General features: G+C 37.6%; 5 protein-coding genes across 10 annotated transcripts; 4 read left to right on the top strand and 1 right to left on the bottom strand.

Annotated features, from left to right (window-relative positions):
- Window positions 1-41,257: 41,257 nt before the first annotated feature.
- On the top strand, window positions 41,258-57,750 carry LOC118825453 (cytochrome P450 7A1). Its single transcript, XM_036596044.1, has 6 exons — window positions 41,258-41,434; window positions 45,147-45,387; window positions 46,073-46,662; window positions 48,674-48,804; window positions 54,112-54,290; window positions 55,609-57,750. The coding sequence occupies exons 1-6, from the start codon at window positions 41,349-41,351 to the stop codon at window positions 55,939-55,941; spliced, it is 1,560 nt and encodes a 519-aa protein (XP_036451937.1). The 5' UTR covers window positions 41,258-41,348; the 3' UTR covers window positions 55,942-57,750.
- Window positions 57,751-59,085: 1,335 nt separating this feature from the next.
- LOC118826632 (syndecan binding protein (syntenin)) lies at window positions 59,086-69,689 on the top strand. Its single transcript, XM_036597657.1, has 9 exons — window positions 59,086-59,318; window positions 60,659-60,746; window positions 60,913-61,024; window positions 62,615-62,721; window positions 62,814-62,975; window positions 64,457-64,632; window positions 66,414-66,585; window positions 68,093-68,184; window positions 68,303-69,689. Exons 2-9 carry the CDS (start codon window positions 60,696-60,698, stop codon window positions 68,355-68,357), a joined length of 927 nt encoding a protein of 308 aa, XP_036453550.1. The 5' UTR covers window positions 59,086-59,318; window positions 60,659-60,695; the 3' UTR covers window positions 68,358-69,689.
- Window positions 69,690-73,371: 3,682 nt separating this feature from the next.
- Window positions 73,372-110,155, top strand: unm_hu7910 (un-named hu7910). 5 transcript variants are annotated; one of them, XM_036596440.1, is made up of 22 exons: window positions 73,410-73,537; window positions 79,515-79,596; window positions 82,364-82,513; window positions 84,257-84,328; window positions 98,783-98,839; window positions 99,716-99,832; window positions 100,011-100,046; window positions 100,288-100,317; window positions 100,452-100,487; window positions 100,595-100,657; window positions 100,851-101,054; window positions 101,163-101,248; window positions 101,356-101,442; window positions 102,958-103,108; window positions 103,188-103,324; window positions 103,595-103,693; window positions 104,948-105,037; window positions 105,138-105,278; window positions 106,365-106,500; window positions 106,709-106,800; window positions 107,860-107,993; window positions 109,212-110,155. In XM_036596440.1, the coding sequence occupies exons 2-22, from the start codon at window positions 79,551-79,553 to the stop codon at window positions 109,360-109,362; spliced, it is 2,115 nt and encodes a 704-aa protein (XP_036452333.1). In that variant the 5' UTR covers window positions 73,410-73,537; window positions 79,515-79,550; the 3' UTR covers window positions 109,363-110,155. The 5 variants fall into 5 exon arrangements, with proteins under 5 accessions (XP_036452331.1, XP_036452330.1, XP_036452333.1 ...); XM_036596442.1 differs by lacking the exon at window positions 100,452-100,487; XM_036596437.1 differs by lacking the exons at window positions 98,783-98,839; window positions 99,716-99,832; window positions 100,011-100,046; ... (13 more) ...; window positions 107,860-107,993; window positions 109,212-110,155 and adding exons at window positions 86,230-86,403; window positions 88,316-88,360; window positions 89,953-89,991; window positions 92,464-97,003 and having other exon boundaries at window positions 73,408-73,537.
- Window positions 110,156-111,104: 949 nt separating this feature from the next.
- Window positions 111,105-116,273, bottom strand: ggh (gamma-glutamyl hydrolase (conjugase, folylpolygammaglutamyl hydrolase)). Its single transcript, XM_036596443.1, has 9 exons — window positions 116,111-116,273; window positions 115,476-115,584; window positions 114,848-114,898; window positions 114,674-114,758; window positions 114,277-114,415; window positions 112,554-112,660; window positions 112,291-112,381; window positions 111,661-111,795; window positions 111,105-111,491 (listed from the first exon to the last, which is right to left on the bottom strand). Exons 1-9 carry the CDS (start codon window positions 116,211-116,213, stop codon window positions 111,370-111,372), a joined length of 942 nt encoding a protein of 313 aa, XP_036452336.1. The 5' UTR covers window positions 116,214-116,273; the 3' UTR covers window positions 111,105-111,369.
- Window positions 116,274-117,067: 794 nt separating this feature from the next.
- Window positions 117,068-136,031, top strand: nsmaf (neutral sphingomyelinase (N-SMase) activation associated factor). Of its 2 annotated transcripts, XM_036596435.1 has the most exons (31): window positions 117,068-117,294; window positions 117,962-118,057; window positions 119,820-119,898; window positions 119,985-120,049; window positions 120,725-120,761; window positions 120,887-120,937; window positions 121,442-121,513; window positions 121,596-121,643; window positions 121,755-121,807; window positions 123,115-123,244; window positions 123,555-123,626; window positions 123,717-123,825; window positions 124,472-124,648; window positions 124,959-125,038; window positions 125,936-126,026; window positions 126,159-126,222; window positions 126,331-126,382; window positions 126,497-126,617; window positions 127,132-127,263; window positions 127,771-127,813; window positions 127,954-128,120; window positions 129,078-129,186; window positions 129,332-129,390; window positions 129,749-129,816; window positions 130,157-130,224; window positions 130,355-130,478; window positions 130,701-130,784; window positions 131,300-131,450; window positions 131,541-131,643; window positions 132,763-132,872; window positions 133,749-136,031. In XM_036596435.1, exons 1-31 carry the CDS (start codon window positions 117,257-117,259, stop codon window positions 133,841-133,843), a joined length of 2,748 nt encoding a protein of 915 aa, XP_036452328.1. In that variant the 5' UTR covers window positions 117,068-117,256; the 3' UTR covers window positions 133,844-136,031. The 2 variants fall into 2 exon arrangements, with proteins under 2 accessions (XP_036452328.1, XP_036452329.1); XM_036596436.1 differs by lacking the exons at window positions 130,701-130,784; window positions 131,300-131,450; window positions 131,541-131,643; window positions 132,763-132,872; window positions 133,749-136,031 and having other exon boundaries at window positions 129,749-129,856.
- Window positions 136,032-144,179: the final 8,148 nt, after the last annotated feature.

The following is a 144,179-nucleotide window of genomic DNA, read 5'->3' as shown; positions in this document are numbered from 1 at the left end:
TTATTAAGTTTTCATGGTTACTTATGAGTCATCATGGGTGTAAAATTGCACAAGTAATGATATAAGTGGTCTAATAAAGGCGGTATGGGGCCCCCGCGCTGCAGCTCCCGGTGTAACAGCCCTCGCCTGCGCGGCTGGTATTACACCACTGTTTGTATTAATGAAAGAACATCAGAACATTTAGTTTAAAAGTTCTGACAGTGACACTTAGACACTCCAATGAATCTCTAAAGTGCTGATCTCCAAACAAAACACCGTCTCCATTTGAAAATCACAATTTCTCAGAACTCCACTACAAACATTTATTTATACAAAACTGTGATGTAGAGAGAAAATTGCTTTACTCTTTACACTCATCACAAAACAAGAGAGGAGAGTGGATGGGGGCTTTACATTACATTTGATTTTGCTAATTGTATCCATCCTGAATATTTTATTCAAATAAATATTAAAATACAAACTACTACGACTACCACTACTACTACTATTACTACTGCTACTACTACTACTAATAATAATAATAAATATAGTTATGTTATAACTGAAGTTTGTGGGGAGGGAACATGCCTGAAACCCCTTTTTCTTCCAATCTAACACCCTATAAATTCACATCCTCACCTCCGTTCCCATGACAAAGTGTTTGCAGTCCTCACCGTCACCCCATCTCCTCCCTCAGTCCTACATCAGTCCTGCTAAAGCTATGAGGGGGTCTGGCCTTCTAGCTACAGGCAGAAGCTGCCCAGAACTCCAGCCCAAGTTCTTAGAGCTCTTTCCCCTACCTCAATCAATCTTCCCTCGTACTACCACCACATATTGAAGGCATGGTCAGACCTCACAGATAATGATAATAATAATAATAATAATAATAATAATAATAATAATAATGGACCAATAGAAATTGGCCAAAAAATGTCATTATGTTAATGTACAGTACTAAAGTACTGTAGTTACTGTTACAGAGACATGAAGATTCATTACAGCAGTGATAATATGTACATCTATATATCAGTACAGAACTACGACTGATACCACAAGAAAATAAAATAAGCACAGGAAGATTCTTTCTGGAAGAAGCTGAGCTCTCTAGAGCTCTCTCTCTATCTCCAGATCTGACCAGTTTCTACAGGTCTCTTTTACCCCAGGACCATTTATAATGAAATATTTACACAATGTAAAGTACCAAGCGTTCCAATAAAAATAAAGCTTTCATGTGATGGCAGCAGTATGCTCACCTGCACTGCAACTGCAATAGTTGCCTAGTGTCTCTCTCCACAGAGCTCATTCAGCCATTCTGAAGCCTATCTTGATGATGTGGCGATCCAATCCGTGTTGTCTGAAAGAGCATCTTGTGAAAAGGTTGGAGGGTTATTGAGATTAACAGGGCTCAGTGCCAACCCAGGAGCTCATCTCAGACTGACAGGAATGCTTACCTGGGCTACTTTATGATGTAACAGCTCCTGAAGACAAGAAAGTGGCCCAATGCCACAGCAAGCCACACCAATGCACAGTGCACAAACAGGGGGCTCAGACTTAAAGTGATTAAGTAACTTGTCGCACAGCATTTCTTGCTTACATTTTCAATCATTCATCATTTCACTTTTATTCGTTCTTGTTTTATGCCAGTGCTTTAGATGGTATTGCTTCATCTTGAGGCAACGGAGACGGAATGTGTTGTCCAATAACGCATAATATACCTTTTATACAACAGGTTTAGAAAGTAGACTAAAAGTAAAGTAAAGAAGCCCCAAATATGTTTCAAATATATTTTTAGTAATTGCAATTTCTTCTGCCAAAAAAATGAGTAACTTACCCATAAGCGGGCAAGTAAGGTTGTCACAATACCGTCTAATACTTATATATAATACATACCAACTAAATGAAAAAATGTGAATTAAAATCTTTCATTAATATCTGAATATTTAAAGCTTATTTAACATGTATGAATTTTAATTAAACCTAATAAAAACCTCATACACTATAGCATAACCGTCATTACACTGCATTTAAAACAAATACAGAATGGATTATACCTTATGTTGATTGCCTCTAAAGCATAAGTCAAAACCTTGTATATGCGTTTATGTTTTTCATGTTTTTACATAACATGAAAATACAAGCTGCTATTTACATTGTGTCAGAATTTCAAGAAGAATGGACTAATAGAAAGGCTTCAGTTTTGTAATAATAATAATAATAATAATAATAATACACAACATTTGCATAGTGCTTTTCAAATACTCATAGACGCCTACAGGTTACAATTTGGATGGACATGTTATGTCTAACATCAAAGAAACCATGCAGATGACAAAACAAATGACAGAAATACATAAATCACAATACAGAGGATGAAATGACATGAGTTTGACTGTTGAGTTTGTGAAGGTAGAGAGTTCCAGAGGTGCAGAGCGAGTCTGGAAAATGCTGGGTCGCCAAAGCTACGGAGGTCAGAAGAGGAAATAGTAAGCAGTCCAGCTGTAGAGGATCGGAGAGTATGCATGGGCTTGTAAGTTTGAAGAAGGTCAAACAGATAGGAAGGTGCAAGAACACTGAGAGCTCTATATGTGAGGAGATAAACTGAAATGAAAGCATGAATGAGAGGTTCAGCTGCAGGCTGGGAAAGAGATGGTCGGATTTTGGAAATATTGCACAGGTGAAAAAAAAAGTTTTGGACCAGAGGAAGAAGACAAAACATATTTATGGGAAGAAAACTCTTGTTATGTTCACTTACATTGAAAGTTAACAATGTTCTTTCTTTTTCTGTCTCATGTAAAGTTAAAGTGGCTACATATACTAAGGCTTATTACTATTATTAGTAACTACAGAGACTTCTATGCAAACTGGCTGAGATGTTCTTAGATTATAGAAGTGTGAAATAAAACTTTGGGCCCACCAGTGGGATCTGTAAGGAGTTAAATAAAGAACTGAACGTACTGAAAGTTAGAATAGTGAGTTGTTTGAAAAAGTAGAGACAACTGTGGTTCTGCTACCATTGTTGTTAATTAGCAACCAATGGTCAGTGGAATGTAGTTACAGTGGGAGGATAAATAAATAAATCAAACACATAGAACACTTTTCAACCAATCAGAACTAACTTGAACTCCTCCAAAACACCTGCTTCAACTCATAAAGGCTTGATACTTAGCTAATGCATTACAGCTGCGTGCTAAAACAACAGAGTGTACAGTGTAGGACTGGACACTCTATATCTGTTATGAAGTGAACATTTCTGCTGCATAATGGATGATTTTTAGTGGAGGAAAAACCCTTCAGCTAAAGAAGAGAAAAAAAAAAGAGGGGCCGATTCAAAGAACAAGAGGGAAAGCTCTTGCTAACATGGACTGCTATGTATGATGCAGTTGTCTGCATTTTGATGTATCCCCATGCTTACATTACACTGAATTATCATACTAATGTATTCTGCTCACGTATTGTTTTGTTGACACGATGTTGTCCTATTGTTTGGTAACTGATATAAATATACTCTGTGGCACGTCGTGTTGAACACAACTAATATTCCAATAAAGGAGAGCTGAGCCTTAGCGGTCAGACACTAAACAGAGCTAACCAGCATGACTTAGCAACAGTGGTGTGTGTGTTCTGGCCATGGGGAGGGGTGATTTGGTGCCATCCCCCTGACGCTGAAGGCCTGTGACGTTCAAGACTAAATTAAAACTTTCAGTTCAGTGGCCGTTGATCTAATGATAATCCCGATATGAACGTTTTTTTTTGTTCCTAAGGGAATATTAGCCTGTCCGCTTCATCCGGAAGCAGACATCAGACAGCGACATCTCTCTGGAATTATCTGTTATCAAAAACAGAGTGAAGCGGATCGCTGCTCCGAAATGAATTCCTGCAGCAGATAAAACTGTATATGGTCATTTTAATACATAATCGTTTCTTTTGCGTTAGACTTAGAAATGCACACAGTGTACTTGACTGTAATAACATACATGTGGGGCTCTTCAGAGTGATGTGTTCTTGTGAGGACGCTTTGGTTGACTAGCGATGGATGCAAATATTGTCTACTGAGGATCTTGAGGGAGCAGCATAATGAGCTGGTACAAAACGGAGGCTGCTAATTTAGCTTCTGAGTGTGACAGTCGTCTCTCACTGACACAAATTTCCGTCAAAGCCATCCGACAAATGATAGATTGTTCTGAAAGAGGTTATAAGAGTGTGGCACTATGACATTCTGCATGTAAATTCATTAGAATATGAAAATAGATATTGTTTTACAGAGTTGTTTAGTGGTATAAATCGTCTCTTAGTGGCCCAAAAGCCACTAGGGGCCACCCCATCACAGCATTACATTATTATAAATATTGTAATGGTAAATTCCTATAGTGAACCTGTCAGACTGGAACACCTAACAAATGACTGTAGACCATTTAAAGAAAATCTGCTAGACTTGAACTAGACTTTATGTAAGAGCAGCCAATGCCTCTGTTTTTCTACAAGATACAAATTTTTTTAGAATGCTCTAAAAATACATGCTGTTCTTTGAGCAATGATATAGAACCAGATTGGAAAAAGAGATTTGTGAGTTTGAGAATGTGTTAGAGGTTTAAAGAACTTTGACATAATATAAGAGCTTCTTTTTCTTTTTTTATGAGTGTAGCTTTTTAATGTAGTTCTACATAATGAATATAATTACACCATATTTATACTGATAATGGTTTGGTTACGTGGTTTTAGCATAGATTCTCTCTCTCTCTTGCTCTCTCCCTCTCTCTCTCTCTCTCTGTGTGTGTGTGTGTGTGTGTGTGTGTGTGCGCGTGTGGGTGTGTGTGTGGGTGTGTTTTTAGGGATTCAGATTAGGGTTGAAATTGATGCATGAGATACTGAACAGTAGTGATTGTTGCTGCTAATTTAAGACTCAAAGATTCAAAAGATGAGATGGTAATATTACTATATTACAGATTTTGCCTTGGAGGGAATATTGAACTGTCTACTTCATAAGGAAGTGTGCATCATGGAATTAGGACCAAATGAAAAAACAGTATACATATGCATGCAGTTGAACGAATGAGTGTATCTAAATGTGTGCGTGTGTGTGTGTGTGAATGTGTGAAAGAGAGCGAGTAGCAAGATGCTGTCATTTCAAAACTGTACAACTACATTGACTATTTACTCCATTTGAAAACATCACCTTCCCTTTTTTACATTATGTGAACTTTTCATAAACAGTGGATCAAAGAAATGCACCAGAAAACTTGATATCATTATATTAACGTGCATTATCATAAAGAACCTATGCTCCTTCTCCTGTAACATTAACATTTCGAACATAATGGGTTTGTATGACAGTGATGATTTGCAGTATAAAGCTCTGAGTGGTTCGAAAAAGTTGTGACAGTGTGTGAAATACAAAAATAAAAACAGGAAGCAGTGATTTGTAAATCCACTTTTTTCAGCATGACAACAGCAAACCACATTCTGCGTATGTTACAACAGCATGACTGCATAATCAAATTGCAGGTGCTAGACTGGCCTACATGCACTCAAGAACTCCCATTGAGAACCTACCGTGCAATATGAAGCACAAAATATAACAATGAACCCGTACAACTGCACGGCTGAAGATTTGTATAACAGAAGAATGGCAAAAAAATCTGCTTTCAAAACTAGATTGATTGGTGTCTTCAGCCCCAAACGATTAAGTGCTGTTAAAAGGAAAGGTGATGTAACACAGTGGTAAATATGCTCCTGTCCCAACGTTTTGTAAACTAATATTGTGTATTTATAAATGTAAAGGTAAAATATATAATGCATTATTTGCATTTTATGTAACTCTTCAATGTGTGTATGTGTGAGTGAATGTGTGTTTGTAAATATGCCAGCAGGTATCATATACTGGTTAAGGTAAGAGTGTGGTTAAGAGCATAAGGAAAAGAAGCATTGCGGTTGTCACACCTGTCAAATAAACATACTCCTAACACTCTCAGCCCTGGTCCTGTCTTTTAGAGCATTTATTTATTTATATGTTGCTTATGAGTCATATGAAGTGGTGCTCCTCATAAAGAGGTACATTATTCATGCTCGTGTTCTATTATTCTGATGATTATCAGACGAAAGAACAACGGGTGACTGGTGCTCCTTTTAAACCACTCCAAACTCTCCAGCTATATAATGGCTATATAAATAAACACAACTTATTTTTTTAACAATGTGCAATGTTAGGATGTGAAGTCATACATATGTCCCATATATATATATTGGTCATACATATGTGTGTTGTTACTGAATAATATACTTCAGAATGTAATAAACATTGGGTTTAAAAAAGACAACTAAACAAAGGTTTTAATGACTTTTTTGTTTTTACCACATTGATAAAAAGTTGGGAGAAAAGTGAAAAAAAGTGTTTTAAGCTTCTTAAACCTATATAAAGAACATTATGACAATATCTAATGAGTTCATTCCAAATTCCTCTGCCAACTGTATGAATTTTTGCAAGACTCCTAATGCTGTATTCAGCTACTTACTACTTACTTATTCAACCATACATGTGATGTAGATTTAAATGATGAAAAGTTGATACAACTCAAAATATGACTTATTGTACTTCTTTGTAGAACACACATTCTTACTCTAGTTCAACTAAATATTTCCTTTAGTGCTGACAAAAGAACATCAGTCAGTAAAACTAATTATTTACAGAAGTATTTTGTTAAGTAAGCTCATTTTTACAGTGCACAGTCAGGTTATTTTGTCTGGCAAGTATACAAAAACAACCAAACACACAAACACATTATCTTTGCATTTAAAACACTCTTTTTCTCAACGTGCAAACATCCATTATCAGTCTGTGCTTCTAACTCAGCTGCACCTACATGTTAGCTTTAGTAACAATTATCTCTGACAAACAAATCATATATGGAACAAACATCCCTAAACCTTTCCACTCATTTATGAGTCTGTATGAAGATTTATGAATTATATTAATTTATGCATTACACAAACTGTAAATGCCTTTTGGCCTCCCAAACCTCACCCCATTCCTTCAACACCAGGCATGCTGTGCTTTTTTACCTTTGGTAAATGTGGAATACAGCCCTCTATGTTTGAGCAGACAGAGCAGATGAGACCGAACACAACAGAAACAAAAGTAAGCTACCATTGTAACTTAAACAATCAGAAATAAACTAGTGAATATTCTTTGTATCATCATAATTAGATGTTAAGCCATAAGTTGAACAACTATTGCTAAATGCATTGCCAAAGAAAAGCAGAGTGGAGCTGACTGTACTAGTGGTAACTCCATCACTACAGCAACAAGTTACTCGACTCCCCTCATTCCGATTCGAGTCTTTATCCTCTGAATTTTGCAGATATCACATCTTTGTTGTGGTGTATGTAACGCTAGCCTCTTATGCTAGGACAGTATACCCTGCTGAAAAAACAAGCACAGACCAGCATGAAAAGCATGGTCTAAACTGGTCTATGCTGAGCTGGTGCTAGTTTAGTTGCTCACCCCAGTATGTTCATGCTGGCTGACCAGCATACCAGCATCACATCACAACATATGTTAGTTTTGGTAGTGATAAGCTTATCAACTTACATTGCTGCTGATCAGCTTACTAGCATCCAAAACACAACATTGGCTAGTTTTGGTGGTGATCAGCAATGCTTTTCTAGCAGGGTAATGGAATAACATTAGTAGAGCTAACGGCTGAACACCAAAAAAAAAAAAAACTATTCACCTCCTCAAATTTCAGTTTTTGTCTCCAAAAGTTGTATCAGTGAAGCCTCAGTTAAATTTGAACCTGTGTTGTGAAGCTAATTTTTGGCCTAACTACACCTCAAACATTAATTTAGTTATTTTAGTGCTTTCTCTCTGTAACTATAAGTTTAGCATGTTTTATTATGTTGGAGCGAGATTCAGTTCGGTCTCATTCACGATGTACAAAACTAAGTTGCTACATAGCATTGTATTAATCTTTATTTCTGGATGCACTGATTTATGGATGCAGTGTTTTCATTGGAAATCTGTGAACTTTGTACTATAGTAACACATTTAATACAAATATCAGTCTGTCTTATATATATGTTATAAAATATTAAGCCATCCAAGAGGACTTAACCATTTTAAAAACCTGGGTCTTTAAGGCAAGTGAAATAGTTCTGGCACATGGAAATGGAAAAATTGACATGGATGAATTTGTCTGGCTCTAGGAAGCAAAATAAGAAATGGATTAGTAAAGCCTTTAAGACTCACACAAATTAATGGTTTTGTAGTTCATTATAGAGCAAAAATATTGCTGCCAGCATAAAGAGTTGTATACATAAACATAAAGGTTCATACAGCATGTAATTCATGTAATTTACCCTGACCTGCAAGACTTGGTTTTTGTACAAACAATAAAATACCTCTTCTTTCTGATAGCACAAAGTAATTAACCAGCTCGTAAGCTTAGAGGAATAGGCTAATTAACATTTAGCTGAATAGTGAAACTCAGTTAATTAGTTTTGCACGTTATCTGTGACTAGTGTTAGGCGCAGGGACAGAGAGAAACATGGACAGATAGATAGACAGATAGATTTATGTTTGTGTGTATGTTCATGAAAGTTTAATACATGCTGACTCAATGATTCATCTCTGTTCACTCATTCTTAGATTACAAATCAATTTATGAGTAAAGCAATGATTATTACTGTAGTTTTGTACCATTTTGTAGAAGCCTAAATCACAGTGTGTGTGAGAGAGTGACTCATAAATAACTGTGAAACACATACTTTCACTTTCTCCCTCTCTCTGTCCCCCCCTCTCTCTCTCTCTCTCTCTCTCTCTCTCTCTCTCTCTCTATATATATATATATATATATGTATATAATTGACAGGTTTAAAGGTTTGACAGGTTTGATAGGTTTAAAATGGGTTACAAGAAGAGTTTCAGTTACATTCTTTAGTATAATTTGCACTTCCAAAGTGATTTTTTACATAATGAACCAATTAAGGCATAACTTACAGTACAGTGAGTCAGCCCAGATCTTTTGAAAAGCATAAACTGCATTTCTTGTGACTAACATTGACTTTCTAGCTATAAACATGTAGACTACCAGCTGGATTTATGTGTCATTCAGCACAGGGCACTTGACTTTTGTTTCAAGAATTCAGAATTATTAGTGAAAGTGCTAATTGTGGAGCATAGAAGCTAGCTAGGTAATTTAGGTAATTATATAAGATGTTCTTCTTAAGGACAATTTAAAAATATTTTATTTCCTTTTTTTACACATCTAATTAAAAAACTAGCCAAAGTCAGATAGAAGTGGTTAAATAGTTATCTATACTAGACAAATACACTGATTCCTGGTTTGTCCATTGACATAATATAATTCTTTTCAGCAACCAAGTTAAAAAAAAGTTCCCAATTAATGGACATTGTTTAGTGTTATAATATCCATTATTGCAATACTGAACTGAATATACAGTACTACGCAAAAGTCAGACCACCTTTCATTTATTGAAACGATATAATATGATGAATCATGACCAGGTCCATGAACTAACAAGGTAAAAAGGCTCATTTTGATTCCAGGTTCAATTTAAATGTATATATCAAAGTGAAATAGCTATCATATGAAGCATTATATACAACATATTCCCAATAGCAAGATTTTTATTTTGGGTAAAGACAGCCATCTTAATATTATTATTCACTGTTCAATATATATAAATACTCTTGAGGAATTCATTACTCACAACCTTTCATTTGATTAATCTCCAGGCAAAATGACCATGAAGTACAAGTACATTTTTAACATAAAAAAACAGAAAGTATGTATTTAACAGAAAATGTAATATAAATAATATATCAATTATTCTAGTTATTCAGTTATCAATTATTTAGTGTGTAAACGCTTTACCTTTATTACAGCTTACATTTTTTTTTGCTTTCAGTTTTTTAAAGAAATCTAAGGAGCTAATTTTTCCACACTTCCAAAGCTCAGTCAAAGATCTTGGTTGTATTTTCTGCTTCTCACAATCCAGATAATCCCAAACACATTCAGTGATGCTGAGTAGACATTTGTTTTTGTGGCAAATTTTTTTGTCTATTTTCTTTCTCAGTAACACCTACACATCCTTTCAGACTCCTAGTGCTAATGTTGAATTTTCTCAGATCTTTCTCAGATCTGACCTTACATTTCTGTTAAGCACTTAAAAAATGGTTCTTCAAGGGTTATTTAGTAAAGGCAATAGTTCTATTTAGACCCATGAGTTCATGATGTCTTGTTTATGACATTTATAGAGATTATTAAAAATTTCAAACCATTTTGGACCATATTTGGACCAAATGATGACCTGGTCTGAACTGGCCTGTGGTTCTGGTTGGTAAATGGAAAAAAAGTTATTTACTCTCCTGTTTGTTTGCATGATCATTAGGAATTGTGAGAGCATCATATGAAAATAGGCAGAAACATTTAACTTGGTACAGAGAGGGGTGCAGTGAGCAAGGTGCTCACTCGCTGTCTTAAGTATTCTAAGAAAAAGAAGAGACAGAATGGAGAAAATGGTACAGATGCAGTGAGAGAAAGAAACAAATGGGTGTTATTCTCCTCTTTTGTCACTGCTGTCATTTCGGTTTAAAACCTGAGGCTTATAACCCACTCATCACAAGTCCTCAACAAAAGTCTTCTTCGAAAAATGACGTTTTAATTGCCGCTTTAGCACTTTTCACATAAAGACACAGAATTGCATAGAGCCATCTATTATACGATGATTGAATGGGTTTAAGAACGCACAAAACTGCAACAGAGGAACATGGGAGTTTTGTAGACTGTGCAGAATGTATCTCTACAGAAACCTGCTTCGAAGACAAAGATCAATACGTGACTACATTAGGCATGTAAAGCAGAAGAAACAAACGGTCCCTGTTCAGGAACTTGTGTCCCTACCTGCCAGAACTAATTGTGTTATTGTGTAACTGCCTTTAAAATGTGTTGCTCTTTGAACATGTGGACCTAAAATGGTTAAGTTCATTAATCTAATCCTGTTGCCTTCTTATGTCTGGAGAATAGAGAGATAGAACTCTGCCAAAATAGCATTGATAAGACTTGAGGATCAGAAACATTGTTTGAAGTTTTTTGTGTCGGATGCAGTCAAAGGCCCCGACAACTGCGCACCCACATACACGCACATTCTTCAGTATCTGTTTGACTGACGCACGATGGCAATTTACAATCAAGCAGACTCTTGATTATATTGAGAATTTGTCTGCGTGTGTGTGCGTTAGATGGATGATCACGCAAAATGTCAGTATTAATCAGTATTGTAATATTCTAGCTCTCACTGAGGTGTACAGCTCATTTGCTTCCACTGTTTGTCAGCTATCTTTGTGGGATCTTTGCTGTCCCTCTTCATCCCTGTCATTGCCTTAATCTTCATTCATATACTCTCTTTTTTTTCCTCAATTACTCTTTAATTTATTTTCTCTTTCCATCTCAATCTGCTCAGTGCCACTGTCCTTTTGTCCTTGTGGAGGTTTGATGGAAAGAACAGAGCTGACGTCACTCTAGGCCCTGTAATAATGTGATGTATTGAGTCTCTATTTCAGTGGGTAGACCTCTCTCAACATTTCATGGCACTTGTAGTAATTGGATGGTATTATTCCAGCTGACGTTTTGCGCTGTATTTGTAAAGAAAGTGAAGAACTAACAGTTTATGATGGGCACTTATGATGGGCTTCTCTCTTGCACTCCCTTTGTAGACTGTGAATCAAAATCACAGGCCATTTAGTCAAACAGTGATTGTAAAAACAGGAAAGGAGAATTCCATTTTCTATATGATTTAATGTTTAACACGTAAGCAAAGCCATTCACAGTGATTTGGTGTGAAATGCTCCATTCTGAAGAAACTTACTGACTCAGAATTGTTCACAGTGGTTGTGATAGGAACCAGATGTCGGAAGAGTTTAATACCTCTAAAAGCCCCTAATAGAAAATTATTACACAAATTGGTTATGAATACTCAGCCTGATGCCTGAGACATTGTTTAACGATATTTCTGAAATAAAGTAATTTTTTTCAAAATGGTTATGATGGAAAGGTACGTGCAGGACATTGTCACGCAAAATAGTCCCTAAAGAAAACATATTTTTTTCAGATTTACCACTATATTCCTATCAACAATATTAGGTATAAAACTCAAGAGATGTGTATGTTTACTGATCATGTGACTCCTGGTTCCTATCAGCCCCACTGTAAAGAGTCATTTTTCTACAATGAACAATTTTACATTAAACCACTCTGAATGAATTGTACAGAAGTTTTGAAACACTAGTGGCTTCTATTTAGTTTCTACTGTCTGTGCATACTTGCATGATAACTGATCTATCCATGCTCTGCTCTGTTCTTTCATAGCAACTATTGCAAGGTTGGACAAACTTTTGCATTGGTAAAAATCCTACTCAACCTTAATGTAACTGTAGCAAACGACTCCAGATACCTAAATTCAGAATGTGTTATTCATTTCAAATGTGTTCATTTAGTATATAATGTCATATTATTAGGATGGATTAGATATAGTGCTTTTACTATCTTGTAATCGAGCTAACCTAGGCATGGTAGTACCTGTTCTTGTTGTTTTCAACTGCCTAGTTATGATTAATTACAACAACATAATGCAGCTTGGTAGCATAGCATTTAAACTGGAAACACTACATTATGTAGTGGCTTTAAGCAAATGCTGTAGTGGTCCAATTTGAATCATTTAAGATTATTAATCATTTAAAATTATGTTGTGCACTAGAAATGTCTCATTAGGTTGAATGTAATGTTTGACAATTTCACGTAAAGCTTGTCCAACTTAACAACTGTTGCAAAGAACAATTGCATTTGTGGGCAGAGCATAGCTAGCTCAGCTACAGTACACAACTCAATCTTTGTAAAAATATCAACTTTATAATGTGTCATTAATTTTTATAAAGATATTTATTTTGTATGTCTGTGAAAAGTCACAATGTTAGCATAGATCATGTTTGTGTTTTTTTGTGCTATGAGCTAATGTTAGCATGGTGGCTAATTCTGCATTACGATTTCTCATTTGCCTGTAGTTTCATTTAGCTACGACAAACAGTGTAATTTGTTTTACCTCTCTATTTGTGTTGGGAAGCCCTAAACAACTAAATCATTTTCACCACCTTCAAAATATAAATAATGAATAATTAACTACAACAGCTAAAATAATGCACAGAAATAGTTGTATGTGCTGCTGTAAATACCATTGAGGCTCTCATCATCATGTAGTGTTAATAGAATGGAGAGTACTCAATTGTGATAGAAAATAATGCAGCATTAAATAATACTGTAAAAACAAAAGTCAGTATGACAGTTTGATGATAATCAAAGGACTTACACAGAACATGCATTATGTATTTATTTTTTGGTCATTTACCATTTTTATTTATTTATTTGTTTACTTACTTACTTTCTTACTTCCTTACTTACTTACTTAATTTTTATTATTTATTGTTGGTCAGTGTTTTTCCTTACCTCCTTCCTTGCAAATGTCTATGTATGGTTTGTAAAAACCCTTTCCCCTACAACAGGGATGTGCAGTCTTTTCCACGGAGGGCCGGTCTGACTGCAGGTTTTCAGTCCAACAAAGCAGGAGCAGCCATGATCAGTTGTGTGTAGACTGACCAATTGATTGAACAGGTAGAATCAGGTGTGCTCCTGCTTCTTTGGAACTAAAACCCACAGCCACACCGGCCATTTGCGGAAAAGACTGGACACCACTGGCCTACTGGCTGCAACAACATAGTGCAGCCTGATAGCATAGCAGTTCAAACTGGAAACATTTAAATTATAGTGTAGTGACTCTAAACAAAAAACTGAAGAACTTACAGCCTGTAATAGACACTTATCATTCTAACCCATCACCTGAAGCTTTTATACATTTCTGTTGTAGACTGAGGGTCAAAATCATGCTCGTTCAGCCAAACTGAAACAGAACAGAGACACTGATTGTGAGAAGAGGACAGGTGATTGAGCAGGCTTGTCTTTAATCTACAGTGACTGTGCATAATTGCATGATAATTGGACGTGTGCCCAGACCTGTGCACATACATACTGTGTCTCCATTTACTTTGTTTGGCACATGTTCCAATCTTACTTATCTGGGGAAGATGCTTTGTTTTGACAGACTGAACATCTTTTGCGTCATTCACACACACACACGGCCCTCAGGCCAGGCATCTTCATGACACTCGCGATCTCTTTGTTGGCCTAAAACACCTGCTAACCTGCTAACACAACCTGACACATCTCCCTCTGCCACAAGCTCTCACTCTCCCAAGACTCAACACTGTGTGTGTGGCAGTTTGATAAAATGAAAATTGTGGCAGTGCAAGCGGAATAAACACATTAAGGTAAAACTTTTTTGTTTGTTTGTTTTAATGCCAAAAGATGACAACAGCAGTGTTCAGTAATATATTTTATTACATATTTAATTTGAAAAGCTATTAAAATGAACAGAACAGGAAGATTAGAGTTGAAATAGATTCATCATCTCTTCTTAATTTTGACACACTTAAAAAAGATGGTTCCTCATGGGTTCATTAGTAAAGCCAATGGTTCTGTTTAGAACCATGAGTCCTATATTGAACTATTTCATGCTTAAATAGTTCTTTGCATGGTGAAGTGGCTCTTCAGATTGATGGAGAATGTGTTGTATGTGTACGTGAATGTGTTTAACACATAACCCAGCAATGCCTGTTCTGTCTGCCTGCTGGTGAATAAGTAATGTTACTAAGCTGAATCAACTGATCTGTAACTGCAAAACAATGTTAGTGTTTTATTAATACTTAATATAATCAAGTTATTAATAGGCATATTTCATGTAAATTGTGCAGGATGTGTTTATTTGTGAAATAAAGAACAGGAAAAAATGAAATGAACAGTCTGGGCTTGAATGGGCCCTTAAAGCATTTTAGCCCACTTGTGCTCTTAATAAGCTCATTCATTGTTTTATTTCAGAGAAATGATTTATTTTATAATTGGAAAGCTTATGAATAACAGAAAAACACTGTGAGAGGGATTAATAACAAACACAATATACTGAAGAGAGTGTCTGTGGGTTCATTGTGCATTTTAGAATTTGTAAAGACGATTGTAAAAAAGCAGAATGTGAACACTTAACAGAATTCAGATTCTTTTCCTTAATTCATATCAAAAACACCATGCTTTTATAACTGCCAGTGGCGGCTGCAACTTCTGAGGGTAACAATGGAAAATGTATTTATGTTTCTTGGCTATAGACTTATCACAGTGGCACTACAGAAATTTTGCCTGAAACCTTGTAAATTTCAATTCCGTTTTCACTGAGAATACCACACTATACTGCACAACTACACTCTCAGAAATAAGGGAATGCAGCTGTCACTGGGGCAGTGCCCTTCTTGTCACTGGGGTGGTACCCTCAAGGGTACATCTAAGTACTTTTAGTCAGGAAACATAATTGTACCATAATCCATTCAAAAAATTTCAAAGTTGTATTGACTCCACACACCCCGTCTGTCTCCAGGCCTCTTATTTTATTGTTCTGTTTTAAAACATTAGATTAATAAAAGGTACAAATACACATTTTTCATCTGGAAAAAACTTATTTAAACTACACGATTGGTGACCTTTAAACCACTGTTGTACCTTCATTCATTTACATTGTTTGTACCATGGTGAACAAAAATTTTTTTTTCATATGTGAAGTCTGCAAAAACCAGATGTGATCTCATATTTTTTCACATGATCATATATTTATTCGCATGATGATATATTTTTTCACATGATCATATATTTTTTAATGTGTGAATATGATTTCACATGTGATCTCGTTTTTTCATGTGATCTTTTTTTCACATGTGATCATACAGTGTTTCAGATGTGATCGTACATTGTTTTACATGTGAAGTGGGCAAAAACACATGTGTTTTATCCATATGTAAAATTGATGTGACAGGGGCGCGAGCATCACACTAAACACTCTCTCCACTACTTAAAATTATCTTGACATAAAGATATTTCTGGAAAACTGGGCCCAAATGATCTTATCTATTTGTATTGTTTATTCTGTTGTGTGTGTGTGTGTGTATGTGTGTGTGTGTGTGTGTGTGTGTGTATGTGTGTGTGTGTGTGTGTGTGCTGGGAGCAGCTTTAAAGTGAGGGTTGAGGCTGAAATTAGGGCACAGAAGCAGAAAGTTGTTATTCTACGGAGGAAGATTGCAGTGGGTGTTGTTAGATTAAAGAAGCCGGGAAGTGCACACACTAGGCTGAAATAACAGTGATGAAACGCACAGTGACGAATGTGGCTTTGAGAATTCTTTCTCCAACCAGATTGACATATAAAGCTGTTTTGTGTATCTGTATTGTGTCTGTTATCAACTGCAGCAAAATAAGACTGTTTATTGTATAAATTCATGTAACCTCCAATTTCCTCAAGCCATCATTTTCACTACAATGCGGCCACTTTAGCTATCAACAAAGAGACGTGCATGTTTACGGAGCACGGCCCATAACCACCTGAAAAACTCATCTCTCCGTCTCTGTCTCTCACCTTTTGGCACATATACAGACTGAACACGCAAGATTGCCCTGCTTCAGTTCCAGACAGACTGTCTGAGAAACGTGAAAGTCTGAATTCACATTAAATCCTATCTATAATAGACTTACTTGCATGTAAAAGATTGGCTTGTTGGAGTGAATCCAAAAACACGCGTCATCAACCAAACCGCTTCCCACCTTTCCAAGCTTTGACTGGAAGCTGCAAAAATGAGATTATAGATGAAGTTTTTAATCTGTTCTAGTCATGTTCAGCCAATTCTGTTAGCCTTTTTTCTTCAGTCTGAAGTCAGATTTATGAATGGGGAGAACACCAAAGAGCAGTGTGAATGGGGAAAACATTCTAGAACCATGAATGAACGAGAACATTTTAGAACAATGTGAATAGGGGAAAACATTCTAGAGCAGTGGATGGTAACACTTTAGAACGGTGTAAATGGGGAGAACATTTAGGACCACGTGAATGGGGGTACATTCTAGAACATTGTGAATGGAGTGAACGGAGGACATTATTCTAGAGCAGTGTGAACAGGAAGAATATTCTAGAAAAGGATTGCGTAAACATTCTGGAACAGTGTGAATCAGGGGATAACATTTTAGAACAGTGTGAATGAGGGGTATTCTAGAACATTGTGAAAGGGAGACATTGTAGAACAGTGTGAATTGGAGGAAAACATTGTAGAACAGTGTGAATGGAGTAAATATGCCCTAGAACAGTGTGAACTGGGGAGAACATTCCAAAGCTGTGAATGGACTAAAAACATTCTAGAACAGTGTCAATTGGGGAGAACATTCTAAAGCATTCTAACAATGTGAATGGAGTTAAAAACAATCTACAACAGTGTGAAAGGTGGAGAACTTTCTGTTTTGTTGTTCTGCTTTGTTTGAGAACATTGGGTCGATGTGCTCTGTAATCAAAGCAAACATTAGAATGTGCAGTGTGAAAGGGCTGAGAACATTCTGGAACCATATGAATGGGGATATATTCTAGAACACTGAATGGAGTGAACCATACATGGGGGAAGTTATTCTAGTACAGTGTGAATGGTGACAATATACAATAGTTTACATGTTGAGAAAATTTTAGAACGGTATGAATCAGCTGAGAACAGTCAAGAGCAGTGTCAATGTGGCGTTCTAGAACAGTGTGAATTGGGGAGAACATTCTAAAATATTCTAACAGTGTGAATGGAGTAACAACAGTCTATAACAGTATGAAAGGTGGAGAACTTTGAGTTTTGTTTGAGAACATCGAGTCGATGTGCTCTCTGCTTAAAGTAAACATTAGAATGTTGGTGTTTAGTTGGGTTTTAGGTTTAGGTGTGTTATGGCCTTCACTAGTAAAGCAGTTGATCTCTTGTTGCTAACTGTGACTGACCACACTGGCATTCTGTAATCCAGTCAGCAAGGTTTCAGTCCATCAGTCCATCAAGTTCAAACTCTCAGTTTTCTAATCATTACAGATTTGATAAGTGGCTGTCGTGCCTTGTCATGTTAAATGTTTACATGGCAAATATTTTCATCCCCAGTTTCTCAATATAATTACACAAAATGATGCAAAGTTACTATCTGCCGTTAGTTTCTATCAAATCACACTTAACTGTTAGATAACAGCCGAGTGATGTCAATCAGCTGTTGTCTAACGGTCACTCTCATCAACTTGTCAAGCATTTCTGAATAGATGTGTTTTGACTATAAAAACTGTAAGTGGTCTATTAAAGTTTGATGAGTTTGTTGAGTCAATGTTTACTACAGGAGTCAGCTGTAAACACGCTGGCCTGCCCTTATGTACCATAGAGAGCAGCGTTTGTAGTTGCTGGAATGTTCAAAGATGTTTTGTTGCTGTCTTAGTCTTCATGGTATGCCAGTACGCATGTCATGCTACTGTCTTCTCATCTGCCTTTTTGACTGGGGTCCTACAGGCCTACCTGAAGACTTAAGAGCGAACTGACCTGTTACCTAGCAACACACACCCAGGTAAACAAGACAAGAGATTACCACATTCGCATTCTTTTCCATTAAAAATCAAGCAAGTGGAAATGATTCCTGTCAAAACAAGCAAAATGGACATGTCAAATAAATTCATTAATTACTCCCTGGAAAATAATAAGTGCTCAGTGATTGTATATGCCATACTGTGGTGGTATGTGAGGTTTTACTGTTGCTAGATTGAATATTTGACCCCTAGACAGAGTATGCAGTCTGATAAGTGTGTGATATGTGCACAGGCTGAAAGCTGAATGCAACCTTTAGAGCTTTAGAGTCTGTTCTCACTCCCTGTTCTACACCTCTGTCTTTTCCTCATTAAAAAGTGGGTGATAATCACTATAGCTACCTTAGCCATTTGGGGCTATTTAATTATAGCAAAATGGCAAGAACTCTGTAAAGACAAAGACCCCGTATCCTAGGCTATTAAAACTAATGAAGAGTCTCTCTCTCTCACTCACTTTTCTCTCTCTCTCTGGAGGGAGCAAGTGGTCATTAAAAAGTGTTAATTCCTTTTTGTTTTAATTAAGTAAGATAATAATTCAGATAGGCAGTGAAGTGCTTCTCTGCTAACAAAGCAAAAACTCATATCATCAATTATACCACTAAAGCAACACCTGTCAAATGGCAGTATGTGTTTGTGTGATAAAGAAGCAGGTGCACTCTGTGTCTATGTAGATAAAGGTTAAAGAAGGGTTCAGTAGTTGAGGTGTGGTGTTTAGCGCTCTGATATTTCTGGGTTTATTTGCTTTACAGAACCAGCAGGCTATGGGCACGATTTCTGAGCATATTAACGCTTTTCCATTTTTTCACTTCCAAAGTAGCCATCAGTCCATAGGTTTACCACTGCTAGTGCCAGATTTAGTAAAGATGTACTAAAGATTTGCCACATTGTCATATTGAGGACTGTCTCAGGGTAATTAGTGTGGAGTAGGAGTGGACTAAAACCCTCCGAACAAGCATCAGTGCCAGCTTACAAAAACACTCTGTGTTGCCAGAAAATGGCAAACAAATGTAAGTTTCACCATACTATTTAGCCAAGTATATTTTTGGGATATGCATGTAAGACTTCAGGTTATTTTTCTCAGTCGGTTGTGGTTTGCTGTAAAAACTCCAAAACTGTAGTATTTTGCCAATGCAAGCATCAACTTAACAATAAAAGGCAAACATATATAACGAAAAAACATATATATATATATATATATATATATATATATATATATATATATATTATATATATATGTTTGTTTTTTTGTTATATATGTTTGCCTTTTATTGTGCCATGTGTATTTTGTGTGAATTTTTTAGAGAAAATAACTTCTTGCCTTCTCCTCAAAAGTTGCTATTTTGGACATACTTTTTTTATTTTGTGTTTTGTTTTTCTAAACCAGAAGATTTCTGACTAGGATAATTGCCACTCAGTAATGTCGTATGAGTTTGTCAGACACTAGAGGGAGCTCCAGAGCAAGTCCAAGATGAATGGGTTCCTATGAAGCTTTTGTACAACATCTAAGTTTGTAAATACTTATAATTTTTATACGGAACAGTGAACTCGTTTTATCAACATACAACAGCATAAATGTTTCAACAATACTGTCATATTTCTGAGCACTTTCTAGCACATTTCAGTTAAAAAGCTTAAACTTAAACCATGAAAATGTGCCATACACCATCCACAGCTGACCAATCAATATCAAGAACGCCTTCTCAAGTCACTCGTCCAACATGGTGGAAGGGCTAGTTTTGGCTTTATTTTCGAGCATAATTAATTGTATTTTTGCTTTTTTCTTTTTTACTTTGTGTTTTATTACAAAATTTTGAAATATTATATATATATATATATATATATATACATATATATATATACATTTCAAGATTTATCTGTTTTCCTTATCTGTTATCCTTCACTTAGCGTATTGCACAATTAACTGCATCTGAACTGTGAGGATCCCACCTGTAACAAGAGGGTCAGATCTTTATGGATGGTGCTATGGGTGGAACAAAATGAACAGAAACTAGTACATATTGCTCTGCTTTTTGAGGAGAAGGAGGGGGAGGAAAAGTTCAGCAGGTTTTGTTAGGCACTGCCTTGAACATCACAACTAGCAATCAAAGTTCACTCTTGTATTTAAATTACCTTCAAGGCATGATAGAAATATTGTATTTACATAAGTAAATAAAAAACACAATAAACAAAAAGATTATTCTGACCAAAACCACTTGAACACAAATCACTTATACTTATGACCTCATTAGTAGGCAGCATTATACTCTCTCGCATCATTATAATCACTCGCTTAAAACATTACTGGTTGAGGAGAAAAAGGTAGGAAATTCATGGGCCTTTTTTATGTATTCCAAATGTTGCCCTATTTTAGTATGGAAAGAGCTAATGCTCAGCCAAAAGTGAAAAAGAAACAATAAACAATAAAAGAAAAGAAAAAATTAACAACACAAAAAAAACTGCTTGACAAAGTGGGAGGGAATTCTAAGAAATTAGTAGTTTTATATGTTTTTTTGAAGTGAAGAGACAAAAAGAGAAGATTGCTTTTGATGACATGTATAATTGTATGAAATATAATGATATGCAAAAAGCAGCAAAAAGGCATAGGTAATTTGAGCACACCGACTGTTTCCCTATCTTGGCTCCTCCCACTCCAGTCTCCTCCCAAGTCATGCCTACTTATTAGTGTTCTCACCTGTGTTTTGTTTGTTACCCCTGTTTTCCCAGGTGTTCCTAGTCTTGTCTTTAGTATCATAATATAATCCTTATGTTCCTCTGCCTCTTTGTCTGGTTCTGCATTTGGTTGGGCTTTCTATGTAGTTTTGTTCATTCAATGTTAATTTTGACTCCTGCTTAATAAAGTTATTTTGTTTGATTAGAAGCAGTTATCTCTTCATCCCTAAAGAGCTTGCTCCTGGACAGGACCATTTGTGAACATGAAGTTTGAACCTTAGTAAATGCATGTGCTGTACTAAACATTCAATTCAGTTACCAGTGTAAACCAAAAGCATTCATTTCAACATCCTCAGTACTTGTGATGCCTGGCCTCAATCGGAATTTGTCAATTTGACATGAACACATAATAAATCCAAGAAAACTTGGTGTGTAAATCTCAAAATGGAATTAATCTATTAAAAGACATCTTGACAAATTAATATGATGACATAATATTCATTTAAAGGGACTGTAATACAATGGGAGTGATTTTTGTCATTTTTATTGACCAGATGAATAGCATCTCTCGCATCTCCCCCATCTCCCCCACACCTGCCCCACGCCCCCAAAATTAAGCCCGGTTGCAGACCTGGCATTGGCTGTTTGCCACTAAATGACCAAATATCTCATGATGCAGGTAGGATAGCTGCCTTGGTAAAATAAGGGTAGAACTGTGCAGCTGGCAACTTGCTCCTTCCCCTGCCATGCTGGAACCTGATGACAGCCTGGCAGTTCCTGCCACGGCAGCGGGAGAGACACAGAGGGAGGCAAGAGGGCTGCAGATGAGTCAGGCTGGCAAGGAACTGGAAGTGGGAGGATGAGTCTTAGTGTCAACCATTGCAACATTGGTTCCAAGTCCCAATCCAGCTCCCTAACTTCCCCCAGGCTTTCACAGAAGCCAGACCCTTTATAGTGGCAGTCCAAGTAAAGGTGTCATGTTTCCAAACACCACCTACACTACTCCCACTGCAGGGTCTCCCTCAGCTTCTCACTTCATTTGGGCCAATAAGGACGTGGCTTCAGCAGCATGAGTTATGTAAGACTCAGACAGGTGTGGCTACCAGTGCATACAGCATTTACTCACAAGCAAAAGGCAAAATACATGGTTATAACAAATGCATGCAGTGAGCAAAAAGCAGCAAGGAACATAGTGGTTCGTGCATAAAAGACTATAGCAAGATAGCAAGATTTCACAAGTCAATGGTTGTTAATAATTAAGAGCACCCTCCCCCATAATGGAAGCCCTCCAAAGTCACTGCAGCATGGTCTAGGTCAGTGGTGTCCAACCCTGGTGCTGGAGAGCTACCTTTCTGCAGAGTTTAGTTTGTTCAGTAAGCTGCACTACTTAACTCTAAAACATCTGATTCTGCCAATCTGGGACTTGGGAAGAGGTTGATTAACTGGAGCTGGCCCTAGGTTCTGCAGGAAGGTAGCTCTCCAGGACCAGGCATTGGCCCAGGTAGATGACATCAGGGGCACAGAGCTTGCCTACCCATCATCAGAGACGACGGTCAATCTTAACCCCCTAAAGACCACTTCTCTAAGCCATCCATGGAGCAAATGGAAGCCAGTGTGCTGAGAGTCAGGGACCATGAGCTTTATAAAAGATACATTAAATGACAGCAAAACATTCAACTGAGTTGGAAGTTGCCAATGATCACCCAGTTTATCCCCTTGAAGATTTTGAAAAGGCTGATAACCTGTGAACCCAGCTTCTTGAACAACAGACACAGGTTGATATCTCTGGTAGAACTCTCTCCCTTGCCTGAAAACTGAAACGTCCATCTCCTGGCAGTCCTGTCCAGGTGAATGCGGGCTGCTTCCCAAAGCTCCTCACTATACTGGAACCAACTGCCTTTATCCAGGACCTCCTCCTGTTCCTCCTCCTGTCTTGTATCTAGGGAAATATGGGAGGCTGATAATCAACAGCACATAAGAAGACCATCAGTCCCAACATTAAATAGAAGAGTGAGTTCTGGGCAAAAACTTACTCCTGTCAGTCTCCCAGCAGGAGGGGTTCCCAATCCCAAGCCTGGCAATACAGTGCTCTGCACATTTTTGTATTTTCTCTACACACCAGAGCCCATAAGATTCTTGCAAATTAGCTAATCAATTGATTCAGCTGTGCTAGATATGACAATCCACAAATATGTACACAGTGTGGGGCTGTCAGGTCTGGGAACTCCTGCCCTATAGCATGTACAGAGATAATACTGAGCCACTGTACTGTACAGAGCTCTGGAGTGAGCCCCTCCACTTTGCCGCTGGACCCTGAGTAATGCCCAAAAGTCAGGCTCATGTTCATGATGTCCAAGTCATTGCAATCCATTTCCAAATTTCCATGTGAATTAGGTTCTGGGAGGTCCATTACAAAATTCTGAGGGAACCAGGACCATGGCCGATGTGGGGTGGAAAGGAGCTCAGGAATTTTTGCTGGCAGTTGCCATAGGACCTTGCTTACACTTGGCAGGACTGGATATCCCCAGGTACATCTTCATTCTGAATGGCCACCAGCAGTGAGACTGCAGGAGCTAGAGTGGCGGCCACTGTATAGTGAACTCATTCACATTCTTAATCATAAAGCTGAACATCTCCTTGATAGCCACACCAATGGGAAGATACTTTGAGGGACACAGAAAGTTGGTAGATCATAGTGCCCACAGCTTTGCTGAAAAAGGTCCTGAAAAAGATCCTGCTGCTTTCTAAATCTGCAATCATATACAGATAAAACACAAGCTTAGTCTCATACAGCACCACTGAGGGATACCAATGGTCAGTGTAACTGGTTTTGAAATTCTGTTGTTAATGCCCACCTCAGATCTGCTCATCACAATAATGCTAAATTTAATCATACTCTTCCAGTCAACCAACTTCCTGACAACCAACTACGTTTCCTGTGCCAGCAGTGTGCAATTATTTACTTTTCCAAGAAGAAGTACTTGAAAAGAGGCTACTGTTACTTAAAATTGGTTGGCTGTTTAAAGACCTGTAAAAATCAGAAATAGTTGTCTTTATCTGATTTCTGTAAAAACAAGAATATCAGGATTACCCCAAGATATTTGTGTTAATAAAGCTCCTTCCATCCAAATGAAAAAAGAGCCCAACACGTTTTACAGGTCCTTATCCTAAACCTTTCTTGTATTTCATTTTTTCCCTTGAGGTCCACTTACAACATCTGTGTTATATACCAAAACAGTCATAATTGATTTCCACATTACCATTTTCCCTCCTCTCTTTCTCGCTTAGAATTATCAGGCTGTTTTTGTTTCTGTGCCTTTAAGGCTGATATATGTAAATGTTCTCTGTTCTGACTTTCAAAACAGGCTGTTTTTGCTGCTTAGTTTCCATATATGGACTGTATGGACTGAAGAGTTGTCCAAAAAAGGACAGTACTTAAAATGTAAAAAAAAAGAACAGAAAGCAGTGATTCATACATACTAATTTGACCTGTATTTGAATAAAAACAGTATTAAGACAATATTTATGATGTTTTATCTTATTATCTTTTGTAAATGTATGCTCATCTTGAAATTGATTCTGGCAATACATTCCAAAAAAAGTTGGGACAGGCAATTTAAGACTAGTAGCATTGTGAGATGTTCAAGAAACATCTTAAACAGGTGATGCAATCATGTTTGGGTATAAAAGCAGTATCCAGAACATGATTAGTCCTTTATTAGCAAGGATGGTCAAGGCTCGCCACTTAGCCAATAATGCAGTTTAAAAATGACATTCCTTAGTGAGCAATTGCAAGGATTTCAGATATTTCACCCACTTCATAATAACAATATCAAAAGATTCAGAGGATCTAGAGAAATCTCTGAACGTAAAGGGCAAGGATGAAAACCATAACAAAATCCCATGATCTTCAATCCCTCTGAATTGAATTGAAAACCGGCCTGTTTCTGTGATGGATATAACCACACAGACTCTGGTAAACTTTAATAAATGGCAATTAAATCTGTATTAGGCACCACATGAGCCATATGTCAGAAATGCTGCCGACTTCTCTGGGCTCATCTGAAATGGACTGATACTCAGTGGAAACGTGTGCTGTGGTCTGATAAGTCAACCTTTTAGATTCTTAATGGTAATAAATATAACTTTGTGTTCTTCAGGCCAAAGAAGTAAAGGGTAACCTCAACGTCTGTGAAAGCACCATTAACACTGAACATATTTTGAAGCAACCTATGCTGCCTTCTAGACAATGACTTTTTCAGAGACAACGATGTTTATTTCAACATGACAACACCAAGCCACATTCTGCATGTGTTACAACAGCATAGCTGCATAGTCAGAAAGTGCAGGTCCAGAGCTGTCCAAACGTGTGTCTTAAGCTCAAACTATGACAACAAACGCCCCATACGGTTACACAGCTGAAGACTTACATATAACTGAAGAACAGCAAAAAGTCATGCTTTTAAAACTGGATCAGTTTGTGTCTCCAGGCCCCAAATGTTTATTAAGTATTGCCTAAAGGAAAGGTGATGTAACACAGTGGTAAACCATCTCCTATTCCAATTTTTTGGAACATGTTGCAGGTATCAAATTTGGAATGAGTATATCAACGCTGAGTATATCTCTATTTTTGCAATTTTTTATTTTTCTACATCATTTCAACATGGCAGCTGTCCTTCAAATTGTGTGAAAATTTCATGATGAATGGACCAATAGAAATGCCGCAGAACACTTGGAATGAAACCTTTTTACATTAATGTCCATTGAAAGTAGCGAACGTTTTTGCCCTCTACTGTGAACTTACCAAATTGGAGATACTTGTTTTTCTTTGCACAGCGATGATATATGTTTTTAAAAATGGAGACCATAAGGTAAAACATAAAATATTTTGCTTTTCTATCACTTTCAACTTAATACATGTCAAACTGCTTTTTATTTTAATTAGCATTTCACATACTGTTCCAACCTTTTTGGAACTGGGTTTGTATTATGTTAGACTCCTTTATTTCAAAAAGTGAGGCAAATTTGGTTAAAATGACCTGTACACACCAAGAGAGCTCAATATGGATGGTGCAGTTATGCAAAGAGTTTTAAGTTGTATGAGTTTTTCATAATTATCTGTCCTGCTTCTAGTGCTGACTTCAGTAAAAAGCTTGTGAGCCATACGGCCTATGATTACCACTACTTTTATTTTTTCCTCTTACTGAGAACTAGAGTAAAATAAACTAAGCAAGTATGCTTACTTAGCGTTGAACCAAAACCAAGTCTAACCACGTTTCCTATTCGAAACTTTAATAAAAGCTTACAAAAAAAGTCTACAGTCTATTAATTTTAATCAAACAATTTCCATGAATCTGATATTTGCTTGCATTTGAAATAATGTTTTGCCTAGAAAAGCGGATTTTTGGCTCCATTTTACTTGTGCTGTGAATCATGTATATTGCCTAGAAAAATTGAGGCTAAGGACCAGTAAAAAGAACCACAGCAATGTGCTCATTCAGTTTTGGAAAGTTATTACTCATGTATTTATTTATGGCTAAAAAGCTATGACTCAAACGTACCGAGCACATTGGGGTGACCTGACTTACAAAATGTAGAAAAGCATGACATTTATATAACAGAGGAAATGTACATATGCATGTTATTGTTTTACCTTCAGTCTTATTGCAGATGTTTCGCTCTCAGCAGAATAACAAGAACAGCTGAAAAGAACTTTCTTCACTGCTTAAGGTTGAAGGAGATGGTGTCATCTCAGAGAGTGTCTCACCAACTGAGCTGCTATTAGCCAAGCCATGAGGATTTTATGTAGCTTGCCAAATGGAATGTAGCATAGACAGCATGTAGCAATGGAAGTGCACTAATGATCAGCCAAAGAAGTTTCAGACCAAATCAAGAAGATGCAGAATGAAGCTTGGGGAGATCTGGGGGTTGGGGGGGTGGGTGTGTTCACTGGAGGGGTGTATTGGGAAAGGGGGGGTTAGACCTGGTCTGCTGTTGAATAGCCCTCCCAGGGAGCTGGCAAACACATCCCACTGAAACCCAGATGGTTGCCTGGCAACTCTGAGTCGTGCTAGTGTTGAGTGTTTAGCTGTGTGATGTGTGTGTGTGTGTGTGGTGTCTGTGTGTGTGTGTTGGGAGCACATGAAGTGGACGGTTCAGGGGCGACTTGCACTGGTGGCCACTTCATTGAAATCTGCTACAAAACCCACATACCTCACAAGCTCTTCCATGTCCTCCTTCACATCGTCGCTTTCATCTGTTTACAGCTGGCACACGTACAAACACTTACATGGACTGACAAGCAATTTCTTTCCCAATTTCAAACATGCTCTCTCTCTCAGGCACATCTTTTTAATTAACCTCTTGAGAGTCAGTCAGGATAGGCCGATTTGCAAAGAGAGAGAATGAGAGAGAAACAGAGAGAGAGAGAGAGAGAGAGAGAGAGAGAGAGTATTTAACTGTTTCTAGCTTTTTCAATAATGTGCCTAGCAGAAATCATTATATTGACGTCCTACTCTAAAGATTTAGTGACCCTCATGTTTTCTCTTTATACAGGGGACCAGTTTCATGATCTGATGGTCTTAATGTGTGTGTGTGTGTGGTAGAGTTAATGTACCATGGAGGTCTTTATTGGTTCAGGGTCTTTAGCATTTTCGTGATCTTCACCACTGGGCACAGTTTCAATCTTCTTGTCTTGTCTCTTAACCCTTATTATCTGTAAAACCAGAGTATTCAACACCATCACCTCTGCACTCTCCCTTTTTCTTTAGAGAAACTGAGGAATGCTGTAATTCTGTGCATGACTTCTTCTCTATAAAACATTCCAGATACGAATGTCTTCATGACGGTCTACTCTCACTGTGTTCTATCTTAGAGAGGCTTAAAAAGATCATAAAATGAAGAGAATGTTGACTGGCTAATGAAATGCATTTGTTTCAGGGGGTTCGAGACCAACAGTGAACAAAAATGCAAGCTGGAGACAGTCTGTGAGTAATGCTTGATTCACTTAACAGTCAGTGTAGACATTTACAATATACAACGTAGAGCAATAGAACACAAACTGTGATTCATCCTTTTAGTCAGTAAAATCACACTGAAACCATGTGGTTTGTCTACATTTAGCCCAGCAGACTTCATACAAGAAAACTGCCTATGCCTATATATAAGGGGTATAAGGGTCAATAAGGATCTACACACGCACACACACACACACACACACACACACTTATTTATTTATTTATTTATTTATTTAATAGCTTTTATAATTTCCACCCAAAATGTCAGGTGGAACAACCACACATGAAGTAAAATTAAATTTTATAATACATAAGATATTTAAAACTTCCGAAAACATGGGTACTCATATAAACCATTTTCCTTGAACTCAAGTTTATAGATACATTTCTTTTAAATAAATAAGCATTATTGTAATAATAACACATGTTCATATTTTTCCTAGGCTCGCCCCACCTAACTAGGTAAACTGAACTAGCCTAAATGTGACTCAAAAATTACATTTTTTCTTTGCAGTATTTGTTGTTAATGACAGTGGCATTGCACAGGGAGGTCAGTTGGGGTCTTCTCGATGGTGCAGTACCCTGCCCACTTCTTAAAAGCATGTCAGAATAAAAGTATTTTGTTGATGGCTGTGGGGCGTGACATTTGTGGAAATCAGAATTACAGACAAATGTTTTTCAAAGAACTGAATACTTTTAAAGCTACTTCTTCCGATGTAACGATTTTTTTTATTTTAAAACAATAGCATTAGTTCAGTAGATCTGCATACATGGTTGATTGGTTGCACTTTCTGACATTTTAAGACTTGATTGGGAAGAAAAAGTGTCCACAGTAAATTTTATTTGGGTGGAGATATTGTAGAATACTTTGGTATATGTCATGGACATAAAATAATAGGTCTTGACACAAAAATGCACTTAGTGTCATTGGCTCATAAGTAAGCAAATTGAGAGAAAAATGTCTCTTTTCAAGGTTGATCATGGAGGAAGTGATATGACATAATAGACGTTTATACATAAAAATACCCAAAAAGGTGTAATTTTCACATCTTTATGGCACAATGAAAAATAGAAATTTGTCACAAAACATGAACTTGAAGAACGGATGAATCGTATTCACATTACTTCCGTACTGAGCACCTTATATCACAATAGTCTGTTTGTAAGATTTACAGCCTTTGTAGGAACACACAGATGAAATCACTGTGTACTGTGTCATGATTCTCACGTCAAGTCAAGTCAAAGTTTATTTATAGAGTGCTTTTTACAACAGGTGTTGTCAGAAAAATCCAAGCCCTCATGACCAAGCCAATGGCAACAGTGGCTAAAAAAACTCCCTACGAGTAAGAGGAAGAAACCTTGAAAGGAACCAAGACTGAAAATGGGACCCCATCCTCCTGTTCTAAATGTTGTATATTGCATACTGTTTATTGTGTGTTACATTGTATGTTCATGTGTATTGTGTTACAACAAAGTTGAAACACATTTTGATGTCATGTGGAAATAAAAAAAAAGCAGTCAATACATAAAAAAGAAACTTGTAGATATAATCAATAACAGTTTTAACAAATTTCTCTTCTTCATAACTATTTTTAATTACATATTTTCTTAGTTGAGTCATGTGCATTCATGTAATATTCTTTTCCCCTGTTTTCCCTTCTGCTATTTCTTATTGCCCACTCGTTTAAACAGTGAGTAGAACTGGATTAGGCGTCCCGAATGAAGAGAGAGTTAAAACAACAGGACACTTTGGCTGCTGTGTGCTTGTGGGTGGTGCTTCCTTCAACTCTAGGTAAAAGGAAGGTGAAACAACAATGAACAAAGTCTCTGCTCACCATATGCAAGGAAATAGAGAACTGCCAAACTACTGAGGAGGAACATGCTAAAGACAGTGATGGATTTTTGTTCTGCAGGGGGAGGAAGCATGTGATCACTTGAGGCATGTGATCAATGATCTTGGTGTGAGAGTAAATCCAATGTTGCATTTGATTTATGAAAGCCAGTTATTCACAGTGCGGAGTGAACATATGACTGAAGGTCTCCAGAAGGACCTAAGAATGTAATCTTTTTCTGAGCAGCATGTGGAGCACTATTTCCTTACAGTCACTTCTGATTTTAATGAACTATAGCCAAGCTGCTCCATGTTTGTAAGTATTGTAAACATCTCGAAAGCAGAACTACTCACACAGAATTACAGAGCTACAGTATGCTGAACAGTCACAGTCTTTGACAGAGGCTGATGGAGAACTATTTCATGCTCCATTGTCTGTACGGCTCCAAGTCGTTGCAACTGTCATTATGAAGCGCTTTGGGCACAGTATGTTCTAGTGGGTCCTAGTGATTCGACTCAGTTATGATTCTTTAGGAAAGGATTCAGTGCATTGTGGAGAATCAAATTTTGATTCACAGTTTGATTCAGTTTCACTACTTCGGTATGATCCATAATTATTTTTAAAACACCCAGAATATGCAAATTTACTGTGTGCACAGTACTGGAATATATTATTATACAGAGCTGGCCTTTGTACTCGGCAAAGGTTGGCAGCCACCTAGGGCCCCCATGAGCCAAGGACTCCACAAAATACAAATTAGATATGCCTGACGGGTTGATGTTGAATAATGAATGAATAATCTAAATCTAAAATACAGATATGTGAAAAAAATAGGACACCCCATAAAAAACCTTTGTCTTTTTTAACATATTTAAATGTATGGACATTTGATCTTCATTTTAACAATATTGAGAGATGGAGGTTAGTAACTAAACAAATAAAACTGAAGAAATGCCTTTAAAAATATTTTATATGTAATTAACAGAAGTGCAGTTTTCTTGTGAAAAAGTTAAGACACCCCCACATGTATTACTACTTAAAATGCCTAAAATTAGAATCAGGTGCACCACATCAGCTGCAACTGATTAGATCGTTGTTAGAGAGGATTTTGGAGGAGACTGTCCTATTTACAGCTCAGACATTTAGTTTGATGTGCTCTTGATTGTTGAAATGAGTTTTATCATCATGGCCAAATCCAAAGACCCTCTGAGGCCTTCAGAAAGGGATATAAAAAGATCTCAAAACAATTAGAAATCAGCGATTCCACTGTGCGGAAAATAGTTTAGTAGTTTAACAGTGAAGAACATTTAAAACAACTGCCAGCACAGTCAGATCAGACCGTCATAGCAAAGGCAAGGTCAAGATGCATGAAGAAGTCTCTGACAATCCTAAAATGTCATCACAGGACCTGCAGGTAGCTCTTGCCATAGTTGATGTGAACGTACATGCACCTACCGTCAGAAAGACACTGTACAAGTTTGGTTTTCATGGGAGGTGTGCAAGGAGGAAACCCTTGCTATCCAAAAAAAACAGGGAAGACTGAAGTTTGTCAGAGAACACAAAGACCAGGACTTCTGAAACAATGTGCTTTGCACAGATGAATCCAAAGTTGGATTATTTGGCCACTTTACTGCAGCAGGGCCTGGCAAGCTCTCTCTTATAGAACCCCATATGACTTCTTTACTGTACCAGAGGATGCTTGAGGAAAATGTGACACCACCTGTCCAAAAACTAAAGCGGACGTGGAGGTGAACCATGCAGCATGACAGTGACCCAAAACATTCTAGGGAATCCACCAAATGACTCAAAAGAAAGAAATGGAGAGTTCTGGAATGGCCCAGTCAGAGCCTGGATCTTAATCCTATTGAGATGCTGTGGGCTGTGCATGCAAGAAACCCCTCAAACAGCACACAGCTGAAAGAATTCTGCATGGAGGAGTGGGAAAAATATTCTCCCAGTCAGTGTCAGAGACTTGCAGACAGTTATAGGAAACGTCTAATTGAGGTTATTTCAGCCAAAAAAAAACTAAACAAATTAAGCCAAAGTATAGGAGAGATAGTGTGGTACCTCATCAAATAAAGAGGTTTCATCACGTTGAGTGTTGTAATTCATCACATACGTTAGAGCTAATAGATTGGAGAAGAGTCCAAGAGAAAGTGAATGAGAGAAAATGTGTTAATCAATGGGATTTAGTTGGAATACTATTTGCTATTACCTTAATTAAAACTGGTATTATCACACACCGTTGGTTATTATCACATACCACATAACTATTTGTTAAATTTTATATAGTTTGTTGGTAAATGTTTTTTTTGCTATCTTTAGGGTCTAATTGTAAAAATCCTTGTATGGGGTGAAAAACACAATTCTCCTATGGCAACTTGCACTACTGTATAATAGTTTTGTTGTATTGGTATTTACTGAATACGCTTCTCTTTTCATCCTGTGATATTTCTTTAAGAGTTGGGTTTGGGTTCTGATTTGCAGAGTGGAATCTGGAGCACAGTCTGATTAGTAGCTTTGTATACAATGGAAGAAGTGAAAAGGTTTGCTGGATGAATTGCATTTTCTTCATTTGCATTTGAAACATGCTGACCCCTCTTCACATTTTACTGCAGTGTTGCAACAGAGCTGAGGCTAGATTTGATCTGATACTCTACTATGTGTCAGATTTTGTGTTATTCTTATTCTTCTACAAGTAGTCATGACCTCTTTGGAGTAATAAATACTTTCTCTAAAAGACATTTTACTAACCTGTCGTAATTCAATGTGTACAAAAAAGTCTGATAACATGTTTTTCGATTTGGACATACAGCCTTTCCTTTGAGAAATATTCTAGTTTCACTCTCTCTGCTTTCAGCTTCTGACCCAGTCCTGATAAAAATAATTGGTATATTAATCATTTTAAGTAGTGCTAAGCTACTTAGTTTGCAGTTCAGCAGGTGTTAACGTTGTATGTGTTTTTAGTTTATAACTTCAGTCATGAAACGATGTCTAAAAATCTGAGAGACCATTTTCAAAGTCAAGATGAGCTTGTAGAGGATGAAGAGACATTACAGGATGAAAAGAGCCATGAGTCGGTCACAGGGGATAGCTCAGCCAACCAGAAAATGAGTGTACACCAGAGGCTATTGCCATGTTGAAGTCATCTCAGAATTATGGGAATTACGTGCTTCCGACTGGGAAAACGAATCAAGTGACACTGCATGAACAGATTCACAGTTGGATGTGTTTAATTCTAATAATTCTGAGATGACTTTAACACAGCCTAAAGTCAGACAACGGTCCAGATTCATTAAAGCAAGAGTGGCGAGGTGCGATCAGATCAGTTTTTGCCTATTACGACCTAATGAGTAGTTCAGCTGATCCCAGAAAAAATTATCATCTGCTCTTTGATAGTTGGGGTTCTTTAGAGCCATGTTCTAAAGGTTCCCTAAATTTCTTTAAGAATTCTTTAAAGAACCAATTTTTCTGTAAATGTGATATGTAAATGTGAAGAACCTTTTGAATGTTTAAAGAATCTCCACATAATGTACAGGCTCTATTTCAGTTAAAGGTTTTTCCTAGAATCAAAAGTGCAAAAGTTTGGGCACCTCTGGTCAAATGATGTGTTTTGTTGATTTTCTAAGTGAAAATAAGTAACACAGCCTCTACAGAGACACACTTCTGCACATTTAAATACACAGTTATTGTTTATTTGCTAAATTTAACACATTGGGGGAAAAAATAAATAAAGCATGCAGTGTGGCCTGTGCAAAAGTTATGGCACATTTTATATTTTGTGCTTTATATATATTTTTTTCTATTGGGTTAAACTGAGCAGAAAATTAAAAATTGTGCACAAAAATTAGCAGAAAAACATCATATTTGAGTTTGGTTCCTGTATAGGATGTGTACTTTTTTTACTTAAAAAATCACAAAACATGAAAATTGACTGGAGATGTTCATACATTTGCGTAAGACTGCATATCCAAGAACCATTTAGAAAACTTTATTTTGAAATTATGTGAAAAGATGATGATATACATACTTCATATTTTTCTTATTTTGAATGTAAGATGTTTCAATAATCATCAGGGAACCTCCCGCTTCATTAACGTCTTCAAATAAAAACTGCACTGTCTGTATCAGAAGGATGGCGTCTTTACTTTCCCAAAAGCATCTTAGTGTTAAGATCTTCTTAACTGGTAGAGAGAGTGTTCACCATGATGCTTGCTCTACCATTTAAAAATCATCTTTGTATTAAGATGCTTTTGAGAAATACAGTCCCATTGTTTCCCCCCAGTTCATTGTGGAGCTGTGTGTTCTTTTTCTTTTCATCTACATCTGCTGTAAGAGATGGAACATGCTGCTGCATTTATTGAACTCCTCTTTTGTCAAGCATCATTGTGTCGTCTGTGAAGAGAATGCACGGTGGTTATTAATTAATACACCAGCATCCAACAGTTTGGAACCATGGCTGTTTTCACTAATGTAAACCGGTTTGTTGCAGATACATGAATGAAATTATTTTAAAATTATGTTAATCCAGAATTCCCTACAATTAAAAAGCAGTGACCAAATCTTGCTGAGCAAATAGCTGTTCATAAAAATTTTGTGATGAGAATGAATCTGGTGTGCCCACTGTACTGCAGAATTTCAGTTTATCACGCTCGGTCCAGTTAATCAAAGATTTTAGTGGGCATCTGCATACTTGAAATAGGCATGTAAGATTAGGGTTGATGTGACTGAAGTCATATATAATGTCATATTTTATACATTATCCTTTTCGGAAAGTCTGCTTTTCATCTAATTTGCACCACGTTTGAAGGCTTGCATTGTGGTTAAGTAGCTGAAATCCACCACTTGATTTCATTGCAGATACTATAAAGTAATTCATTGCATAAAAAGCTCAGTCTCTTGGATTAATTCAAACTCAGTTATTCCTAATATTGAAAAAATGCAGTGAATTCTGAAGGCAACAGAGCAAGGCTCAGGACGTTTTCCTTCACATTGTCCAGAGCTCTGTCTCCATCTAGTGTCCCATTTTTTAGTTGAAATGTTTACAGATGTTCAGAATTAAACAATTCACCCCACATTTCCCTCAGTTACCAGTGTATTTACAGCACAGTGTGAGAAAGAGAGAGGTGAACTGGTTTAAGAGAGTTTGTAGAAATGTGTGAAGCGTTTCGCAGTAGCCGTTAGTTTGTAACTGAGTTATGGCAGTAGGAAATGTCTAAAGCAGTTTAACCACAAACGGCTCCATTGTTTTACGAAACGCTGGCTTTCTGTTGGGTTCGGCTTGGTTTACTTCCACAGTCGGTGTTAAGGAAAATTATTTTAACCCTTAAAATCACAGGCTTGTTACATACTAGGGCTTATTATTCAGTAACTACAGGGCCTCCAATGCAAACTTGCTGAGCTATTCTTAGGCAATAGCAGTGTGTGATAAAACTTTGGGCCCACCGCTGGGCCATTTAAGGGGTTAAAGTAAAAAGCTTTAAAATCTCTGTGATTGTTTGTAAATATTAACTAATACTGAAAGCCCTGATACTATTTGTTCTTTCAAAATCAAATTATACTTTCTTTACTTTCTTGCAATTACTTGCTATCAGGTAATCCAGGCAAGTTGTTTGTACTGCCTGTTTGAAAATTCAAGTGAACTTAATTTAGTGAGAAGAACTGAAAAGCACAAGCAATAAGAGAATACAGAGTGGAGCCACCCAGACTTCTTAGCAGGTTAGTTGATTTCTGTTTATTAGCTCTTATTTTTCCTTCAGATGTTGTTTTTAAACAAACAACATGTTCACACATTATATATGGGTTAAATATGAGTTTGGATGCACTTTACATGTTATAGGTGTCTCAAACATGAATATGTTTAGTGTCTCTGCTAAGTTGTCAGTTTGACTGTAACTAAACAACAGCATTAGAATTATGTGAAAATTCATAAATTAACGAATGTAGTGGTCACTTCAACTTAAAAACTCAAGTTTCTGCAACAGTATAGTTTGTGTGTATACTTTTGTTATATTGAAAAGTTTAAGTACATTCAACCTCATGCATCATTTCAGACAACTTAAAAAAGTTTCAAGTTTCAAGACTTAATTCATTTTTGCCATCAAGGAACCTCTAATAGTTTGAATAAACTTAAGTTATCAGACTCTACAGTGCAGAAATAGCAGGATTATAAATGAGCCCTTGCAACAAAAAACAGTATATGTGATACTTTGTAAAAATCATATAAGCACACTATGACATTGTTTGATGCCCTGTATTTAAAATGAATGTCACTAAAATGTAAACATAGCATAGTTTGGCTTTTTAATGTAAAAAGTTGTACCAAATAAAACAGAAAACAAAATAACTGATAATCCAAAAAATAGTGGAATGGTTACTCATTGATGTTATTCAATGATTTTTCATTGGAGGTTCTCAAATGATTGTGTGTTTGAGTGTGTCAACCTGTATGAACACTCTCAAAACAGATTTGTTAAAAACAATATAGTGGGTTCTTAAGTAGACACATTCACGTGGGTGTAGTTGAAATGAGTGTGCATTGAAAATGATGACATTTCCTTCCATACTGTGATGTATTTCTGAGTGAAACAGGTTGGCAGCAAGGGTCTCTAAATTAGCTGAGTGTTTCACTTGACCATATGTGGGGGTGGTGGGAGGGGGGAAGTGAAACAGCGTTTTCTAGAACGCTGGTCTAGAAAATGTAGTCAGAAAATGTTTCGAAGGCGGGCAAAAGACATTACACATTGAACTACTATTATGGGAAAACCATATTTATTGTCATTTTCAGCACAAGGTGTGCTAAAACAGACAACATCAATTGTTGAATGTATGCTAATCAAAGGGAAATTCCACACATTTTTTGAAAATGTCAGCATAATTAATTCAGTAAACTGCAAACAATGTCATTCTGAGTGGTTTCATGTAAAATTCTTCATTGCACAGAAACTTAATGACTCAGACTTTTTTACAGTGGTGGTGATAGGAACCAGGGGTCATGATATCTACAACACAAATATAGCCATTTTGTTTACTATCCATCATAACCAGTGAACATACATATCATCACAGTCGGAACAATACCTTTTATCTTCAGAAAGTCATTTTATTCCAAGTCATTTTGGAGCATTTCAAATTTTGACACAATAAAAAAGACAGCTGGCGATTTCAACTGATGTCAAAAAAAGAAAAACAACAAAAATGGAGATAGGAGGTTTTGTCCTGGCAGTGAAAATATATTTCCTGAGAATTTACATGTAATGTTGATAATGGCGAAATACTGGGAATCGGGAAAAACAAGTGTTTTGGGGCAGGAACTATTTTGCCTTACAAGAATGAAAATAAAAAATAGGTTTTGGACCAAAACATGATCTCAAAACTGTCGTAAAGTAATGTCTTGGGCATCAATCAATGTATCTGTTAATATTTCATGTAAGAAGGTTAAATATGGCTTTTTGAGACATTAAGTGCGTTACACATCTGGTTCCCATCACCCGGCTATGACTAATTCTGACTCTGGGAACTTCAGACCATTCTGAATGACTACATCTTAACCCCTTGAAATCCCGGACTCATGACACACTAAGATTTATTATTCACTCATTACATGAACTACTACGCAAAATAGCTGAGTTATTCTTAGGTTATAGAAGTGTGTAGTAATGCAGGTCATCTTGAATCACAATAAAAATAGCCAATATGATGTAAACATGCAGTCATGTGCGACGCTTTGAACACTCCTGGTGAAATTACATGTCTAGTTGATTTTCTAATTTCTAATTTTCTAAATTTCAGGGCACCGTTTCTTTCATCAAAAAAGCATTAACTGTTTAATAAAATGTGCACAAGTGTGTTCACTGTAGAAGATGTGTAACTTATTTTCACTAAGAAAATCAACAAAACAGACAATGTGACCAGGGCTGCTAAAACTTTTGAACAGACAGACAGACAGACAGACAGACAGATAGATAGATAGATAGATAGATAGATAGATAGATAGATAGATAGATAGATAGATAGATAGATAGATAGCCTTTATTAACCCATTAAATTACAAGCCTTATTACACCTTAAGGCTTGTTGTTTAGTAATTACATGAAAAGCAATGTCAATTGGCTGAGTTGTTCTTTTATTATAGGAGTGAGGAATACAAGCCTGGACCTGCTGGTGACTCCTTGCCATTTAAATAAGTTGAAATTGAAGGAATACAGAAGAAAACCATATACATTTTACAGATCATTGTAATTAGTTCACAGAACTAATTAAACCTGCAGTAGACTTATACATCAGTGCAAGTGGTAAATATTTACATATTATAGGCCTGTATGTAGAACAGAAATAGATTATGAAAGTAATCTGTAACCAGATTGTTGTGATTTAGTTTTCTGCCTTTAAGCGAGTAGATTAATGTTTTCTACTTTAGATGTTGTTCTGTTAGAGTAAGGTGTGTGTGTCTCTGCTTGTCTTAACTTGCCCTGGACTGCCCTGGACTTGCTATTGAAATCCATTCAGTATGAGCAGGTTTGGTGGAGTGCAGGTGAATTCAGATCAAGGCATTAACATTTTTAAATGGATCATGTCAAAATACACTGTAAATTTATTCAGCTATTTTTCATTTAAAAATCATGCAACCTCATTGGCTTGTAGCAACTGAATAAAGTGCCATAATAAGTTCAATGTTTGAACAACTTTAAGTTTGATGTTGATCTTAAACAGCCTAAGCAACCGGAAATGAGTAATTACTCTACATCTCTGAGTTTTCTCAATTTATGGCCCAAGTAACCTTAAGCTCTTTCATTTGTTTCAGTTGAGATGACAGTTGGTTGAGTTACTTCATTCTAGCTTTTGTAACAAAACTGATTTCACTTCTTCTTTAAGACAGGAGTTGAGAGCTAATTATCCAACAACACCAGCAACATAAACTTAAGAGGGTTGTATACAGTCTAGATTTGTAAAAGTGCTTAACATTTAACATTCTTACTTATAGTTTTTAGAAGGGCTGGGAGTTTTTGTTTGGCAAACATATCCCTGAACCTCGGTAATCTGATTTTGCTCTGTTTCATAGAGAATCTGATTAAAGTTATGGCGCGTTGATGTTTTTAATGGGTAAGCTGCTTTGTGAGCATGGCATGTGTTTTTTTACACCTTACAGATCAAAGAATGAGCCGCTTTCATGACATGTAATAAATTTTGACACAATAAAAAAATGGATGTGTAACTTATTTTCACTAAGAAAATCAACAAAACAGACAATGTGACCAGGGCTGCTCAAAACTTTTGAACAGACAGACAGACAGATAGATAGATAGATAAAATGAGCGGCTTTCATGACATGTAACAACTTGTATATTCAGGAAAAACAGTAGGTTCATTATTATGTGTTGGGAGACTCCAGGACTGTGTCCAGGCTTATATATGAGTGTATACACCAATCAGCCACAACGTTGAAACCACCTGATTGTATCTACATTGACTGTCCTTTTTATCAGCTCCACTCACCATACAGAAGCACTTTGTAGTTCTACAATTACAGACTGTAGTCCATTTGTTTCTCTGTATACTTTGTTAGCCCTCTTTCACCCTGTTCCTCAATGGTCAGGACCCCCACAGGACCACCACAGAGCAGATATTATTTGGGTGGTGGATCATTCTTACCACTGCAATGACACAAACGTGGTTTTGGCGTGTAAGTGTGAGTTGTGCTGACATGAGTGGATCAGACAAAGCAGTGCTGCTGGAGTTTTTAGACACTGTGTTCACTCACTGTCCACTCTGTCAGACACACCTACCTTGTTGGTCCACCAACAATGTAGCTCATCTGTTGCAGACAAAATGGACAATGAGTATAGAACAAGGAGGTGGTTTCAATGCTACTTTTACACTACGTCATTGCATCAATACGCTAACATTACATAATTATTTCCATACTCTATCATTACATCAACACTCTAACATGACATAATTATTTCCATACACTACCATTACATCAATACTCTAACATTACATCAATACTCTAACATTACATCAACACTTTAACATTACATCATTATATCAGTACTCTAACATTACATCAGTACTATAACATTACATCAATACTCTAACATTACATTAATACTCTAACATTACATCTTTATATCAGTACTCTAACATTACATCATTATATCAGTACTCTAACATTACATCATTATTTCAATACTCTAACATTACATCATTATATCAGTACTCTAACATTACATCATTATTTCAATACTCTAACATTACGCCATTATGTCAGTACTCTAACATTACATCATTGTATCAGTACTCTAACATTACGCCATTATGTCAGTACTCTAACATTACGCCATTATGTCAGTACTCTAACATTACATCATTGTATCAGTACTCTAACATTATGCCATTATGTCAGTACTCTAACATTACACCATTATGTCAGTACTCTAACATTACATCATTATGTCAGTACTCTAACATTACACCATTATGTCAGTACTCTAACATTATGTCAATAACATTTTGTTATAACTTGATCAATTGATATTTAAGGATCATTAAGTAAATGTCTGTTAATGGTGTGTATTGTGTGTTTCAATACATGAAATGTTAAAACAATTTAATTTCAGCAATATTCAGCATCCTTTCAATATGATGACATTTTTATTTAAGTTAACCTCACTGATTTAATGATAGAAAGAGCAGAATAGTGTTGAGTTCTAACTGGTTAAATGCTTAGGACTGTGGAGTTAACATTACTTGCTGAGTAAGTTTAGAAATGTTCAACTTAAATTAGTAAGATTCTAAATGCTCAGGCAGCTCAAGTTAACATTACTTATGGAGAAGCATAGATCTCTCAGTTAAGGACTCAAAGTCCAATACAGAGTTATTTAAGCTTGATATTCATGTTAAGTAACCTCACTCAGCTGATTTGAGAGATTAAAATTCATTGTTAAATGACTAAAATGTACAGTGTGTCAAATACCCAGTGAGGACAAGTAGGCAACACTGCTGGAGTTTTACACTTAAGCCATTTTAAAATGTACTCATTTTTTCATTACATAACAGTTTTCTGGAGTCTTTTTATAGCGTCAACCTCTAGGATAATCATACGTTCTTTGCCGTGGGTGTGCTGTTCATGAGCTATGAGCCAATCGTAGCGCAGGAGGGCGGGGCTTGTAGAACACTGAAGAAAAGAGGTATATTCGCGCTGACTGCTGGAAGTGTGGCGAGTGGAGGTCCAGAGTGGGACAGAGAGCGGAGTAAACGGAGGGCGTCTGTACTGGTAGTCATGGCTGCATGGCTGCTCGCTGCTGGCTTTCTGGCCGCTGGAGTTTCTTTCTTACTGCTGAGAGTCTGCGGAGCGCCGAGGAGATGGTGAGTTCAACACCCTGCAATTAGAAAAGGCTCAGACTGGCTCTGAATTTCACAGCAGTGCGAGAGTTTATAAGAACGCTTCAAAAAACTGAACCTTTCTGAAGAACTTTCTTTAAAAACCTAACGCTGTAAAAGTAGAAGTAGATCCAGCCTGTGCCTGCATTTCAGAGCAGAGATTTAATTTTAGAGTTAGCTGGAGAGAGTGGGATTCCCCGAGAGGATTTTACCTCCTGGTATGAAGCAATCTCTTCTAAAAAAAATAAATAAATAAAGAGCTTGTAACGGGAAATTGTTCCCTTGGTAGTTTGAGAACTCAGCTCAATTCTGAAAGCGCACTGTTAACTGGTTTGGCGAAACAAGAGGATAGATAGAAAGACAGGCGGATAGTTAGATAGACAGACAGACATATAATTAGATAGATAGATAGATAGATAGATAGATAGATAGATAGATAGATAGAAAGACAGGCAGAAAGACAGACAGATAGATAGAGAGATAGATAGATAGATAGATAGATAGATAGATAGACAGAAAGAAAGACAGACAGATAGGTAGATAGATAAAAAGACAAACAGAAAGACAGACAGACATACAGTCAGACAAACAGGTAGATAGATATAGAAAGACATGCAGAAAGAAAGACAGAAAAAAAGAAAGACTGGCAGAAAGACAGACAGACAGGCAGACATACATACAGTCAGACAGACAGGTAAATAGATGTACAGACAGGCAGATAGAACATACAGTCAGACAGACAGGTAGATAGATAGACAGGTAGATAGATCTATAGAAAGACATGCAGAAAGACAGACAGATAGTTAGATAGAGAGATAGATAGATAGATAGAGGGGTAGACAGATATACAGACAGATAGATAGTTAGTTAGACCAACAGACAGATGGATAGATAGACAGACTGATATTCATACGGACAGACAGACAGGTAGATAGATAGATTCTTTCCTTGGTGTATTTCAGCACAGCTAAAAGCAAAATAAAATACACATTCTTACCTTTAAGTTCAAAGAAACTGAATAAATCACACATTTTAAGTTTTTTTTTTTTTTTTTTTTTTTCGATACAGTTTTTAATCAGTGACTCAGAATGCATCAGGCTTTCTGCTGAATTTTCCCAAGCCTGTGTGGGAACATATTCCTGGATTTCACTCATTTCCAGCTGCCAAACACATCTGGATCTGATTCACTTTCGTGAGAAAATCTTAGATAGTGAAATCGTACGTCATGCCCAAAGGCCCAGGAATAAGAATGCTTATGCTGACATGTAGCAATACTCAGTAACATCTGCCTCCCACATATTCCCCTCTAGCTATATCCAAATGACTCAGTAAAGCTTCCTTCGTTGAGACACATTTAAGTCTGCCGTGTCATAAGGTGTGTCATTTACACTTACCATGACTTAACGAAAGTGATCTGACTTGTATTTTAAAACAGAAGCCAGGAGGGAATCCGTTTTGGTGATGCAGTAGATTCAGGCAATGCTAACGAGCATCTAGAAATCAAAGCCATATGACAACTTCCCGAGATTGCAATCTTTATAGTGTTTTTACTTAACAGACTTTTTAAAAGCTATTCAGCATGCACATTTGCATGCATTCACGTTTGCTTATCTAGTTTGTGTTTATGTCGATTCAGGCAGTGTGTTACAAACACCTACAGTACTGTGCAAAAATCAGAGACCACCCTTTGTTTAGGATTTCCAGTCAAAATGGTAATTATGTGAAAGAGTATTCATTTTCAGGAGTTTTTTTTTCAGTGGAGATTAGATATAAAATAATATACTTGCATAGGGAATGGGAAAGTCAACATAAAGTAAGTGGAAAAACAGGAGTGTCCAAAACTGGAGGTCAAAAAATGAACAGATTAACAGATATCAAGAAAATGGAGCTCCTAACAACTGTGCAAAACCTGCTAGACCACCAATACTGTCATCATCAGATAAACAGCACTTAAAGCTTTCTTTTCAAGAGAGAGGAAAAAAATCAAGCTCCACTCTTGCTTCAGATATGAAAAAATCCACATGTTTCTGTTTATCCTTCCACTGTGAGAACACAGCTCAACGCTATGAGACTGAAAAAAGAAAAAAAGAAGAAAATAAAAAAGTAAATTAATGTAAGAAGCTGCTGGTGTTCTCAGAACAATGGACTGACCACCAGTCCAGATCCCAACATCCTTAAACGTGTTTGGGATTATTTGGATCGTGAGAAACAGAAAATTTAACCAACTTTAAAGACTAAACTTTGGAGGTGTGAAAAAACATCCCTTAAGAATCCAAACCCTCCATAAATCAGGAGACTGGCCTTCTGTCTGAAGTGTCATCATGTTGCTCCGTGAGTCCGGAATGTGCTAGGAAACATTCATGGAACTGAGTCATAAAAGCAGGTACAGGTTGGTATAACAATAGCCAAGCTGTTTGCACGCAGCTATTGTAGACCAGGAACTAAAATCTGATCCAAGGTCTTTCATAAAAGCCTCAATTACTTTCCTGTTCTCATCTAAAATATTCATCTGTTATTGGCTCATCATGCAATTCTTGTACCTCTCTTTTAGCGATATGTTGGAATAAAATTAACACCTCATCCACAGATGTTAGTTACATAATCATTGTTTATGGTGCAACATGCTGATGAAAGGGATGGTACCCATAACCTAAAGGGGGTTTAAAATCCTTACTTATCAAGCTGTTCTGGACTAAGGGGTATATGTTGGTCTTTTATACGTACTCTCCTTGTGGCTAAATGTGTTACTGTCCATTGAGCAGAGTGCAATGCAATTTAGGTAGTTCATTTCTGTCATCAGAATCTGATTCTGACTCACTACCCTGACATCCATTTTTGGGCTACTTGGTGTTGATTTACAGGGGACTGCAGTCTGACTTGGCTTTAACTTTTCCTCCTGCAAAGTAGTCTGATGTTGTTGTTGTTGCATTTTTTTATATTCTGACTCTAACATGTCAGTTCTAGTTATTTCTAGCATGTTATTTCTTGCTCATAGCGTTTGCACTCAGACCCCCCCAAGTCACCTAGGGACATGTGCATCTTTCTATATTGCATATCCTAGGGCTTTCTCACGCTCTTCTAAGGACCATATTTTATCTGAATGATGGCAATTTCTTTTAATGGTAACCGGATGAGTCCATATGTTTACAAAACTAAAACTAAAACTAAAAAAACTAATGCTGTTCATCCAGTGTGACAATAAATCAAGAGGCTATATGCTGATTTCAGGTTTGTTTTAAATGGGCCACTCATCTACAGCATAGTAATGAAAGGTCCAATCCAGGTAATGGCACCAGATGAAGAATCCTTTACAAATCAGTATACTGGCCTTGTGTCTGGAGGAATCAGTCTTTATTTCTTGCACACAAGTACCCACATTCAGACCAGCCTGCATGTACAGGTCCACTCTATACATGACGAGTGACAGGTGTATGACAGATATGCCCATATAGGGACTGACAAAGAAATAGGTGGGACAGAATCTTCTGGGTACAAACACATACCACCTGCACAATAAACATAATAGGAAATAATAGCAATATAAATGGAAATTAAATAAATGAAGGGTCTCTTTTGCACCCTACTGTATCTTCATTCTTTATGATAAGTGAAACAAAACTGGAAATTGAAACAGAAGGAAGTTAATTTTATATTTTAAATACAAGCTGTGTGTATGTATGTATGTGTGTATCTGCAGGCAGCAGGGAGAACCTCGACTAGTGAAAGGATGGCTGCCGTTTTTTGGTGTTATGCTGGACTATGCCAAAAACCCACTGAGCTTCCTCCGAGCAACTCAGCAAAAGTATGGAGACATCTTTACATGTAGGATCGCGGGGAAGTACTTGACCTTCATCACAGACCCGTTTTCTTTCTCTGTGGTGATGCGTCAGGGCCGAAACCTCGACTTTCATGAATTTGCCATGGGCTTCTCTCATCGGGTAAGGACACAGGTTTGAAAACAGTGTGAATGAAAAGTTCTATGTGCCGCTCTCGAGAATGTTTATCTGCAAGTTAATGATCACCTTAAACAACCTCCTCTATCTTACTGCCTCAGCTTTGACCCGAATATGTGCCTCACCGATGGGATCAAGTCCAATATACACCTCTCTTTCTCTTTCTTGCTCTTTTTCCATCTCTCTTTCTCTCTCTCTCTCTCTCACTTCAGGGGTGCTGTATGAGCACAGGGTGAGCACAGGAAGTGCTTATTCACAATAGAAGGAAATACTTCTACTGATTTAAATGTTGCTTCTAGAGAGAGCAGGCGTGAGCAATGTGGCAAAAAGTCATCATGTTCGGAATCAGCAGACTTTTTTTTATAACATCGGAATCAGTAGACTTTTTACTCCAAACAAGCACTCGCCCATGTGTTTTGGAATTTTATGAGATAAATTACGTGAGTTCAGCAAGTGCACGTATGCTGTATTTGATTGTTGCTGCCACACCTAAACCAAAATGCTGCTGAGTTATGCACTCCTTGTGCTAAATAGCCTCTTCAGTGCAACTTTCAGTGTAGCACATTATTCGGTTCTTTGAATGAAACTGGAAAGTGGTTTTTTATTTATGATTTTCAAATGTCAGTTTGGCTTACTATCCTAACCCCATCACTGATCCCATATCTTGCAGGTATTTGGTCATGCTGATTTCACAACCCCAGTGTACAGTGAAAGCTATGCGAAGATCCACTCTATCTTCACGCAAACACTGCAAGGCCTGCCCCTTGAGCAGCTATCAGAGTCCATGCTAGATAATCTGCAGACAGTTTTAGGGCGGCGCCTGCCAAGCGAGAGGAGTTGGAAGGAGGAAGGGTTGCAGAGTTTCACCAGCCGAATCATGTTTGAGGCTGGGTACCTCACACTGTTTGGCAGGAAGAATGGAGTTCAGGCAGGCGGTGCAGGAGCTGTGGATACATGCATGAAGAAGGCAAAGCAAGATTTTTTTACTTTTGACCGGGCATTTCCTTTGATGGCAGCAGGCATGCCCATCACATTATGTGTACCTGCATTGCGGGCAAGGGAAGCGTTAGCGGAGAAACTGCTGCATGGTGAACTTCATCAAAGGATGTGCATTTCAGATCTGATTCAGCTTAGGATGAACGCATTTGATCGCATGCACTTGGATGAAATGGGGAAAGCACGCACACATGTATGCATGCTTTGGGCATCGCAGGCCAACACGCTGCCAACTGCCTTTTGGAGCCTCTACTATACTCTGAGGTGGCAAAGTTACATGCATTCATATATATTCAAAAGCCACAAAATGCAAGTCACAAATGTACTGTTTGCACATTTATACAATTTCCCCCTCAACCCAAATGTAGCCAGTCAGCCGAGACATGTTTGGTGTTTGAACTTTGCTTCTTTAGTTTTGCACTGGAGCTAAAGGCTAGCATAGCTAACAAGAAGCAGAAGCTAATAGTCACCAGGGCTTGGTTTCCCAAAAGCGTCTTAGCACAAAGATGATTCTTAAATGGTAGAACAAGCATCACACTGAACACTGTCTCCCATGTAAAATGATCTTAACGCTAAGATCCTTTTGAGAAACTAGGCACAGGTTAGCGTAGTGCCAACTGTTGGGCTGGCCTGAACAGCATTTTACAGGCTTTGAATACTCACTGGTATTTCTGAACAAGGACCCAGATAGTTGTTCTCAAAGTCACCCTTAAAAACAAAAATATTTGAAACATTCTTAGTCGTACGTCTGATAAAAATATCAATATTCCATTTCATACTGGACGCTAAACATGCATCTTGCGTCCATTAACACATCCCAACCTCACCACCTGTTGTGTTTTTGTAGGTGCCACGTTTGTTATTTTCACTTGCATGGATTTTCTGGAATAAAACATTTGATGTAGTATGTAAACATTGTTACATTTACTCCCCCATACTGTCCATATACAGAAACTTGGCTGCAAAAACAGCCCACTTTGAATTCATTGGTTTTGTCATGTCATGACAAATGAACACATTTATGCATATTCTTCTATTCAGCCTACATGAGTACATGCTGAGGTTATAGGGAGTGCTTCATGCCAGACTGCTCTTTAAGTGAGGCACAATACAGGGTAGCCAACCAGGAAAGAGTAAATTTATCATATGTCAGTCTTAAAGGCACGGTAACAAAAACAGTGTAAGTTTAAAGAGAGTTTGGAAAATGGTTCATGTCAAAGTGAATTATTAGTGTTTTTGGTACATACATCAATGCAAACATTAAAAGTGGACCCCAGGGAAAGAAAAATAAAAAACAAGAAAAATCTAGGATGTGGGCCCTTTCAAATGCTATGATTTTAGTGACTTAGTAGTTTCAGATTTCATGGCAAAAACCAGATCTGCTGTTTGTGCTGTCAAATAATAAACATGCTACAAAAGCTGTTAAATTAGAAAAGAAAAAAGAGCTGATGTTTTTGCCTGAAGTGCCTATGGGGCAGAGTTCAGACAGTGTGGACTAGACACGCGGTCGCTTGTGCCTCATTTACTCTACACTTACATGTGTCATATAGCCTACCAAATGGTTCTTGGATAAGATCACTAAACTTGCATATTTGAGATGATGAATTAAGCTTGTCGTGCGTCTGTGGTATATCAAATTCTTATCACAGATTTCACTGAGCATGTTTCTTATCATCTGATTATTTAAATCACTCGAAAATGTCATTTCTTCATGAGGCATCTTTACTTTTGTAGCTTGAGTGGTCATGTGAAAATGTGGTGTGGTTTATCCTGAGGCGAGGTGACTAGCATGAATTTATGAAGCATTCAACTTAACCGGCTATAATTTATCTGTTGTTACCATTTTTAATGCCCTGTCTTAAAGGCCTTTGATAATGGAATGTATTGTAGTTTATATGCTACAACTTTTGTGGATTTAAAAAAAAACAAAGCTGCTGAACACTAAATAGAGAAATAAATACCAGCTTAGCAAATGAATACTTAAGTTTTAGGTTATTCAGGTCAGCCCAACAAGCAGCATCCCTAAATGATCATGCACTCATCTTAAACCATGTAAGTTGACATTGTTTTTAAGGCAAGTGTGTGATGGTTTAGGCTTGCATGGTGCTAATTGGTGGGTATAGGCTTCCATTACTTGTTAGCTATGTTAGCCTCATAGCTCCAGTGCAAAATAACCTAACACGTCTTGGCTGTTTGACTACATTTAGGGTATTTTTTTTCAGTGACCTTTGCTTTAATGTTTATCATCTGTGCTTGCATGTCTTCTGACTGTCAGATGTCCAGAAGCTCTTGCTGCAGCTCGTACTGAAGTGGACAAGGTCTTGCAGGAGTTAGACCAGCCAATGAATGACCATGACATGCCAATCAGCCTCTCCAAACAGCAGCTGGACTCCATGACTGTGCTAGGTAGGTCCTATGATTGACAGATACTGGTAAATAGAAATATTCTGGATAAAAGTGTATACAAATATTTGATCACTATTAATATTATCAAAGCCAATGCATTAATAACTAGTTAATAACTAGTTAATGCAATAAATTATAAGTTTTAAATGCTGGTAATGCTTTTTCTTAGTTTGAACTTTATAACCAGCTGTCCAATTTGAAGCCTGTATATATATGACATCATTAACATGCAGGAGACATTGTGTGTGTTTGAAACAGATGTGGAAGCCTGAAGGGAAAGAGATATTGTGTTTGAGACAGATGTGCAGGCTCTGCATGTGCTGTACCCACTGAGATTAAGTTATCAGTGTTCAGGGCTGCCTCTAGCTTTTTGGTGGCCCCTTCATCTTGCTAGCTGATGTACTATAAAATTAGAGGCTAATTAATAACAATAACTAACACATGCTGTCTAAATTATATACATTTATAACTGGTTAGTTTGTGTGTTGCTGACGATCCAACTTGCTACGTTAGACAGATCCCAGATCTTTTACTTCTTGTTATCCAACTACAAGCCAAAACAAATAGCATAATGTTAACACCGCAAAAAAACATACCTTTATTTTTAAGATTTTACACCTCGTCTTCTTTTACTCTCCTTTCTTTTACATTTCTTGAGGCAAATCCGTTGCCTTTTTTCCCCTCATTCGAGCGTCTTAGAAAACATAATGGTACAGTAATAATGATAGATACCATAATGGTACCCAGAAGTTTTTGCTGCTTATGTCACTTATTAGGTAGAGCTAGAATTATGTTATCAGTCTATATTATCTGTTTGTTGAAATATATTTAAATGGCACAATTCAGATTATAAGCATAATGCAGCTCAGTGACATATTAAATTAATAAACAAGTTCATTTTATCTTACACCCGAATATCTGAATATCTAAAAATGCTTTAAACAAAACCATCCCCTCCGATTAACACTAAAATGAGAAATAAGTCACCCTACATAGCTCTCATGGGCATGCACAACTGAGGACTACAGGACTGCAAGTGAGCCAATTAAAATAGGACAATCTGTGATTGTAGCCCTCTCATTCAAATACAGCTTTTAAAAAGTTTTTAAAGTAGTATTGTCAGCATCTTCAGCTGACTAAGCTGGACAGTGTTCACGGGATGATAAATCAACCAACAGCTTACTAACAAAATGTACAAGTGTAAATCTGTTTCCAATCTTTTATTTGTGCAAAATAATTATGTATCTGCAAATCATTCAGCTTTTCCAATGTTATACAGCAAGGATCCCCAAAATATGACCTGTGGGTCCCCACCCTCTCGCCTAATCATTAACATATTTTTATAATATATATAGGTTATTAAAGGTATTTCCTTTTAAAATTCTACAACCCCAATTCCAAAAAAGTTGGGACGCTGTGTAAAATGTAAATAAATGTAAACGAAAACAGAATGCAATGATTTGCAAATCTCATAGACCCATATTTTATTCACAATAGAACACAGAACACATATCAGATGTTGAAAGTTTCATGAATGGCAGCAACGCATCTCAAAAAAGTTGGGACAGGGGCAACAAAAGGCTGGAAAAGTAAGTGGTACTAATAAAAACTGGAGGAGCAATTTGCAACTAACTCACATGACTGGGTATAAAAAGAGCATTTTAGAGAGGCAGAGTTCTGTGGACTCGAGGAGAGGGACCACTTAGCTTGTTATCAGCGCACAGTTCAAAAGCCTGCATCTCTGATGGTATGGAGTTGCATTACTGCCTATGGCGTGGGCAGCTTACACATCTGGAAAGGCACTATTAATGCTGAACAGTATACAGAGGTTTTAGAACAACATATGCTCCCATCCAGACAGCATCTCTTTCAGGGAAGGCCTTGCATATTTCAGCAAGACAATGCTAAACCACATACAACAGCATGGCTTTGCAGAAGAAGAGTCCAGGTGCTGAACTGGCCTGCCTGCAGTCCAGACCTTTCACCAATAGAAAACATTTGGCGCATCATTAAATGAAAAATCCGGCAAAGAAGACCCAGGACTGTTGAAGAGCTAGAATCATACATCAGACAAGAATGGGACAACATTCCTTTCCTAAAACTCCAGCAATTGGTCTCCTCACTTCCCAAACATTTACAGACTGTTGTTAAAAGAAGAGGGGATGCTACACAATGGTAGACACGGCCCTGTCCAAACTTTTTTGAAACGCGTTGCTGCCATCAAGTTCTAAACGAGTTAATGTTTTTGATGAAATGGTAAAATGTCTCACTTTCTGATCTCATTTGTGTTCTGTGTTCTATCATGAATAGAATATGGGTCTATGAGATTTGCAAATCATTGCATTCTGTTTTTGTTTACATTTATTTACATTTTACATAGTGTTTTTGGAATTAGGGTTGTATTTTTAAAGTATTTTAGTAACACAATATAGTGTGGTATTACATTTTTGAAGTCTACTTGGTTTAAAGGCTAAATCCTGCTGTTTGTAGTTTTGGTGTATGCGAACATGGTAGAACTGCTCAACTGTTCTGATTTCAAAAGCCAATGATGTTGATACTGAAACTGATATTGTCATTGTCGAAGAAAAGCAAATATCTTTACAGGAACTTTACTTTTACAGGTAACTTTGCCAGAGAGAGCAAAAACCTTCTTAAATTTGATGCAAGTCAATGTAAAGAAATTTGATTCTAAGCAATTTTGGAGTATTTCTATTGGTTCATTCATCATGAGTTTTTCATACACTGTAAATTACATCTGCTGTGCTTAAATGATTAGAAAAGTAAAAATGAAAAAATGGAGATACATGGTTTTTTTGAACAGCGGCAATGTATTTCTATCAATCTATGTTTTTTAATGTATGAAGAAAAAATATATTATGTTGTGGTATACATGGTGACCAGAGTCTTACACCATTTGAAAAAATGATTCTTTAATGAAACACCCATCAATTATTCTGCAATGATAAAATCAATTTTTTCAACTACAGTGTGTGTTTTAGGATTTTGTTTCAAAATGACAGAAACCCTGAATTATTATAACGCTTTTCATTGTTACGTTTTCTGAAGAACATCCAAAAATAGTTTACATTTGAAGGTAGCTCAGTTAACACCAGTTTGGTGTTTTTCTTTTACAAAATGTCAAAGAACAATAAAAAATTGTGATGTGGTAACTTTCAGATCGAACAATTTCAGTTTCAGTATTACAGCACTGCCTTAATGAAAACATTCAGCCTTAAGATTAGGGTGTCTGTGGAAAGTCTAGCCATAATGTTTAACATCAGATGGAGTCTTTTCGTCACTAAGAGGAAGTATAATATGAGTCATTAAAACCACAAGCAGGGATTTTCTAAAACATTGCAAGAAGTCATTTACCGGCACGTACACATATGAAGACTGTAAACACTGGATTCAAAATGTAAAGAAACTTTTCGCTTTCAGTGTGGTACTTTCTTTAGAGGTCATTTGATGTCCCATGGAACTTCTCTTCCACCTGATTATGTGGTTCGAATGGATTTCCTTGATTGCCACCGAATAAAGGAGCCCATGAACAAAGTGAGCATAGCCGGCTGCTGACACTGTGTAGGCAGGGATCCAAAGAGTGCTTGGCATCGTCTGGCATTCCTAGATAATGCTGGAAAAGAGCAAAGCGAAAGTGGCAAGGCACGAGGTTCAGGGCGCTGAAAATGAAGACGAGCAACTGAGATGATAAACCTTTGGTAAAACACTTGTATGGAACAACATAATGTCATATCAAAACCTCTGATTTTTTTTTTTTCATTCTTTCCACATAGCTGTGGCTTTTTGCATTGCATGAACACTTCAAGATCGGTCTAATAGAAATGCTCCAATAACTTCTTGTTCTAAATAAATAATAACAATTTTTTAAATCTTATATTAATGTATGACATGTTTAAAGTTACCATTTTAGGGATAGAAGATGATTTTGTTGAAATAGAGCAAGACACAAACAAACACGGGTAAAATTTAACATAGACATTTAGTTGGATGTGCTTTTAGTTATATTCTCATATCGCCACAGCAACATCTTATGTGAACTGTGATGGACAGATAGCAATTGGACAGATATTTGATATATGATAAGTAGATATATGAAAGTAACTTTTTATCACTAGTGGTTACTGAGTTGTGAGTAAAAGTCATGAAATTCACACTTTATTTTTTGAATCATTCTCTTAAAGCACATTTTAAAGCATATAAACAATTCGCAAGCGTTACAGCGAGACCTTATTCACACATACTGCTTCTGCGTGGGGTGAGCGTCAGGGCAGCGTGAGCGCTACAGCTTGAACGCACTGGCCTTTCATACAGTGAGACAGTTCTACAGACATTCATTTTTCCAGACAGATAAATGGTCACATCAGTCACTCTGCTCAATAAAAATATCATTTATGAAAGTACAGGTTATAGTTGTTTGTCCTCGACAGCATTCTGACTAGTGATTAGGCAAAATTTTCAAGTCTGGTAGATGAACCGGGAAATCTGTTTGCAACACGGAATGTTTAATTAGTATTTCATCATAAATTAAATTACATTTAAAAAGAGCGTTTTTAAGTTTGTATTGTTTTAAGTTTTGTGCAGCGTCTGGGACGCTCTGCCGCTTCGCACACGCAGCCTGTGTGAAAGTGCTGACCACGTAACATGAGCGCCGAAATGAAAAACTTGACTTTCTGCGGCGCTCACGCCACGCAGATGCTGTATGTGAGGGTGGGGCTGAAGCCTCCTACAGTAAACAATCAGAGAAATCCATATTCCCCAATATGAATTCAAAACAGTAGGTTTTTATGCACATATTCATTAAAAATGTGCTATAGATGTCATGTAAATAAAATATCTTTAGTGTTATTGTGCTGATATTTGCTCTTCTATTTTGTGCGAGAAGCAAATTTGACAGGTTCAGACAACATATGGCTAAATTGGATGAATTGTGATTTATATTGATTTACAAAATATTTTACTGACTTGAATTGTCCCTTAATCTGCCACAATGAACCCCGCATTTGGGGTTAGTTGTGACATTTGCTCTCCTGCCATTTTCAACTTTTTATAAACGATAAGTGCAGGAAACTGTTTTTATTTGTAGCAGAGATGTGGAGGTATACTGTATAAAAAAAAAAAAACTTGCTCAAATTATTTAACAGTATTAAGGAAACAACAAAACGTGTTACAGACTATTGGACTGAGCCGGAATTTAGAATGTGAACTGACTAAGTGTGTAGACTTTTGCACAGGAAAAATCACTCCCAAAGCGGATATAAATGTTACTATTGTTACGCATTTCTGTTGCAGAGAGTATAATCAAGGAAGCCCTTCGTCTGTCCAGTGCCTCTATTATGATACGTGTTGCCAATAATGACTTCACTCTCACACTGGACTCTGGGAAAACAGCAGCCATTAGAAAAGGAGACTACATTGCCCTCTACCCCCAGCTCATCCACCTGGACCCTGACATCTACCCCCAACCCATGGTAACTGTTTCAGGCCTTCACAATTAAACAGCGATTTCTCAACTGCAAAATGCTCATGCACATATCAGCAGAGTTCAGCGTCAGTCAACCCAGTGACTAATACCTGATTCAGTGTTGAGTCATCAAGTACTCCCTCCTCCCTCCTTAATATTTAGCTTCAAGGTCATCATTAATCTGTCAAATTCCAAAACAAAGAAAGGTGAACTCAAAAGAGAGGAAAGTTGTGGAAAGTTAGGGGAAGGCACCTGCTCTTCTGTTTTGAAGGTGCTGGTTTTTGCTCTCCACCCAAGCAGCGAGTGAATAACTCTTGGCCAGGATTCACAATCATGAATTCTTGATAGTTAAAAAATATTTTCTTGTCCTCCTGACAGGCTCAGATTCATCTTAGATTGTAAGAACTGACAAGCCTCAACAAGTGTAACTTCTAATGTGTTTCACAAGATATAACTGTTAATATAGATTAAGGCTTTTCCTGTTGGCTGTTTCCTCCACCATCACTTCTAGTTCTTGTTTGCTAATTGTTTTCTTTTTTAACTGTTGGTTTAATTAATTTTTTCCTCCATTTTTTGCACTAAGCAGATTAAACTGAATAACTGGTTGATGCAAATAACATTTAATTAAAAAAACTCAAGAGCACATGACTATACCCCTTTCTATGGAAAGTCTAGCCATAACATTTGACATCAGGTGGGGTCTTGTTTTTTTGAGTAAGAGGATGTAAAGAATGAGTTGTTAGAACCAGAGGCAGGTATTTTCTAAAACACTGCAGGTAGTATTTTAGCGGCATGCACACATATGTAGAATGTAAACGCTGGATTAAAAAGAACTTTTCGCTGTTGATGTGGTACTTCCCTTAGAAATCATGTTGTACCAAGAAACCTCTGTTCCACCTAGGTGTGTTTTGACCGGATATCCTCATTTGCCACACAGTAGAGGAGCCCATGAATATAGGGAGCATAGCCGGCTGTTGACACTGTGGGCAGGGATCCAGTGAGTGCTTGGCACCGGCTGGCATTCCTAGACAATACTAACTACAAGTTGTGATCTCTTTTCATTTTCATCATTGATGAGTGAGATTCGATCACCACATTTGAAAATGTGTTTTTCATTAAACTTCAGCTGTTACACAGTTTATCCATTTTGGTGGGATGAAACCCTTTGATTTTAAAATTACTTTTGATACAGTGTTATCTGAGATGCTGAGATACAGTTGTTCTGCATCATTGATATTTTATACGACATTGATATTTTAACGACACTGTGATGAGTGAAGATGGCAGTGATGATTCATTCCTTATTGTCTCTCTCCCAATTGTAGGAGTTCAGGTACAACCGCTTTTTGGATGAGTCAGGCGAAAGGCGGAGCCAGTTCTTCAAAAACGGGCGGCAGCTGAAGAACTACCTAATGCCATTTGGTTCTGGTGCCAGCAAGTGTCCAGGCCGTTTCTTCGCCTTGAATGAGATAAAGCAATTCCTCACAGTAGTACTCTGGTACTATGACTTACACCTGAGTGACCCCGACTCCAGATTGTTACCAGACACTACCCGCGCTGGCCTTGGTGTTCTACCACCTGAGCAAGACGTGCTAGTTAGATACAGAGCTAAAGCAGACAGGTACAGAGAGACATACACAGAAGAAAGAGCAAACTGAGAGGCAAAGCAAGGGCAATAATGTTGAGATTATGGCAGGATTCCATCCAGCTGTGAAAATTTAAGCAAATAACTGATATATATATATTACACAAAAATTGGACTTACAGTTGACCGGGGCAGATCTAGCAGGGCAGAAATTTCACAGACTGCCTTGTGGCAAAAGTGGTATCTTATGACAGTGCCATGTTCAAAGTCACTGAGCTCCTTAATGCAACTGGTTCTAGTGCCATTGTTTGTCTGTGGAGACAGTATGGTTATGTGCTTGAATCTATACACCTGGCTGAAACACCTGAACTCTGCAATTAGGAGGGGTGTCCACATACTTTAGGCCATATAGTGTAAGTTGGAATCCACACATTTTTGGTACCACTGTCCTTCGTGAGTGATCTGGCCTAAAATCAGTGCAGGTGCTATCTGAATATTTTGTTTCTGTATGTAGAATTGGACAGTGACTAAACTTTGTTGTATTTGGCTCTGTACATACAATTAAAAATGAACTCTATGAAGCTAAAGTGGAGAATGTCAGCTTCACTCTGTTGAGTGAATATGAGAATTTAGCATTTTTTTACACAGCCCAACCATTTCATAAGTAATGGGACAAATTTACTTAAGCAGTCATGTTTACTACTTTGCAACTGAATAACGCTGTCAGTCTGAGAGCCATACACTGTGTATCTTCACTTATGATGGTCTGCCAGGCCTGGATTGCAGCCATTTTCCTGCTTACCTTGAGGAGCTTTCTGCTGTCAGACGTGTCTTCAGTAAATGAAATGCAAGATAAATGAGGTTCAGGTCAGGTGACTGACTTAGCCAATCAATAACATTGCACTTTTTGTCCCTGAAAAAGTCTGCAGTTGCTTTAGCAGTATGTTTTCGGGTCGTTGCCCTGAAGGGCCCTCAACTGCGTTTTGAGGCATTTGGTTGGGGCTGAGCAGTTTTAATCAAAATACCTGCTTCCGCAGTTGGCAGCCAAGACAAGTGAGGCCGTGTCATTGGCAGTCACATGCACTGATTTGACACAGATGAAGAGGTATGCTACGGACCATGAGCAATTCCTTTTCTCTCCACACTTCCTCTTTCCATCACTTTGCTACATCTTGTTCTCATCTGCTTATTACAATTTGTCCCAGAACTCTACAAACTCGGCAGTGTGTTCTTGCTTCTTAACAATGTACCAAATAGGGCAGAAACTAATGAGGCAACAACACACAGTTAGACAAGAAACAACTAAATGCTTACAGTGCATGAAATGATAGGCCTACATGTAAAAGTTGTATGATTGCTATATGGTCCACCCAATAAAATGTAAAGCTAACAGGCTGACCTTTGAGTTTGATAATACGTGTTGTGTGTATGATATTTTGTGTATGATTATTTTACCTTTTTTAGAAAGATATGCTTGTGAACAAGTTGTTGTGATTCAAAATGCAATAATTTCATAGTAATAGCAATGTGTGTGCATGTTTGGAAGTCTGGAAATTTGCTGATGGTCTGAAAGGGTGATGTATGTTTTATGTACTGCATATTTGTGCATCTATTGATGTAATGCTTATTTAAGTAAAACACATTTCTTGAAGTAAAACACATTTCTCAAAAAATGTATATCTACTAACAGGTGTACAGCTCATACTTAAATCTTCTTAAATTCAGGGGTACAAAATTACTTTCTTTGTTTTGTTTTTCTTTGCTTTCGAACAGTTTTTCTGTTATTTGTATTATGTCAATTGGTGACTTTATAATTCAGTAGAACATTATAATTACTTGTCTTCATTGTCATGAAATAAAGAAATAAACAGTATCTCAGCAACGTGCTGTGGTAAAACTAGTTTTTTAGTGGAAGCTAAATAACCACAATAACCACACTACTATATTTGACCATGGGACTACACGTACTGGTCACTTAATTAAGTACGCTTATTTTGTATCCACCCTCTTTACCCATTTTATCAGCTCCATTTACCATATAGATGCACATTGTAGTTCTACAATTACAGAGTGTAGTCCGTCTGTTTCTCTGCATACTTTGTTAGCCTCCTTTCACCCTGTCCCACAATGGTAACGACCCCCACAGGACCACCACAGAGAAGGTATCATTTGGTGGTGGATCATTCTCAGCACTGCAGTGACACTGACTAAGTGGTGGTGTGTTAGTGTGTGTTGCTCTGGTACAAGTGGATCAGACACAGCAGTGATGCTGGGGTTTTTAAACACCGTGTCCACTCACTGTCCACTCTATTAGACTACCTACCCAGTCAGAGACTGTAGCTCATCTGTTGCTGCGCAGTTCATGTTGGTCATCCTCTAGTCTTTCATCAGTGGTCGCAGGACGCAGTTGGCTGGATAGTTTTGGTTGGTGAACTATTCTCAGTCCAGCAGTGACACTGAGGTGTTTAAAAACTCCAGCAGATCCACTTGTGCCAGTGCAACAAAGACACACTAACACACCATGACCATGTCAGTATCACTGCAAAGCTGAAAATGATCCACCACCCAAATAATACCTGCTCTGTGGGGTCCTGTCCATTGAAGAACAGGGTAAAGGGGGGCTAACAAAGTATGCAGAGAAAGAGATGGACTACAGTCTGTAATCATAGACCTTCAAAGTGTAAGTGGAGCTGATAAAATGGACAATGAGTGTAGAAAAAAGGAGTTGTACTTAATGGAAGTGTCCAGTTTGTGTCCAAGACAATATTCTAATACAAAGCTCTAAACAATGTATATTGCCATTAGATGGCAGTAATGCACCTGCTGCCTGCATTAAGGCCTCGTGACGAAGGGTATAAACCTGATCTCACAATGAACTTTCAGCTATTGTAACATAAAGATGATTTAGTCGGACTGTCTATGGTTAAATTTATAATAATTACAAACAAGCTGTTCTAAAGTTACCACCATTAAACATAACGTAGAAAAAGAAAAGCAATGTTTGTGTGTGCCCTACACCTCCGTTTTACCCTCTTTTTGAGGACTTATGTTCCCCGTGATCAAGTGTCAGCTCACATGTCCCCACTATGTGGTGAAAAATCTGAAATTAAGGGAACATAATGTCAGATAAAACTTTTATCGGAAAAAAAACAAGACGACCCAACACAGAGGTTAAGGGGAGGAGTAGGTTTGCGGGGGAAAAGTTGTATTTTGCTCTAGAAATGAGGACACAGCGAAACGTCCCCAAAAAGACGGCAATACGAGATCGTGTGTGTTGCTTGTAGGCAAATGAGGACGCGCTGGTTCGTGACTTCACACAGACGGTGAGCGCGCGCTCTGCTCGTCATCTGCCTCACAGAAAGAAGACCGAGACACGGTGGTGAGGGTCGTTCTGAAACAAAGCGGTGGAGCTCAGTCAGCATCTTCTTCACGCCGTGTGGAAACACCAGGGTGAGTCCTCACATCGCTGGGCGGATGCTGACCGCAGTGACTGCAGCGTCGTCTCTGGACACTGCAGGTCTCAGCACATCACTCAGAGCCAGTTCATCCGCCGCCTCGACGCACTGAAAGGCTGGTATATTTGGCTGGAAGCTGTGCTGGTTCTGACCGCGTGTCTGCAAAGCGCTCGTGTTGCTGGACTGTGCTGAGACTTGGGCTGCGGCTGCGGTTGTCTCGCGCTGTCTGCGGCTTCAAGGTGTCCGTATGTTTACCAGATCCTAAAAACGCACGCGCGATTTTGCCCCCCTCGTGGAACAGACGCGCTTTAATAACGTGCATGACATTAGCAGAGCGCTTGTGAGGCTCTGCGAGCGTTTTAAACCTGTAAATTGTAATCAGGATGTTTTTATTTCGTCGAAGTGATGACGTATGCCGCGTGCTCAGCTCTCAGCATCCAAACAAACAGGGTTCACCTTCACTGCGGAGTGGACGCTCACTGACCACTTTATTAGGTACTATGTATTTCATCAGCTCCACTTACCATATAGGAACACTTTGTAGTTCCACAGTTACAGACTGTAGTCCATCTGTTTCTCTGCATACGTTGTTAGCCCCCTTTTACCCTGTTCTTCAATGGTCAGGACCCCCACAAGACGTATTATTTGGGTGGTGGATCAGTCTCAGCACTGCGGTGACACTGACATGGTAGTAAGTGGACCTGCAAAAATGGTCAGTGAGTGTAGATACAACATAAACACCTAAAAAAGATGGTTCTTCAAGGGTTTCTCAGTAAAGGCAATGGTTTTGTTTAGAACCGTGAGTTCTATATATAACCATTTCATGCTTAAGTGGTCCTTTGCGTGGTGAAAATGTGTTGTATTTGAAAATGGTTCTATATAGCACCAAAAAGGGTTCTGCTATCGTTACAATGTCAAGCTTAGCAATAGGAAAATCCATTTGGTTCTATATAGAACCATGTACAACACATTCTCTATCAATCTGAAGAACAATTGCACCATGCAAAGAACCATTTAAGCATGAACTGGTTCTATATAGAACTCATGCTTCTAAACAGAACCATTCCCTTTACTATATAACCCTTGAAGAACCATCTTATTAAGTGTAATAAGTTAACCTAATCATGTGGTCAGTAAGTACATATTTTGGATGCACTGTGTGTCAGTGTTAGTAACGGCCATGTTATAGTGTTTGCTCTGAGTGATCATTACTGGAGTTATAGGTGTGTTCTGGGTCACTGCTGCAGAGCTACACTGTGTGTGTGTGTGCATGTGTGTGTGTGTCTGTGTATGTGTGTGTGTGTGTGTGTGTGTGTGTGTGTGTGCTCATTTCAGGTAACTGATCCAGTGCACCTGAGACAGGATAGCAACCATGTCACTGTATCCGTCGTTAGAAGACATGAAAGTGGATAAATTCATTCAGGTTTGTCTTTCTTGTCCATCTTCACAGTTGAATTATTCAGTTGAATGAGTCCAATGATTTCTACCAACATCTTTAAAAAACGTTGCCTTTGCAAGTTATTACCTGTAAAAACAATCCTTTATTCCTCTTTGATAATAGAAAATCTAATTAATTATTTCTTCTTTAGGCGCAGAACACTCCTACTGCCAGCCCATCCAAAGCACTGGCACTACCAGATCCCGCCCACTGCCCGTCTACCCCCGCCCACCATGAGTCAAAAGTGGAGGAGATTGGTACAGGTCAGTCACTGAGCACTCTGCAGTATACACAACTGTTCAAAAGTTTGGATTCAATGTTTTCAACAGTTTTAAATTAAAGTTGTTTTTCAAATATATTAGTCATTTGCAAATTTTACAGTTTTCAAATAATTAACAGGAATCTAAGAAGCTGTAAAAAAAAACAAAAAAACAAACTTAGTTTAAAAACAAGATAATACATTTTCAATGTATCCAGAATGATGGACAGAGCAGATTCTAAAATGATTGTGGAAGCTGTATAACATCATCCAGAATGTCTTGTATTTTAAAAAGAAGATAATTGACAAAAAGTACTGCACATAGATCATTACAGTACAGAATTTATAGTTTAATAAGTATGTTCTTAATATACCTCTTGATGTCTAGATTGTAATATTAAAAATTTACGTTATATAAATGATGATTTTGTATGAACAAGCAAAATTATTGTGACACATTGTTATACTCAAAATAGCTCTTCAGAGAGAACAGTAATTCCACACAACTGAAATGGGTTTTTTGAGTGACAAAATTGTCTTCTGAAAAGCCAAAAAAGTTAAGTACACCCATTGAAAATATGCATTATGTATGTCTGTACTATGCAGAGAGTAATTTATTACTAAGTGTAAAGTAGTATCCAGTCCACAGAACAGGCATACATGAACTTGCTCTTACTGCTAGCAATAATGAGGCTACACGGTTAACCAAAGAGTAGAAGACAGGCTCATACACAAGGAAAGGCAGGCTGGGGGAAAGACATCACACAGAGTTTAAAGCTGCACCACGTAAGATTGGGTTAAAGGTTTGGGTTAAAAGTGAAAGAAGTCGCATTACTGAGGATTTTGCAGGAGCTTTTGGAACTACGTCGTACACCTTTATGTGTTAACGTCACACACACAGCCTCAAAAAGAAGCTCCAGGCTGATGTTTAGATCTTAAATGCAAAATCAACATTATGCTGCTGCTGATGATGATGAAGATATGATGACAATAGTACATAATTCACTTACATTCCAGACGACACGTCCTTCACCAAGTTTTGACTGAGTTCTCTTTGAATACTTTCAACACGCTCGCAATCGTCAGATTCATCTGCTTGGGGAAGGGGTCCAATTACATGCAATTACACCTTTCCACCAGAGAGTCTCCAAATCCCAGATCTTACATAGTGTAGCACTAAGTAAAAGAAGGGTGAAATGTTCAATATGCAAAAAGATGATGCCATCCATAGGGAAACATGCACTGAACAAGCAAACACTTTTCAACTAAATCTGAATTTCACTGAAGCAACACAGCTGACTCATTCTGTTGGTGTCACATCAAAAACATATACCTCCATTTTTTCCATTTTTATTTTTTTGTAGCACAGCATTGTGTGAACATGATCAATGGATCAATAAAGCAAGTCTAAAATTGTTGCTTTATCCTATAATAAAAATTAAGGATGTTTTTCCATCTTCCTGTATAATTACGTTTTGGACACATATGGATGAAATCAAGAACAGTGCAGTTGCATTTTTTTGAGTGTAATAATGTTAATGTTAGAGGCTATATTCTGTGACACAGATATGTGTGTATATATTGCTGACCACAGGCACTTCTGGGAGATTATACCCGGAGCTGAGTGAATTTATGGGCCTGAATCTCAGTACGGATGCTCTACAAGCTCTGTCTACCACAGTTCCTGAGCAAAGCAGTGGAGTAAGTCTGTTGTGTATGTCACCAGCTGATTCAGGGGATAGAAATAACTGTCCATGTCTGTAGAACAGTGTATCCTCTGTTGTGCTTCATAGGCCCTCAGTGTCCACTCGTCTGGCATGAACTGGGCAGCTGCTCCCATAACCGGCAGCGATTTGGGCGTGAAGAGGGCTGAGATCCGGCAGGGCGTCAGAGAGGTGGTGCTGTGCAAAGACATGGACGGCAAGATCGGTCTTCGCCTCAAAGCCATAGACAACGTAGGATACATTTTAAACCCCTAAACTCTGAGGGCCTTTATGTGGGCCCACACTTCAGTTTCTCACTCTCATAACTAGACACTTTACAAAGGATTAAGATCAATAGCTGAAGTTTAATAACTGAATAATAAGCCTGGAGTTCAAGGGGTAAAAGGGAACCATGTCCTCTCAGATGGCCTAGTGGCAACTGGATTGATCCTCCCTTTGCTTTCCTCCCTCTTTTTGTAACACTGCAGTCGCCTGTCACTGCCCATTTGCTTGTATAATGACGAATATGTTTGCATTGATCTAATGTCATATTTGTGTTAATGAAACATGGAATTGAAAATCCAAAACATTAATTGGAATGGCAAATTCCGAAGTTTCTTATATTTAGGCTTTGGTGATTTGACAGTATTGTTTCTGCAATATCAACAGTGCTGAACAGTGATACTGTTTTTGAATTGAGATGGTGATCGGCAACTCAGTCACTGGAACACACATGCATGTTTAATTGGTCTGAAAGAAGCCGTCCACCAGTCAGACCCGGATACAACAGACCATTATTGGAGTTTTTGAGAAAAGCACCTAGTCTAAAACAGAAGGAACACACAAACGCGGTCATGTGATTCAACGCAAAATAAATGATAACTTCTTACACAACGGAGAGCGTTTAATCAAAAAATGCTGATTTTTAAAGGACAGTGTTAGCAGTGGAATGTCCAATTTTAGAGAGGGACCCAAGTCAGGCAACAAAAGCCATCTTATAGCATTTAAAAGAACATGTTTGGTGTTTATGGTAAATAACCTTTAATAACATTTAAAAAACTATTCACTTCCTGCAATCCTGGCTGCGTTGAAGCTTGGCTGTAAGAGCCGTCAACTCTTCCCTACATTGTAGGCCTTAGTCTGGTTGCAGTGAGTATAGTCCTTTATTCCAGCCACAGGCAGCATGAGTCTGTTTTTCTAGATGCTTGCCACTCGAAGCAAGCACAAAAACTCAGCAGTTGAATATGTCTACTTTCTCTTGATTCATAAAAAGAAATGACAAATGTTGCACAACATCGTCCACAACTGTTAGCCTATAATCGATCAACTACAAGCTTCAGTGGAGCCAAAAACGCCACTGCAAATACTACCTCTGGACCAGTGTTTCTCAGTTTTGTCCCACTTGACAGTTCCACGTTTTTGCTGCAGTCCAGATCCCAGCTTACTAGTTTAGAGCAAAAATGGAACCGTCTGGTGGGCCCCAAGAAGTGGATTGAGAAGCACTGCTATAGACACCAGAATTTACTTAATGACTGTCTTTTTTTCCCCAAATATGAACATAAATATTGTCTGTTTTAAAAAGACCTGTCAACAATTTTGAAAAATGAATATCGCCCAAACCTTCTGATAATGATATTGCAGTTTAAATCTGTCTGGCACTGTAAACACAAAAAACTGAGTGATGTTCACAGGCATATACACAGCCATCATATTCTGTGTGGATGTTTTTTCAGGGGGTTTTTGTGCAGCTGGTGCAGGCTAACACTGCAGCTTCGTTGGGTGGTCTACGCTTTGGTGATCAGATTCTGCAAATTAATGGAGAGTCGTGTGCTGGCTGGACCAGCGACCGTGCACACAAAGCACTGAAGAACGCCAATCCTGAGAGAATCACACTCGCTGTACGCGACAGGTAAGAACACACATCACACGCCTTTGGGCAGTTTGACCAGTGTTTCTGTTAGTCATCAATGCACAGCACTCAAATGTTTTATTCATAAAGAATGAGACTGCCCTGGCTGAATAATTGATAAAGTTATCAGGAACAATGGGGCATGTTTACATGTGTATAGCTGAACAGCTCAACAGCGAGCAAGCATAGTGTGTTTTTAGTCTGAGTTTATGTTTAACAGTAAATAGAAATGGTTAATAACAATAAAGCAGCTAGTCATCTATTTTTACCATACCATGCCTTATTATTAGAATGGGGTGGACAGTATGATGATATGTTATCATCATCATGCTAAATTACATCACAGGACACTTACATAAGTATATCCTCAGGGTTCTCACACATCCTGGAAAACCTGGAACACCTGGAAATTTATAGACCAGCTTTGAACAACATCTGGAAAATACAAAAGTATGATGAAAATGTCCTGAAGATATCCAGGATATTACTGTCCTGGAAAAGTGTAAATTTCAACCCTGAGACTGCATATTTTAGCATATCATCGCTGCTGGAACAAAATCTTGTATCTCCCAAAAAGCAAGTTGTACAGAAGTAAAATTCTTAACTCTTAATGGAAATGAAAAGTTTAATTACTTATATGAAGTCATTTTTGACCATTTCTATTCTTCCATTTATCATGAAATTTTAACACAATTTAAAGAGCAGACATAAAAAAATAGAGAACGTCAAAAATGGAGATACAAGGTTTTGTCCCAACAGCAACAATATTCCTTTTTCACATATTTTAGTATATTTTTAGCTGCTAATGCCCAGTTGTGTCCATTCATGCCTATTGTAGTTTGGAGTGCTGCAGTGTCGTATATGGACATATACATGGGCGTTGTGTCAGAACACCTGGTAGAGCGAGGCTACATCAACACACTTTTTGCTGCCTGTAACCTTCACTTCACATATTTTAGTAGTGCTTGAGCTCAAATGATGATTAAGGAATGGTTATGTGAGTGTGAGTCAGTTTATCACTCAGTCTGTTTGGGGTTGTTGGGGGTTGTATTGTTGACTATAATGTTAAGGATGCCAGCAGTTAGTTTAAGATGACCTGATGTGAAAGCTATCTTTAGTTTAAATCAGAAAAATTGTCTGAAATTTGTCCTGGACAATTATTTTCAAATTACAGTGGGAATGATGATGATGGGTATTGTCAGTACAGAATACTGAATAAAGAAAAAAAAAACATAAAGACTGATTTTTACCAGTTATAGAGAGCCTGTGACAAACTGCATAGCTGCACAAACTGCATAAAAAGTAGTTGATTGGATGAGAGTTGATTATGCCGTTATCATACTGTATTAATTTACTTTTTTCCCCTAATTTTGTTCCCTAAATAATTTATTTTTGCAAACGTTGAATAAAAACTCATTGTATTGATCGTTTTTCTTAGCATTTTGTAAATGTGTCAGTGCTGTTTTTGGTGCACTCTGGTGCTGGTGCACTTTGGTGCTGGTGCACTCTATTGTTTGGATAAGGACATGTAAAAATGAACTGTGACTGTTTTTGGTACATAAAATGTCAAAAGTGGACTCCAGGGGAAAAAAATAAATAACAAAAGTAAGCCCTTTAAGTATCATATTGTTATGTTTATGCTATATTGACCCTTATTGGCCTTTTATATCTCCATATAAAAGGCCCTTTAGGTCAGAAGGATCACTCTGCAGAATGCCATTTATGTTCCAAGCTAAGACTAATTGTCAAGCTAATATTGAGCTGACCTTCACTCTCTGCAGGCCTCTGGAGCGCACGGTTACTCTCCACAAGGACATGAGCGGGCAGCTAGGATTCATCTTTAAGAAAGGCAGAATCACTTCCATAGTGAAGGACAGCTCAGCAGCTCGTAACGGACTGCTCACTGACCAGCAGATCTGTGAGATAAATGGACAGAATGTCATTGGATTGAAGGTAAATGGGTCTCACTGTCTCTCGTTCTGTCTCTGAATGTTGCAGGAACTCCTCTGCATAATGACATGGCTTATGAAAGCTTTGTTTGTTCTTTGCTTTTGTCTGTATGCACTGTAAAAGTGATAACAGTTTAGCTGGTTTTATTCAACTCTGATAAATGCAATGATTTTAAATCAATTAAAAATCTCAAAAACAGTTCAAATCAACTACTCCCCTGTTCCTGGATTCGGCCCTGTTCCTATTTCTAAATTCCCCTGATGAATGTAATTGCTTTTTGGGTTAAAACTCTTTTGAGTGTGATACCAATGTTATCCTCTTAAACAGAGCCATTATAGCATTGAGGTCACTCTAAAATTATTTTCAGTGTCTTTATGGAGCCTAGTGACAGACTGTGGAGGATTCACACACATACTTCCACATACTGCAAATCTCCCATTGGTGTTCCGTTGTGTCCGGTGATCTGGTGACTGGAAAGGCCGTAGCATATAATTTTCATACTCATAAGCCTTTCATTGGCTTCTCAGGCCCTGTAGATGGGGGCATTCCTCTTTCCTGGAAGAGGCCACTCCCATCAGGTTTCAAAGTGTTTTATCATAGGATAAGGGTCATCAGTCAGAATAACTTTGTATTGATTTGCAGTGATGCGTTCCTCAAATGGACATGAATCATGCCAGCAAAATGCATTAGCACAATAGAGCCACAGTACCCCCTCACTGTAGGGGTCAAGCATGCAGGCCTGTACTGCTCTCTTGGTGTACGCCATGCTAGCACTCTCCCACTTATGGAGAAAATGGTGAAGGATGACTCATCTGATCATATCACAGTTTTCCACATCTCTGCAGACCCAAGCCTATGGTGTTTGTACCACTGAACTCTCAAGTATGCATTTGTCTTTGTAGTGAAGGGATTTATGCATTGAAGCTCCACCGTAATATCCTGTTTTATGTAGTTGAGGATGAACTGTTCCTGTTGACACAGTCTAAACCTGCACTGACATTCGCAGACATCTGAGGAACAGCTGCTGTTCAAGCATCACAGTAATTAAATGTGCACTTTTGGCCATTTCCAGCCCTGTATACTGATGTCTTTCGCATAGATCTAAATCACTTAAGTCACTGTTCTTATTAAAACACTAGCTAGTTCTCAAGCCACATCTCTCTTGCCATCTTGATAAAAAATCGAGGTCAAATGGTGTTGGTTGGCATTTTTATACATGTCTAAGAGCACGGTAGGATGTCCATTGTTTAATTGTATCTCCTGTATCATGCAGTACATCTGTCAGGAAGCTTCTGCACTGGTTACATTTCTCCATTCATTTTACAAGATCATTCGACCGTCGTCTGTAATGTAAAAAAAAGTCCCACATAATCTCTTTTAAGATACATTTCATTATATCACTGTAATACAACTGTAAACAATTAATCTTTCTCTCTCTCTCTCTCTCTCTCTCTCTCTCTCTCTCTCTCTCTCTCTCTCTCCTCTCCCTCTCTCTCTCTCTTTCTCTCAGGACTCTCAAGTGTTGGACATTCTTAATTCTAGTGGCAGAGTTGTAACCGTAACCGTGATGCCGGTGGTCATCTTTGAACACATGATGAAAAGGTAAAGCTGAGTGACTGTGGGAAAACAAAACCTAATTCTAATGAGGGGCTTGATTTGATTTGATTTTTTTCTTTCTGTTTTTAATGGCCTTTTATTGCTGTGCTTCCTTACTCTGCAGGATGTGCAGCAGCATTGTGAAGTCTCTAATGGACCACTCCATTCCTGAGGTGTGATACGGACAGAGCCAGCATGGAACAGGCTTGTCTTGTGTGCGGCTCTACAGTTTTGGGGGAGTGATGTTATGCATACATACGCAGTGTGTGAGGATTTGTACATTTTAATATTAGAGAGAAAAGAGAAAGAAGGAGAGAGAGAGGGAGCTTTGTTCTTTTTATTTTTCTCCTCTTCCATCATTAAAGGAATTCAGTGTTTTCCAGCTTAATCTACATGTGCTACATTTGTGGCATACGCTTGAAATGTGTTTCTGGCAAAGATCTGCATGCTATAGATGCAGCAGACAGAGATTAGGCTGAAAAACACTGGAGTATTCCTTTAATTTCTTCCTTTATGTGGCAGTAACAGTATTTTTCAGTGTCTGTCCATTGAAAAAATGTGAAAAAAAATCTCTATTTGTACATAGCAAGGCTAAGCTGAAACATGTTAGCACAATTCTCATGATCATTTTCCTTGCTATATGCAAATAAACTTGTTTTACGGAGGCAACGTCCCTTGAATTTAACTTTTTTTTTGGAAATTACACTGATAGAAATCCCCATGGTTTAACCTTTGCTTAACCATGTAGTGACTCTGCATATGTCCACTCAACGTCATAGTATTCCTGCCTGTACAGATTTGCACAGATATCAAAACAGCTTCTTGAATTACCCTAAATCATCAAAATATTACATATATAGATAATACAGAAAACATTTTTACAACGTTAAACACAGAAATGTAAGTAATGCACAATTTGAAAGCCATTTAAAACTATGCAGATCTACCGCAACTTTTATAAGCAAATATATTAAAAAAACAAAGGTCAGCAATATGACTAGCAAATATCTTTAAAGCTGATATAGCAGGACAGTTTGTAAAATGTGAAATCTGCTTTGCTATAATGATGCTGTCAGGCCTGAGTTGTATGTGCATAGGCCTAACCTGTTCTTTATATGGGAACTGTTCTGCCTATTAGGGCAGTTTGATGGCAGAATTCATACAATGTGGTTGTTGACCTCAGATGAGGTATTGAAGATTACACATGAGGTAGGGGAATGACTTCTGATCGTCCATCTTCCTCCAAGAATTTGTTGGCATCTGCTTTTTTCATTAAACCAGACAAGTACATGAATTTGTCTATCATCACATTCACAGTTTCAAGAAAATCTTGACCCTGTATCATTTTAAACAGTTTTACAAATGTTAATAGTAATGTGAAGAGAACTATAGTAAATATGTTCTATTCATTCAGTACTGTGTTCATTATCCAAACTCTACATATTGTCCAAAGACATATCAGTGTGTTTTGATATTTCAATCTCAATAAAAATCCAAACAATTGATATCTATGTGTTTCTATTTTCTTTTTATAATGAGAACAATAGCTGCTAACTAATACTATTCACTAAACCAGTGGAGCCAGTTCTGGGGAGCTGTATGCAGAGCACATTCTTAGGTTTCCCTGCTAGAGCAAGCCTGGCCAGGCTCATGAAGAGGCATGAGAAGTGGCTGACCAGTTGAATCAGAAGCATCAGATTATGGAAAAGATTGAGTACAGCACATGACTGGGATTGAGGGAAAAGTATGGATATTCAAATTCAGTCTTTCTAATGCATATTTACATTCACATTTATGACAGCTACCAGACGCTCTTTTCCAGAGTGTCTTAAAAAAGTCCTTTGGTGACCACTTAGAGAATATATCCTAGCTCAGGGGTTGGCAAACAAAATGTTAAGAAGAGCTATTTTGTCCTTTCCACAAAAATAAAACCACCCAGGGAACCACATTTCATGTCCATCCTTAGCTGTAAATATGTCTGAGTGTGTGCTAATGTACTAGTATAGGTTAAAAATGTAAACCGAAACACAGACTTACTTTGCTTTTCTTTAAGCTTTAGCTCAGCTATAGCTGCTTTTCACACATCTCAGTCAGAAAACTTTTCCTTAAAAGTAGAACAGTTTCTTGTTTGAATTTTCCTGTTCCACCATAAGTGGTGCCTGAGGCGCCAGAATGTAACTGCTGCACCATTTAAGGTTTCCAGATTAAACATATCAGGAAACCAGCTGGAGTGCTTATGAATGCAAATAATTCCATTCGTCTCCAGATTATCGATGTTCACCTTAAATCCCTTTGCCTTTTTCTTAGCTACTAGCTAGGCGAGATTGTTGTCACTGCTGTGGTGACCAGCAGGTTGCGCACCAACCTTCAGGGTTAAAGGTTGGTGAATAAGCAGTTGTAGGCAAACGTCAGGGATGTCCAGTTAGTCCTTTACTTTTCCTCCTTTCCACTTGAATTCTTAGCCTGCTAATTGAACAAAAAGGCATCAGTACTGGTGATATGGAAATCAAATCTCACAATTAGCTGATGACACAGTGTTATTTCTTAATAATAAACTTGAAGTTTCTAAAGTGTAGTTCACTCATTTTCAAATTTCTCTGGTTTAGGTCTTTAAAAATGTGAGCTCTTTCCCTTAAACAAATGCATTAACTCTGTGTGTAATATTCCAGTGAAAAATGTTGTCACCTACCTTGGTATTAAAATGACTAAAGATGGTAAAAATATGAATGATTTAAATTGTGTCCTTATAGACATAACATACACAAGAGATTTAGTATTTGGTTGGCCAGAGAGTTAACCCTCCAAGGTTGTGTCTTATTGAGCAAAGCAGAGGGGCTCTCCAGATGTGCCTATGTAGCTTCTTTTTTAAAAAGCATCTAAATCAGCTGCTGTGCAATTAGACCAAATGTTGTTTAGTTTCATTTGGAGACACAAATCTCACAAAGTAGTAAAGGATGTGTTTAAAAACAGAATAGGAGACGGCAGACTTAAAGTTCAGGACTTCACCACACTCAACGAAACTATTAAAATTTGCTGGATTAGAAGACTCCTCATAAATCCTGGAAGTCTGTGAAATTTTACACCTAATTTTCTCGTCAGAGAAGTTGGTGGATTCATTTTTTTGCTTATGTGCCCTTACATCGTTAATAAACTACCCACAAAACTATCAGCCTTTCACAGACAAGTTTCGTTAAATTGGTTAATAATCTACAAACATAATTTTTTACCTCATCAGTCTTTACTTTGGAACAATGAACACATTACCCATTAGGGAAGATCACTGTTCTCACATTTGTGGTTTAATAATAACATTTCGTTAATTTACCAGCTACTTGATGACAATCATTTTCTACTCTGACTTTTGCAACAAATTCGGTATTATTAGTTCAAATTCTGAATTTAGGAAGGTGTGTGACTCTATCCCTGATGGTCTTCTCTGTTTACTTAAAAGTAATTACAAGGTTAAAGACATTTTTTCTTTACAGAACTATGTCATTTCTATTAAAGGGGTTGATGTAGTAGAAAAGAAATGTAACAATAATTTTATGAGGCAGGTTTTACCTCATAAATGTGCTCCATTAGTAACACTCCAGTGGTCAGCTCAACAAAGGCAGAACAGCTGTTCAGTCTGGCCTCTCCCATATAAATATGTTCTTAATAACAAAATGAAAGAGCTGCTTTATAAAATATCGCATAGATGCTACCCTGTCAATAATACCTTGAGTAAATTTTATGCTTGCGTTTTTTGAAAAGGGGCTACAGAATCCATTGAACATTTATTTTTCTATTGTGTATTTTCTTACTCTTTCTGGGTCAATCTCTCTTTTTAGACTTGAAAAGAAAGACTGGTAAAGAAATTTCTCTCAAAAGCCCTATATTTTATTACTTTTTTGCTGACCCTCTTTAATCTCAATGAGCGCTATTTGATAAACTTTGTGATCATAGTAATAGCTAAATTTTATATACATAAGATGAAATTTGCCAGAAAAAACCTTCACACATGACCTTTGTACGTACAGATCTATGTAATTACATGTCTATATTAGTGAATTTGGATCTGGATGTGTAGAGACTTGATCAGAATCCGTTGTGTGCACTGTCTTTTTAATACAGCGGGGTTTGTATACTCGTCGCAACTGATTGGCTAACACCTCAGACACGCCAATCAAACCAGAGAAAACCAACACAAAACCTGCTGCACAGCGTTTCGACCAAACATGATATTTAACCCAGAAACCGCAGCAAAACGGTGCAGGATCATCAGATAAGCAGCACTTAAAGCCTTTATCTTTGAGAGAGAGGAGAAAATCAAGCTCCACTTTTGTTTCAGAGCTAAAAAAAATCCACAGGTTTTCTGTTCATCCTTCCACTGTGAGAAGACAACTCAACACTATGAGTCTGAAAGGATGTGTAGCTGACAAGAAGCCCTCACGGAGTACAGACCTCAACATCACTGAATGTGTTTGAGATAACTTGCATCATGAAACCAAATTCTACTCACTGAACTTTGAAGGTTTGGAAACAAAAATCTGAAAGGAAGTCTCCTGAGAATAATGGAAGCTGTAAAAGAGTGGGCACACTAATTAACACAAAAATACATATATTATGTTCAGTTGTTGAGGCTTCTGTGTAATTTTCTGTTAAATATGTTTTCTGCTTTTTTCCCTGATGCTGAAAATGAATAACTGAAAATGTAAAATGCAGTGTTCACAGTACTGTATGCAAAATATGTAACGTAAAAAAAGCATAAAAATTTGTTTAAAATCTGGAAAAAAAAACTTTTTAATTGAAAACTTTAAAAATCTGGGAATAATAGTATTGGAAAGTTTTTAAATCTGGGAGGAAAAGTTTTAAAAGGGTGTAGAAAGTTAACAAGAAAATTATTGTAAAGATAAAAAGTTAAAAAATTAAAAAGCCTTGGAAACCGTTTATTTTCTTCGTGAGAAAAATTATAAACGTTTTCCAGCAGAGGGCATGAATCCCGAAACTCTCGCGAGAAAAATCTCCCTAAATTCCGAGGTTGCCACGTTACGCACGTTCCACTGCGGGCGGGTTTGGAGGCGCGCGCATCCACACGCCTCACGCTCCGCGGAGGAGTTGAGATGTGATTGGCTTCGGCAGGCGAGAGCGCCGCCCACCCCCTGTCCGCAGGCGCGGATTGGACGAAATCCCTGTCTGTCACTCTCACACGGTTTTCCCTCAACTACACAGAGCAGAGCGAGCTGTTGACTCTGTTCTGCTGTTTACAGAAGGAGCCTGTGATTCTAGACCAAAGAGCGAGTTTATGGTCAGACTTCTCTGCGGTTCGCCTCTGTTGTGATGGGCCATAAAAAACCTGCACGCAGCCAGGCTAAGAAAGGTAACCGCGCCTCTCTTTCTCTGTTAGCCTCTGCAAACCCATGTGTGGTGAGGAGGAGTTGATGGTGATGCGCTTATCGCTGTTCTTCTATAGTACGAGCTTCCAGCCTTTAGAGCTACACCTGTGTTTACATACACGCTCTTCTTATCTCTCTTAGAGATACTACGACTCAAAACAGAGACTTTAGGTCAGTGAAACCAGGGCTAAAGCCGGCTGTGCTACATGTGTCAGGGTGTCAAACGCACCCTTTGCCCTGTAACTTCATAACTGTAGCACCTACTGAGTCGTTAATCACGAGGCTGAAGTTGGCTCTTTGATCGAATTTTTTGTTCCACCTTAAATTAGCTGTTATAACGCCTGAGGCGCCAGAATGTGACTGCTGCACTTTTTAAGGTGGAACGGAAAATTCGAATAAGACGCGGACTCCAGCCTCGTCCTGAGCCGCTGTGTGCAGGACATAATGTAGAGAAGCCGAGCTGTTTCTCAGAAGAGCTCATGTTGTTGTAGATGTAGTTTGGGGCGCAGATAGTTTCTGAACGTTTCTGGTCAGTCTGCCAGCCTACGGGGGGCGCTTTTACTCCCAGACTTACCTGACTTTCTCATTTCCTTGGATTTCCTGGTTTTCCATGTCGCTGGCTCTGGGCCTGTGTGAATTCTGCAAGAATGAGCCAAGAGCCTTCAGTCTAATCTACATAAAGAGGAATTGGCTTTACCTCTGCTGAGCACTTGTTTTGGTTTTGTACCCGTTCCGCAAAATTCTGGTCTGATGTGCTTCATTGCATCCAAACTCATCTGTTCAGTGACTCTTCTCTTGCCCTCAAGGAAGTGGTCTATGGTCTGTGCTGTTTTAGCTGTGAGGGGAAAGATGTAAACAAGTACACTCAAAGATTGTGCTTCAGGGGTTCTTTAGTAAAGAAAATGGTTCTAGATATAACTGAGAACACTAAAAGACGCCTTTGCATGATTTAAAGTCTTCTTCAGATTAATGGAAAATGTGCATGAATGTGCTATAGACGGTTCTTTATAGAAACTTTTTGAAAATGGTTCTATATAGTGCCCAAAAGTGTTCTTTTGTTGTTACAAGCTTGATACTGTAACAGTAGAAGAATGCTTTTGGGTGTTATATAGAACCATTTTCAAAAAGGTTCTAAATAGAACCATCTACAGCACATTCTCCATCAATTTAATCATGCAAAGGGTTCTTTGAGTGTTCATGGTTCTGCATAGAATCATTGTCTTCACTAAAGAACCTCTGAAGCACCATCTTTTTAAAGATTGTTTTCATTTATCATTTTTTTTCTTGTTAAATTCTATAAATATAATCAGGAGGTGTTTATAATAGGTCTTCTAAAACGCCATGAAAACAGTGTATTAACTTAATACTTTTGTAAACGACTGGAATTAATGTGTGTGACTGCTTTTTGTTCTCTATGCTGTACTTTACATTCTCTTTTTGTATCTACTTAGCTTGTACTGTAATCAGCCAGCAGGGTTGGGATGTAACGGAGTACAAGTACTGGGAATACACATTCAGAAAACAGAAATTAAGCATCTGCGTTCAGTCCAAGTTACATTTTGTGAAGGCAGTATTCACAATACATTTATTTTTGACATTTTATGTAAATATTTTAGAAAACTTACTCAATAACAAAGAAACGCCATCAGTGCTTGTTTATTAACTATTTTGAAATCAGAACACATGTGACTTGTATGTGTTACTCAACAATTTTTTTTTAACAAACACTGAAGTGAAGATTGATTAAGCAATATAATGAACCAATTGATAATCTCAGCATTACAAAACACTTTTGAGGGGTAATTAAACCAAACAGTCTTCTCAGTAGTGGACATGTTCACAAGTGATAAGCTTAGCATTGGTGTGTGTGTGTGTGTGTGTGTGTGTGTTTTGTGGCCTTTTGTTACATACACAAACTGAAATTAACTGACAATCAAATTGCAACTGCACACTTGATAATCATATTTGCAAGATTTTGTTTGCTTAATGAGACAATCAAACGGCGACCGTGTACCGACATTGCTTAACGTGAAGATCTAATACTTGTGCTAATACTTCTGATATGCTAACTCATTTGTGAAGACTCAAATGTGTCAATCACAGGATCAAGAAGAAAAGGTTAAACCAGCTTCTTATTTGACATTTATGTTCCACCTTAAATAAAGCAGCAGTTACAGGTACAGCTGCTCTATTTAAGGTGGAATGAAAAATTTTAATAAGAAGCTGATGAGTAGGAAGCCAAGTTCAGCCTCATGGAGAAAAAGTTTTTAGCAGCTACTTCTTCACTCGAAGCGAATGTAGCTTCTGAGTTACGCAATAGTCTGTTGGAAGTGATTGATACATGTTAGAAAATACCACTTACTCATTTCAGCCAGACAAGAGAAATTCTTTATGTAAAGACACAAGATCTGATTGTAAATTAACCTGTAATGCTCAGTTAGTTTAATATTGAGATGTAGTCTTATAGTTCACGTTTTTGTTTACTTTTATTTGGATATTGCACTTCTGTTTATATTATTTTATTTGTTGTATATCTTCTAAGAAAATCGCTTGGGTAGTTATCCCTTTAGTAAGCAGTACTTATTGAAGGGTAGTTATCCCTTCAATAGGCAGTCTTTTTGGGACAATAGTGACAATTACCAAAAAGAAATAAATGAATAATCAAATGTGAGAAAAGAGCTGGGCGATGTGGCAAAAATGTAATATCATGATACTTCAAAAGGTTTTCACGATGCATTGGAAGTCACAATATTTATTTTTTCTGACATCTGATAAGTTGGAACAGACAAAGTACTGTGACATATAAAAATATCAAAAACCATGAATCCAATTTCTGAGGCGAACCTGAGGTGAAAAGTATGGATATGTTACCTGCTTCACCAAAACCAACTGATAGATAACTAACATTACTATTCATTTGACAGCTGGGTAGAACATGTGTCCATTAATTATGTAAACTTCCACTCAGTCACATACCTGTTTAGGCAGTGTTAGTCAAGTATATTTAATATTGGTTGCATTTATGAAAGGAAACAGTTGGTAGCACTGGAAAGAGTAAGCATAATGGCTATCCTGGTTTATCAAACAATAGAGAGCAAACTCTCATAGCCTCAATCACCTTATCAAAAAAATACTACCAGTATTACATACACTGAGGTGAAGTTGCCGTCTTATTCGTCAGCATCTTGTTTGAAATTTCCCTTTCCACCTTAAATGGTGCAGCACTTACTATAATGCCTCAGGCGCCACAATGGAGCTACAAATTCAAACAAGATGCTGGCGAATGTCCTTCTCAGAAAATGTTACCAACTTTAAAAGGATTATTAGGTTATTTTGATGGCCTAAATATATTTATTGAGGGTAAGCAGTAATAATAAGCTGAGTCTGAATTAACATTAAAAACACAATAAATTGTTTTAAACACTGAGTTACTACGCTATACTAATGACATGCAAATGCTCGGTGGGACCGCTCAGTGGGTAGTATAAATTGTTAGAACACTGGCTCTGTTCAGTTTTACATTTCTTGCTTTGACTGTGGGCGACACTGCAGAGATGACTGAGTTTGCCGTTCCGACGTCTCCATATTCAGCGGTATCTCTCCTTCCTTTCACTAACTTTCAACACTGTGAGCAGCGTCCCCACCAATATTGCTCAGGTAACCAGCTCATATCTTCTTCTTCTAGGTTTTTGGGCAGTTGGCAATCCTGTTATGTGGTGCATTACCGCCACTTACTGGACTGGATCATGGAGCACCGATAGCAGGATTTAAAGTTTACTACCTAAAGGAGACTAACAGGTCATTAAACCAGGCCTGTGATGTAACAGGAGAATTATCCATTAAAAGAAGAAGAAGAAATAACAAAAACTAAATTTTATCAAGCAACCCTGTAATTTTCAGAAGTATTACACATATTACTCACATATTCCCTGTTATATCTTGCAACAGCTTCTTGATCCTTAACATAACTATTTCCCCATAATCTGCGAACACCTCTTTCCTTTCGTTTTCATACTTTTTGCAATGTGTTAATACATGCCCCACCGTCTCAGACTGCTCACAGTGTGTACATTGACCAGTTAAATGTTTCCCAATCCTAAATAAAGAATGATTTAGCCCACTATGTCCGATAGGTAACCTAGCAACTACAGTATCTTCCGTCTGTTTACAGTTGTCACTCTGGGCCCTACTTGGTTTTGAATATTATAAAGATGTCTCCCTCTCATTTCCTTGTCCCACATTTCCTGCCACATCTTAATCGCGTTAACTTTAATGATCGTTTTTGCTTCTGATTTACTCAACTGTACTATAACAGTGTGCGCCAGTTTGAGGCCTTGCTTTGTTAGTTTGTCTGCAACCTCATTTCCTTCTACCCCTACATGTGCTGGTACCCACAGGAAACTAATGGACAACCCCAAATGCTGTAGCCTAAGAAGGATCTGGAGGATCTTATTCTTTATGACACTGTGCAACTGTAGATCTTTGATGGACATTGAAAAAAGCCACGGAGGAATTGCTGACAGAACCACACAGATTGACAGTTGTCAGCCCTATGAGTCACCATGTTCCCAACAGTCCTGTGGTGTTTTCTTCGTGGGATGGTGCCCTTTTAACCCCACCCTGTATGACAGTTTTAAGTCTACTTATTACTAGTGGCATTTTGCACATTTCCACTTGTATTGCAGGGTAAGGAGAGGACCTGAAAACACCACAGCAAACCCTTAATGCCTGTGTCAGAGCTACATCCACCTTATTTAATAGTGTTCTTGATGCTGAACCATGCACTGTACAGCCATAGTCCAGGGCTGATCGGATTAAAGAGAAATATATTTGCCCCAGCGCCTGCTGACGCGCACCCCAGTCACATCCTGCTAAACATCTCAACACATTCGTTACTTTTTTGCATTGACACTAATTTATTAACGTGCATCTTAAATCTCAACCGGAAGTCCATCCACACTTCTGAGTACCTAATTTCTGATACCTGTTCTAAGTTTTGCCCGTACAATTTTAACTGAATATGAGGTGCTTTATTTTTTTTTTGTAAAATGGATAACTTGGGTCTTACTTACTGAGATTCATTATTTTAAGTGCTGACAATCAATACAGTATGCTCAGAAAAGCATATTGTGACCTTAATAATGATAAATATTGTCATATTGTCCAGTCCTCTGTGAAAGATGTTAGCATTTGTTTTCTAGCATGTGTACCATAAGTGTATTGTATCATGAAGCAAAATATTAACATGTTGTGAAATTGTGTATGGTTACACTTCTGATGGATCAGATTCTTTCCGGCGTTTTCTGCTGATGTCTGCCCAATATTGATATGTTCATGTCATTTCACTCAACTAAATAATTTTACATAAACTGTTATAACGTTGCTTATAAAACACAAATTTGTTAGAATTTTAAATGACTGGTTCATAATTATGTCTTAACTGTGTCATAAGATTACAGAGGCAGTTCTGACCTGGTGAAACATGCTGGACTGAAGTTTCAAAACTGAATAGACATGAGCATGTTCTAGCTATTTCTACATATCATGTCAGCTATTTCATATTCTGAGACCATGGAGCTCTCTCTGTGTGTGTGTGTGTGTGTGTGTGTGTGTGTGTCTGTGAGTATGTGAATGTGTGATTGTACTAGTTTCCTGATTTTCTTTTTGATACAGGAGGAACTTTACGTGTCTGAGTTTGAGCCAGTCCGTTTGTTCAGCAGAAAGAGAACCTGCTCACGTTTATGCACATCCAGAGTGTGTGCGTGTGAGAATGCGTGAGTGTGTGTGAGAGAGAAGCTCCTCCGCCGCTCCTCGTCTCCATATGAGGCCCAGTAGAGAGTGGGTGATGTGGTGACAGCAGCACTAAAAATACTCGGTGGGCAGAAGCGTATATCGAGTTGCAGCTGAGCCAGCGAGCGCTGTTTCGTATGAGCAAAAAAAAGACTTGCTTTTCCCTTACAGTTTTCTTCGGGAGCACTAGTCTAGGAACCTGCTGGAATGGGAGAAACTAAAGCAGATGGAACCAAAATGGCAAACGTAGCAGGTAGAATAATGTGCAGATTGACGTGAAACTGTCTGGTATGGCATGTGTGAGGACTCGCTTGCCTGCTACATGGAGTATGTTTCCCTGTTTTTGTCTCTGTGTGGATTTACACATACTTGGCCTCATAATGAGTGAATTGCTTCTTGGGAAACTGTGTGCTCTGCTAGTATGCATGTTGGGGCCTAATTCACTAACAGAGCATCATTGAGTTGAGTTCACAAAGCTGTTTTGTGTTCTCTCTATCGCTGTCTCTCTTACTTTATTTATACTGAGATGCTGATGGTAGATATTGTTTGTCCATTTTTGGTTGTAACAGCATCTCAAATGAGTGAAGCATTTAACTGGCTTGTTTGGAAAGTGATCCTAAAGTGACTTGGCTTTGGATCACTTCATTCATTGCTTTCCCCAATTATGGTGCACCTGATGGACAGTTTAGGACACGCCCATTGTATTATTACTCCTTCCTCTGTCAGTGTCACAGCAGCGAAATAAAGCAGTCATAGAAAGTTTGCGTACAATTGTGTGAAAAGCTATACGTGTGTTTGTGTGTGCACGCTTGTGTGTGTGTATTTGGTATTTTAGCATGCAGGTCACCTTGTCAGCAAAACATAGGCTGTGTTATATGATCCTGATGTTATTTTCTAAGGCTTTGTTCACTCCATCTTGTGTAAGTGCATTCAGCTGCTCTGTTTCATCTGTAGGTCTTCTCACAACCTTCACGCAGGACTCAAGCTCTGTCACAGTTTTGCTTCCAGCTCCCAACACACCAACACAAAGCTATTAAAGTCAACCTTAATCAACGTTGACCCTTTTTACCTTGTTAGTTAATGTCCTTGCTCATTCATGATTTATTACATGGTTTGGATGGCATAGCAAAGTAGGTAACTACGCTACTCGCCATGCAGCAAATGGGGTTTTACTCCCCGCTCTGGTTAGAACACCAAGAGAGTCCTTAATAGGGATGCAAATTTTGGCAAATTCTTTTGACTATTAACCAGTCATAATTTGTAAGTGATTAATTGTTAACCAGCAAACCTAAAATCGCTGACACAACCCATTAGAACATAAAACATACCACTGTGTTTTAAATGAACAAGGGTTTGGGCTTTATTGAATGAAGAAACACAGTCTGACATTAAAGATATGGCAGGAACACAATATAGTCTGCTTAATTACATTTACCACATATTACTAGCCCAAGTTAATGAACATATTGTGGCTGTCACACAAAAGTTGTATCTCCTGTTGTTTTTTGCATACTTTGAAAATTCAAGCTACCCTTTGCATCATGTTAAATGTTAATGATAAACAGTTAATTAAAATGGTCTAAAAAAGAATCTTGTTACTTTAACTTCCTTCATACGTTAAGAATATTTTTCTCCTCTCTGTTAAAGTTACAGTTTTGGATATATGAGGTTTTATATGGCATTAGCAGGGCTTTAAGTTCATATGCAGAGTTTAAACAACAATCAAAATAAAGTGGGTAGCTCACTACTTTTAAGCTTTTTATGTAACAGGACTAACTACACAGGCTAACTGTTAGCTAACAAAACACACAACAGGCTATAGCTAAAGCCTTGCACTGTGTCAAAGTTGCGTTAGTGCTGTAAACTACATTTAAAATAGTTTCATGTCTGCGTCTTGAACATTTACAAATTTGTTGGTTAATTGATTAGTCATTAACATCCGTGGTCCTTGGGCAAGACTCCTAACGCTCCATTCACCTACCTCTGTAACATGACTATATTGTAAATTGCTCTGGATAAGAGACTCTGCAAATGCATAAATGTAAATGTAAATAATTTAAAAGACAAACCATAATCTTCCATCTAAATTAAATTACTTTTCTGGAAGCTGGATTAGAGCTAAAATATGAGCTGTCCGCTGAGTCCTGAGGACTGGGTTGGGGTTGAGAAACAACATCCTGTACTTTTCTTGCAATTAATTTTTGCCTTGAGGTCCATTCATGACATTCGCTTGGTTTATGTACCAAAAACGGTCAGAAAATGGCCTGTCTTTATCCCTCTGCATTAAACAGGCTGATTTTGTTACTGTATCTTTAGGACTAATACATGTAAATGATCTTTGATCTGACTGGCTATCTTGTACTGTCCATCATTCATACAGAAGTCCAATCTGAAGCACTCCTTATAACTTCAGTGTGTGGGGTTAAACTGCTGTAGGTTGAAAACATCAATATATAGAAGTGCATTTGTTTTAAAAACTATGCCAAAGCAATATATTCAGAATGGGCTGTTTTTAGCAGATTACTTTCCATGTATGGCCTGTGAATTAATTGTATGTTTACATTATACATCAAACTCTTTTATTGTGAAAAATTAGTAATTTGGTTTTACATAATATGGGCCCTTAAAAGGAACATTCCAGTTTATACCACATATAGTAATGTCACAGCATTTTGCTGTTCTTAGTAAAATATTCGAACACCCAGAACTCATTTGTAATTAAAACCAAGGTTAAAAATAAGGTTAAAAAAACACTAGAATATTCCTTTAACCCCATCCTCTGTGACTGTCTGCATACAGTTCTTACTTTAGCTGTAAGCCTCTTAAAGAACATCTCATTCAGCACACAAATAACATCACTCTTGCACTGACCAGACTAGGCCAGAGCTTCCTTATAAAGAAACTGTTTTTTTCTTATACTTCTTGTTAAAAAAAAAGGGAACTGCATGCAAGATAACACAATATAAACTGTGTATGTATGTATCTGATTGTGTTGTATTGCTATCTGTTTTTCTTCACAGAGCCCCAGGCAGTACCTGCTGTCAATAAGAGCACTAAGAAGGCTGAGGGAAACTCTATCTTCAGCTGGCTGATAGTGCTGGCTCTGCTGGGTGCCTGGATTTCTGTGGCTGTTGTTTGGTTTGACCTGGTTGAATACAACAGCGTTGTAGGTAGGATAGGTCTTCTCTGTTCTGCATCCTGTCATGTGACTCTGTGTCTCTGTTAGTCTTAAAAAGTATGCAACAGGTCACTGTGCTAAACCTTTTATGACAGCTGATATAAACCTACATAAACCTACTTAAGGGCTTGTTTCAATAAGCGGCAGTTGTTGTAAAGGCTGATTTTATCAACTTCAGTGTTAAGCTGACAGAACACCAATGCCAAGTGACATCGTTTTTTTGCTGAGATTAGGTTGTGTCATATCATTGTCTAGGGTGAAATGACACAGCAAGCTATGATGGCTGACTTTTTAGTGGCATTGTTTAGTTTTACAGTTCGTCACTATGTTTCAAATAGTGTTTATTTCCCATGTAATTCTTAAACTACTATAGTACTGTGGTATACTTTTCAGTCCTTTCAAAATTTCTAACCCATTTTCTTCCCAAGGACAACTCAAAATGGTCTGAATTTGTCCATCAAGGTCATGTTTCCATGAGAATTAAATATTATGTATAGGAAACATATACACCACCGTTAGCTTGGCGATGCATATCCAATAGAATGCTAGCATTACTGTACTATAGTGTAGGGATGTTACAGAGTGAAGGGTTCTAGCGCTTGACATTAGAACCAGTGAGGAAGCAAATTACAATGACAGCACTCTACTCTCCCTCTCCAGGTCTTCATTCCACAGTGACTTCTCACTCAAATAAAATACTGGAAATCCCAGGGTGTAAATAAACTTTGTATTTGTCTTTACTTTATGCTCTCTAAGCTGGGACTGACTTCTTTGGCACTGAAAGTATAACATGTTATTAACACAATTTATAATGCATTATATTAACAAATCATAATGTATAATACACATGGCTATAAAGTGCAATTGAGTGTAATTCATTTTTATAAATATTTATAACCATGTTTATAATGCCTTATGAATGCATTATAACGTTATAAATGTGTTTATAGATGCTTACAAACGTGACATTCATAGTGTTACCATCACACTTAAGGGCTAGAGAAAACATATATATAACTCTGTCATCACAGTGTCATGGCAGTGCCATAGTGATCACTAAAGATATTATAAGAATAAATATGATACTCACTTTACTTAAGGGGCAGAGAAAATATACATGACTCTGCCATTACCATGCTAGGCATTGCCATAGGGCTTCATAAAAATATCATGAACACACATATTACACTCACTTTACTTAGGACTAGAGAAAACATACATAGCTCTGTCATGACAGTAACAGTATTATAACGTTCACAACATAACTACATTACAGTGGATTTTTATTCCACTGTTACCACAAAGTGTCAAAGCATCTTTTAAGAAGTGCATTTCACCCCAGATCCAGTTAACGCTGAAACTAATGCCAACAAAAACCTACATCACTCTGACATACATGTTATGTCAGTTTGGGATTGAAGTGAATAAAAGCCTTTATATCAACTGCTGTTGATTGAAATAAACCTTTCTAAATGTTTATGTAGGTTTATTTCAGTTGGCATGAAAAGCTTATGTAATTGTCACGAAGCCTTATGAACATGACCTACCAGGTTACCAAATAATGTCCAGGCAATGTCGCCACTGTAGCTGTTACTGTTTCTAAAAAAGCTCTTCTGAAGAGATGCAGGTCTCTTTTCTCTGTTTTATCTCTACAACATTACAAAAAAACACCAGCTGCCAGTTGGGTTTTGTGCTATGATCTGATGGTATAACAATGCATGTCTTTCAATCACAGGTACACTTGGAGGAGTTTATGATGCAGACGGTGATGGTGACTTTGATGTGGAGGATGCCAAAGTTCTCTTGGGTGAGTCAAAGTATTTTCTGTGTTCTCTGTTTGTCTGTGTGTTTGTGTTTGTAAGTGTGTGTGTGTGTGTGTGTGTGTGTGTGTGTGTGTGTGTGTGTGTGTGTGTGTGTGTGTGTATTTATGTCTACGTCAGTGCAAATTTGTGTTTTCTGCATGACTGACTAGGGTTCTTAAATCCTAGTCCATAATTGTAAACAGCTGCAAGATTTATATAAGTATCTGACTCAATGCCAGCTTGTTATTAGAGAAGAAGTGCTATAATTGTGTGGGATGTTTTTAGGGTGGTTATTAATTTATTAACAAAAGCTGTGGATCAAAAGTTTTGAGTGCAGTCTTCAGACTACAGAAACCTGATCAACTTGTTCAAGTGTATTGTGAGCTGACACAGCATGACAGCTGGCTGAGTGTCATCAAAGACTACACTGAAAACCTTTGCAATAGATTTACTAATCAGTGCGGAATAGGATGACTAATGGCTGTCTTTTCTACTGGCTGTCTTCCTGTGAGATACAACATGCTAATGTTAGTCTCTCATACATAGTTAAAAAAAGAGCATTTTCTCACCACATGCCTTTTGTGGTTCACAGCAAAAAACCTTCGTCTTGTAGAACACAGCTAAACATGCAAGGCCCTCTCTGAAAGACTGAGAACATTTTTTTTTTTTGCATCTGTGGTTCACACATACATAGCACATCCTTCAAAAGCGGAAATGGTCTCAGAATTGCCGTCTGGTTGCTCGTCACCAGTGAGACCACGATGACTAAGAACATCCCTAAGGCCTGTGTCTGCAGCAGTTCCCTTTATGTCGACTACACCAAAATATAAGTAACCGTAGCTCTATAAATGATCATATGGTGTTATAACTCAAGAATGTGTTGATAGAGGTGGGCAGTATGGCAAAAAAAAAACAACGATCATGATGCTTCACGAGATTCTCAGGATGCACATGTCCATCATGATATTTCTTTTTTTTTTTTCTTTGAGAAGTTGGAACAGAGAAAAAAGAGCTAGAAGTGCCACATTTTAAAATAATACTATCAAACTAACATTGAGTGAAGGAAAGTAGGCCACTAAGATGATAATGACGTCTGGGGCTGTCCTGCTTACACGATTAAACAAGATTAGTTTATTAATAAAATGAATTCAAATTTACATTCTCAGCAAATCGCTCTTGTAGTAAGAAGCAGAGCCGGACAGATACACCCATTTATATGCACTTTTCATTGTAATATATAATATAAAAGTCTTTTTAAAGGCTTCCTACTTTATTATTTTCTAGAAAGGTGTTTTGGCCCTTCTTAAAATTGTTGGTTGCTTGCTTTTGCTTAAATACTGATTAAGCTGCAGAAACAGCCAGGTTTCCTAGTTTTTCCTAGTTTTTGTGATGTCATGAAACGACGCATTTAGATAAATGCGTCTTTGCAGCTTACAGCAGTTTACCACCACCCATATGCACATTAAAGTTAAAGTTATAAACAGCGTTTCAGCCTGCACTGCTTTTCGAGTGAACAATACAGGACAGCCAGTCAGAAGAGAGCTCATTTGCATATATTGAGCCTAAAGGCACAGTAACAAAAACAGCCTGTTTAATTTTACGGGATAAAGAGAAGGAGAAAAATGGTAGTATGAAAAGGAATTATGACTTAAATCCACACAAATATCATAAGTGGACCTTAAAGCACAAAAAAATGGATATAAGTCCTTTAACAATATAAACAAATTGTTCCATTGAATCTCAACGCAACCTTTGCTAAAAACGTTCAGGGTCCAGAGAGACATTTCTAAACGAAAGTTCAGTGAAAGCTTTTTCCTGTGTATTCTACTTTTCTCTGCTCTGTCACCCTCTCTGCTTTTTTGCTGTCTTTCTCACTTTTTTTTGCACCTTCTTCTGTGCTACATAGGTTTGCCTGGCTGTTGTAAGGGCGGCAGCTCTATGCACAATATGAACACTGATGCTTTAGCAGATGAGCATTCTGATTGGTTAAAAAGCTTCCAGGCTTTTCTCTGTGATGCGCTGGTTCTGTGTGAGGGAGGAGAAGACGGAAAGAGTGTTGTGGAGGAGGAGAGGGCTGCTGGTATGTCATGAAGCTAGAGGACATTAGCCCTGTAACTTGGGCTGCACTTCTGTAAGCCGGAGATGTTTCTGCTTTGAGGCTTTTATCAGTTCTAAGAGGCTCTGAATGCACTCAGCATTTGAAGAGTGTGCAGATGTGTGCTCGTCTTGTGAAGCGTCTTAAAACATAATGAAACAGTTTGCCATGGATTGATGAATGCTGAAGGAACTTCTGTTGCTGTGTGTTTGCATGTGTGTAGCAGTTAGCCTCTTTTTTCAGTGTTTTGATGTTGCTTATTTTTCATTGGCATATCAGTGTTCATCAGAATTAGTTTTTCATGTGAAAATGCATGAAACGTTTCGGATTGTTAAAACAGTCGTCTTCCTTGTATGAGAGTGTGTGTGTGTGAGTGTGTGTGAGAGACAGTAAATTTGCTCGAGTTGCCTTGCTGCAGAATTGGAGGAGCTTTAAAGGGGGATTCCACAGATTTTTCATACTTTCTAAATAATTCAGTCATTGTAAAATGTTATGGGTTTTCTGAGTGGTATGATGTGAACAATTTTATTTATTATCCAAAATGACCAGTGAACCTGCACATTTTCTCAGTTTTTATGTGTGATGTTAATAATGGTAAAACAGTAGTAAATTATAACACCCTGCATGTACCACTCCATCAAGAATAGCCTTTAGGCCTAAACCTTTTCTCAAAACTATAATAAAATAATGTCTGACATCAGACCACATATTTATAACCATTAAATGTAAAATTTTTCTGTAAGAGGGCTTTAATAGTCAATAACATTTCAGATGTCTGGGTCCTATTACCACCACTGTGAACACTCTGACTTGTTAAGTTTCTCTAGAACCGAGCATCTCACATTTAAACATTCTGAATGACTTTGTTTACATCTCAATTATATACGTTTTTGAGAAATCTGTGGAATTCCCCTTTAATGTATGCAGTTGTACATATTTATCGGTGTCTGATTTTATGCAAGGTATGGAGCTAACCAGAGACTATGAGTGAGGTGCAGAACTCCTTATTTGTCCTGTGTTATACTACCGGAGAGTGAGAACTGTAGGCCTCAGCTGTTATAGATGAACACAAGTGTTGTAGTTGTCTAATAGTTATTCATTATGTTAGTTTTCTTTTATTGCCATTAGCATTTACTGCATTTGAATCTGAAGACTCTGTGGATATTCCAAGAAATAAAAGCCCCACTCAAGGTATTTAATTGGAAATGCAGTCTGCATCAGACTGGCATTTTACTTAGTGTAGTTTTAGATCAGGGGTGTCAAACATAACAACCCGTGTGCTGTTATTTTCAACAGATCTATCTACCTAACTGTCTATTGTCTGCCTGTCTATCGAGCTGTCATCTTACTGACAGCAAAAATCCCAAAGCAGTAACGCATCTCATCCACTAGAGGTCACTACTTTACAGCAGCCCTTTTCAAAAGCTGGTGGGAGAAGAATGGTGCAGAACTGTCCTTCATATATTTTCTTATTCTATTTTATTATCTCCTTTACTTGATCTCAGTACTGCCACAAGTTATTGTAATCTGTCCCGGGATGTTTCCCCTTTCTTTCATTAGGTTTATTTGTTTGACACCTCTGTTGTAGATGCCAGCTGCATGTTTTTTTTTCAAGGAGGGAGCGTGTGTGCGCGTACACACGCATAGAGTGTGTGATGTGATAGAATGTGTATAGTTCATCCACTGTAGTGTATTTTATGTGGTTGCCGCATGTTCACCAAGAAGAGTTCACACGTGTTTGAACATTGTTCAAGTAGCTCCCTTTGACTGATCACTGTTTTTGTTTTCTGAAAACGCTGATGCCCACATGTCAGAGTGGGTGGGTGTGTGGGAGGGTACATCCTTGTGTGATTTGTTGTTTACAAATCTAATATGTTTCTTTTCCTTCTGAATTTAGAGGATACTCCTGTGAACACTAAGAAAAAAGGCGCAAGTAAAAAAGGTGCAGATGCATTTCCATGACTGCAGTGACAGTGCTTTCTTGTTGCTGTAATTTGCTTGGCTTTTTGTGGTTATTATATTAAATGTATTGTGAGGCAGGTTCAACGTCCTGAGACTCGCCTGTGTGTGCGCTCATGTTGGCATCTGTAAGGGTCTCCAGTAGCATCACTGCAGCATCATTGTTCCTCTTTGTCAGAATTTGTTTCCTGGCTGTGTGGCTATTTTGAGCCTATATTTGCCTGACTGATAAATTATGCATATTTGTGAGTTTTTTTTTTGTTGTTTGTTTGTTTTTTTTGGAACGAAAACAGCAAGTTCTCCAAGCATGCATGGTAATGGTAGTCATGGTACAGTAACAGCTGGAACTTTGCTTTGGTTGGTGGGTGGTTTTTGAATGGCTTTCCTTGTGTCTGTATAGTTATTTAACTCCTGCCTTGCAGTTTGGAGCTGTTCCACTCAAACAGCATGTCTACAAGAATATAAAGAAAAGCTGTCTAATGTGAAGTAGCCCTGATTAGATTACAATCAAAGTGAGCTGGTCACAACCCTAAAATTACAGCCTTGTCATTTCTGGCAACTGCATTTCTAACATCCATGTTTGCAGAGGTGGGTACTACTTATGTATTGAGTTCCATATTCTCAAGTAAAGGTTTGAAGGATTTCTACTTTCCTCTTTATTTTTAAATGACGATAATTTTACCTCTTTTACTCATATTAGTGAGGAAAGTAATCTACCTTTTTACTCTGTTATACTTTAATCATTAACATTTAGAATCTCTACTGCTTTGCGACAAACCTCTGACATTTGAGGTTGAATACAGGTTTAGACTTTTCTACCCACCTGTGTATAGTTGTTAACGTGCTGTCTTACATTTTACATTACCCTGTGGGTGAACAGGGTTGAAAATTAATTGACTGAGCATTATCTCCAAACATATATATAAGTAATGTCTACCCATTTGTTTTTTAGGTGACTGGCTTCACAGGCAACTGAGTTACCATTATAATATAAAAGTCACCATCATAAGAGAAAAGACCAGTCTAAAATTAGGAAGCATGGCACAATGTCTGTCATCAGGTTTGCATGCTAAATGGTTTAACACAATGTAAATTCCTTGTGGCTAGTAATTGCTGTTCCCTGATCATATTTACGTGCATACTAATCAACAGATGATGTAACACAATTTTGAAAATTGCAGTCACTTATACATAACAGCTACTTATTAACCCTAAAATTACAATACATTTCTCATGCCATATTCACATTATTTTAGAAAGTATAGACCACTTTATTTTCACTTGTATCAAACTTGTGCATACCTTCATTATCTGTTTATTAGGAAAAAATAACTTGCAGAAAAAGAACATATGCCAAATATGTTACATATGTATTGATGTATAGATAAATTTAATTTTACTAGGAACCCCAACCTGTAAAAAAACAAGTGGATAGACTACAGAAATACTACTGAGTCTGTTGGATTAGTCTGTTGTTTTAATCAAAGGTGTAAAATCATGATTTTAAATCTTAATTACACTATTCTATGCATGAAAGTAAGGTCGCTGATGTTATCTGCCCCTCTCACACCACAGCTGAAAATCATAAAGAAGATGCACCTGAAAGGAGTAGAGGTACTTGGCATGAGCTGTACTGATGATTGTGTGTGGAGCTGCATTGTTGATTTAAAAGAATTCAAGATTTCATGTCTGTAATAATCTTAAGGTCATACTAATGCATTTAACATGATATTAGTGATTTATCATGTCATAGCTTTCCATTAAATAACTAAGCAAAAACTCATATTTAATTCATGAAACCATACAAAGTTTTAAAGCTGTGCTCCAAACAGTTTTAAAGTATTAATTATTAAAATATGCCACAGCAGGTTCTGAATCACATACTATATATTGAGTTTAACTGTTTACAGAATGTCTAAACTGAGCTGAAATATTATCTGAGCATAAATACAATTCTAAGAATAATATTTCACTTTAAATCAACTGGTTTCATTTTGATAAATTTCCACAACATGTAAATTTATTGGAGGACATCATTTTTATATCGGACTGCAGAATCTTTCATCTTTTGCAATGTAATCTGTCAGTCAGTTTTATAATAGTATAGTTTATGTAGTATTGCTATATCTCTATATAAAAACCTATTAATTACTATTTTCTGCATGAAATATTTGAAGCTACATAGTGAGTTCAGAAAGGCTTTACAACTGAAAATCCAGTTTGGAGACTCTTTGACCCTACATTTTTCTCAAAATTGACTAATCATATTTCCTTCAAAACTTTTTTTTTATGAATAAGAACATCCAACAAGTATCCTGGCCTTACTGGTCATCGGAACTATTCAGCTGCAAGAAAGACCATGAAATCAGGATCAAGCTATTCACCCAGGTATTAAAAATGTCAGAGACACCAGCAGCAGAAACTGGGAATGAGGATGAAATCAGCTTCAGACAGTATATCCGAGGGCAGTCGTTCTCAAACTGTTCCTCAGGGACCCCCAGACGGACATTTTTGTTCCAACCTAACTCAAAATGCATAGAGATGGAGCAAAAAATGTGGACTGCCTGGGGGTGTCTGTGGACCTGTGTGAGAACCATTGTCCTCGAAAGTTCACCAGCTGTTAGTACGATAGTAAATGGTAGGTGGGATCTGTTCTGGGAACAAAAATTTGATGTCTTTGTACATTTTGTATATCTACATGGCCAAATTTATTTTGATAACCAGCAAGAGAAGTTACTTGTTCGGTGCCTCTGAGTTTCTCAGAGTTTCTACTCATAATCCCCCAAATTCAATAATTAGAAGAATATATGAACTCTCATAAAGGATACAGATCTCTCATAAATATCATTTTTGGAAAACCAGTGTGACTGTTTTACTGTTTCTTTATATTGTACTTTTTTGCCAAATACCTCATGTTTAAACCATGAAGGTAACAGAGTACGTATGTGCATTTTATATGTTAAGATAAGATAAGATAATCCTTTATTAGTCCCACAACAAGGAATGAGACATAACTGTCCTTACTCAGGAAAGAAAAGGTTTACAGAAATTATTTCATTTCTGTTTAGATAACCATCAAAGATGAAAAGATTTATGGTCTGACAAAAAGTACACCCTTAAGTAAATTAACCTGTTGTGGGTGTTTATTAAAATGAAAGTTATTAATGTAAAGGGAAATATAATGTTATTCATAATTAGTTAATATTTCAGCTCAGTTCAGTCATTCTCTAAGCACTTAAAGTCAATATACAATTTATGATGCAATTCAGGAGCTGCTGGGCCAAAGTTCTAACAGTTCATAGATTACAGACTGTTCAGAGAACACTTTTGAGCTCTTGCATGGTTGCATGAGTTTAGTAGAAGTTAATCTTGAAAAAAATTCTTGGAAAATGTTTAATGGAAATCCATGATGTGACCTGTCAGGTCCTAGGTGAGTTGCCTGAATGTGATCTTCTGCTTTTATTTTTTTTCTTCTCATGCACAACCTGTTTTACTTAGGTGTACATCAGGGATGCACGATAAGCGAATTGTGGGCTGATGCTGATATCCAGTAGTTTGCATGTAAACATTTGTTGATTCCGATGTCTATACTTAAACATTTATAAAGTGTAGAAATTGGAACTACATCTACCTGGATTAGCTTTACAGAGAAATAAAGATCTTATTTTTAGAGGGTTATAAGTGCAGTAAGATGAATAAAATGTAGATTTTAATGTGGTACCTCAGCATCACGTGAACATCTGCTTTTTCTAAATACAGTAAATGCATGATATAAACGTTGCATAGTTTTAAAAATTGTCCAAATCTGTCTGATGCTGATATTTTATGCATCTCTAGTGTACATAATATAAAGATCTGTCGGTGACCAACATTGAGTGGCCTCGCACTAACAGAGAATGTTTTGATTAACTTTTAGGCTCCTGGTTTGGTGGTGTAACATGAATGACGGTAACATGCACAGAGGTGACTGTGTCGGTTTTTGAGGAGGCTTTGTGTGAGCACTAACTCCTGTCATAAGCGTGAGCTACGTTTTTGCATGGATAGAGGAAATTAGCTTTTACAAATTGAGCACTTTTCCTCGTCTAGAGCACTCTACCAGAGAAATTGGACAAAAGCTGAAGGTCGCTCTGAAGGAGCAGCTTCGGATGATCCATGAGAAGATTGAGGCTAAAAAGATTGCTAAGCTAGCACTGGCTGAGGTCCGCACCATTCTGGCTCGGGAAGAAGAGGAGAGGCAGGCCATCCTAGCTGCTAAAAAAGTTCAAGTAGAGGCTGAGGCTAAACTGCGTAAAGAAAAGGAGAGAAAAGAACTCGAAGAAAGATTAGCCAGGGAGAAGGAGGCGAGAGTGAAAGCTGAGCAAGAACGACTTGCCAGAGAGAAAGCAGAAAAGGAAAAGGCTGAAAAAGAGAGGGTAGCAAGAGAAAAAGCAGAAAAAGAGAGAGCAGAAAAGGAGAGACTGGCTAAAGAAAAAGCTGAAAAGGAAAAGGCGGAAAGAGAAAGATTGGCTAGAGAGCAAGCAGAGAAGGAAAGAGCCGAAAAGCTAGCAAAAGAAAAAGCAGTGAAGGAGAGAGCAGAAAGAGAAAGGTTAGCTAGAGAGCAGGAAGAAAAGGAGAAAGCTGAAAAGGAAAGACTAGCTAAAGAACAAGCGGAGAAAGAGAGAGCCGAAAAAGAAAGGCTAGCTAAAGAGCAGGCTGAGAGAGAGAGAGCAGAAAAGGAAAGATTAGCCAAAGAAAAGGCAGAGAAAGAGAGAGCGGAAAAAGAAGGACTAGCAAAAGAAAAAGCAGAGAAAGAGAGAGCGGAAAAGGAAAGGCTAGCCAAAGAAAAGGCGGAGAAAGAGAGAGCGGAAAAGGAAAGGCTAGCCAAAGAAAAGGCGGAGAAAGAGAGAGTGGAAAAGGAAAGGCTGGCCAAAGAAAAGGCGGAAAAGGAAAGACTAGCCGAAGAACAGGCGGAAAAGGAAAGGCTAGCCAAAGAACAGGCGGAAAAGGAAAGACTAGCCAAAGAACAGGCGGAAAAGGAAAGGCTAGCCAAAGAAATAGCGGAGAAAGAGAGAGCGGAGAAGGAAAGGCTAGCCAAGGAAAAAGCGGAGAAAGAGAGAGCGGAGAAGGAAAGGCTAGCCAAGGAAAAAGCGGAGAAAGAGAGAGCAGAAAAGGAAAGGCTAGCCAAAGAAAAAGCAGAGAAAGAGAGAGCGGAGAAGGAAAGGCTAGCCAAAGAAAAAGCGGAGAAAGAGAGAGCGGAAAAGGAAAGGCTAGCCAAGGAAAAAGCGGAGAAAGAGAGAGCGGAAAAGGAAAGGCTAGCCAAAGAAAAAGCGGAGAAAGAGAGAGCGGAGAAGGAAAGGCTGGCCAAGGAAAAAGCGGAGAAAGAGAGAGCGGAGAAGGAAAGGCTAGCCAAAGAAAAAGCGGAGAAAGAGAGAGCGGAAAAGGAAAGGCTGGCCAAGGAAAAAGCGGAGAAAGAGAGAGTGGAGAAGGAAAGGCTAGCCAAAGAAAAAGCGGAGAAAGAGAGAGCGGAAAAGGAAAGGCTAGCCAAGGAAAAAGCGGAGAAAGAGAGAGCGGAAAAGGAAAGGCTGGCCAAGGAAAAAGCGGAGAAAGAGAGAGCGGAGAAGGAAAGGCTAGCCAAGGAAAAAGCGGAGAAAGAGAGAGCGGAAAAGGAAAGGCTGGCCAAGGAAAAAGCGGAGAAAGAGAGAGTGGAGAAGGAAAGGCTAGCCAAAGAAAAAGCGGAGAAAGAGAGAGCGGAAAAGGAAAAGCTGGCCAAGGAAAAGGAAAGGCTAGCCAAGGAAAAGGCAGAGAGAGAGAGAGCGGAAAAGGAGAAGGCAGAAAAAGAAGAGAAAGAGAAGACTGAAAGACTGAAAGAGAAGAAGGATGAAAAGAATGGAAAAGAAGAGAAAGTAAATACAAGGGGTCTCCTGAAATCTTCAATCAGGAAAAACAGGAAATGACGGGATTTGGAAAAGCTTGATGAAGGATATTATAAAGCTGTGTAAGGTTTGATATAACCTGTTTAAATTAAAGCAAAAAGGTTTTAAACAGGCCTGGTTTAAACCTACTGAGACGTAAGACACACAGACCAAATTTAGGTGAATTTTCATATGGTAACCTAAAGACATGATAAGATCAACAACATCTTGAAAAATACATCCTGTAAAATACAGTGTGTTTTGTCACAGTTGTGTTCAGGTCTTGGGTGAAGGCTTGAGCTGGTGTCAGCGTTCTCATAGCCTGGTTTGGTTGGAGTACAGTGACCTTGGTAGTAGAGCTTTCAGGGCGGTTGTAAGGTTCTTACCAACTTTTTTGATAATATTAAGCATATATAATATATATTAATAGAGATATCTTTTGGTTTACTGTTGTTATGAAGTGCTTGATGTTTCAGCCTTCAAGAAATCATGTCACTGATGTCCATTGATGTCAATTATGTTAATTATGTTCTTTCAAATTAAGTGATTCATTGATTCATTTTCACACAGCAGAAAGTGATGCCTTTTAAATAATACCCAACTGAGCCTATCAGTAAAAAGGGGTTTAGAAAGGATTTTGAAACAGACACTGTGCAGATGAGACTTTTTAGAATTTAAATGTTCCTTTAAAAGTGAATATTAATGAGAAGTGAAATGTTAGTTAAGTTTATTAGATAGTTGTTTTACTGAATCACTTTTTGTTCTCACAGTGAACCTACTGAGGTGGTTATTTTTTTTTTTTTAATTTTCAACTAAATTTCTTTTGTTTGGTTAAATTATTAAGTGTATTTTCTGAGTTTCTTCTTACATTTTCTGATGTTTGTCTTGATTGAACTAAATGGATATTTTTTGCTGTAATGGACACTTGATGACTAAGACTGCATGTATTATATTTAGTATTTTGTAGTCTAGAATAGGAGCTTACAAGACATGGTTGTAAATGCAAGTTACCAACAGACATTTATTTATGTGATCTCTTGCCATTTCAGGTTATTTTACGAGATTATCGTACTGAAACAGTGTGCTATTATGGTGAAAAATGCACATTTAGCTAAAAATACTGGCATTATTGTTTAAATTTTCAGTCCTTTCCAGTTTATGTATATATATTACAGAGCAAAAGTCAGAGGACAACCTTCATTTAATTAATGTCCATCAAAATGACCATTAAGTACACGTTTATTTTCTAGGAGATATTTTTTCGGATATTATATGCAAGATAATCTACTTTCATCAGGAAAGGAAAAGTTAAAAGAAATAAGTTTAAAAAAAAACAAAAAAAAAAAACAGGAGTTTGTAAAACTGGAGTTCTGGTAGACCATCAGATAAACAGCACTTAAAGCTTTCCTCCCTGAGAGAGAGGAGAAAATCAAGCTCCACTCTTCAGACCTGAAAAAGTCCATCCTTCTGTCCATCCTTGCACTGTGAGAAGACAGTTAACTGCTATGGGTCTGAAAGGATGTGTAGCTGTCAAGAAGTTGTTAGTGAGGAGAGTAAATAGAAAAGAAAATCAAACAAAAAAGCTGCTGGTGTTAAAATTTCAACATCATTGAAGATGTTTGGGTTTACTTGGATTCTAAAAAGCAGAAAATGCAACCAACTTCTAAGACTGAACTTTGAAGGTATGGAAAAATGCAGAATTCCTTAAACAGCTGAAAGCAAGTCTCCTGAAAAGGATGGACACTGTAGGAAAGGCAAAGGGTGAACACGTTCATTATTAGATTACATTAGTTTAGATTCAACTTTGTCATTGTGCAGATACAGGTACAGAGCCAATGAAATCCAGTTAGCATCTAATTAGAACTGCAAAATACAGTATTATTTATATATAAAGTGCAGGAAAGTAACCATGGTGAGCAATGCTGTGGTTAAAATATGTACGATTAAGGATGGTAGAGTGGTAAATAATATAGATATTGCAAGTATAAATATTATATACATATATACAGAGTTTGTGGAGAGAATGCAAATGTAGAAGGTATGTACTGTGAAAGAGGCATATGTAAAATTATTGAAGAATTGATGTTATATTTAGATGTGTAATTTTCTGTTAAATATATGTTTTTTGCTTCTTTGCCAACACTGAGAAATGACTGACTAAAAGGGTGCTCTCTGACTTTTGTACAGTACTCCATATAGTTTTGGTATTTGATAAATTTACCTTAATGTACTATCAAAATTGTGTTTTTTGAGACTGCTGATTTTGAGTCTAATGTTTATGTAAACTATTGTTTGTACCAGGGCCGGGCTGATATGTTGATTGGCTGTTAATGTCCTGCAGATTACAGATGTGCCCTCACATTACAATATTTAAATGATTTAAGAGTTTGTGAGTTTAAGAAATTTGGCAGTTGAGAACTGATATCTGACAATCCACAGTTGACAGCGGACAATCAGATAGCTAAAAGGAGAGTTTAGTTTTAATCATAATAACATGGTACATGTTATTATCGGCTATCAGAAATTTTAGCTTTTTAAAATTGGTATCGGTTACAAAATGTTCTTATTCGTCAGACCTTAGTTTGTATGTGAATTACTTGAAGAAAACTGTAGCCAACATGTTTTCAGAAAACAGAATGTGAGTAGAGTAGTATATTTGGTCAAAAGTGAAGATAATGTAGTTGTTTCTAATAAATGTAATCTTTCCTTATTAAAATATATTTTTAGCAACTTGATAATTGCCCAGACTCTGTGTGTGCAAGTGGGTGTGAGAGTGTGCTAATGATGACACGAATAGTATATGGGCTTTGGGTCAAGCACTGTGAAGAACCCTAGTCAGTCATGCAGCTTTTATCCAGTTTGTATGTGTCTGTGTATCTGTAAGTCTACATGTTTTGTTTCTGTGATTGGCTGGTTGTGAATATCTGATTGACCTAAGCATGCTCTGCCCACAAATGCATTAGTATTAGTATGCTTTAGTAGCAACTGTAGTGATAATATATTGAGAATGTTGGCCCTTATTCATCAAGTTGTATAAAAAAAAAAAAAGTGCAGATTTGACCTTTAATGATGTATGAAGAATTCTGCGTCTGATCCATGAAAATTTTGTGTGACATGGAAACAAGTGGAGATTTGAGCGCACATGATTAATTAACCTCAGTGCATGAAATCAAGCTCTAGTTAACTAACCAAATCCTCATTTGCATATAATTTACATGAAGCCCTAATTCATGCAGATAAGTACTGAATACTTGAATGATTCAAAAATAATTTTAAATAAAAACAAATTGTTTTATATAAAACAGTAGACTACATTAGCTGCAGATAACTGTTAAACCTCTTTAAATATTTTTAAAAACTGCCCATTCACTTGAACTAGACACCTGGGATCTTTTTTGTTTTGTTTTGTTTTTGTGGTGCTGTCCCATAGATCGTTGTTGGGGAGGTAGTGGGAGCACACATTATGTTGCAGTGCATGCTGGGAACTGTAGTGCAGCTCATGGTAAAATGGGCTAATAGTAACAGAAAATTAAAATAATTCTGCAGGCCGAACAGGATTGTGCCATAGGCCTGACTTGGCCCGCGGGCCTTGTGTTTAACACATGGGGTGTAGTGTGATTACTTTCCTAAAAACATTTCAACTCTGTATTATTATGTTGTATGAGATGCATCTGCACTAGCTGTGTTTTGTATTGTATATTTTTGGGCAGTGACAGTAGAATAAAACAAAAGTGCAGAGTAATATGACTTTAAATGGAAAGTGGTGTTTTGTTTATGTCAGTATGCATGTAAAATAAGTACATCCAGTTTTCTACTGGATTGCCATGCGCATAAATGATTAGTATTGCTGTTATTTTCTATTTTTATTCTTATTATTGGGATTATAGATGATATTGATGATAATTGTGGCTAGTTAACTTTAGACTAATTAAATTAGTTAAATTAAACATTTTTTCGGGTTCTTAAATGATAATGCTCAAATTTGGATACACTCCCACCAGACGTGAGTTTGATCATACAGATACACTGAAGATTAAACTTATGAATTTCACTGTTTGGCTTGCGCTCATTTTACGATCAGATTTGACTGTACGCAACTTTAATGAATAAGGGCTACTGAATTTATACTACTGAGCTGTTGTTGTAGCTAACTGAAAAGTAAGTAGATTTGAAATTATGAATGACAAATTTGCTCACATTAGCTTGACTACATAACAAAAAATATATATATCCACTCTCTCTTAACAGTGTGACTGTTCAAAATAAATATAATTTGGGATGAATAACACACTTCTAATCTAGGTGTAGCTGTTTGCTGCAGTTTCTCATTAGGTTTAATTCAATTTTTCCCAACATTCTGTAAAGCTTGTCCAGCCTTGCAGAAGTTACAATGAAAGAGCACATTTGTGAGTGGAGGATGGAGGGGTCATTTTTTCTTTCTTTCTGAGTGAGTGACTGTTATATGAATGATTAGGTAAGGTTTAGTTTCTTATTTCCTTACAAACAACAAACAGGGTTAAAGGAGAAAACTGTCACAGTGGAAACAAGGAAGGCACCTTACACAAGAGCAGGTAAGGCCCCAGCCACAATACAATATATATATAACCTCAGTCAACTGTGGAACTAATTCAGAGGACACAGAAAGCAACCTGGGTTTTAAGTCAGGCTTTCTAATCACACAGTCGTATGCAAAAGTTTGGGCACCCCGGTCAAATTACACGTTTTGTTGATTTTCTGTGTAAAAACAAGTTAACACATCTTCTACATGGAGCACACTTAAATATGGTATTTTTCTGTAGATTGATTTTAGTGCATACATTTTGTTTATTTGCTGAATTGCATATAGTGAAAAACGTAAACTGTGCAAAAGTTCTGGCACATTTTATATTTTCAATTTTTAGCAAATAGTAATTCTGTATTAAAAATATGCAGAACTGTGTTCTCTGTAGAGGATTTGTTAACTTACGTTCACTTAAAAAAATCAACAAAACATGCAATTTGACTAGGGGCGCCAAAACTTTAGCATATGACTGCATATGTTATTTTATATAAACAGTAAATATTTTAAAATGTAGTATGAATACGTATGCTATACATGAATAGGGAAGTGTGCACAAAACTGTGCAGTTTCATGTGTTCCCTGCACCAAAAATCTATCTATCTATCTGTCTATCTATCTATCTACCTGCAAGCCTTGGAAACAAAAAATATATCAACCATTTACTCAATGAAATACAAGAAGCAGAGGTAAGATGACAGATAAGAATTAACTTGAAATTCAGTGCATTTCCATTTTAGCTATGTTACTTTTTCAAAAAGGCATTGTCACAAAGCAACTTTACAGAAGATGTTTCCATGGATTACAGAAGAAGTTCAGACATTTTGAACCTATTAATTATTATTTTGCATCATTAAGAATTCCCTGATTATCCTGTTTCTGGTTTCAGATACTTCAGTCAATCAAAAGACTGAGGAGGTTCTTGCAGGAAAGAGCCAAAGAGAAACTGAAAGTGAAGTGAGAGATGAAGGGCCTGAGTCTGTCCCTGTTACTTCTGTTCATGAAGGCATGTTACCAGTTTAACTTTACCTTCACTCATACATTTGGCAAAATTCTTTAAATTTAATTATCAAAGATTACTCATTGAAATGGTTTTCCTTATTTCCCTTATTTTTTGCCTTCATCAACTTTATTATAATTAAAAACAAAGGTCACAATAATACATTTCTGCTGTGTATTTACAGACAAGCCTGCCAGAGCATCAGATTTTCACTCTTTTGGTCAGTAATTATTAGCTTTTTACACTTCCCTTGTTTAAGCAATTAATTTCAGAGCTGCTTCTATTGATTAGCCCAAAATATTTACATAGTGCTATATTATCAGTTATGATATTATCCAACATAAATAGTGGTAAAATGTAAGTGCTAGCTGTCATAGTATTAAATATGTAGTGAGATCAGCAAAATCTGCCTTTAAAATGTCCTCTCTCCAACTATTACACTTTCCATTTTCTGTTCGTAGACTCATATGAAAACATTGACAGCACTGGAGGCAAGTTTTCTTTGACTTTTTTTGTAGAACAAGCCTTTTTGTTAATTGTACCTTTTTATAAAATTAATTGATGTTTAAATCAAAAATCAACAAAAAAAATCTGTATTAATGTTATATTTGCTTTGTGTGTTCAGAGTTAGTTGTAGAGGCCTTATCTGAGAAAACTCTAGGTAATGTTGGATTTTATTGATAGACTAGTTTTTCCAAGGTTAAATGCTTATGCCAACACCAGTGACATGTCATGCTTGCAAACTTTGTGTTCTTGCTTTTTTTCTAGAACTGTCTGCTACAGAAAGATACCAAGGGGAAGAGTCAATCCCAGTACAACTTGAAGAAATTAGTATGTACACTTGTGCACACCCTTTTGGGCTTCCTTTAATTGTTAAGTTACTCATAGGGCATTTTCTCATGTTTTAACCTTTAATTTGTGCTTTAGAGTTAGTTTAGATGATCTGCCAAGGTGTACACTGGTGCTCAATTAGTTTTAAAAAAGTGTTAATTCATTCTTGCATTACAAACCTCTTATTCTTAAGATTCTAAAGCAGAAGTTACACCTGAAAGTAAAGCTCCACCAGAGGAGAAACCAGAGCCTGAACCTACAGCAGAGTCTGTACCTCTAACTCAGACTGCTCCAGAGACTACATCTCAAACATCTGCACCTCAAGATTCCTCAGAGCCAACACCAGAGTCTTCACCTGGGCATGAATCTACTCCAGAGGTTACCACAGAAACAGAGGGTGGGTTCAAAGTGCTCCAGTGCTGTTCAAAAGTCTAGTAGCAGCTTTTACCAGTCTGACTCTCTAGGTTAACTGAATTCTTTGTATTTGTGTGTTGACTTTCCACAGCCAAGAAGAAAAAGCCAAAATTCTTCAATAAATTTGACAAAACAATCAAAGCTGAAATCAACGCAGCTGAGAAACTACGGAAGAAGGTTGGCACTGTGCCTGTTTTTTTGTTAGTTAACCAGGGCATTATAATTACCTTCATGTGGGAAATGTACTTTAACATACTTTAATTGTATTTGGCTTGATTCTTTAGGGGAAAGTTGAGGAAGCCTTGCGTGCTTTTGAAGCACTTGTCCAAAAATATCCTCAAAGTCCCAGGAGCCGATATGGAAAAGCTCAGGTAACAGATTTTGAAGGAAATATGCACAATAGCTCACTTACCTTTAACAGTCTCAGTTATTACCCACAATAACAAACCCACAGTGTAAAGCACTATTATTAGTGGTCCAAGCACTGAAAGTGCTGAATTCCTATTGCTTTTGCTCAGATTTGTATAAATTATTTTTCTTTTCTTAAAACCAAGTGTGCAGACCAAACTGTAAGGCCTACAGACATGAAAATTGGTCACAGAAGATGAGCTGGATTGGCCTGAAGGGGGCGCTACAGCATAGTATTTTATGTTTTTGCCCACTTCCTACACTATGAGGCTTACAGACATAATTCTAGGTGCTGCTGATTTGTTGGCTCATATAAAACCAAAATACTTCAAAAAACCCATATTGGTGGGTGCTATGAAAGCAGAGTAGCAATCTAATCAAGTATTTTTTGTTCATTTCACTTGAGGACATGAAATTGGATGGAGATAATACAATTTAGTGAGGCTGATGACTTTATTTGTGAGCAATTACAAGCGTTTTCATAAAATGTATTATATTTCTCATTGTATATCTCTGTCTGCGAAAAGGCCCCAGTCAGATGTATTAGACCCCATTGAGATGATACATGCCGGGACCTTGAAGATGGCCGCTTGTGGCTTTATTTATATCATTATTTTTCAATAAAACAAGTGGAGCTCGTTGAAACAAGCAAAGAAAATCTATTAAAAGTGCAGAATCCAAGTACTGAATAGTATGTAGACAAGGAGATATTACATTATGATTTAAATTTGTTATTGCTTGACAACAAAACTTAATAAAAAAAAAAATTAATAAAACAAAGGCTCAAACCTGTCAGTACTACGAGTGTAGCGATTCACAAAAATCATAACTTATTTCGATACAATATAGTTGTCTCGATTCACTTCATTTTTCGATAGGGCATACATAAGGCAGATTTTCAGGCAGTTCATAGATTAATATATTAATGTATTCATTTTCAGTTTGTTAGAGCATACAGTATTATAACAGCACAGTATTTTATAATGATGGACAAGGAATGAGCTATGTGGTACGTTAGCTCTGAGTTCTGAGTAAAGAGGAAGCTCTATTTTCAGAGGAGTGAGAGTCTGCCCTCATTGTGGGCTTGCTAGGTTAATTATTATGCTTTATACAATAAAATCAGTATTATTAACTGAGCATGTTAATGTTTTGTTCTATACATGTATATATTGAATTGAAAGACTTGCATTAAACGGTATTATATATGATTTTTACACTCCTAGTCAATACAGTATGTAAATAGAAATTATTGCATAACTCACTACATTATTACGTTATTACGTTATTACATATATTATTACACAATTATTTTTAAATAACATAGCAACAAAAAAATAACTCTGAATCTAACTTTCAAGGGTTAAAGAAACAAAGTAAACATTTGTAGATGTATTAACCACAGATAAGCTGAAAATGTATTTATGATAATGTACTGGGGGAGTGCTTGTATTTGTTAACATTAATTTGTTTGTGTGCAGGCTGAAGATGATATGGCTGAGAAACTGAGAAGTAATGAGATGCTACTGAAGGCAGTAAACACTTACAAAGAAGCAGCAGATCTCCCAGATGCCCCTGCAGATCTCATCAAAGCTACGTTAAAGAGACGTGCAGACAGACAACAGTTCTTAGGTACACACATGAACCCAAACACACTCACACATCTTCATATGCTCGTCTTCAGGGTCCACACTAACTGATCTTTCCACAGGTCGTACAAGGGGCTCTTTAGCTACTTTGGAGAAGCTAGTGCAGATTTTCCCAGAGGACATCACTCTGAAGAATGATCTTGGAGTGGCTCATCTACTGATCGGGGATAACATTGGTGCTAAACAAATCTATGAGGAGGTGAGATGTCCCAGAGAAGATAACTTAAAGCGACGCCACCAAGTAGTGTAGATCATTAACAGTAGACTACACTTGCCAAACAACATAACGGTCAAAGATTATTCCATACGTAATAGTATGAAAACAGTTTAGTTTAATATAACATCTTTTTTAATAAAACTCTGCTGGTTAATCTAGTCAGATTGAGAGAAGCTAACATAAAACAAGGATTGAGTTGCTATTGAGATGAAAAAAGTGACTGACTTTTCCCTTTGTTGTTTCCCTCTATAGATTTTGGCTGTGGCACCAAATGATGGATTTGCCAAAGTGCATTATGGATTCATCCTTAAATCAGAAAATAAGATTGCAGAAAGCATACCTTACCTCAGGGTGAGACCTACAGATAATTTATAAACAGTGAGAAACAAAAAATTGGGACAATGGGGTGAAATAGCTTATTTTTGTTATATATTCATAAACGTTGGGCATGACACTATAACACAGTATAAACCATATTAAATAAATTTGTTGTGTTTACTCCTCCAATTTCAGCTCAGTATTGGGACACATCAATTTAAAACAAAATGAAACCCTATAAATTCCAAACCCTTTACATTCAATAACTGCCTCAAGTCTGTGACCCAGTAATGACTTCACTTGGAAGGTTCTGCCAGGTCTTTATGGCAGCCTCTCTCAGTTGGTGCTTGTTTTTGTTGTGTTCTGACATCAGTTTCCTTGCTAAATTGGGTTTAAATCAGGAGGCTGGCTTGGCCAGTCTATAACTGTCCATATTTCCTTTCTGATGAACTTCTAGGTTGAGTATGCAGGAGCACACGTTATTCCACTTGTTTAATCAGTTGGTCTCAGTTTTCAACAATTGCTTAACTATATGATGTGAGCTATTACATTGTTGTAATAAAAATCTGCAGCCATGTCGGCTCTTTGTGGATAAGATTGGTGGCCCTTGAATTACAGCATCAGCAAAGACTAGTGAGCCAGTTCCTTAATGACACTGCCTCCACCATGCTTCACAGATGAAAAGGTGCACTTAAGATCATGTGCAGTCCCTGTCTTTCTTTACACTTTTCACTTCCAATCACTTTGATAAAGATTAATCTTTACCTCATTTGTCCATAACACTTTGCTCCAGAACTCCTTTCTAATTCGAGGCTGGCCTTTCTGTTCTTGGTGATGAAAGGCCAGTGGTGTACAACACAGTGCAGCTTCTGTGGTGCTTGATGTCCTGTGTAAATATGAATACTGACACTTTAACCTGTGCAGACTTTAGATTGTCTTTTTTTTTTTTTCTTTGAATGTTATTTTTTGGATTTTGCTTAACATCTAACAGTGTTTCCGTCATCAGCTGCTGTGGCCTTCTGGGATGGCCTGATCATTGCAAATTGCTTACACCTGCAGTAGTTTCCTTTTTCAGAATATTCCGTACTGTTGTTTTTGGAATGCCCAGTCATTCTGCAGTGGTTTTATATTGGTATTTGCTTAAATCTCATGCTCAAAACTCTCATGCAGCTTTTCTACCATTGTTCTCTACCTGCCATCTCATTTTTGGTTTGTGCTTTTACATCAAAACGAGACCCCTAATGTGAACCCTAATGTGGATCTGAATTTGTTTGCGTTTGTGTTTAGGAGGGTTTGCGGTCGGGGGAGCCAGGCACTGATGATGGGAGATTTTATTTTCACCTTGGAGATGCCCTGCAGAGAATGGGTGACGCCAATGTAAGTTGTAACAGAAATAGAAAGAAGCTTAATCCAGATCTTATAGATGATTCGTACAGATTAAAGGTAATGAGGTGTATGTGCTTGTATGTGTGGGCAGGAGGCTTATGAATGGTACGAGACTGGTTACCAGCATGGTCATTTTGCATCGGTGTGGCAGCGATCACTTTATAATGTACCAGGACTGCGTGCTCAACCGTGGTGGACGGCCAAGGAAACTGGATACACTGACCTTGTTCGGGTACTGAATGTGGATAATCATGCATAATTAGGCCTATGATTTTCTAAATTTCTCACCATTCTTTGGAGTGAAACAAGCATGTGGTAAATTAGTAACATGGTTAGCAAGAGAATGTGTTCATTATATAGTACTGTATGAAGAGGTTCATTTAAAAAAGAAAATAATCAAAAAAAAACCCACAAGGTATGACTCCCCCTATCATTCAGTGTTGGGGGCGGGGTGGTTGAGGGCTTCCTCCTCTCAGACATCTTACAGCAGAGAGCTGAGACATTACTTGGATTCAAACTCATGCACTCTTGATGATTAAGCAGTAAGACAGTTGCGCCACTCAGGAACCACAGAGTTGCTTAGATTTTGGTGAATTAACGCAGAGCAGTGTGACCTGCGTTTCAGTAGTTCCTCATGCTCAGACAGAGAGCACTGTCTGTGCTTAGATAGAAAAAACAGTTACTTGTGTTATTACTGGCTTACTGCATGATGATCAGAAGATCATGGGTTCGAATCCCAGTAACACCTCAGCCCTCTGCAGTCAGGAGTCTGAGAGGAGGAGGAAGCCCTCACCCCCACAGGCAGGGGGCCCTGATTAATGGGCAGAGTTGTAGCCTGAAGCTGGGAGCTGCCAGTGGATAAATTATGGGGAGAAACTGAGAGAAAATCCAACAAAAAAGGTATTTTAGCTTATAAAGCAACCATTTTATAGACCTAACTGCATTGTTAAAAATGTAGGAAGTGTATTGGAAGTGTATGTCACCCAAAGTGACAAACTATTGTATTGTACATTATTTTAATAATGATGTTATATTATTTTTTATAAACTTTTGTTATTTTTACTATTATTATCATTATATCAGTTGATATCATCTCCTTCACATCATTTTCACTGGGGAAAGTTTTTACTTCCTTCCATCATAAAGTTATAGTTTTTTGGTGGCTGCTGTTTTACTGCTAGCATGCATTTTTGAATGTTGGCTAAATTCCTCCAAAGGTTTCTTTCCAATAATATCACATTCATTTACGTAGAATATTTCTTTTAGACGCATTCATTATGTGTTTGTTCCGTTAATGCATATCTATGGTTGTTTGTAGATGCTGGAGCGGAACTGGATGACCATTAGAGATGAAGCACTAGCAGTGCTGGACACTAGTAGTGGACTGTTCTTGCCAGAGGATGAAAATCTTAGAGAGACAGGAAACTGGGGCCAGTTCACACTCTGGCAACAGGGTAATACACATGCAGACCAACCATATGTCATCTCAGTAACCTAGATACACACATATTCAAAATAGTAAGCCCTCATGAAAACATAACATGCATCCACATACTTCCCAACTGTCTGTCACTTTAGATTGACTTAGTAATGTTAACCACAATCTCACACAATATCCTCATGTAAACAAAAGTGCATTTCAAAACCACTTCTCTTCTGCAGGCCGGAAGGTTGGTACTTCCTGTCAAAGTGTTCCTAAAACCTGTGCTTTTCTGGAACGTTACCCAGAAGCCACCAGTTGCAAGAGAGGCCAGGTAAAGCTCCTTTATATAGCCCAGCTCCAAGAACCACTTAAACCGGGCCCTGTTGAAGATTTATGTTAAATTCCCCAAAGCACTGTGGCTCAAATGAGAAATTAAGCCTATGATTTGAAGAGCACTCACATCATGGAAGTAGAAATAACAGTAATGGTTGTTTTTTCAGAAGTGATTTGGACTGACGAAATTAAATAAAGATATCTATTTATATAGTAAATAAGTCATTGTTTCAACTGAACAAGTATGTTTATTGAGACTGAAATACAAAAACATTTCCTTGTAAATGTATTTTGTTCAACTCTCTTGGTTTATTTAATTGAGATATGTGACAAAATTTGAGTTATGAGATGTGTGTGTGTTCCAGACAAGTGCAGTTGTCATGGGGGGAGGAATGTAAAATTAAATGAAAAAGTAATTTAAAGTGCTAAATGTGCTTAAATTTGTTAGAACATCTGATAAATAGTGTATGTTCAGTAATACATATACACTTTATCGCCTTATTGCAGTAAATGTTTTTCAGGCAGGAATAATGAAGTGGGGAATGTTCATGCAGACTGCTGCGTGATGATGAACCAGTATTTACATATGAAAAACAGCTGAGACATTAAGGCACACAACATTTAAAATAAGACATAAAAACCAGAAGCCGCACAAACTACACTATTTTATTGATACACAGAATTTTGAGCTGATATTTTTATGTACATATCTGTTGATGCTGATTGCTGATGCATAAACATTTATAAAATGTAGAAATTGGGACTAAATCCACCTGGATTGGCATTACAGACAAGTATAGCATTTATGCAATAAAATGCAGACAGGCATTGTAGCCCAGCGTTGCCTAAATGCAAATATCAGTTTGAAGTATCGTTCAACTCTAAACATCTGTTAGATACCAATATGATTGCACATCATCATACCTACTTCATTTGTTTAGAGGTCTTGTGCAGATTATAGTTTAAAAAGGATACTTTGGTAAGCTGTTTGCATTGTTTAAACTTTAGTTCCCTGCATTCTGTCATTTTGTTCTTTCTGCCTGTTTTTCTCCTTCAGATCAAATTTTCAGTGATGCAGCCTGGCACACACGTATGGCCTCACACTGGTCCCACTAACTGCCGCCTGCGCATGCATCTGGGCCTTGTCATTCCCCGTACTGGCTGCAGAATCCGCTGCACCAACCAAACCCGGTCAGTTAATCGCAAACAAGCACACGGACCAGTTGGGCAAAAAGGAGGAAATCTAAAAACAGTAGCTTTAGTAGCAGTGACAGTATACAGTACACATAAGCACATTGTTTAAAACCAGTTGTCTTTCATAATAACTGTATTTTTACATATATCATTAGAATTTATGCAAATAAACATAAATACAGTAAAAAAAATGTAAAAATTACAAGAAATATTTTTTACAAAAAAGTAGCTCATTTAATATTTTTTTTCTACACCCACAGCCATCACATGGGTTTGTTAAATTCACCAGCACACACAGCAGTCATTTACCACAATGAAGCATTGGTTACCCAAACCAGGCACTGGATGATAACTAAATAATACTGGGCTTCCTCAAGGAGAAGTTAGGAAAGGATTAAACAAACACATTGACATACATATCCCTACTTATTGCATTGATATAATTTGTGGTTATTGTAATATGAGTGTTTTTGTGAGCAAATAAATGCTTACTGACCAAATACCTAGATTTGAAATATAAAAGCTTTTCTCAGGTGCCAAAAACTTTTGCGCAGTACTGTAAAACCAATCCCGGTTCTCTGACTTGCTGAGCCACTTTGAGAGCTGTTGTAAAATAATCAATATTTACACACATATGACTGCACATCAACTGAATTCTATATTAATGCACTAGTTTTTAAAAAACATTGTGCTCTTTATAGAATGATCTTTGATCATAATGCTGGGCGTCAACCGTAGCCTACTGTTAGTGAGCTGCACTGCTTGGCAGAAGAATTGTTTAGTGTGGGTATTAATAATAAATGATTTATTGAACATTGGTGTATTTATCCTGTGATGGACTGGCGACAGGGTGTTTCCTGCCTTCTGCCCAATGACTGCTGGGATAGGCTCCAGCACCACCCTGCAACCCAGATGGATAAGCAGCTTAGATAATATGCGTGTGTGTATTTTATTATATTGTATTTTGTTGTTGTTTTTTTATAGCACATGGCTGTGTGCTATAGTCATTTTAACACAGTTGAAAGGTTGCTTGGCATAACGAAGCAAAAAGCCTTTGATTTATAGCTTTAGTAAATGCACTTAAGAATATTGGTATAATGATCTAAACAAGTCCAGATGTGCATTAGTTAAATGGTGTTCACTATGCTCGTTTTGTATTTGCAGCAGTTAAATAACTGTTTTCAGTGAAATCTCTGTGTTCCTTGTGTGTTGCAGGGAGTGGGAAGAGGGGAAGGTGTTGATATTTGATGACTCGTTCGAGCATGAGGTCTGGCAGGACGCGGACAGCTACAGGCTCATCTTTATCGTGGACGTCTGGCATCCAGAACTCAGCCAATCGCAGAGACATGCGCTCTCACCCATATGAAGGTCTTGGCAAATCCCAAAAGTTTTGCTCAGAGCTTTCAGCCTATCTGAGTGACTTCTTTTTAGGCTTTTGGCCAGTCACAGGACTCTTCTGACCTCTAGCTGATGTCTGGTACTGAACAAAAGGCAACATGAATGTACGCAGCTTTTTAAAATAATTATGGGTAATTTAAACGTGATTTATGAAGAACATAAAGAATGGACATTTGAGTCAGGAAGAAGAAAATGTGGATAGATTACTTGAGTTCTGTCAGGTTGACGCCAGTTTTGATCTGAAATTACCTGGATACGTAAAAGAGGCTATAATGCGATGGTTTAACATTCTGCAAATTATTTTGGGATCAGATTTAGGATTGAGAGGAAAAGTATAGGCATGAACAGGTAGCTGTAACAGTTATGAGAATGACATTACAGAAGATGACCAACCATTAAGGAGAACTGTGACCTCCAAAGCTGCAAACACTGCGTATTACTGTATTAAAGTATTTTAGCTATAAGAAATATGCCACTTAAGAGGTCAAAAGCAGCATTTTATGATGATATGGAAATGATGTGATTTAACATTGCACTACATGCCTCAGTTGTGTGTGTGTGTGTGTGTGTGTGTGTGTGTGCACATGCGTGTATGCGAGGGAGTCAAAGTTACTGAGGTGCCATTCATCTATAAACTTTTGTCATTTATAAACTGTGCCTTACACACAATTGCCAGGCCTTGAAAGATATCCACTACACATGCAATGTAAACCCAAAACAAGCATTATTTTTGTTAAATAAAAGAGAATTATAATTCACAAGTTTGATTTTTGTCGTCCTGAAGTCTGCAGAAAACAGGATGTGCAGGCTCACTGAAATTCAGTGGGGTGAATCAAACTCACAGTGGCTGAAAGAAAGGTGCGTTGCTGTTTCTTCAAGGTGGAAAATTTATTCAATGTTGTACTCTTTTAGGTGTACCACTCATGTTTGACCACCAGTAGTTTTGAAGAGCTACAAGAAAATTAACTGCTGTTTGAAACAGAGGTGGGCAATATTACTATATTTCATCGTTATCATGATAATTTTTGTTGATGTAAAAAAACAATATGATTTCCTGAGCATATCACAGACCTCATCCTTACTTAAAGATCACTGACCTATAGCATGTTGCACTACAAAGAAAGCATCATTAGTCCTGTTGAATTGGTTTTAGTGCAGCATGGTATGTGAAATTCTGAATAAATTTTATTTTTTGAAAGCGTTTTATCTTATGTGGCACTACTAATGCATTGTATGTGTGTGTCAAAATGTTGTGAAACATATTCATGAAAAAAGGTTATATTTTTCCCATATTGCCCACCCCTAATTTGAAGCCCATTTTCTTTTACCACAACAGGACAAGCTTTTAACTATGTTTTTTATATATGAAATTAATACTAACATGTTAAAGGAGAATTTCAATGATTTTTCAAAATTTCTGCATAGTTAAATTGTTCAAATGTATGTCATGTAGAGTAGTAGTAATTGTTCACAGTGGTGGTGATAGGAACCAGATGTCTGCAGAGTTTAATGTCTATAAAAGCAAAAAGATCACAAAGTTATTATATGAAATGGTTGTAAATATGATTTTACAGTTATTAACATTTACATATAAAAACACACATAGGTTTACAGTTCTTTTTAGATAGTAGGGCATAGTAGACATTGCAACCCCTGTTTTCTGTCACCACCACTATAAAGTAATCAGAGTCAGTAAGTTTTTCTACAGTAAACTATTTCATCAGTGCACTTTTATTGACTTTGTTCACATCTCAAACATTGAATCATGGTACAATTTTGAAAGATGGCCTAACACCTCAAGGATAAAAACACTATTATTTTCATTTTGTAGCTTTCAAATAATCATAGAAAAAGATATTTATTTTACTATACTGTTTAATATTCTGTAAGCACAACCCAAACCACACAACAAAAATCCAAATTTATAAAAACAACCACTCAAAATTGAGATTACTGTCAAGAAATAAGGAAAAAACTAATCAAAATAATAGACTTGTTCAAAAGAAGATCTGTTTCCAGTGTATGTAGGACTGTAGTTATAAATTAAAGCTTTCTGCTCTTCTTTTTGGCTGGCAAACCTATGAAGACTCTTTTTAGCTGTTAAAAAGAAATTGGGAAGAAATTAAAAGATTAACTTTTAATTCCTGACTTTAGTGTTACTGATTCATGATTTAATCAAAAACATTTACTCAGAATTCAATTATTTAATATTAAGAGGCCTGAGTAGATGGTACAGTATATTACAGACTAGTAAATGTGTCCATACCTTCATTGACAAAAAAGTAGGCCATGTAGAAAGTGGTTTTGATGGCGGAGGGTGTGTGAGGGATGTATGGATGAGTCCACTCAAAAGCGTTTTTCTCTGGGTGCCACTGGGTTCCATAAATTGGAAAATCATATGCTGTGTAGATGTAAAATGACATGATGGATTACTTTAAATAACACCATTTAGGGCTGTCTTGATTAATTGAATAAACTTTCCTTCTGGATTAATCAGCAGTGATTAGCTGGCAGTTTGCATGAAAATACTGCATATTTTAAAGAGCCGATATCTTACTTACATATTTTTCTTCTATTGTATTTTTTACATGACCTTTTTTCCATCATTTAAAGTTGGTATATTTAAATGCCTTCTTTTTTTCTTCTTCTTTTCCCCAATTCCAATTCCACCAGCTAGCTAGGACTCCCCCAGTCACATGATGCTACCAGTGTTAAGGTTACTGTATGTTTCCTCTAAATCATGTGAAGCACGACCACATGTTTTCAAACTGCTGCTAACACAAGGTCACTGGACAGCTCAGCATACTTGGAGGAGGACGCTAACTGCCAATTCTATTACATCAGCTAACAGACTGATTTGGGGGTGGGGGGAGTAGGAGGATCCCACTGTTCTTACCCTCCATTGTGGACACAAACTCCTTCTGTCCATCTGTGTTTGTGCTCAGAATTCGGTAGAACTTTTTCAGCTTCTTGCTCCCATTGAAACTCTGCGGGGGGAAAAAAAGAAAGTGAGTGTAGCACTGATGCTAGCAGTGTGTTGATGATAATGGTAGTCAAAATGCATTACTCCAGATGACTGCATTACAGAAAGTAAGAGGTAATAACACAGATAATCCCATTAACCCTCTATTGACAGTAACATCACATTTAGTGTGATACCTCAGTAGTGATGCTCCACCGATGAGAATTCTCCGTGAGCGGCTCTTTTGTCAGTGAGGTCATCAGGTCATCTGGAAAGTCCTTGAACATTCTACTGTCCTTTGATTCTACAACAATAAAACAACAGACCACACTGTAGCTCTTTACAGGGGAAATACCTGGGACAGTGCTATCAGAGCATATTTTACAATTGAACTCTTTGTCCTCACAGTATCAACAACTTGTTTGTTTCTCTATCTGTTCATTTATTTTTTGTGGGACAGTTTCAGTCCTGGGGAGTCACATAACTGCAGTTTGGTGTAAATTAATAGAAGCAGCTTGACATCTAGCTGAAGAGTGGAATCAGGTGTGATGCAGTACTGGTTTCTCTGAGCGATATCAAAGAAAAAGTCACATTGCGATTTTTTTTTAAATACACATTATGATCTTTGGAAAAACAGAAAAAACATGACCCTGTTGTCTATTCCCAAAAAGAGCAAATTAAACATTAAACAAAAAAGTTTGAGATGTAATATTCAATAGTCAATGTTCCATTTAAGGCTGCAAAACATGGACAAAATACCATATTGCAATTAAATTGCTCCATATTGCAAATGCAATATATTGAAAACAGTGAATCTTTGATCTAATATGGTTAAAGTAGGGTGGTCAAAATATATACATACTGCACTACATCCAATTATACAGGACTAATTATGCTCTCTGTAATGAAACATGCAGTTGTTCAGTGTTCAGTAGTGACGATATTCACAATATGCTCAGAAAAGCATATTGTGATGTAATGTGACGTAGTTCATCAGGATAAAAAGGGATACCAAAAAAGGAAAAATGACCAAAAGTTTTGACTGGATAAAAAAAACAAAGATTAAATAGGCCTACAACAGAGTATCAAAACTGAAGACTTCACCAATATTTTAATGTAAATCAAAATGAGAAATGGTGAATAAAAGCGCTGTTTGTTTTCTTCACTCTTCTGTGCTGATCATTTACCAGACGTGTTCAAACAGTGTGAGCAGCAGTAGATTAACAGTGTAAACCTCTGCAGTGTAAAACTACTTCACGGGTTCTATGAGAGACATTAGGCAAGCAATTTGTAATCACTGTTCATCCCGAGCATCAAGAGGAGGTACAACACCAAAACACTTCTCTTGAGAGGTTCTATACCATTTGAAAATGCAACGTCCCCCTCGATATTCAGAACACGTCAAAACAACTGTGGCAGAAAAGAAAATGCTAGAACACCGACGCCATCTGTAGCTTCAGATATAACTAAAAATTAATGACATTTTTTGCCTCAGTTGTTGAGGACATTGGATTTCATGGCTTATACTGTAGCATATACTGCAATCATTTTAGTAAGTATATTTTGTGTAAACTGTTTTTTGGGTCATGTGAAAGCATTGTTTCATCCAAACAACATCTGTGATTGGTTGGGGTGCTCACAGTATACAACAAAACATTCAGCGACTGGTTTCACTCTCAGCTGCATATTGCACTTTTGTGATATTCCAATAACAAAGCCTGATGTCTCGATAACAACTGCTGTAAGAAATGCTATATTTTGCAGCTCTGGTACTGTTTGGTGTTAGCAGTAAAGAGTCAATACTAATCCACACCCCTGCCTTCATGTACTTTCCTAAGAGTTTTCATGATTAATAGCTAATAGGTGAAAAGAAACTGTAATCCTTGCATGTTAACAGTTTTACTAATCTTGTTACCGCACCTTTGGTAAAGTTCAGTGGTAGCGCAACACCAGTAGTGTTAGTGTGGGACAGTAGTAACTTCTCACTGGTCAGCAATGTTAGCAGCTCAAAGCCCAGGCACGTCCCCCACACAGGAAAATAATCACCTTTCAAGTTGGCCTATAAACACACACAAAATATATTCAGCACGCAAGTCCTGCAGGAGTCTTCCTCTGCTTTTAGTGTTTGGAGTCCTTGACTAGAGATCATAAACACACTAATAAGTACAGTCTTTCAACCAAAGGTCGCAGACGTGGAACTGTTTTCTGAAATTACAGCTGACAGTGACAGTTACATTCACACTGATGATAGAAAGAAAAAAAGGATCATTTCATGCGAGCTACAGGAACAAGTCTGCCAAAGTGTGCCATTTCTGACCTCAAGAGCGAGTCTGTAGAAAATACCAGCTGCTTTGGCATAGCCAGATGAAACAATGCTGGCGCCACCTCCAGGAAAAAGGATTCTGCAGAGAAAATAAATAAGAATCCTTACAGTACACTGCAAAGTCACCCCAGTGAACAGTGTGATTATTCCTGATGTTCAGTCACTCACCCGTTTATGGATTTGAAGAGCTGGATGTACTCCTCCTCAGACTTCTTGATCCTGAGGATGTACAGAGAAGTCAGTCTTTGCCAGAGCCATAAATGTCATCATTTTACAACTGTGTCAAGAAGCACCAGACAAGGTCATTGTTTAAAGCTATGTAACCAAAGGTGGCAAGTAACGAGTAACACTGCATTTATACCTCTTTTTTAAATACATGTCTAATTTAAAATGTATAACTCAATCTTGTGAAACTGTACATTGACTTCCCTTAATCAAACTCAAGCACGTCTTACTGGATCTCAACAGAGAAGTGGTCACTATAACCACTTAAAGGAACAGTTCACTGAAAAATCTAATTCACACAAATCCTCCGTCACAACAAACAAAGTTGAAGAGCCAAGACATGTCTGGTGTCCAGTGTCTGCTTCTTTAGTTTTTTTTTAATGTACTACAAAAAAGCACAAAACTGTGTCATCCAAAATCTTTGTTGGTTTCCATTACTTTTTAGCTACATTGGCCTTGTAGCTTCACTACAAAAATGAGGCAAACTTCAGACCCCCGACATGCCTTCGTTTATGGTGAGGGGAAAATTGTGTAAATTTGATTTTTCTACAAATCACTGCTTTAAACTTACATGACCGGAACGACTCTTGCGCCCGCAGACTCCAGATATTTGACATACGAGGCTGCAATGTAAGCATTTTTTCCAGGTGTACGTGCAGACACCTCCTGAGCAAGAACACCTGAAGGGAGAGAATCAGTCATTACAGCAGTGGAACATTTCATAAAAAAGGCCCTGCTGAAAAAACACCTTTAGAACCATTAGGATTAAAACCTCATGGTTTTGCTTTCTAATTGGCTTAACAGTTACCATTACAGACCACTACTTTCCTGTAGGACACCTTGAGATCCTATTAGGAAATCATCAAATGTATCTGGAATCAGTCACAGGTCATCTGTTAAACCACTAGAATCATTTACACTGTGATATCAAGGCATCAGGAAAACCCTGAATACAATTACTGACTACTGGATACCACCACAAACCAGCAAGAACTTCGAATGGTGTCTATGATTTTTTAGGAGGAGATTTCTAAGGAAAGCTGGATAATTTTTACCCAAAGTGAAATTCTGCTCTGTGAAACTAACGTTACACCCCGGAAGGATTAAACAGACATAACAACGCAGCTAGTCAGAGACTGAGGCCAACACAATTACAGCACCGCACTCCAGCAGATGACACCAGCAATCATCAGCAGTTCACTTTACCTATCACGGGACTGTCATTTTTTTTGACTCTCGCTGGGACGACAGCAGAGGAAACAGTCTGGAGGAAAAATAAGAAACATGCGGCGCCGTACAGGCGGTTCATCCTCCTTCTCTTCACTCCCGGCACGAAATGAAGGCAGTTTGTTGACTCGAGATCGATCTGGTTCTTTTCGAACAACTCTTTAAACGAGTCGGTTCACTGAACCGGAGCTGTTTTTACACGCAAAAAACGAGCACATTCTAAATACCCCAGCTGATCTGTTCTCCGCGACGCTTTCCGCATTTCCATGCTATGTGTGTCTTAAAATTTCCATCATCTAACACATATTTTAGATGATAAACACACGACGGGCTTCACTCTCCCGATATGTTCATTCCGTAATCGAGTCGGTTCCTTGTCGGCGACGTCACGAATGGGCGGGGCCTGTGAGGTAAATAAACAACTATCACTTATCACAGTTTTATAACTTAGTGAAGTTAAATGGTTAAAAGGTTTTGAGACTTATTACTTTATGTACATTACATAGTTTTATAATATGCGGAAATTATATTAGCTGGGAATGGAGAAAATGTGTGAGTCATATTAAGTTAAAGTCACACTGTAGTCACATTGCAGTCACATCATGGGGGGTGTGTGTGTGTGGAGCGGGGTCAGGGGGTGCTATTTAACAGTCCCATTACCAAAAAATGTGATAAAAATCAACATTGAATTCCTACTAGAAAGATCATACTATTGATAATTCGCATGCTAAATATATAATTCCCACAAGTGCAGGTTTGAAATGCTAGAATTAGATTTTTTTACATGTTGATTATTGTCGTACTTTTCTAGTATTAATATCAAGAAACTGCATTAAGAGCTCAACTGAAAGGCTTGCCATGAGCTGACATGCGCACTAGAGAGAGAGAGAGAGAGAGAGAGAGAGAGAGAGAGAGAGAGAGAGAGAGAGAGAGAGAGAGCGAGCGAGTGAGAGAGTGACGTGTGTAAACAGACTAGCTCCAGCAGTCCAATAGAAGCAGTGGACTGGCTGTCTTTCTGAGGTATGAGCTGTAGCCGGTTCTTCTGCAGTTTCCAGAGGATTTCCGTGTGCAGTGCTGCTCGCTGATAGACTGTTGTTGCTGTGCTGATGCCGGGCGCCAAGCACGATGGCTTTCGTCAGGAGAAAGGAGCGTTCCCGAGAGAGGTACCTCACCGTGTCTGTGTGCGAGGTGTTTGTATTATCCTGCAGTGTTTTTGTGTGCCTTTACTCTCTCAGCTCTGATCGTGAGGCTGATGTTGGCTTCTTATTCGAATTGTCCGTTCCACCTTAAATGGTGCAGCAGCCCCGTGGGCAGTGGCCGCCTGAAAGGAACTGCTGCACTGTTTAAGGTGGAACGGAAAATTCGAATAAGAAGCTTCAGCCTCGAGCTCCGTCCGGCCTCCTCGCTCTGCCTTCAGGCTGGGGCTGCCAGTCGAGTCCGCTGCATCGTCTGTGTTAGCAGGCCCGAAGTGTTTTGCTAGGCTAAGCCTTTTCCGCCTCCTCACATCTTTTGTACGTGTTGACGCCAATGAAGAAAGAGAGAAGAAAAGATTCGTTTTCTGTTCGCTTCTAGCTGGTGAGACGTGTTTTATTCTGTTTCCATGTTTGTTTATGCCGGAACCTGAGCCGGCGTTTTCCTTAAAGGAGAAACAGGAGAAACAAAGCTCCTCACAGGACGTGTGTGTCAAATGATGGACATTTATGGCTTAATTTAAACTGGTGTTTTTCTCTCAGCCTTTGGAAGACATTCTTGTTGGATTTTACGGCAGTGCTAACTGTCACCCTTACTTAAGTTCTGTCTCTCTAACTTTCTCTCTGTGTTGTCTTTCAGGTTCTCCTTGTTGTTGTTGGACCTTGAGGAGTATTATTTTGAACAGCATACTGCGTATCATATGATTGGCACTGGCAGCAGTTCACTCCCAAACAGGTGGGTTCAGCTCTAACTGAAAGAGTCTTGAATAAATGATAAGGTACTGTATATGTAATGATTGTGTTACAAACAGCTGGGAAGTAGGACGCGAATAGAGGTGGGTACAGTGGCCTAAACCCATATTCAAATAAAAGTATTGTTGCTTGTGTGAAATAATGACTCAAGTTAAAGTGAAAATACTTCATAACCTGAGCTTGAGTAGAAGTAAAAAAATAACCCAAGTAATGAGTTCCCTAAAGAACTACAGGGGAACTTCTTAGTGAGGATGTACAATGATCCCGGAGTCATTTCAGAAAATTACTTTAAAACGTTGCCATCAGACAGACATTTGATAATTCAAATTGATATTTGATTATGTATTTATTGTTCTCTGGAAAGAAAACATGTTTGAGATGTTGGAGTACTGTGTTAAAATGTCTGCATCCTATTCATTTTACTGCATTTGTCGCCTTTACAAAAAGTGCTATATTTCTCTGAAATGATAATCCAGGAAGATGTAGTCTAGTTTACGTACATGAAAATATCATGATGTTAGTATCAGCACACAATCCCCTTCCCTACTTCTTTATACACCCAGCAACTGTCAGCTGAGGGACTGAAGTTTTTAGGACTTGTTTTACGTTTTCTGGGATTCTTTTGGTCTAAAACAAAATGATAAACCTCGAGGGTCAAAGCAGGGCAGATGCAGTATTTCTAACATGCTGAAATTAAACAGAAAAGGGAACAAGTATCAATGACTAAAATGTAAGAGAACAGATTATTTTCCTTGTAAATACACTGGTGATGAAGCACAAGTGTCATCCATTTAGAAGTACTCAGGACAGTACACATCCGTGAAAATTTTAGTTGAGTAAGAAGAACTAGATACTTCCCACTTCTGAACACAAACACGCTTGAGACTTTCATTAAAAACACTAGTTGTCATTGGACAGTTTTTATTGGGTAAAAACAGTTTTGCTAAAGGACTAGACTCTCAAAGTCCAGAGGAGCAACTTGTAGGCCAGTGCTGTCAGAATGGTTAAAGAGTAGCTAGCTGACTTGAATGTTGGGCAATTTTGAATAACGGCCTCTGCTGTGTTGACAGTGTAAGTAACGTCACATGTTGTAGCTGTCGGTATTTGTAATAGTTTGCACAAGCAAACAAGACAAGACCCTTACATTTTCTTTTTTCTTTTTAATATATTAATATTTTTTTTACTACTGCTCCGTCTTGCAGTAAGAAATGGAGGCTGACGAGGACTTCTGTCTGTTTGCATTATTTTGCAACACCAATTTTTTACTTATTCCTAACTGTTTAAGAGGTCCTAGTTTGTCCTGTCTGTTAGCATATCTAGCATGTATGATTTGTTAAAAAGTAGATTGCTCGATTACTTACATAATTCACAATGACAGCCCTACTTTCAATCTGTCAAGGTCTTCTGACAAACTACAAAGAAAATACTCATTTTATAGTGAGTCTTAATGCCCTGCTACCTTTTAACAGTAAGTCGGCGTTCGAAACAATACCTTAACATATAATAGCAACTTAATATTCTCAAACGTAACTATCCTTATATTCTTATATAATAACTTATAAGGTGCTAAATATCCTTAAGACTGTACCATTTTTGTAACATTAGTGTTTCTAATGATGTTATCAGGGATGTGTAATTATGTGCTTTGACCGAGCTAATGACTTCTTATGGGTTTCTAATAACATGTCCTTGTTTTTTTTTTTTTTTTTTTGTTTTGTTTTGTTTTTTTGTTTTTTTTGTTACAGATATAATCGAGGCTCACTGAAGATCTGCTCCAAATCAGTCATTTTTGAGCCAGATGAGGTGAACAAACCTATTCTAAAGGTAAATATCATACTAAGATCCTCAGTATCTAACCAACAGATATTCAGCTCCTCAAGGAAAATGCTGACCTGCTGCTTTTCTCACAGATTCCCCTGAAAGACTGCAAACGGATAGAAGCAGTGGAAGAGAATGAGGGCAACCCTTTTAAAGAGTAAGGCTTTTAAAGATCTTACCCACTGTTGTTGATGATGTTGGGGAGCCACAAATACTCATGAATTACATCCAATCCCAGTTACATTAAAACACATCTGCTGAGTGGATGCTACACATTTCAAAATCTCAAAATCACCAACTGTTCACAGTACACAACCCTACAGAAAACCAGCAGCCATTGCCAAAACAAGAGGAGAAAGCTATCATGAATGTCCACACAGGGTCTTCCAAACCCATCCACATTTTTTCTCCATTCACCCCTTTGCCATGTTTGGTGTTATTTGGTTGTTTGTACCTCACACCATGAGTTTTCTTGTGCTCTCTTTGGCTGCTGCTCATTGCTGTTACACTTGTTGTACAGCAAGATCTTCACAGAGAATGTCGGACATGCTTTAAGATATCGAGGCATCTGCGACAGTTTATGGTCTAAAAAATCACGTTGCTGAACTGAAAGGGGTTGTCAGAAATTCCAAAAAAATCTTTCTGTGACTGGAGAATTGAGGATAAAATCTTGCAGTGTGCCCTCAGCTTTATGTTTCAGAACTTACAGTGTTAAAATGATGAAGCTGCTCTGCTACAGTTCATATTTTCTTTTCCAGTGCAGCCATATTCAGCTGTTATTATTTCACTCTGAGGTTTTCTTTCCTGTTTTCACTTCCTTATTTTTCTGCAGAAGCAAACCTGCATGTATACTTATGGAAACCAAGCAGGTGAGTGCACCCTTCAGAATGTATGTTTACAGAAACCAAGAGTGTGTGAATAAGCCTCTGGCTAATTTTCAACTTTCAGTGGCTTTATTTAATATTTTCTTAACCACATATTTTTTGTTTGACAGGTTTATCTCATTAAAGAGGGAGATATCGTTGCTCCGTACAAATATGAGAGGGTGAGAACAAGTATTTGTATTAATTTTTGATGTATTTGTACAGTCTTGGGTTTGTTTTTGCCTTGCCTTGTCTTTCATATCTGATTTTGATAAGATCCATGACGTAACAGTCTTTTAATATTTTGTTATCTCAGGCTCAGGTAGGGTTGGCATCTTGTCCTGGGTTACTTCAAAATCGAAAAAAAAATCGCTCACATTGTCATCATATAAGTGAACACAGTTTTCAAGGCATCATTCAATAATTGTCAACCCATCTGTCTAACAAGGATGTTAAACAGTGCTGCTAACCAGGAGAGAGGTGCTGCTTAGCATAGCTTTGCTAGTATGATAACAGCGCTGCTCACCAGAACATGTTCAGTTCTGGCTAAATAAAGCTAACTAAGTTTATAACTCTGAAATAGCGGCATCATTTTTAAATACCACAGTATACCTTATTACTGTTATTCCCCTCGGCCTTAATCTCAGGCAGTAAATCAATTAATAATTGATGTTTTAACTTTCTAGGGAGAAAGAAATGTCATATTCCAGCTGGATATGCCCTTAAAAACAGAAGATGTTGTCCAGACATTGCTGCAGGTTTGCATTGCTGCTCTTTATACTTTTATTTATTTCTCAGGATGTTTTTTTTTTTATTGATCAGTTCATTTCATATCTGTAGTTACACAGAGCATCATGTCTGGACAAGCTGGGAGACCAGACAGCCATGGTTCGTAAAATGACACAAATAAACACATTTTGTCTATTAAATGATCACTGATTTTTTTTAATACATTTTTAAAATTAATTGGTTATAATAATGCTAATTGTTGTATTCCAGATTGCTGCTAATTTGCAGTCCAGGTTGGCAAGAACATCTTTTGATAAGAACAGGTAATTTGGCTTTTTGTTATTAATCAACATATTATTTTCCACTATTAAGACTATGTTTACTAAAGCAGCTTAAAGTTTTCAAAAATGACAAACAAGATTGGATGTAACTAAGGCGAGCAGCAAACAGTCACATTTATTTTGATTGTCAAATATATCTGGTTTGTAGACCCTGGAACAAATTGCATCTGACAAGTCAGACTGAATCTCTTGCTCTCAAGCACTTTTAGAGAGTGTATTGTACAGAGTATACAACAGAATATGACCAGTTGTCTACAGTAGAAGTTTCTATACTTATGCAAATCATGTGGCCAAAGCTTGCTATGCAGTCAAAAACAAGTTGTTTTTGAAAGAGAATTAAATATTGATTTTCCTTTGCAAGAGAGCAGGTATTGTATATGTAACAATGCACAGTATTTCCAGGTTTGGTACATTTTTAAAAATTCTGATTCTGATATTTTATGTGTTATTTCTACAAACTTCTATTAAATGTATTGGTTTGGCTTAGACAACCTCCCCATTTATTATGATAGGATGCCTTATTTTGTTGGCTTACACTGGTTTACATTAAATGGCTAGCAAGTGACCATGAGAAGCGGTAGTTTTACATTTATACACAGGGTACTGAAGTTGTTTCATCATGCGGTTGGAAACCTCCTGAACACCTGTAAGACTAGGTGGGCATCAGAACAGCATTGCTTGATTAGTTGCCATAGGTTATTTAGCATCAGATCATTCCATAGTAAAAAGTGTACTGGTTGCATGTTCAGGAAGTAACACAGGAAGCTGAATTGCAGTCAGCACAGCCCAATTTTCTTGACTTGTTCTTTGTTACTACATGCGTCACTGGTGTAGTCTGTGCTTTTTGTTTTTCTTTCATTGGCTGTAGTTCACAATAATATAAAAAAAAACTGACATTTAAGCTAAATATCTGCGTTTTGGGCAAAGTACAGTCAAAAATCAGCCACTACTACTGTTATAATCCATGTCAAATTGCTGATTCAAGCAGTTTTCACAATGCTGATTTGTGGCTATGAGCTTCCTTACTCATTAGCTATGTCAGCTTCGTAGCTCCAGTGCAAAGTAAAAGAAGCAAACTTCAGACGCCAAGCATGTCTTGGCTGATCATTTTCATTTTGGGGAAGGGGAAAATGTGTAAATGTAATTTTTAATTGAACTTTACTCAACATCACTGAATACATGTAGTTATGCGCAGGTTCTACCAATTTAGAGAAAATTCTTTGATAAAGTGGTGTGTGTGTGTGTGTGTGTGTGTGTGTGTGTGTGTGTTGGTGGGTGTGTATGTGTAGCTTTCAGAGTGTGACTGAGCGTCCACATATGGAGTGTGAGGCTGAGATGGTGTCCCCTTTGGTGACCAACCCTGGACATGTCTGCATCACTGACCACAACCTCTACTTCCAGCCTCTCAACAGTTACCCTGTGAGTTACTAAAGCCCTCTTCATATTCAAAACCAGGACACTTATTGGGATACTTTTACCAGTAATGTTTTGGCTTTGCGTCATTCACACATGCAGACATTAAATAGTATTTTATCAGGATGCACAAGTTCATATTTCCATGAAATTCCTGTTAAACAGGCCTTGCACAGTTTGCGTAGCTTGCATATAGGTAGAAACGACACTGCCAGGTAAAAGGGTATGTGTTAAAGGGGCTGAACACAGCATCGTATTTCTCTGATTTTCTTTTAAAATGAAATGATAATAAATATGTTCTGTGTGTGTGAGACAGGATTTAGTGGTGCAGATTGGGCTGCATAGCGTCCGTCGCATCTACAAAAGAAGACACGGCCTGAGACCACTGGTGCGTGTGTTTTTTGTCTGTATATTGACTGTATAGGTAGTATGTGTGTGGTTGTTTATCTGTTCATGTGTTTGGGCGTTTGTGTGACAGGGCTTGGAGGTATTTTGTACAGAGAATGATCTGTGTTCAGATATCTACCTGAAGTTCTACAATACTAAAGACAGGGATGAACTGTACTACTACATTGCCACTTTCCTAGGTATGTTATACACACTAACCCACACACTTACAAACTCACTGGGGAAAGCACATTGTCATTAGATTAGCTGCCATTTAGAGTTTAATACGACTTTAAACCTAAATGGGTCACATGATTCTTTAACTCAATTACTGTGATCTTAGAAGCTGCAGCTTAATGTGCATCGTGAACGCCGTCACTTGAGTGCATCTGGTTTATTGGCAGTTGAGCTGACCCTCAGATAAACCAGAGCAGTCACATTTCATGTAGCACACAGCTGTGGATTAAAGCCTTGACATTTGTTAAACTGCAGCTAAACAACTGCTTATTTAAAGATGGTGCAGTATTCCCTAGTGTCTTGTCTGAAAAAATCAAAATATTATAAAAGCAGTGTATATAAAATAAGTATTGACTTAAAAACCTAAAACAAAACAATACAATCTGCATACAGTAATACATTTTTATAAACTGTTAGCCTATAAAATAGTCAATCTGTATGAATATTCTTCGCTATTTTCTATAAATTGTCACAATATAGTTTTAATTTAATTAATTATAGGAATTTGATGGAAGAAACATACAACCAATATGTCAATGTTTTGTTGTACAAATGTTCATTAACTCATAATTAAAAAATGTGATCAGGATGTTTGTTTGTTTGAGACAGAGAATCACGTAACAGAGCACACAGCAGAGAGTTACATGTTGCAGTGGCAGAGAGGCCACATCTCTAACTATCAGTACCTGCTGCACCTCAACAACCTGGCAGACCGCAGCGTTAACGACCTCTCTCAGTACCCTGTGTTTCCCTGGGTCATCAGTGACTACAGCAGCCCACAACTGGGTGAGCCCTACACACAACGGCAGACATATTTGGCTAGGTTTATGAGATGGACATTGGAACTAGTTTTGCTACTAAAATATACACTTGTTTAAAAAAAATATTAAATCAAGTTTGGATTTCCATATATTTGCTCTAGACCAGGCTTCCATTCCCTGGAAAGCACATAGTGCCACACCAGTAAAGGTCCTTGGGCAAGACTCTGAGAAGCAGATAAGCATCTGCTAAATACTATAAATGTACTGTAAATGGATGATTGCAAGAGTGCGCAAGTAGATGTGATAACTAATAAAAGATGTTTTGGTTCTGTTAGATTTGTTGAATCCTGCCTCGTTTCGGGATCTAAGTAAACCTGTGGGAGCTTTAAACACAGAAAGACTGGAAAGACTACTGGTAAGTGTTACAAAGACACATCAAACAGCGTTCAAATTTGACGTTTGATTGGAATGTAAGTGCTTATTCCAGCCACCAAGTCTGAATAGTTCTATAATATGGTAAATAATGTAGTTCACCTCATAAATTTCTAATTTGTTTTCCATTTTGCTTCCTGCCTATATTACACACATGATCTGCTGTCGCAGGAAGACTGTTTCACAGAACTGTGCTTTAAATATCAGTAACTCCACCACTCCAGTAAAATTCGTTGAAATGTATCAATTCAATTCCTGTGTCAGCTATACAGGTTCTGTGCTACGTGAGGTCTGGCAATGTAGTTACATTACTCAGTCTGCTTAGTACACATTCAAAACGTCACTATACATATTTACGTATTTGTGCTTGTACACAAAAACAGTTAGGTTGGCAGTGCGGCATCCTTTCTTGCTTAGGCTGCTTTTAATAACTATTCATGTACCATTGTTGGAACTTGTCAAGGTTCTAGCACAAAACCCAAACCGAAAGAAAACGAAATTTGATAGAGTACCCATGCACGAACTGATTTCTACCTGAATATCCTAACCACTTCATTGTGCATGAATACAGATGTGCAGGTTTTTTTTTAATTATGCAGGCCATTGACCTTGATTGCTACCATGTTTGCAGGGCATGACAAGAAGCCCAACTAATCTACTAAATAACTAACCTGCATAGCTGTCAAGTTTAGTAAAGGGCTGATGGTTTTCCATAAGACTTTTGCCTTTGCTATGGTCCCAAAGCATGGTCTGAATGTAAATCTCACTGCTAGGACATTGTGTTTGTGTTTGTGTGTGTGTGTGTGTGTGTGTGTTGTGATGTGTATTGTGTATTCAGTGTTGTCTCTCATAAAGTGTATGTATGAATGTGTTTGTACAGGACCGTTACAGGGACATGCCTGAGCCTCGTTTCATGTATGGTAGTCATTACTCCTCTCCTGGGTACGTTCTCTTTTACCTCGTTAGAGTGGGTAAGTCTCTTTCTCTTCGTACCTTCCTCAGACATGTCTAATTCACTAAATATAAGTGTGTAGGAATCACTGATTAGATGACAAGTTTGACAAAAGTTTATGTGCATGTGTATGTCTGGTCTTTCATTAAAGCTCCAGAGCACATGCTGTGTTTGCAGAATGGACGGTATGACCACGCAGACCGGATGTTTAATAGGTATCATCACCCATACACTGCTTTCACTGCTTCTGTCACTGTTTTGTTCCATAAAGTCAAAATGTATTTATTAAATTATTAATTTATTCATAATGTCTATTTATGCAGTGTTGGAGAAACATGGAAAAATTGTTTAGAGGGAGGGACCGACTTCAAAGAGGTGAGAGGCTGGAAATAGTGGGTAGTATTTTCATAACACAACATTATACCCAACACTATACCCATTTTTTTTTTTACAGAAGCATTAAAAGATTTGTGTGTATATGTACTCTAGCTGATCCCCGAGTTCTACGGGACAGACAGCAGTTTCCTGAAGAACCTGTTGAGTTTGAATTTGGGTCGGAGGCAGGGTGGAGGTCGAGTAGGAGACGTTGAGCTGCCTCCCTGGGCCTCAGGTAGTCCTTTAAGTCGTGCTCTGCTCTCTTATTGAAAAGGTTTTTTGTTTTTGTTTGTTTGTTTATATTTTTTTTTAACTCGACCTCAGACTCATTACAGTTCTGTTGATAAACTAAAGCCCTGTTCAGGCCGCATTAGTATTATCTGGGGATGTTCTGTAAATTATGTAATGTATGTAATTTGCTGAAACTGAAGCTAATTCAGCAATAATACTGTTCATGTAAATCTCACAATAATGTAGTAATAACAAAACCTTGTGATAGGCACAACCATGTGCTGAGTTGTTATATATTATTGCTGTGGTGCCTGTCACTTAACTGTGCTATGTACATATAGGCTATGATATTTCTGTGGGCTGTCTGTGGTAATTTGGGGAAATTTATCCCATGTTATTTGACTAGTCAAATCCAGTTTACATTACTGAACTGTAAATAGTGCTTAAGAACACTGACAGTGTTATTTATCTCTCTGTCTCTGTCTTGCTCACTCGCACGCTCCTCTCTCTGCGAGTAGAAGCAGATGATTTCCTGCAGAAGATGCGTGATGCGTTGGAGAGTCAGCATGTTTCTGAGCACCTGCATGAGTGGATTGATCTGATCTTTGGCTACAAACAGAGAGGCAGTGAAGCTGTGGCAGCACACAATGGTATACATACACACATACAAAATACACAGGGCTGATATAAACAATTCTGAAAATCAATAAATCAGAGCAAAATTATTATACAAAAATATTCTCAATTTTAGTTTTATTTTGTATATCTAGGACAGTTTCCATTTGTGCCAGAGGTAATGATAGCTTTACACTAGCTAGATTCACTTGTGTTATTGATTATTCTCCAGTTACTTGAAGAGGGATTTGGAGGTGGGTTTTATTTCAGGGGCATATCCTTGTTTGCAGAAGATTTCTCCAGATCACTCCTGGTTCTGCAAAACTAGGCAGTGGCATAGACTCAAATTGAAGTAAAACCAGCACTGAAGTTTTGGATCACAGATCAAGCATACATCACTCATTCCTACAAAAAATATCAAATTCTACTTATTTATTTTGTGGGCATTATATATAATTATTGACAAGTGGTCTTATGCAGCATATACAGCAGTTTCAATGTAGTCTTTTTCTTATGTAGCTGTCTGTCTTTTTGTTTTGTAGTTTTCCATCAATTAACATATGAGGGAGTCATTGACTGTGACAGGTGAACAATTGCTAATATTGATCATTCTATATATGCTATATAAAAGTTTTCATGAAAGATGTTCTGTTTTTGACTGTTTATTTCCCATCTTTCTAATGCTTTTAATAATGGGCTGGCACATGCTGGTGTTTTCTGTTTAGTATTGAGGATCCAGATCAGAAGGTAGCAATGCTGACGCAGATTTTGGAGTTTGGACAGACGCCTAGACAGCTCTTCACCACTCCTCATCCTCAGCGTATCACTCCCCGCTTCCACAATGTCTCCTCAGGAACCAGCCTCAGCACCTCGTCCAGTGACCTTTCACCAGGTTTTAATACTGAACTTTATAAACATATATTAAAGGATTACTATGACAAAAAAAAAAAATTTGCATGATACTGCCCTACCCCAAATGTAGTCCATCAGCCAAGATTTGTTTGGTGTCTAAAGTTTGCTTCTCTATTTCGGACAAAAGGCAAACAAGCAAAAACCAGGCTTTAAGATGACTATTAGTTTGACTGTTTTTGCTGACCTTAACTTCTGTTGCTTGTTAGCATTAGTTTGCAGCCCTAGTGCAAAACTAAAGAAATAAGCCTAAGACACCAAACATGTCTTTTGTCTTGGCTTATCAACATTATATAAATTTAGATATTTTGCCAAACCGTTCCTTTAACATGAATGCTCACGTTGAATGCCTCCATAAAAAATTGAACTTTTTATTGCTTTTATATAGTTTGACCTCTATCTCTGAGGGCCTATCCAAAGTCTTATGTAGTGTTTAAGTAGTGTCAAAGGTAATGTGTTAATAATACATTAACATGATATTAATGCCACAATCATTTTTAAACAGTTAACACATTTTCATAATTTGACCCTTCTATGGATAAATCAATAAAGCAGCAAACTAACAAAAGCATTAGTAAAGTGAAACGCATCAGCCTCCCTTGAAACAAGACATAACCAAGCAGTGTGAGAGCGAGAGAGCTAGAATCTTGCACGCGTTGATTTCACTGGTTGTCGGTGAAAACTGGAAACAGCTTTCACCCTGTTTTTATGTTGAACCTGCTTTCATGTGATTTCAGGTTGAATTGTTGAAGGTAATAAATACACACTGATGAAGCTTATTTTGTCCATCAGATCACTGTAAGAAAATGCACTGCTTTTTAAATGAAAAAAAAAACTTTTTCTTTAGGGTCAAATTGTAGAATATAAGACAAATGCAGTTGATCACAATTAACTACAACAAGCTAATGTGATTTAATCACATGTGTACTCTCATATTCAGCCTCTCCTAGCTTGGACTCTTTCGAGGACCTGACAGAAGAGAGTAAGACGCTGGCCTGGAGCAATATGAACAAACTCACACTGCAGTCCAGTCACAAGATACATAAAGAGTGAGTGTGTGTGACCATCTTTAAGTCTCCTGTGTGTGTGTGTGTGTGTGTGTGTGTGTGTGTGTGTGTGTGTGTGTGTGTGTGTGTTATTGCAAAGTCAGTATCTAATGCGTTCTTTCCTGTTCTGTGTGTGATGGTGAATCAGGGCAGTGACTGGTATTGCAGGGACGTTAAGTGGAACATCCATTTTCTCTACGTCTCAAGGTAGGGAATGGTATCTGTTGAAACACAGAATAGTTTTGTTAGTTTACAATAGTGCTCAAAAGTTTGGAATCACTTGTTATATTAATAATTGTTGTACCAGAAGATATTCCAAGATGTTTTTTCAAATATTTTGAACAATATATTTTCAATAACATCTAGAAGTGAAATGATAAATAAGTGCCATTATTTATTTTTAGATAATTATTCATCATTTTTATATATGTGCCTGAAATGAAATTGGTTTAATATTATTGAAAACAGTGACTCAAACTTTTGAATGGTTGCATAAGTTTACTGGGTTTTTATATGAACTTAAGCTTGCCTTAAGCCTAATTTTGCTTGATCATTTTCATTGCAGACTCAACCTTGAAGATGTCCTCTAAAGAAGGTGGTGGACTGCAGAGGAGCGTGTCCTTTTCCAACATGGTACGACTCAACCTCACAGAGATGTTTAGTGAAAAATCAGGTTTGCACAATTTGAGATTTCGTAACAACTCTACACGGTTTGAGGAAAGTAAGCGATGATTTGCACATGATAATGCCATAGCAACAGTGCTATTTGATAGGATATAAGCTTCCATTAGTTGTTAGCTGGTTTTAGCCTAAACAAAAATTTAAGAAAGCAACCTTCAGACACCAAACATGACTTGCCTGACCACCTAAATTTGTGTAAATTTGATTTGTTGCTGAACTGTTATTTTAAACGCGTGCTTAGTTAATGAAACACCCACATGTAAATTCTCTTTCTTTCTCAATGTACTTCTAGGCTTTGTCCTCTTGTGTGATGCTGCCAGAGGATAAAACAGTGGTTTGTTCTTCATGGGACAATAATGTGTGAGCATTCACAAGGCTGATTTTCATGTTTATACACTAGTTCAGCTGTTTATTCCAGCCTCTTGACTATTTTTTTTGTCGCTTCTTTTTTCTTTTCTTCAATTTTGCTGTGTCCTCCCTCTTTTAACAGGTACTTCTACTCAATAGCCTATGGTAGAAGGCAGGACACACTCATGGGTCATGATGATGCGGTCAGTCAGGTCTGCTGGAGAGACAATCAGCTGTACACAGCATCCTGGGACTCCACTGTAAAGGTTAAGAGTTCCCTCAACTGTCTGTATTATGCTATTGAAAACACCTGTAATCTGTCAGGCCTATAAAAAAGAGGTTTCCGCTCTGTAGCCACACAGTTATACCAAAAAAGTGATAACAACAGGAATATGGCTAGATTGCTGTAAGGTATTTGATGCATTCCACATATGAATATTTCCTAATCTGTTTTTGAATTCATTGCTCACATTTTTGTTTTCTAACAGGTCTGGAAGTGTGTAGCAGCAGATATCTCCAGTAATAAGAGAGCTCAGTTTGAGCTGCTGGCTGAGCTGGAACATGAGTCTGGGGTGAGTGGTGTTTTGCATTTCACCCATGGTTCATGCTGAAAGGTTGCAGTCCACACAAATTACAGTTACTTTGTTAATGTGACTAAAACTTCAAGTAATAGTTATTTCTGTAATAGATTAGTGTCTTGACTGTACAATTAATCGATTAATCAAACAGTCTGTCTCCTGTCATTTTCTTTTACATCACCCCTTCACAGCAACACCATTACTCCAGGTGTTCTCTGTATGACAAGTGATTCATTCTTTTATGGTGCAGTGAAACAACAAAAGCTATTTCATACAAATAGTGTGTAGTGTACTGCAGTCTGTTGGAAGGACCACATATTACTGACCATTATGAAGCACATTTGTTTTTAAATCAATAGCTTTTCCCATCATTGATGTCAGTCACTAAATTAGTGAATGAAGTAATTAGAGTTCTAGATGTGAGATTATAGATTGGCAGCTTTTGGTGAATAAATTTGTTACTGTGTGTGTGTGTGTGTGTGTGTGTGTGTTTGTGTGTGTGTATACAGGTAAACACAATAGCTCTGAGTCCTGCTGGCACACTCTTGGCATCAGGCACTAAAGAGGGCACTCTCTGTGTTTGGGATATCGCCAGCTGCTCCATACTCCATCAACTCACCTGCCATTCTGGAAAGATCCACCAAGTGGCCTTTAGTCCAGGTGGGTGTGCCAGTCAGTCTGGCTACAGAACAATCCTGGAATTCTGGAATATGTATGACTAATTACTGTGTGTGAATGTGTTTTATTTAGACAGTAGAAACATTCTTAGTGTGGGTGAGGATTCGTGTTTGAAGGTTACTGACGTGCAGACGGGCATGCTGCTTTCTACTGTTACTGCAGAGGATGAGCAGAGGTAACTGGATCTGGCTTGAATGTCGCACACTCACACACTCAGTCCACAAGGAGGTGCTGTTATCTCTCCGGTAGCTTTTGGTGCTGCATAACAGCAGTGTGTCCTTGTTTATGCATCATAAATGACACTGTTTTCACCTTGCATCAGCATGCTTTTTCAGTGATTGGATCACATTCAGATTTCACTTGACTGCAGGCACACCCATGATGCATTGTGAGCAGATTATGATCAGATCACTCACGCCACATTTGGCAGTGATTAGAGACAGATCTTGACCACATTCAACACGAGTAAATGAAATGCATTTTTTATTTCCGCATTTAATTACTTAGTCAGAGCTTGACTAGCAGGTGAGAAACACAGAAATGTAAGAGGGAAGGATGCGCAAGGCTAGAGTTATCCCCAAACTAAGTGCCTTCCTTCATTGTGAGCCAATGAAAGCCCCCAGGCCAAGTTTTTTACTAGTTATTTTTTACTAGATATGTGCACAAAAAATAGCAGATATCTGCCTCAGTTCCCATATTGGTGCAAAATCAGATCCCATCTGGTCACACTAGGGATGCATTTAGTGAAAAGTGTAAATGGAATCTTACTAAAGTAATTTCGGACATGAAACACATGTTAATGCAAAGGGTAAACAAACTCAAAAAGACAAGTTATAGAGAGCCTGTAAACAACAACCAGTGTATAATAACTGCATGAACTGCTCATGTTATGCCATGCCATGTCATAATCTTTTTTTAAAGATCCACCAAGTGGCCTTTAGTCTAGGTGGATGTCTTTTCTTTGTTTTATTCCCCTCCTGTTTCCTCCTAAAACAGTTTATTTCTACAGTGGTTAAATTTTAAGAAGACATTTTTCATAGCCTTTTTTCAGTGTGGTACTACTGTTGTGCTGGAGCATTTTTTCTGTTCCAGCTATTTCACAAACCTCAGAAAAATTAAACACTTATGAAAATGGCTTCAGGTATTGATATATTTTGCTTGCCCAGCCTCACTTCATATTCTTACACGTCACTCATAGGTTGAGCCATAAAATTAACATGCAGCAAATCAGTTTACCCGCTCAGAATTCTCAATATGCATAACTGCTCAACCTTGATGTTTTTTGTGACAACAGGTGTTTCTGTTGGGACGGTAACACTGTGTTGACTGGTGGACAGTCAGGGAACTTGCTTATTTGGGACCTTCTCAGCAGCAAGGTCATACACAAGATCCCTGCTCACTCAGGTAAAGGCACACAGACAATATAAAAAGCTTTGATTAAACAAAGAACCAGACAATCAGTGTGGACAGCTGAGCATGACATTTAATGAAGAATGAAGATTAAATTAAATTATTGTTAAATTTAGGCCTTGAATCCAGTTTCCAGTCCTGAATTTTGTTTTCACTGATGGGTATGACATTAGAACCAAGTCCCATTGGTGCACTTGGTGATCCTGCAGTCCACAATTGCATGTGCCCATGCATGAGTACTACAAGGCAGTAGGGTGTCCCAAGGCGTGCTCAGGAATGCCCTCTGTGTGCCCTGACTGTGGCCTCTGGCGATAACTGCAATGTTGCGGATGTTGCTTATTATGCAGAATTATTTGATATGGGTGAGGACCAATCAGAGCGAGTGGTTTTGTTTATAGCTGTCTGACCAACATGACAGAGAGGAAGATAATCGTTTATTAAATTTACCTTGTCATTGAGCTACATTATGCTTGTAATCTGATTTCAGATACTGTAAATAAGCAAATTAGTGCATTTAAGAAAAAAAAAGAAGAATATAGCCGTTACGCCGTGTGTGGCACATACTGAGCCTGCATGGCACACAAATCTATCCCAAATTCACACATTTGAACAAGCACCCTTGAGGTCTCATGCCCTATAGGTCTGCACATTAATGATGTCATCAAAGTGTGGACTTTGAGGAGGAGGACACAGCTTGGGGGGTCGTTAGGGACTGAGCTTAGGTGGCTGATCAGGCACATAAGTAGTTTAGCCACCAGTGATTGCAAATTCGAGAACTGGAAACTGAAATCAGTGTCTGGAGATGAAGACCTCTGTGTTAGAAGCAGGTTTACACTCACTCACACAAGCTTGATTTTGTTCTGATTTCAGGTCCTATCACATGTATTTGGATGAATGAGCAATGCAGCAGTGTCATCACAGGAGGAGAAGATAAACAAATCATGTTCTGGAAACACCAGTATTGAGAGACGCACACATAAACATACACAACCAAGTTTGCTGGACACAAATATTCAGTCTAAAAGCCATGATCCATTTTGACGAAACTGACACATTGGCCAATGATTATATGAGCATAAATATGATACAGAGCGGAGAACATTCAGTGCTTCCTGAAGTAGCCCTGTTCTTCACATTTGCAGGAGTGCTTTTTAATTGTAATTAGTTGGATCAGGTGAATTTAGTGTTGTGAAACACCAAAATATGCGTGACAGGGGGCCTCCATGACCAGGGATGGGGGCCACTGAGTGAATGTTTGGGCACAAATTTCAGTGTTATCATGAATCATGCTTGTTTTACTGATAGTGAAGCCTTTTTACAGTAAAAACACAGTCGAAATATTTAAACATTACACTGTAACATGATGCCGAGTGTTTTATTGTTTTAGATTATTCTTTTATGAATTTTATTTTTCTTCACAACCAGCATGATGCCATGTTAATAAACGGGACGGGTAAGTGAGGTTGCACTAGAAAGAGAGAAATAAGAGTCACATATTGCATTAACATTCTAAAGAACATTTGTTTGTCTTGTCCTATTTGGAATACATCGTCTTATGCATGGTGCATTCTCACTCTCTGCATCCTATCAACAGCATGTTTTTTTTTCTTTTCTTTTTACATAAAAACTCATAGCATCATATTTAAGCCCATAGATATCACAACAAGTATATGACAGAGCCTGTGCAATACTCACAAGTATTTAGTAAAGCATAACGCTTTATAAAATAGTATAAAAATACTATAAAATATGCGTTTACATAACCATTTACATCAGGACTTGTTTCAGTTGTTGTAACGCGTTATGTTGTTGCAGCATTGAGGTCACACATCACTGGTGGTGTCTACATTACAGGGACTTGAAGTGGCTCAACCAATAGGTACATTCCTTTGCAGGACTGAGTTTTGTAACTTGCTGCTTTTTTAAAAGGAGGGATGGGTGGCAGGTTCACGTTCCTCCAGCTGGTAAAGCATAAGAATAAGGAAAATCAGTCCAAATCATACAAAGAAAATTACCTTTTAATAGTTGTAAAAATGACAATATTAAAAAAATACCTGAAAGCAGTATTTATTCATGTAACATGTATAACATTTATTACTGCATGCAATCCCAAATACCTGCTTAAAGACCAATCAGGAATTGCCAAAACAGTGGTGTGAACACACAGGACTGGCTCTGAACTTACTAACCTAGATGATCATAGATGTTCTTATTGTACATTTTACTGGCTGGGTTATTGTTATTAAGAACTATGTTAAGAACTTAGTAGTCAAACCTGGTCTTGTAGTTTCAGCAGTTCAAATTTGGGGCTTAAATGAAACTTTGCATTTAGTCCCTCTTTTTATTACTTGGTTAGATGTGACATTTTACACATAATATGCAAAATTTTGTATAATCAAGACAGCTGATTATATTCCTTATTCACTTTTGTGCTGGTAAAAAGATTGAATCAAGTGCATTACCCATTATGCAGTAAATCTTTTTTTTTTCTTTGTTCATTAAAAAAGTGGCATTGACGCAGTTATAACTAGCATGTCAAGTTTTGCATATCACTAGTGCAGTTATTTATGTGTAATAGTGATCTCAGACACAACTTGAACTTTGCAGTTTTATGTCATGAAATTTTATGCAGTTTTTTTGACCTACGAAACCTGTTTGAAGCTTCAAAAACGTGCCTTAATTATTGAACATTTAAGCTTGAACATGCACCCGCAAACTTAAACTCTGCCTGCAGGTTTATTTGGTAAATAGACTCATATTTATTATGTATAAATGTTTTGATAGGTAGGTATTAAACTGTATTAATAGTTATGCAAACATGAAAACAAATTGTATGTGTGTGTGTATATATACATAAAAATGCACATGATGATTTTCATTTTATATTTATATATTATTGCAGAAAGTATTCAAAGTCTGCTCTTCAGTGAAGAGTTTTTTTTCTTGATATAGTTAAAAAAGATTTAACAACTCAGCTAAGAATTTACTCAGCTAAGAAGTTTGTAGAAAAGATAATTGCGCATCATACTGTGCAATATACATCTGAATAATCTGTAGAAGCCAATATATAAATATGTAGTTTAAGTCCAAAGACATCATGTATATCTATTGCAGTATGTGTGTATTAACAAGTGACCTGTGTTTTGTGTTTTGTATCTTGTTTCTTTTTGACAATTTGCAGAACACAGTAGGAATGTTCCTGAGCTTCTGCATTAGTTTAAATGACAAGTTTCAAACGTGTCATACTATCTTTTACCTTTCTGGACAACTGGAACATTAAGTTGTTTGTTTTTTTTTGTGTTCTGAACTAAATAAATGTCATGTCCCTCTATACAGATGTCACCTTGCCATCAAAACATGCTCACTCACTGACCTTCAGTGTTAGAATAAAAACTGGGGGCTGAAAAGTGTCACAAGAGTCCAGCAGATGGTGATGTTCCATAATAAATGGAAACAGCCTTCGACTGCCGGATACAAACGGCAAGTGAAGAGTTTGTTATATTCACATAGGACAGAAAATATGAATTTTCTTTTTTAGCCAAGTTATTAATATGTTGGTTATAAGACTACAGTTAGGATTGGTATCTGACATCTCTTTGCACTCTAGTCAATACATGGATTTGTTAAATTCCATCTGATTGTTTAATGAAGGACTAAATAGCTGAAGTGGATATTGGAAAGCTTTGGAAATAGTCAAGCAAACACACACAATGTATTCTTTATTTGTATTAATTCTAATGTTTTACAACAAATAAATACTTACTGCTCCAATAAATAGTTTCATGAGTTTTGCATAGGATTGGATACAGTATGTTTGTCAAATATTTTCAATAATATTAAACCAATTTGATTTCAGACAAATATGTAAAATGGTTCTAACATGCTAGTCCTGTGCAACGTCACAGGTTTCAAATGTTTTGTAGGAAACTAAGAGGTTTTGGGAAAGCTTGAGAAAAATATTTATTTCATGATGAGATGTAGTTGTTTTTCTTTAAATCATGTTACTTCAAATAAAGGTTTGATTTTTGTTAATATTTTGAATGAAAGATCAAAAGGATAAGCCATAATGTTTTTTTACCACCCATTTTGCTCATGTTTACCAGGGGTGCCAATATTTGTGCAGGGCATCATATATCCAAATCATGTGATTAACATAGCCCTGAATCCATATCATCCTGAATTAGTAACTGTCCCTCTCCACAGAGGGGATGCAGAATATATTGAACTATCTCTTTTAGAACTTATATAGCACTGGATTTACAATAGTGCTTACTGATTTACTAGTTGCTATGTTATAGTAAGGTCTAAGGTTTAAACGGTTTAGTGGCTAATACGTTCCAGTTTTTGAAAGACTGCATTTTGTTATAACCCCAAGAAAGATGATAATAGTGAATGGTTCAATGTAATATTCTAATTATGATACAGAAACACCAGTTTACTGGACCTGCTAACCTAGTTGAATCATAGCAGGAGTGGGTGAAAAGTAGGCCAGCACAGTCACACTGAATTCATTCAGACGTCTAACACAATTGTGTTTGGGAGAAAAGACATTCAATTTTACACTCAAGGCAGAAGTTATCACAGATCTAGAGATGCGATTAGCTGCTTTGTAGTTTGTGGTCAGGAATTTGTTGCCATTACAAATACCAGATTATCCACTAGATCATTATTCATACTTGTGATTCCTACAAAATGTTCAGCCACAGTTCTAGTATGTGCTGGTATAAACTACTGCAGTTTCTGCCTTTGTTTCTCTGAAGTATTATTAATACTGTAAGCATTGATAGTAATATTTCTAACAATATAATGTTAGTTGTAATACTGTTAGTTGTATAAATTATCTAGCCTTAGCTCCAACGTTTCTGATCACAAAACTGCAAATGTACCTACATACAGCAGCTATTTTAAATGTCTGAGCTTAAATTCTTCCTCAATTTTAGATAACTCAGACTGAAGGTGACCATGCCCAGCCTTTGATTGACAGCTCAGTCTGCTTCTTTGACATTCATCCAGTGCATTCTTCCATTCGGGCATGTTGCTGGAACAATTAGGCCTCCGTGACGTTGAAATAAAACCTAAATAAACTGGGCAAAGGGCATGAGAAGAGAAAGGCCATGTGACCAGCATGTACCAACTGTGTAGCCAACAGTGTCCAGGCTGTCCAGCCTTCTCACACCTGCTGTGTGTGATCCATTTTTTGTCCTGAGTGTGGAGACTGCTGGTAGCACTGACTTTCAGATAAACTATCAAACTGATGAACAAACATATAAACACTGATAGTCAAATGAAGCACTGTAATAGAAAAATGTACATACATTTTCTCATATCCATAAGATGTTCACCTTGTGTTAAATATACTCTCAACGAGCACTTTATTAGGATTACTATACTAATACTGGGAAGGGCCTCCCTTTGCTCTCAAAACAGTCTCAATTCTTTGTGGCATGGATTCCACAAGATGTTGGAAACATTCCAACTGGGAAGGTCACCGAAGAACACTGAACACATTGTCATGTTCATGAAACCAGTTTGAGACGACTTTTGCTTTGTGACATGGTCCATTATCATGCTGAAAGTAGCCATTAGAAGATGGGTTAATTGTGGCCATGAAGGGATGCACATGGTCATCAACGATACTCAAATAGGCTGTGGCATTCAAGCGATGACTGGTGTTAACAGGCCCAAAATGTACCAAGAAAACATTCCCCACACCATTACACCACCTCCGCCAGCCTGGACTGTTGACAGAAGGCAGGTTAGGTCCATGGATTCATACTGTTGGTGCCAAATTATGACCCTACCATCTGTGTGCCTCAGTGGAAATCAAGGATTATCAGACCAGGCTAGGTTTTCCGGTCTTCAGCTGTCCAGTTTTGGTGAGTCTGTGCCCACTGCAGCCTCAGCTTTCTGTTTTTGGCTGACAGAAGTGGAACCTGACATGGTCTTCTGCTGTTGTGGCCCATCCGCCTCAAGGTTCGACATGTTGTGCATTCTTAAATGCTTTTCTGCTCACCACAGTTGTACAGAGTGGTTATCTGTCAGCTCAAATGAGTCTGGCTATTCTCCATTGACCTCTCTTATCAACAAGGCATTGCAGTCCACAAAACTGCTGCTCACTGGATATTCTTTTCTTTACTGCACCATTCTGAGTAACTCTAGAGACTGCTGTGCATGAAAATCCAGCCCGCCTGGTACCAACAATCATGCACAGTCAAATCACTAAGATCACATTTTTTTCCCCATACTGATGGATGATGTGAATGACCTGAAACTGCTGGCTTGTATCTGCATGATTTTATGCACTGCACTGTTACCACATGATTGGCTGATTAGATAGATATATGAATGAGTTCAGGTGTACAGGGGTTACTGATTAAGTGCTTGGTGAGTATAGATACAGTCAAATTGCATGTCTTGTTGATTTTCTTAGTAAAAATAAGTTAACATTCTTTAAAGAGAACACTTCTGTAAACTTCAATGCACAAATACTTTTATTTGCTGAAGTTTATGTATTGGAAGAAAAATATTAGTTTTGACACAGGTTATATTTAGTTGTTTTTTTTTTCTTCAGTTTGTTAAACTCAAAATAAATAGAAATTGTATACTAAAATTTGCAGAAAAATGTCATATTTAAGTGTATTTCCTGTAGAGGATGTGCTAACTTATTTTCAAAAGGGGTGTAGTTTAGTAGGTGTTCAAACATTTGCATACAATGATACCAGTATGCTATAAAATGATTCCAGATACCTTTCATGAATATTTCATGATGAATGGACTAATAGAAACAACTTAAAATTATCTTGTTACATTAATGTACATTTAAAGTTCGAGTATTTTTTTCTTCTTCTGTTATTATTTTGGAGATTGGTTTTGTTCTGACAGTAACAATATATTGACATATGTAACTAATCAGGCATTATAATATATATAACAAAATGTAACCCAATCATTTCTTCTTAATAGTTTTATATATCAGCAGTAGATTTGCTCTTATGAGTGTCTGATACTCCAGTTGTTCTGAGTATATCTAGGTTGCTGTGAGAGATTTATTGTTTTCTCAGGTGAGGATAAACCAATAAAACACAGGACACACTGTTACTCCTTCAGACTGTTTAATATAGTCTGGGGACACATCAGAATACACAAAAAATATAGCAGGAATGCCTGATGCACTCTAGGTTTTAAATGAGTAGTATGAGAAGTAGTATAGTGGATATAGCTAAATATCCATATATTCCTATGTGAATGTGTGTGTGTGTGTGTGTGTGTGTGTGTGTGTGTGTGTATGGAAATTTTTATTGACGGTTACAGGAGGAGTGTGTCACAACACTGGGTCAGAGTGCCCATGCTAACCCCTGTCCACCATTGAAAGCACCCACAATGGGTATGCAAGCATCAGAACTGGACCTTGGACCAATGGAAGAAGGTCACCTGCTCCGATGAGTTGTGTGGATGGCCAGGTAGGTGTGTGCCTTTTACATGAGGAAGTAATGGCACCAGGATGCACTGTGGGAAGAAGACAAGCCGGTGGAGGAATGTGATCATCTGTGATGTTTTGCTGGAAAACCCTGTGTCCAGCCTTTCCTGTGGACATCAGTTTGACATGTGCCACCTACCAGAACGTGGCTGCAGACCAGGTATACATCTTGATGGCAGTGATATTCCCGATGGCAGCGGCCTCTTTCAGCAGTATAATGGGCCCCCCCTACTGTACACACTGTTTGGGAAGAAAGAGAAACATGACGAAAAGTGTTCATCTGGCCCCCGAATTCCCCATATCCCAATGAAGCGTCTATGGGATGTGCTGAAACAGTAAGTCCAATCCTCAGTGGCTCCACCTTAAACCTTACAGGACTTACAGGATCTGCTAAAGACATCCTGGTCCCAGACTCTTCAGAGTAACTTCAGAGGTGTTGCAGAGGTCATGCCTTGGCAAGTCGGAGCTCTTATGGAGGCACACGGAAGACCAGCAGTATATTAGGCAGGTGGTCATAACGTTTTGGCTCATCAGTGTATGTATATATTCATGGTAGACATGTGTAAATGGTTCTATATGATAACAAAAATGGTTCTGCTATAGTTATGTCATAGAACTATTTTTCTAGAACACTTTTTGCCAAGAGTGCAGTAATGAAATGAGTTAAAAGCTTTTCAGCTGAAACATTTGCTGTCATTTCATATTTAATGCAAGTCATGACTCAACATGCTAAAACACAACATATTTCAATACAGTGGCCAAAAATAAGCAATGTAAGATCCACATTAACAGGAACGTGCAGTAGCAGTAATGTAATCTGCATGAATATGCATGAATATGTCTGCTATGTACAAATGAGATAGAGAAGGTTAGTACCAAAATACAGCTCTGTTGTGTTTGTTCATTTGTGTGTCTATTTTGGGCGAGTATGATTCAGTGCAGTGCTTCCTCTCTTCTGTGTGTGTGTGTGCGTGTGTGTGTGTGTGTGTGTGTGTGTGTGTGTGTTAATGGAATGTCTTAGCTCAGTCCTTCTGCATGCTTGCCAGATTTACAATACTCTCTTTTGCTCCAGACTTCCACTGATATTGTTTTATATACAGTCAGACCCATGGTCTTTGTGGTTAATTAGCTCACTCTCATACTGACAATATGAGAGAACCTTTAACTGAAGTAAATTTAGTCTAAGAAAACAAAAACCCTCATCAAAAAATACTCTTTAATAAAACTTTGTCACTACTGGCACCCCTAGAAATTCTAATGAACAAAATGCAACTGAAGCATATTCTTATTTACATTCCTTTTTTATGTATCACAGTTTGCCATTTTGAACCAATTTTCTTTCTCTCTGTATCCCCTCACTCTCTTCCACCTACTCTACACAGGGTCCTCACCTGCTGGCCTTTTTGGGCAACTCTGGTAAACACACACACACACACACACGCACACATGCAGGCAGGCCTTGCAGGGCACTTCAGTGTGATGCTTACTGACAGGGGAAGTGGGCCTGAGTCACCTCAGCGCTTCTGTAAAAATAGCTGTTTTTGCCTGCTCCAACACACACACACAGATGCTGTAGCTTGTGAGTACCAAATGTCCCCAGAAGGATAGGAAAACTCTGTTCTGACCTTATGGGGACCTTCAGCTAGTCCTCTTTTGTGCTTTTTAAAATGCAGCTTTCATTTGAAAACTAAAGAAGCCGATAGATTTTCATTTGGTTGATGAATTTACGTTGAAGTGTAGTTATAAAAATAATACAAATAATATACAAATAAGCACACATGCACCTATAGAGATGTCTAAACAGGCTGAGATGTTAAAAAAGACTATGCCAGGTCTTTTCAAGACATGTAGCAGGACTGAGCAAAGAGAAAAAAAGTTCCCTGAATCATGCAAATTTTATCAGTGTGAGAGCTCACTTACCACACTTATCCAAAACTACAGCAATTACAGTTTATAATTCTCTGTATTATACCATCATGCATTCAGTTCAGGAGTTCAGAGGAATCTGGGATGACTTTCTGCACTGCATGAATCATTCTGTATAAGAGAGATACAGAGCCAGCAGATAAGATTTCTGTGGTTTTCTATAATAAGTTCAAATCAGTGTAAAAAGAGCTTAGAGGATGCAGAGGATAGACTCGCAACGTTAACAGAACAGAAGGGTAGAATTGCAATGATTGTCCTGCAATTCTTGAGTACCGCATAACTCTACAGTAATAGTTACTAGGGTACGGGTACTCAAGCGCTCAGTTAACTGTTCAAGGTCCCAGTATTCTAATAAAGAAATCACAGTTTGGGAATTTGTTATTGTTTCATCATGGGAAGACAGAGGACATAGTGGCCAACAGTTCTGTCAAATGCCCAATTTTTACATGAGTTTTAACATGACTGTAAAATGTAGAGAGTTTTTGTATTTGTGAGGAATATAATGTATATTATATTGTGCTTAGCTCCTTGAGTGCCTGAATGTGAGCATGTTGCCAAGGATGTGACTGAATAATTGCAGATAGCATGGCTTTATCACTAACATGGCTAAATAAGAAAGAGTATATGTATTTCATATAGAAGGACCATTATACTGATCTAGTTCAAACTGCATCCCCACAGTAAAAAAGCTTCAGTCCTTACATTAGAATATTTGGTCCTTAGATATTTACAAGGATCATGTTATGATCTATTTAAGCCTATGGCATTAAATGAGATAGTAATAAGCTAGATATGTACAAAATCATCATTTATAAGCTACTTTCTATAAGGAAGTGGCTGTCTCAAACCCTGACCCCTAAATTTACACTTGTGAAAATAACAATTATAAATAAATTTTAAAAAAATCCAAAAAATGCTGTCCCACATTTTCATGTCACTACCAAAACACAAAGAGTTTTAGTCCACAGGCGGAGCCTTTTTTTAGCCACACACATTTTAGAACAGGAAGTGAAACTGCATCCCTGTCCATCATGGCCACATGATGTGCAGTTAGAGCCCAGTGTTTTGAAGTAAATGTGTCTCAGAGTCTGAAAATCAGTGTGGGACCTTAAGAATTATCACTACCGAAACAAACTTTTTTGTGTTTTAGTGAAAATGTATGCACAACTGTTCAAGGCTGTGTTTGCTAGTCATGTACTGCTAGTATTTTTGAGTTATACTCAAAATTTGCTAAGCTTGTCACTACTGAAACAGTCGCTTTGGTAAAGGTTCAGTAGTGTTTTGATTGTTTTGATCAAATTTATCATTTATTATTTATATATATATATATATATATATATATATATATATATATATATATATATATATATATATATATATATATATAATATGTATTGAAGTACAGAGTCACTCAAAGAAAAAAATCTAATGTAAAGTCCAAAATGTGTTTTGAACTCTGACTTTGGACCAATTTGGTAGTATGATCCATTTTTAAATATATATGCAAACATATTACTTTATCTGAAAAATACAAACATAGAGAAAAGGAGAACAGACCACCTCTGAAAAGACAAGTCCTTATTAGCGTAAAGTGCTATGTTAGCTGTGTTTGCTCACTAGGTTATCTGAGGCAGCTATTGTTACTTTTTTTTTCACCAGTGCTGCCATCTAAAAAGGCAAGCTTGCAGCCCTACAATAACTTAAGCCAAAGCCTTTTCGTTTGTTTGTTTCTTTCTTTCTTTCCCTGCGGTTAGCCAATCTTCCATTCATTAACATTTATGGGTACCAATAGTTACTGTGTGAGAATTCGCTCTATGTTTTTTGGAATGCAAACTGATCAACAGAAAAGATGTGACTTCTTAATGTGATTTTTTTTATAATAACCTCAAATCAATAAG

The sequence above is a fragment of the Colossoma macropomum genome, unplaced genomic scaffold (genome assembly GCF_904425465.1).
Source record: "Colossoma macropomum unplaced genomic scaffold, Colossoma_macropomum, whole genome shotgun sequence".
NCBI classification, from domain to species: domain Eukaryota; kingdom Metazoa; phylum Chordata; class Actinopteri; order Characiformes; family Serrasalmidae; genus Colossoma; species Colossoma macropomum.
This window is presented reverse-complemented; position numbering and strand designations above follow the sequence as displayed.

Bases quoted from the DNA above. Each gene is read 5' to 3' on its own strand.
- unm_hu7910 (XM_036596437.1), top strand. From the start codon at position 79,551: ATGGGAGAAACTAAAGCAGATGGAACCAAAATGGCAAACGTAGCAG. The intron at 84,329-86,229 runs GTGAGTCAAAGT...TGTGCTACATAG, and splicing joins GGATGCCAAAGTTCTCTTGG to GTTTGCCTGGCTGTTGTAAG. The intron at 89,992-92,463 runs GTACTTGGCATG...TTCCTCGTCTAG, and splicing joins TGCACCTGAAAGGAGTAGAG to AGCACTCTACCAGAGAAATT.
- LOC118826632 (XM_036597657.1), top strand. From the start codon at position 60,696: ATGTCACTGTATCCGTCGTTAGAAGACATGAAAGTGGATAAATTCATT. The intron at 62,722-62,813 runs GTAAGTCTGTTG...TGTGCTTCATAG, and splicing joins TTCCTGAGCAAAGCAGTGGA to GCCCTCAGTGTCCACTCGTC. The intron at 66,586-68,092 runs GTAAATGGGTCT...TCTTTCTCTCAG, and splicing joins AGAATGTCATTGGATTGAAG to GACTCTCAAGTGTTGGACAT.
- ggh (XM_036596443.1), bottom strand. From the start codon at position 116,213: ATGAACCGCCTGTACGGCGCCGCATGTTTCTTATTTTTCCTCCAGACT. The intron at 115,585-116,110 runs GTAAAGTGAACT...CTCTCCCTTCAG, and splicing joins AAATGACAGTCCCGTGATAG to GTGTTCTTGCTCAGGAGGTG. The intron at 114,899-115,475 runs GTAAGTTTAAAG...GTACATCCTCAG, and splicing joins GCAAGAGTCGTTCCGGTCAT to GATCAAGAAGTCTGAGGAGG.
- LOC118825453 (XM_036596044.1), top strand. From the start codon at position 41,349: ATGGCTGCATGGCTGCTCGCTGCTGGCTTTCTGGCCGCTGGAGTTTCT. The intron at 41,435-45,146 runs GTGAGTTCAACA...GTGTATCTGCAG, and splicing joins TGCGGAGCGCCGAGGAGATG to GCAGCAGGGAGAACCTCGAC. The intron at 54,291-55,608 runs GTAACTGTTTCA...TCCCAATTGTAG, and splicing joins ACATCTACCCCCAACCCATG to GAGTTCAGGTACAACCGCTT.
- nsmaf (XM_036596435.1), top strand. From the start codon at position 117,257: ATGGCTTTCGTCAGGAGAAAGGAGCGTTCCCGAGAGAG. The intron at 121,514-121,595 runs GTTTGCATTGCT...TCATATCTGTAG, and splicing joins TTGTCCAGACATTGCTGCAG to TTACACAGAGCATCATGTCT. The intron at 126,027-126,158 runs GTAAGTCTCTTT...CTTTCATTAAAG, and splicing joins CTTTTACCTCGTTAGAGTGG to CTCCAGAGCACATGCTGTGT.